A 144,179-nucleotide genomic window follows, 5' to 3' on the forward strand; every position below is an offset into this window, starting at 1 on the left:
AATATTGAAATGTGATTTTAATGAAATGAATTGTGTTTTCCCCTTTCAGCCCCAAATATACAAGTATCATAAAATTTCAGGTATCCTAACACAAATAGCTAACTACAGTTTCTCTCTAAATAAAGTTATTGCCCACTTTTAGATGACATTTTAGAAAGCTCCATATCACAGCTGCAACAAATCCACTACTACAAAATCCAACATTCAACATATGCAAAATTAAGGCTTTTTTAAGCAGAAATGTATATTTATTCAAAATTACATTATACCATTTATAATACTGTATTGGAATAAACAACTCCCAATAAAGGTAGGTCAAAGGTAGTTGAGCCAAATAGTAAATAGTGTGCTTAGTATTCCTGTCAAGGATTTGTATATTACCTCTTAGATATCTTGATTAATCTAGACAGTTTTGAAAATAAAAATGACTGGTTTGGGGAAAAACTGAAAAAAGTGAATTAGAAACAACACAAAGCTGTTAACCTCTGTTATATGTAAACCAATTATAATCCACTGCAATTTTTAATATGGTTTAAGATTTGTTCACTCTTAGTAGTTTTGTCAAACTTTATTTTGATTCTCATCCAGGTCCTTCTTATTCACCACAAAACTAATTTTGATAAAATAAATGCATTAAAATTAATTAAGGAGGAGTTCCCATCGTGGCGCAGTGGTTAACGAATCCAACTAGGAACCATGAGGTTGAGGGTTTGATCCCTGCCCTTGCTCAGTGGGTTGACGATCCGGCGTTGCTGTGAGCTGTGGTGTAGGTTGCAGATGCGGCTCAGATCCCGCGTTGCTGTGGCTCTGGCGTAGGCCAGTGGCTACAGCCCCGATTAGACCCCTAGCCTGGGAACCTCCATATGCCGTGGGAGCCGCCCAAGAAATGGCAAAAAGCCAAAAAAAAAAAAAATCATTAAGGACAAAAATATTTGCATGAAACTTGAAACTAGGTCCAATTCTGACCAAACACCCTGCAAAATGAAACAATGTTCACTATTTACTATAAAAGTTCATTTATTGTATTTAAGTCCTATATTTATTTGGTTTCTAAATTTTTTTTTTATTTCAGCAATATCATTTGTACTCCTTTAAAAAAAATGGTACAACTTGGGTGTTTCAATTCAGTGAATTTCTATTTTATACATTTTTTCCCTACAGTCCTAGGGAATAGATTCCCACACTTAGCACAAAATAGATTCCATAGCATTGTGTCCACATGTGGGGCCAACCTATAGACTTTGACAAAATAAAAATTTCAACTCATGAAAAAATTATATTCTTTAAGCCATTAAAAATGTGATATAATAATGTTTCAAAGTCAAGTTTCCTTTTGTTTATTATTTTCTCCCTTTCAAATATTAATAGTGCTAACTAGTTCTAATAGCACATTGGAAAGTAGTTTTTTCAGCTAAAACAAAAAACGAACAAACAAACAAAAATCCTTTTACTGCTAAAGATAATTACACTGGATATTTAGCCAACCCTCTACATTTGTTCCAATACATTTTATATACTCTGCTGATTCTTACATGATCTAATAGCCTCATAAATTTAAAATGCATCACTATTTCTTAGGCTATATATCTATACAGCACATATTAAACAGAATTTTTGCCTATTAGCTTATTTATGCAAAAAATGTAAATACCATATCTGAAAGTTCACATATTGTTCCAGAGCTTTGTTTCTTTATTTTGTGCATTGAAAGTCATTCTGAAATGTCCTCATGGCTAATGGAAATTTTCCAAATAATCATTAATACACAGCAAATAAGAAGCAAAAGAGATATTATTAACCAATCAGACCACTTAGATGCTTAGATAAAACAACAGAAGGAGAGGAAGTCTGTTCCTGAAGACACACTGCCATGGCTCTAAAAGTTTCTTTTTGTTAAGAGTAATGAACATGTTTCTTGATGTCCAAAACAACTCTGAATTTTTTTTGTTGCATTAGAGGGACCTCTGTTCCTTCAGGCATGTTACAGAAACATCAAATGTTTAATTCAACAATGTGACTTAGTTAATATTAAAGAGAATCTAACTGCCTGACTTTCTGGCTTATAATTGTATGAATTTTCAGTACTGTGAAGTAAACAAGCATTTTATGTGAAAACACTTATGCAAACTATTATTGAAATAAAAGTAATCATGCATGCCCACTTCAAAAACTTGCTTGCAAAACTCAATTTAATGCTTTGATATTGTTTTAGCATAGTGCCAGGTTTGTCAATAACATGTTCAAGGTACTGTTTTAAACTTACACAATAAAGACAATACTACATGAGAATGCTCAAAGCAAGACCTCAAATATTCTCCTTCAAATGGTATCTATAGTTCACCCTTATAATACAGATGCATGTATTTACTTTTTGTAAGAGAGCACAAATAAAATTCATATTCTAGTATCAACTGCTTTATTCCATTTTTAAAGAGGCACTTCTTCCTATTTCTCAGAGTATATTTTTATGATAATCTCTTCCTTTTAAAATATCAGTCAAAAATGTGTTCAAATATTACTGACAACACAAGGAAGTTACTTATTTTTAAACCAGCCTTGGAAGCAGCTGCCCTTGAAACACAGGAGAAAAGAAATGATACAAGAAATAGAAGGTAGGGTAGGCTGAGTAAAGGAAGTAAGTGAACTACTGGCCTATTCCAAATCAGACGTGGTAATTCATTGATGCCTACAGATTTTGAGTAACATGACAACTGAAAAAGAAAAGCATAGATCTCAAAATAGGCAAATCATAAGAGCAAACAATCTAGTGTTTGTGTGTATGCATGAGTGGGGATATACTATCATAATTAAGTTGAAAGAATATAATGGCACTTATTTGCTAAGTTGTGACAGATAACAGGCATAGCTGCATGATACAAAAAAAATCACATGAGGAAAAAGAAAGCTCTTAAATGTGTTAGTTAACTGATGCTGAGGGGAAATTTCATAAAGTTGATCAAATAGCCTCCAACTAAGCAGCTTCAAAAGCATGACTAGAATTTTTTTTTTCCCAAACTGAAAAGATATAGGCCAAGTGAACTAGATATAGCCATTTCAAAAGACATCATTGTTGTAATGTGTTCATTCATTTAAAAATATTTCACACAATCTAGCCAACTCTCAGTTGCTCATTTGAGGAAGAGCAGCCGAGCAGCAATGCCAATGCAGTTTCCAAATGTTGGGTAGGGAGAGATTGTAAGCGATATTTATAATTAGGTAGGTATACAGCTAAAATATGCCTTCTGACACTAGCCTATCATGGGAGGAAAAACCTGGGTAGGCTGGTTGACATCTGAAGGTGGTAGAATTCTGAAAATTGTCAATAGATGGTGTATATCAAAAGAAATTCATGAAAATGAAAAGTTGACTGGCCTTCTGCACTTAGTTTGTTTCTATTATTCCAATGCAATCCAATCTCTATAACATTTATGAGTGGAACACAGCACTTTATGGGCATCATTCTTCTGCACATGATTGGAAGCTGATATTTTTAAAGTATCTCTCATTCATATTATTTATGTACATTTATGTATTGTTATGAACACTAGACAATCCATTGGTGATACTGCAAAATGGTTTACTGATCTTGACTCAAGATTCTTGGTTATAGAATTATAACTGAATTTTTTTAAGTTTTGGGCTAAAATGTATGGAAAGGCCACTACATGCCTTTATTTCTGTTGGTTTCCAAAATTTCCTTGAGATACTTTTCTTTCAAAAGAATATTTTAATGATAAATCCTCAATCTCAAAAATTATCACTCTGAAAAGGTGGTAAAAATCTTGCTTTTTCACACTAGAAACTGAAATTCAAAGTTAAATTTTTTTAAATGTGCTATCTTTGCAGAATTTTTGTGAAATGAAAACTCTAACATAAGGTCTCCAAATCTAGACTTAAACTATAATATAGTATCTCTGATGCCCTTAGATGATTTCATTATGTCTCCTGGATGCAATATGTTCTTAAAATCCTTTATGAAAAGAAAATATGTACTTATTGGATCATTAGGACAATTAACTTGAATTTGAGAAAAACAATATTACTCTCTGCCACCTGATACTGCCTACCTGTTTGTTTGGTTTGGTTTGTTTTTTTTGTTTTGTTTTGTTTTTTTTTTTTTTTGAAGAATCAAGTATATTTCACTAAAATGGCACAGATTCAAGATTGAATTACTAATTAAACTGAATTCTCTTAAATAAGATCACTGAAAGTCTGTTTCATTATACCTCATTAACTTTAGTTGAAGTGGTTTTCCAGAGTTACCATCTCATATAATAATCTATAACATTTCTAAGACCACTGAATATGTATGATTTATTTTATAAGCCTGTCACATCAAGGACTTATTAGAGCTCAGTAAAAATATATATGTGTGTGAATATATATATATATTATTTCAACCAGTGCACAAGAATTAGAAATTATCCCCTTATTGGTACTTAGTGACTTTTATATTCAAAATTAACTGTCAAACACTATTCATTTATGAGTTCTCTTTCTCTTGGTCAAATAATTTTTTGGGGAAAGTGTCTTAAATTATTCATAACGAGGTCCTGAATAAAGGATACATTGTGAAAACAGCAGTTTAAAAAGAATTCACTCTCTTTCAGAATGTCACATCTTCATTTGGGGAAACATATTTTTTTCACAAGACTCCAGGAATTAAACATAGAAGAGTTCAAGTGTTGAGTTTACCAGCTCATCTGCCATTTCTTTTCTCTCAAATGCAAGGCCAGTGATAGTCCTAGGACACATTTTCCATGAACTGAAACTCACTAGACAGGAAATACATTTATCATAATAATTTCCTAGAATTATCTAGTTCCCTGTGACCATTAAACATACATTTGAATATGACAGTTTCAGAGAAAAAAAAAAAACGTGAAATAATCACTATGATAGCTGAAATATGGCTTCATAGGAAACAGGGCTACATTTAATTAGCTTTGATTGTTTATATGTCTCTTCTGTTTTTGTTATAGTTCATATCACTGGCATGGACTCATGAGCCAATCTTCCCATTTAAGTTACTACCAAAATTTACAAACTTGATGTGAAGATTACATTGTATTTACAAAGAGCTTGGCACTTACAGAATTGAATTATTGACTTGTGTTAAAGTCCAGACCAGGGCACCCATGGTTCAGGCAAATGGGAAAGCCTGATGCCTTATTATATAATATGCTACATTAACATGAATAAATAAGTTTCCAGCTGATAATTCCTCCATGGTGCTGGCCCTGGTGCTGAAAACAAGTACCTTCCATTTCTAATCCATGGGGAGGGTAGAGAAGCTATCAGTCCAGAGAAAGCAAAGGTTGCATGTTTTCTTCCTCATTTTTATCCATGCGTTTTAGCACTGTAGGATCCACAACTGATTGGGATCTGAAAATGATAAAACCAATGTCAGTGTGTTACTGCCAAACCATCCATTCTCTGCTCTGTCTTTTCTATTTTATTACTTCTCTCATGGATGCAGATTAACTTCTACATCAAGGGATTTATGAACTGAGAATGCTGTACATTTAGAGAGAGATACACTTACGGTGATGTTTTGCATCAGAAGAAACAATCCCCTCTGGCCTTTAAATAGAATAATGCACAGTAGAGGATTCTAAATACACAATAATAGGCTTAAGTTCTCTTTATAGCTGAGCAAGAACCTCTCTTTGAGACTGAGGATTTCTAGTACAGGACAGATGTGCATTCCAAGAGAACATCACCAAATGGGGGGTATAATAGTGAATTTATTGTTATAAGAAATGAAGAAGAAATAATAAGAGCCTTGATTACTCTCTTAAAGGGCTCTATGAAACAACTTGGATAGGAATGTGCATTTTCAACCATCATTTTTTAGATTTAATGAGCACAGTAGGAAAAAATCAGTATTTCAGTGTGTTTTGCTAAATTTTCCACTGGAGCATCCGAATAAAATCAACCTTACTCTTGAAAATCTGTGAAACGTTTTAAAACTTTAAAAAGTACAAACCCTTATTGTTTAGGCAGCAGTACTTTATGATAAGGAAAGTAAATAATGTGAAAACCCCTTAACATGCCTTTGATAGCAAATGGGAGTTATATCTTAATTCATCTCTAGGAAACAACATGAAACTGGGAAGGAGGAAAGTCAATGAAACGTGCTGTGGCATTAAAGTCAATGGCTGTGGCATTAAAGAAGCAGCTGCCCTTTTAAATTTCTCCTCAGTAATGAATTTTTCCCTGCTGCTTCATTCCAGCCATTTGGCTATTGCTGTGGCAATATGCCTCTTAGCAGACCTCATTACCATTCAAAAAGAAAGACTATAAGCTAAAATACAACCGCACGTGTTAATGAAAAAGAACAGCAACAGAACTAATTATCAAAGCAAAAATAATTACAGGATTAACAGATAAACTGACTTTTTCATTGAAATAAATTCATTTCTAAAGAGGGGATGAAAAGGAAGATAAGAATATTAAAACTGGGAAGTTTATTTCCTAAATCATTTCTACTATTTTACCTTTTACCTCAGTAATAGATCTGAGATGCCTATGTCAGAATGGAGACTGACTACAGTTGAATGTGGGTGTGGGTGTGTGTGTGGGTGTTTGAGATAGAGAGGGAAGTAGATGAAAGAGCAATGATAATTTATCTTAGAAAAAAGTACATGAATAAATTCATCTTAACACAATTGACAACTGCACAAAACATTTAATAATTAGACCTATAATATTGTTTTTCTGGCACTCAACTAAAAAATTGATTTCCCAAGATGAATCCATGCTAAAATATACAGCAATTCATTTAATGTCCTGCACTAGAACATTAACTCAACAACTAGTCCCCACTAGACCATAAGTTCCATGAGCAAGTACTTTATCAGTTTCTCTCCTTACCATGAACTCAATATGTATCACAGAATCTGTTATGCAGTAGGATTTCAATGTCTTAATTTTATCCAATAAATAGTTTCCTTACTGAAAGAATTTGGGTATTAAGCATTGAAACCAAAGAGCAATGAAGATAAAGCAATTTATCCTGCAGGGAAAGGAATTCCTAACAAAAATTTTATTTTAAAATTCTCGCAAAGTTAGATATTACACAAACGTTGAGGTATATCCTCATAATAGTCATTAAGAATACAACACAGCTCTTCATACAACACAGAGTACACAATTTAAGCACATGGCATAATGTTCTATTAAAACGCATATTGTAAACACACATATATAACCTTTTAAAAATTTTTAGAGAATATGGCAGTTTTAATAAAATATTTTAAATTACAGTGCACAATTCAACCTGGGATCAAGTTCCTAGTTTGCTTTTGTCATGCACTACAGATGTCAGAATTGTCAGATGATGAACGCTGACTCCACATGCAGAAAAACTCCTCGATAAGGCAAACCAGACAGAAACAATTTCTGATTAAGATCTAACTGCCCCCAGTGTACTGTTGTTTTAGTCTAGATTTTATTTTTGCCTTCTTATATAAAACAACAGGATTATTTGTATAGGATCATAACTGTTAATGAACTCATCTATTTCAATGGCAAGAAAGGAAGTTATCAATCATTTACTCATTATACATCTTGCCAATCTCCAGCTTCTACTGTCTTTGCAATGAATAAATTTCCCCCACCCTGAAAACTTAAAATTTACAATTTATTATCCAAGTATCATTTATTCATTTATTCATTTATTATGCATCTACAATATTATGCTATACTTTATTGTTTAAGAGATGAGATTTTGGACAGAAATGGATTCCAATTCTAGTTCTGCTATTTACTAGCTCTGTGACCAAGGAAGTGGAGGCTAACTTCCTAAGAGTTTGTTACCTTATGTATAAAAATGGGGAAAATAACACCTACATCATACAAATGTATTGAGAATCAATAATGCATGCATAACCCTTAGCACTAATTCTGGCAGATAGCAATGGTAGAGGTTAAGGAAATGACTTAGAGAATACTATTTCCTGTGTTCCAATATTAGCACTGCTGCTTTGTAGCTAAGTGATAGGTAGATGTGACCTTTTGTCTGTATATCTAGATTGCCTCATCAATAAGAAGGGTATTAGTGGTTTAGAGAAGCAAAGGAATTGATATATCTAAAACATCAGATAGGGTTTGGCATGTAGTAACAATAGTTATTAAATATTATTTAATAAGATGGAAGCTAGTCTTATCATAACAACATTAGCATTGATGCTCGCTGCAACTGTTGTGTGTCAGGCACCATCCTAGGTACTAGAGACATAAGGTAAAATACCCTTCCCCAGGTTAAGGAACTCAGAGTCTACTCAGCTTTGTATGCTTTAACACGATTAGTCTATCTCTCCACAGATTTACTCAGGAAACAAAATCTTCTTCCTATACATATAGCTAAATTCACCCAAAAGAAGAGTTATCTATGACTCCTTAGTGAAGGAATGATTTTTCCCCATCAATCTAAGAATGATAGAAAACTGGAAAATAAAATGGATCCTAGAAACAATTTTCTCCCATCCCTAATGGGGAGCCGCCTTCCCTGCCACAGAGAAGATGAGAATCAAGTGAAACAAATTTCTTGCTCTCATTCTTCAGGAATTTTCAAATAGAACCATATAAGCTTCAAATAATTAAAAAAAACCTACACCAAACAAAAATGTCTTAGATTCTAATTGGCCCATGTCAAAAGCAAGAAACTCAGGGCTGGGGAAGTCATTGTGCTATGAGCCAAATCTGCAGAGGACAAAATGGCCTAATTAATTGGAGAAGAAAATCAGGATCCAAAAAGACTTCAAAAGGTGGGTCATCTGTGCCAAGTGTAACAAGATGATGTCAATCAATTACAATAATGTGCTTGGAGGAAAAAACTAAATACAGAAATAGAGAATAATGAGGATAAGGATCTGTGAGTAATGAGACTAGTTTTAAGGAGCTCAATATGAGTCAGCAATTTGGTGATTTGGCAGCCTAAATGACAGCAACAATGACAACAGCAACCAAAGGAAGCCCACGGGGTCTATGCTGCAAAGCCAGAATTCCAGAACCTCAGTGTGAGTAGTGATAGCAACAGATGTCACCTCTACAGTTCTAGACACTGTACTTAAAAGGGGGAACTGATAGACAACAGAGGACTCCTTCATTCATGTAACTGGTACTTAGTAGGCACCCTTTGTGTGCCCACCTCCATTCCAAGCACTTAGAATTCAGAAGAGAACAGGAGTTCCCGTCGTGGCACAGTGGGGGAAATAAGCACTGTTAGTTGGCAAAGGAAAAGACTAGGAGACACACATGAGAGCTGCTTCCAAAACCTTCTGTAGCTCAGTCTAGAGTGAGGGCACTCTGCATCATGCTGTCACAGAAGATTAGACAAGATTCATATTAACAACGTGAAAGGCTCTGTACTTCATGGACTAGAACCCTGTTCTATGACATCTAGACTCTGTAACTTTGGGGATACAAATATCTGCTTAACAGAGTTGCTGTGAAGATTAAATAAATTAATGGTACAAAAAAAAAAGATTCCTAGTAAGAGTACCACAGGTATAATAAATGGTTGATTGTAACAGCTATCATTATTAGGATTATTATGTTTTTTTCAGAAGGAACTTAGGCAATGGCTCTTAACCATTTTGGGCCTAGATGAGAAAACTTTCAGAATTTGATGAAATATATGCCCTCTCTCCAGAAAAATATGTAATTCACACACAGACACATAGTTTTGAATACAACTTATAGCATTTAACAGACTGCTTTCACAGTCCATTAATGAACCCCTTTGGTTAGAAGAGCATAGAACTCAGATTAGGAAGTCCTGTTTTAAGAGTAGGGAGTTGAGAAGCCTAAACTTGATTTAAACATAATCTTATTGATTTGTAGAGGAATTAAAGCTGTAGATGTCACTGGCTTTTCCATACTCTCCTAGGAGGTGTGGAGCAGTCTGGTGAGAGAAAGGCATCGCATAGACACCAACAATAGCAACAACAACAGAAGCCAAAAGGAGGCCAGCCCCAAGGAACAAGGATGCCACTGCTGAGTCACAGTGGTGGCCAGAGGACCATAAGGCTTTTACCAGAGAAGGATGAAAGACAGTGTTTGGGATGACATGTGAGGTGCCCTTGGGTCCTCCCTGAACTACGTGAAGAGAGACTTGTAGGAACTGTGTCTCCTTTATTTACAAGATAGGAAATGAACCAAGAAAGAATATTTGTTACCATTATCCAAATGAATTCTAAATTGGTGTGCTCTGAGGTAGCATGAGAATTAGATATCTTCCGGTTTGCTACTGAGTGCAAACTCAGAGGCAGTTATGCATTTGTGTGCTTCTGGTAACCCCTGGTAACCCCTCTGCCCTCCATCACCAGGAGACTATGGCTGGACATATGTTTTATCCTCATTGGATTCAGAACACCAGGGAAAGAGTCTACACAGAATATGCATTGAATAAATATGCATTGATTGGAAGAAAACAGACATAATAACACTATGAGAGTCAAAGCAGGGCATCAGATTCTGACTCAATAATGAAGTCTATAAAGATAAAAGCTATAGGGAAATAGAATATTTTGCCTCAGGAATGGCTGGACAAAAACTTTTAAACAAACATGGCAGGGATACTGAAAAAAGAATGTAAGCTTTGAATGTTAGTGTTCGAAATGCGTGTGTGTGTGTGTGTGTGTGTGTGTGTGTGTGTGTGTTTGCTATGGATCTCTTTCTTCGAATGAAATCTTACCTAGAAGTCTAAGAGATTGCTGTGATAGAGAGTCATTCTCACCACGGTGGAGATGGGCACAATCCGCACCCCACCTGCTTGCCCTGAGGCACTTTACCAGAACCTTAAAGTACAGTTTGAAAGAAAAAACCATTAGATTTGGTGACTTCTAGATTGTCTGTGAATTTGGAGCAACAGTAGACTCAAGGATACCTTGAATGACTATCTTTGACTCAAAATTCCAAGACATCCAATCATGGGACCATGAAAGGCTTTAAAATCCCACCCAATATCTACTTCAGAAAAATATAAAATCTGGAGTTGTAGTTGGGGTCCCCACTCTGGTCCCAGCCCCCTTCCCAGCTATCTCCAGCATACCTCTTCATGGACTTGGGGGAGAGTTCCTTCTCCATGTCCTTCACAGGCATGCTGTAAGAGTCCACATTGTACTCACTGTCATCATCATACTCGTGGTCTAGCAGTGTTCTTGCCCAGGTTCCCATATCGTAGGGAGGAAGCATTCCTCCAAACTCAGAGGGCAGAATCTCAGGATGGATTAGTTGGTGTAGACTGTTCAGGTTGTTACCATGCAAAAATATCTACAAAGGCAAGAAGAAGGTGGGGGAAAACACACAGAGAAGAATAAATATCACCCAGATGCTGGGGGTGGGAGGGAAGGATTGAGACTAGGCAGAGCCAAAACAAGAGTTTTCCAAGTCTATTAAAATATTTAAGCCCTTCCTTGACTCTATGAAACAGGCAGGCTGGTACTGTAATTCTAATATTTCATATAAAAATCCCAAGGTTCAGGGAGTTTAAGTAGCTTCAAGAAGGTCAGATAGTTATTGGGTTAAGGAGCTGGAAACAAATTTGGTTTCCTGCTTCATAGCTGGGAACATGAGCCGAATCTAATGTGCACATTGATGTGTACATTATCCTGGTGTTAGTTGTGCAAAGCTGATAATATGCATAATGAATGCTGTTAAAACAGACTCTTCTCATAAGGGACTCATCAACTGCAGAGCCCATTCAAGTTATTAAACCCAAAATCTGTCACCAGTATGGCTTTCTCTTTATCATCAATAAAAAATAAGAATACTATAAGCACTGAATTACTGCTTTATAATGCAAAGTATGTGATGTAAATAAAAGTAGATTAGCATCATCATAATAAAAGGTTGAGTGAAGTTTCAAGTCCCAAAGGACTTATGGTCTGTCATGTTGCCAGCATCTTCTCTGCTAGAGATTTCCTGGCTTATTATTCAAATAGGAAATGGAATAATGACTTAAAACTGCAAAGCTGTGAGTATATGCTAATTACTGTTATTATTGACTACATAAAATTTTTGTTAAACAGGAGCATTATTTAAGCTACATACTCAAGATTTGTTTCTCTGTAAATTGCTACCTCTTTTCTCTTCTTTCATTTCCGTCTCAAAACTGCAGATCGGTCTTTTCTAATGCAGCACTGTTGTCATCTCATATAAATTTATATGTATATACGTATATTTAAAAGATTATAGTTTACGAGTGGCTTAGAAATGATCTCAGACTTCAGGTTCAAGATGAACAGGCTAAGACATTCATCTTGCTTTCCATACTTTTAGAATCCACCAAAATAAATATGGAGGAAAACAAAGGAAGACTATTCTATACCACATAAAATAAGAGGAATGGGAGTCACTAGACAACAAGTAAATTCAACAAATTGTGGAACATTATAAAAGCACATGAGAGTAGATCCCTGGCCAAAACAATTAAGTAAGAGGCTGCCTAGAATACATAATGTGGGGCTTAGAGAGGTGGAAGATACTGTCTGCCCCAAGTTAAGTCAGGTTAATTGCAAACTTTATATCTTCCCACTCCTATATGCAGAACACAACAGCCAAGGAAAACACACACACATACACACACACACACATACACACACACAGACTCCCCTAGAATTTTCCTGGGAAAATTAAATTCTAGCACCTGAAATCCCCACTTTATTAGCTATATAAGCTTTGTTTCATCAGATATGTTACCTCATGTAAGAAATCTCTTTCAAGTCACAAAAGAGTTATGGTAATAACTCCTTAGAAAAGTAAATGTAATTCACACTACTTCCTCTCTTTTCGCTAACACTCTGTTACCTCCTTCCTCAACACCACTTTCAGCTTTGGCTTTGTTTCCTCTTTCCCTGAAAAAATAGGGCAACCAGATGAGACCCACCCACCAGCATCTGTGTCCTTATGCTTTGCCTGAGCTCCTAGCAAAATAAAAGAATAAACCCTCCAAAGGCCAATCCCTCCACCTGTGCACTAGAATTCATCCTCTCTTCCACTCAGTTCTGTTTCCCAAGCAATTATCTTTGGTCTCTCTTGCATCATCAAATTTCCTCTCTTATGGATCTTTTCCATCAAAGAACAAACATGCCAACTCTACTCTCTTCCCTTCCTCCTATACAGATGCATAAAACCTCTCTTGACCCTACTTCTACCTCCAGTTATCCTATTTTTCTCCTGCCCTTTATTGCAAAACTCATCAAAGGAGTGATCTACATTCACTGTCCAAGTACTTTTGTCCCATTTTTCCTGAATCCAATCCAAATAGGCTTTGCCTCCCACCACTGCACAAAAATAGTTGTCAAGATCCTTTCACTGCTAAATTCAGTATCCAATTCTCCGTCCTTATGTTTCTTAAACTCTTAGCAGCACTGGATGGAGTAGATGACTCTACTCATTGAGACATTTTCTCCCAGGTGCTCTTGGTTTCCTCCTATTTGATAGATGCTTTTTTTCAATCTCTTTTGGTTATTCCTCATCACCCAAACATCTTATCAGAGAGCTCCAGGATTCACTTCTTGGATGTATTCTCTTCTCTAACTATATTCATTCCTTGGTGATATCATTCAGTCTAGAGGCTTTGAATATTGTCCACACACTAAAAATTTATATCTTGAATCTTGACCTTTCTCCTGAACTCCACATTGGTATTTCTACTCTCCATGTTGCACCTCCACTTAAAAGGTCCATGAACACCTTGAACTTAACATGTCCAAAACTGAACTCAGAATTTTCTACCCCAAATCAACCCCCCCTATTTTTGACATCAGTTGATGGTACAAATATGCTTCTAATTTCTCAGACCAAAACATTGTCTTATATTTTCCTTCTTTCATAATCTAAGTTGATAGTAGATTCTTTTGACACTACCTCCAAAATCTACCCTGAATTCAAAATCTGATCAGCTTCACCCCTACAACCCTAATTCAACTATCATCCTTACTATTATCATCCTTCAAACTGTATTACTGCACTAGCCTCCTAACTGCTCTCCCTATTTCTCCTCTCACCAATGACACTCTATTGTTTTTTTGAGATTTTTATTTTTTCCATTATGGTTGATTTACAGTGTTCTGTCAATTTCTACTGTATAACAAAGTGACTCAGTCATACATACATGCATATATATGTATATGTTCTTTTTCTCATATCTATTCTCAACACAGCAGCTGTAATGACCATGTCAGAACATCTGGCAGATCATGTTAGTCTGCTCACAAGTCCCCACTGACCTCTTCTTTCTCTGTAAGACCCTCTGTTAATCCCTGTAAATCCTGTAAGACCTGCTATAAACCCCTTCTTTGAATGAATCTCCTACCACTCACTCCCTGCTGAAACATACCACGCACACATTAGTCTCATCATTTATTGATGTTTTACTATATTCTACCCTTTACATATTTTTTCTTCTTCCACTTTACATAAGAAATTGAGTCCTGTTGGGCTCCTTTGCTTCAGATAACCTACAATTATAATTATCCTGAATAATACTTCAATTTTTAAATCTTATTTTCCTTTAATGTGCTATTAAAAAGATTGTGGTAGGTGGACATAATTATAGTAGGAGGAGGGTAGAATTTTTTTTTAATTAGCAAGGAGTAGAAGTGAAGGTCCATGATACTGAAGAAGTAGTAGAAATTGGTGCCAACTAACAGTGGAACCAGTTTCCTGTCATTGCCTGGGATGTGGCAGGACCACAACCGTGGACCAGCTGAAGAGTACACTGGGAGTGGATCGAAACCTAGCCATTGGCTTCAAGCTTCAGTAAAGATACTCGGGACCAGAAATAGAACTTCCTTTAAGAAATCAATACTAGCTTGATCATTGGGCATGTACAAAAGTGGCCATGATGGATGGGAAATTAGGCTTACATGGAAGATTCCAGATGTAGGTGAAATTGTGAGACGAAGGGACCCCTATAACACTTAAGGTTGGCATTCTCATCAGCCTAGCGTGTAGGGGAGTCAAGGTCTGATTAATTTAAGAAAATGAAGAACTAATTTATTGTGAAAAATGATTCACAACAACTCCTTAGGTTTGGTTTTGTTTTACCAGTTTTTTAGAACAGATTTATAGCATCTGTATTATAAGGTGTGTGAGTAATACTGTAATGCTGAATCACTTGGAATCCCAGTAAGGAAATATAATAACTTTGCAGTGTGCATTGATTTTACAAGTAGAAATTAAAGGTGTTTTAATCCATAATTATTTTCTCATGTGAAAATTTCCAAGTTATATAGTTTTAATTAAAATGGTAACATTCAAATACCTCACTTGCATCTGGAATTGTGCCAGCAAAGCATTCTTCTAGGCATTGTCAAAATCATCAAATTCAATCAAATAACCCCTAAACTTGGAGCTTTCCCTCTTTTCTAGACTTGACCCCTTCAGTCTCTTGAACAAAACAGAGTCCTGTTAAAATCATGTCACAACAAGTCACCCCTGCACGCAGTCTTTCAGGTGCTTCTCACTCCACCCTGACTGAAAGCCCTGATCTTTGCAGTGAGGTACCAGGCTGTCTACGAGCAGATACACCCTGTTCTTCCCTATCTAGTCCCCTCCTCCCCTCTCCAACGGTTCATTCCACTCCACCTTTTCTAGCCTCCTTGCTGTTTGTCAAATGTCCCAGGCCTGTTTCTACCTAAAGACTATTGCCTTTGCTATTCTCTCTAGAACAGTCTTCCAGGTAAATCCACATATTCAGTTCTACTACCTCCTAGCTGTGATTTAGAGCAAATGGCTTCAGCGCCTGTGCCTTGTTTTCCCATTTATAAAAGGAGAACAGTAACAATCCTTACCCTAAAGCCTTGTAAGGATTAAAAGTGTTAACATACTGAAAGTACTTAGAACAGCATGTGGCACAGAGTGAATACTACAAAAGCATTCGCCAGTATAATTTGTACTAAAAGCCCCTACAGGTGTTTTGGATCACCTGATCATCTCTTCATAAAACAATGTTTAAAAGCCTTATTTCTGAGGCACAGCAATACATTTTTCTGAACTATAAAACGCAAATCAATTTGATTCTTGGTGATAGAAACAATTCCTAATATAAATTATAATTGTTTATAGAATTCTTCCTCCTAACTATTGGAATATTTTCAACAAATCCATAAACTCTCTCTTCATGAATGTTTGACAAAAACACTTACTTAACAATGATTTCACTTCCACACTCACAATGAGGCTTTTATGGCACTGAAATACCTGAAGTGCCTTCTCATTCATCAAGAAACATGGCAAATTATCTTCCATATGGATTTAGAAGTAACTATATTTTACTGTGGAACTAATCATTTGAAAATTGGTCACAGCATCATGGTAAAAATATCACTAAATGCAGAGCTATTTGAATTCAAATGTTAACTCCTCACAACTTTACAGCTGTGTAAATGAGTAAGCAAGTTATTTATCCATCCTAAGACTTCCTTTCCTCAATTTTGAAATAGGAGATGATGCTTACTAAGCTTTACTTTTCAGAGATGTTTGGAGGATAAAATGATATAATGTATATTAAAGTACATTTTAAAATCTTATTTTAGAGTTACCTTGTGGCTCATTGGGTTAAGGATCCAGAGTTGTCACAGCTGTGGCTCAGGTCAGGTTGTAGTCCATGTGCCACACATGTATTAAATGATTCATATAAATTATCTTATTCTCAGAAAAATGATTATTTTGGTACATACTTTGAATATCCTCATTGTTAGGTGAAATTGAATCTCAGAATTCAAGTAACTTGTAGTTTAGAGAAATATTAAAATTTCTACACATTAGCATTCTTTCTGAAATGGGTGATTAATCATGATAATCACTACAAAATTATATTAGCACAAAATTCACTCTGTTCAACATAATACATATTGTGAAATAACCAACACCCATTTATCAACATATAAAATTATAACTTTTGTCTAAACGTTTCTTGAAAGAAGTGTACCACTAACAACATAGTAACATGGCATAATTTGTTTTTACCTTTAAACTGATGCTTTAATATATAATGAATGTGCTAAAATATTCTTCTCATTTGTAGGAAAGCAAGAGAGCTAGCTTTTAAATTTTTATTCCACAGATACACTGTTCAGAATTAATCAGAAGATCTTTAAATTTTGCAAAATATCTTTTATGCTGAATAGTTACATTCTATATAACACATTTTACCATAGCCAATATCATACATAAAGTAAGCATCAGAATTTATTGCATGGGAAGGAGAAAAGAGATTTAAAAAAAGAAATAAATACCCTTTTCCGAGTCTTCTCCTTTAGGAAAGGCCGGATCACGGTATACAAGGCGTGGATATACCAGGGTTGGTTGACAAAGTGAATTCCTCCAAATCGTGCTGGGAAACTATCCTAAAGTAACATGGAGGGGAAAAAAAAATCAAAACATGGTTTAAACACTGAGAAGGTTTAGGGAAGGCCACATGGCACACAAATGAGATTATCCCTATAGTTAAGAAGAAGAAAGAAGGATGAACCTTAATGCAATTAAAAGTTGTAACTTTCTTACAGAAACTGAAGCAAGATGTAATAAAGCACATCTTTCTCAAGAATATGTTGTTGATAAGAATTTCAGCATTTTTAGGAGGGTCACATTTTAAGCCTGCAGAGACATTAGAAATTTGTTAAATAATCAATCTAGGAAGTTCCCTTGAGGTGCAGTGGGTTAAGGAGCTTGTGTTGCTACAGCTGTGGCTCAGGTCGCAACTGTGGCATGAATTTGATCCCTGGCCCTGGAACTTCCACATGCTGTAGGTATGGCCAGAAAAAAAAAAAAAAAAGAATCTATGTTAGATAAGTTCACATTAAAGTATATTTAAGTTGAAATGTTTTATTAAATTTCATTGGAGTCATCTATGATATGAGCACTGACACATATGAAACCTCACTTTACTCTCTTATTATCAACTTTACTATAAACACTCTCCTTTCCTTATCCCAACTATTAAAAAATGAAAATGTGTGTAAGCAAAATAAAAACCTGGAACTGTAGTGTGAGAAAGTTGCAGATGCATTCTCCAGGTTAAATGAAGGTCACACACTCTGAGCTCCCCCCACAGGAAGAAAGTGGTGCTATCACACTCATTAAACTTTTCTGTTTTTAGGGGACACTTATGAGCACTAGAAATTAATAAGTGATTTTGTGTATTGAGTTTTAGAGTCAACAAACATTTTTTGAAAATTAATTTTTATCTCTGAGAATAACACACTTTAAAAAAAAGTACTTCAAATAATAAATTGGTAAAATGTGTCTTATTTTGTGTCTTACTTCTTTTATAAATTTTTAGCTTTCATTCATGAGATTATTACAAAACAGAAATGATTCAGATAAAAATGCAGACATAGAATGTTTTAATATAATGACATTCTTATACAAAAAAGAAGATAATATATATTTATGAAGTTCACTGTATTTAAATATTCTTTCACTTTCACTCATATTTTATAATCTTATTTTTAAATTTTGTTTTATTGAAGTATAGTTGATTTACAATATTATGTTAGTTTCTGGTATACAGCAGAGTGATTAAGATATACATATATACACACACATATTCTTTTTCATATTCTTTTCCATTACATTTTTGTTACAGGATGTTGAATATAGTTCTCTGTGCTATACAATAGGACCATGTTTATCCTGTTGTTTATCCATTCTATATATAAGAGCTTGCATCTGCTAATCCCAAACTCCCAATTCATCCTTCTTCTTGGCAACCACAAGCCTGTTCTCTACCTCTGTGAGTCTGTTTCTGTTTCATAGATAAGTTCATTTGTATCATATTTTAGACTCCACATATAAATGATATCATATGATATTTGTTTTTCCCCTTCTGACTTGACTTCACATACTATGATAATCTCTAGGTCCATCCATGTTGCTGCGAATGGCATTATTTCATTCTTTTTATACCTGAATACTATTCAAGTGTGTGTGTGTGCATGTGTGCCATATCTTCTTTACATTCACCTCTTGATGGACATTGAGATTATTTCCATGTCTTGGCTTTGTAAATAGAGCCACTATGAACATAGGGGTGCAGGTTCTTTAGTTTGTTCAGATATATGTCTAGGAGTGAAGCTGCTGGATCATATGGCAACTCTACTTTTAGCTTTTTGAAGAATCTCCATAATGTTTTCCATAGTGCTTTACATTTCCCCCTTTTCTGCACATCCTCTCCAGCATTCATTGTTGGTGGACATTTTAATGTCGGTTATTCTGACAAGTGTGAGACCTCATTGTGTTTTAATTTGGATTTCTCTAATAATTAGCAATGTTGAGTATCTTTTCATATGCCTATTGGCCATATGATGTCTTCTTCAGATAAATGTCTATTTAGGTCTTCTGCCCATTTTTTAATTGAGTTGTTTTTGTTGTTACTGAGTTTTATTAGCTCTTTGTTTATTGTGGAAATTAAAGCCTTGCTAGTTGCATCATTTACAAATATTTTCTCTCAGTCTGCAGGTTTTCTTTTCATTTTGATTATAGTTTCCTTTGCTGTGCAAAAGCTTACAGGTTTGATTAGGCCCCAATAGTTTATTTTTGCTTTTACTTTATTGCCTTGGGAGACTGACCTAAGAGATCATTGGTATGATTCATGTCAGAGAATGTTTTGCCTATGTTTTCTTCTAAGTCATTTTGAGTTCTAGGAGTCGTGTCTTATATTTAAGTCTTTAAGTCATTTTGAGTTTATTTTTGTGTATGGTGAAAAGAATGTTCTAACTTTATTGATTTACAAGCAGCAGTCCAGCTTTCCCAACACTGCTCACTGAAGAGACTGTCTTTTCTCCATTGTATATTATTACCTTTTTGTGTGGAAGATTAATTGACTCTAGGCATGTGGGTTTATTTCTGAGCTCTTTATTCTGTTCCATTCATGCAGATGTCTGTTTTTGTGTCAATAGCACACAGTTTTTTTTTGTTTTGTTTTGTCTTTTGTCTTTTTTTGTTGTTATTTCTTGGGCCGCTCCCGCGGCATATGGAGGTTCCCAGGCTAGGGGTCTAATCGGAGCTGTAGCTACGGCCTACGCCAGGGCCACAGCAACGCGGGATCCGAGCCGCGTCTGCAACCTACACCACAGCTCACAGCAACGCCGGATCGTTAACCCACTGAGCAAGGGCAGGGACCGAACCCGCAACCTCATGGTTCCTAGTCGGATTCGTTAACCACTGCACCACGATGGGAACTCCCAGCACACAGTTTTGATTACTGTAGCTTTGTGGTATTGTCTGAAGTTTGGGAGCATTATGCCTTCTGTTTTGTACTTTTCCTCAGGTTGTTCTGGCAATTCTGAGTCTTTAATGGTTCCAGATAAATTTTAGGGTTATTTGTTCTAGGTCTGTGGAAAATGTCATTGGTAATTTGAAAGGGACTGCATTAAAGCTGTAGATTGCTTTGCGTAGTACAGTCATTTAAAAAAATATTAATTTGTGAGTTCCCATTGTGGCACAGTAGATATGAATCTGACTAGTAACCATAAGGTTGCAGGATCAATTCCTGGCCTCGCTCAGTGGGTTAAGGATCCAGCATTGCCGTGAGCCATGGTGTAGTTCACACATGCAGCTCTGATCCCGCATTGCTGTGACTCTGGCATAGGCTGGTGGCTGTGGCTCCAATTCGATCCCTAGCCTAGGAACCACCATATGCTGTGGGTGCAGCCCTAAAAAGCAAAAGAAAAAAAACAAAAAAAAATTAATTCTTCCAACCTAAGAGCATGGGATATTTTTCCATTTCTTTGAATCATCTTCAGTTTCCTTTATTAATTTTTTTTAGCTATCAAAAGTCTTCTATTTCTTTGGTCAGGTTTATTCCTAACTATTTAATTAATTTATTTATTTGATCTTTTTTGATGTGATTTTATTTTTTATAATGATTTTTATTTTTTTCCATTATACCTGGTTTACAGTGTTCTGTCAATTTTCTGCTTCACAGCAAGGTGATCCAGTCACACATACATGAATACATTCTTTTTTATCACATTATCATGCTCCATCACAAGTGACCAGACATAGTTACCAGTGCTACACAGCAGGATCCCATTGCTTATCCATTCCAAAGGCAATAGTTCTTATTTTTTTATAATGATTTTTTTTCCATTATAGCTGGTTTTGATGTGATTTTAAAAGGGATTTTTTTTTTACTTTCCCTTTTTGATATTTCATTGTTAGTGTAAAGAAATGCAACTGATTTCTGTATGTTAATCTTGTATCCCATTACCTTGCTGAATTCATTTATCAGTTCTGGTAGTTTTTGTGTGGAGTCTTTAGGGTTTTCCTTATATAGTATCATGTCATCTGCATATAATGACAATTTTATCTCTTCCCTTCCACTTCAGATACCTTTTATTTCTTTTTCTTGTCTGATTGCAATGGCTATGGTTGCCAATACTATGTTGAATAGAAGTGATGAGAGTGGGCATCTTTGTCTTGTTCCAGTGGGAAGGCTTTCAGCTTTTTGCTATTATTATGTTGGCTGTGGATTTGTCATTAATAGCTTTTATTGTGTTGAGACATGTTCCCTCAATACCCACTATGCTCTGGCCAGCAAAGATTTTCCTAGCACAAGCTTTCCCTAAGGGTATAGCACCTGGAGGATTGTAGGTTCTCACATACAGTCCCCAATTTGCCCTCAGTGTGTGCAAGCCTTATCTTCACTCCTGCCCATCCCACAGCTGAGGCTATCACTAGTCTCTAGAACTCTTAAGTTTATGAAGTCAACACTTACTTCTAGAACCATCCAAGCTTCATATACTCTCCTGTTTTATTTATTTATTTTTTTTCAATAGACGCTGTGTGCTTGGCTTTGGGGTAAGGGTAGGGGTACTTGTTTTTGTTCCCCAGAGTTTGGTTAAGCATTTAGAAATATTTTCATTATGATTTATCCAACACCTCAGTGTTTCATGGCAGGGAGATATTTAATAATTTTTAACTTATAGCACTACCTACAGCAGAACTACTTAGTATGCTTTTAAAATATACTCCTGAGTGAGCATCTGATCTCTAGAGCAAAAGTGAATGAACAGCATCTTTTGGGTTATTAAGCCAAAACTCTTAGCTCAGTGATTTTTTTAACTTTGAAAATCATTTGAAGGGTATGCTTTTTTTACCCTGAAAAAAAGATTATGCATATGTACACACATAACTTACAATGCTGTGGGATTTCTTGAACACATCTTGCCATGAGGCATTGAAATTATCTTTTTGTCTGTCAACAGGACTAAACTGTGAGCTCTTTGAGTTCAGACTCAGAGGTTTTGTGTTCTGTATGTCCTGTTGATGCTAGGCCTGGCATCCATTTCCACCTTCATACCACACATGATAGAGTAGGGGATAGAAGGCTAAAACACAGAAATCTTACAGCTAGGGTTCAAAATAGGAGAGTTCTGTCAATAAGAAGCACTTGAGTAAATTTAAAGGACTAAAGGAAGGTGTCCATCACTTTTCCACTGCAATGAGCAGCTAAGCAAATTCTAGAGGGGCAATTGTTTACAGCAGTGTCTGGATACCACCTTCCACTTTCTAGTTATCATTTTGAAAGGTAAAAGGCTGATGGGATATCAGCAGTAAGATAGTGAAGACACCAGTTTTTCGACCTCTGGATCATATTTTCAGGGTTGTGATCTCAAAACCAAGAGAGAAGTCCTCCCCTAACTTTCATTCTCCTTCTCTTCTAACAAGGTTTTAAGCACTTGTTCCTTGCATTTAAATCAATTTTCTTCCTTGCACTATCCAGAGAAATTTCTGTTTTGTGCACTAAATGCTCATCCAGACTGTGCCTGATTCATTTTAATATTCCCAGCATTTTGAAAATGTGTGTGTATGTGTCTGTGTATACGTGCCTCAGAGCTAAGCTAGATGAATATTTATTAAATGAAATAGATTCTGATATTTACTATTTAAGTAAACTATTTATATTATCTGAGCTACAATTTATTTATCTGCAAAGTGATAGTAACATTTATTAGGACTACTAATGACTAACTATTGGTGTTACTCATTGAGCACATTTCCTTGGTACTGAGCTACCATATTAACTGTCAACTCCCAATTTTCACATGTGGAAATGACCACAGAGATAATTTTATAATATGGTTTACTGGGCAGTTGTTCAGCCCTAAATAGCACTACAGGGTAAAAAATAATAATCAAAATATCAAGAATATATAGTATACTGACCATTGGCTCTGCTATCCATACTGGTTTTCACCAGAGACAGTGAAAAGAAGTGCTTTAGAATATTGCCAAAATGGGCTGAAGAAAAGTTAAGAGAATTTCTACCTTCCAAAAGATTCTGTCAATTCACCTGCTTGCATTCATTTTTCCTTAAGCAGAACATTTTGTGCTTGATGCACAGATTGTCTTGCCTGAACTCTTCGGTTAATGGAAACTTGGCCCACCAAAGCTCTGGGGGAATTCAGTACCTCTCAAAGCCTCTGTTAATCATAAACTCAAATAAATATGCTTCTTTGGGAGAAGATGGATTTGGAAGTATTTCTGTCATGTAATAAGTGAGTTTCATTAAGTGTTGATTGCTAGGGCAAACAATTACAAAATGAGCTCAGTCCAAGCAGAGCCTTGACCTTCTCCTCACTGACATGTAAACACTACAGACACTGTCATAGACTTTGGCACTATGGAGCACTATATAGAGGGGTAAATATATTTATGCCTATCAAATATACATAAGTGAATTATTCATATATTTCTGGCAAAAAATATATGTGCCTCAAATATCTAGCTATTCAAGGAAAAATTGGAGAATCTGAACTATTAACACATTATTCAAAGTTTTAAACTGATCGTGAAGAAATAGAAAAGTTGTATATTAAGATCAGCACGAGTAAATTGAGAACATAAGTCAAAATAAGTTCTGCTGTAATTAAAGTCTGAGGTCATAAATGTGAACAAAATGAACTTTTCCCTTATTAAATCTACAACTTTGGTCTTTTTTCACAAATAAGGCTATCTAGGATACCTAAATTAGACCATCTAGGTTTCCCAAACTTATCAACTGTGTTAAGAAATATCCTCAGTGTGAATATAGGCAAAAATTGTACTTATAACTCAGCCATTCAGAATTAAATCTATTATGCTTTTTAATTTTTTAGTTTTTATTTTTTAATAAATTTCCATATTCTGCACCCATGGTATATGGAAGTTCCCAGGCTAGGAGTCGAATTGGAGCTGTAGCTCCCAGCCTAAGCCACAGCCATAGCAATGCCAGACCGAACTACATGTGGGACCTACACCACAGCTCACAGCAATATTGGATCCTTAACCCAGTGAGTGAGGCCAAGGATAGAACCCATATCCTCATCTATACTAGCCAGGTTCTCTACCCACTGAGCCACAGTGGGAACTCCCTATTAGGCTTTTTTAAATCTTTTCTTTTCTTTTCTTTTCTTTCTTGCACTTTTTTGTAGCACTTAGTTTCAACTACTATATGCACTGCGACAAAATTCATACAGTGGTAAATCGTAGCATCCAGTGTCTAGAAATTACATCTTGAATTCCACAACTCTATCCCTAAAGTTATACTAGGATCAAAAATAATTGCACTATTCTTTTATGATGCTTTTAGTATAAATATCAAACATGCTTGTTTTAGAAATTTTGAGCACAAAATATGGTATAATTTTTTAAAAGTCACTCATAACCTTACCAATTAGAGACAAAAGCAATTCTCTAAACATCTTGAGGTGTGCTTTCATTTCTGTTCAGCTAAGTTTTGTTTCATAACATGAAACTCAACAATCTGGAATTATGATAATAGTTTTTGTTAATAATAGCTAATAGATATACAATATACATAATATCTCTCTATAAGTATGAGTAGGTTTAGAAGGTAGAAGATGATTATGGTAGTAGTTGGTACTCCTGGTTTCTTAGGTAGGATCAATATTAGTTTCCTTCAGATATATTCAAACTTATTAATATTGGTCTGCTTTGATGTGCTACCCACACCATGTTCTCTTAAATATGTATATTGAGGGTATTCTTCCTAGACGGTAAGATAGTATTTTTATGTCTCATATCCATCTTTTAGAATATTGAATTAGCTATTTGTCTAGATGTCCTTCTAGAAGAAGATGTCCATCTTCTAGAAGGTTAAAATTCCTGAATAAAATCATGTTAAGAGTTAAGTTTAGTTTCTTAAGCTCCAAAGTCTTGCCCCCATTCCCTACCACTAGTCCCTATACAGCCTCTGGAACAGAAAAGAATGGAACTACAGTTTTGATTCCATATATCAAATGTTACCGATAGTGGACAGACAGATCCAGGCAAGTCATTCAATTGCTTTCACAAGGGAAAAAGGTCTTTGCCAAAATATTCTAACTAGTGACTTCTGCCAAATTGAGAGAAGACAGATAGGAAAGTATTAATTATCAAGCTAAGCAGAATGTCTTTTTCTGTGCCTGTCTCATAATTGGTAATAAGCCCTCTGTAAATAAACATAAAACATATATTGAAAATAAAGGATCTTGACCCTGCTATGGAGATGAGTTTATACTGGAATTTTACACATGCCAAAGGATGCTTAACCTCCATCCTCTTAACTTCTAATTGTCAATTAAAACTTCATGCTATCCAGGTAGGCATACACTAAAGGAACTTGGTTAGATGCAAAGAAGTGTGTAGAAACAAAACTTCATCCAAAAAGTAATTGCTCTGTTATGTAGGGAAAGAATAATGATTAAGACTTTCTACAATCAGTTCATTTAAACACAAAATTTGTCATCAGAGAAAAGAGGGAAAAAAATAATTGAACAGTTGAAAAAAATGAATAGTCAATTCCTTTTAGAGGAAACAAGTCAGCCTTCAACAATATATCACACTGTATTTCAAAATAGGCACTTAGCAAAGCTTTTTATTTGATGAGTAATCTCTGAAACAAAATGCATGTAAATTGCAGATTTAAATTTTTATGATTCCTCAGAAAACAGTGTCTTAATTTTAATAAGTGTTTTAAGAAACATGGATTAACCATGACGGCTCATTTAAAAGAATGATGAATAGGATACATTAATTTCCCATTAATATGTGGCAATGTAGGTAAAATTCTTTTTAGAATGAATATTTGTCAAGATATGAATATATTTTGAAGTAATTTTGCCCTTCTAAAGGTTGAAATCTTACATCCAAATATGCACTAAAATATGGATAACATTTTGTGTTACATTTTTAAGTTTGAAAAATTGATGTTCTTAGATTTGCATCTGCATACTTTAGAGTATCTGTTTGCTTAAGACCTCTGGAGACCTCTGGCAAAAATGTCAGCTATTATTTAAACTGTCTTTCTTGAATACAAGTATGTCAACCCTTAAGGGTGACCAACAGAATGTGCTCTACCCAAATGCAAATGCATAGCATTTCTGACATTTCTATTTAAAAAATAGCCACTTTCCTTCATCCCATATGCATCAATATTTGGCTAAAAAATACTTTATGACACTATGACTCCTGATTAAACTGTCTTTTGCCTTGTCACTCTCCTTTTATAAAATTCTCATTACAGAGATGTGCTAGCTTTGTTCTTTCTCAGTTTTGACTGAGCATGGTCTCTACTGGTTTTTTTTTTTAAGTTAATTAGAAATGATGCCCAAGTGCAATTATGTCACCTGATAGTCTCCTTTCTGGTGAACATAAAAGAAAGCTTAGATGGACTAACTGGAGGGCTCTATCTTCTCAATGCAAACAACTAGGAAAACTGCCATAAGATTCTAAGGTGTTAAATCATCCTGTCCTGTGAATTGTGAGTGAACATGTGCTGTAGGAGGAGCCAGTCTCACATCAACATTGTGAAGGCAGAGGGATGTGACTGCCCTGCTTTGGTGATTGTTTGGACTGAGATAGTCTTTGAAGTCCACTCGGAAGGACTAGGAAGAATCCTCTCTGTCCACTCAGGATGCAATGGTGGCCAAGGGCTGCTCCAGCTCATGGAGCTACAGGCCTAGAGGAAGGGAAGGAGGGACCCTTTCTTCATCCAAGACAACAGATCGTTGTCATTTGCTCACATGAAATGACTTTTGTGATGTTCTTGCCACAGTTGTAATCTTAATGGAGACCCACACGTCCCAATTTTTATTTTTGTTTTAAAAAACTTAAATAACAGTACAGTTGGCTTGTTTAAATTTACAAAGAATAACCTCATTTTCTCTCTCACCAGTACATTATCACTGGTAAATAATGGATATACACTGATTCCAGTTTTTTCCTATTCCTTCTTTGTTCTGAACAGACCTACTGCAGTAATCCACAACACGCTTGGCTTCTAGGTTCCAGGGATAAACCCACTTCCCTATTAGATAAATGTGTCTCCATCAGCAAAAGTAGCCTTGTCCTGCCCTCCCAGCCACATAAACAGAATTGCTAAATAGACCAGAAGATTATTTTCAAAAGAAATTCTACAAGAGTACATTATGCCTATATGATCATGATATCTGAAATGTGTGGGCTTGAACTGACAAATCTTTCTAAAAATCTCAGGAATAGAGATCTCAAAATCTCTCTAACTCCATACAAATCATTATTTTATTATTACTTTCCCATGCCAGTAGATCACTTGGTGCTGGTTAACTTTGCTTGAAATACAACCCTTCCCAACCTGGTTAACTTTGCTTGAAATGCAACCCTTCCCAACCTGTGAGAAACCCTAGAATATCAGTTAGGTGTATCAGTATGGATAAATCCCTGTATTTAGGCTAAAGTCTCAAAATACACTGGTGACACAGTGACATCAACTTTGCATGTAGAAGGGAATGTCGGAGTCTTGAGCACAGTAAAATACAGACAACTTAAAGTGCGATATTACATAAAATATTCCTCCTCGAAAGAGCTCTACCTAGCTAAGAATATTTCATAACATAAAAACAACACCAAAAATTAATTTGCAACATGTTTAGTCATCACATAACTGAATGAGCAAGATCTCTCTTTCATGAGCTAAATAAGTTGGTAGTCTCCCTGCTACTTCTTTCTGTCAGAGAAGGTTGAAAACAGATTGAAACAAACCACAGCCACAGAGCTCTAACATGAAGACACAAGGCTTATTTAAGTTAGTCGCTGCTGATATGTGCCTGGCACATGCAGGGGGTGAGAGAGCCTGGGGAGTGGGACACAGAGCCATTCGTATACCTCGTCGCAACCCGTGATGTACCAATTTCAATCAAATATAACAGCAGGAGAGAAGCCAAAGTAAAAATGACTGACTGCCTTATAAAAATGCTAGGTTCTTTTATTAAAACTGAACGCAAAGCAAAAGTAACAAATAACGGCGCCATTTCTAATTAAAAAAGAATATATAATAAGTTTCTATGACCTGTATCTTGAGTCAAGTGGCTCCAATTTATCTGTTAGCTCTAGCAAGACAGCCTTACTTTTACCCCCAGCCAGTGTATCAATAATGAATTAGATCTCCCACTTGACTTTTAAACCACTTTAGTAATACACATTCAGAAGTGCTGACATTCTTATATTCAAAATTGCCAAAGGGGCATGAAGCAGCAGAGAACTTCAGCTAGAGGAACTGAGAAGAGCAAATTATAAAAAGAATTAGGCAGAATCTGTAAGTGAATATTTCAGGGCACGCCTGCCTCCATCAGGCACGTGAAACTAGCCAAGGTTGTTTGTAATGGTGAAACTCAATACTGCAAGGGTTTGGCAAGACAGGACCTGTCATATTCTGTTGAGGGAATATAAATTGGTTAAATGTCCCTGAAAGAAACTTCAATGTATACACTTTATTTCCCCTGATATTACTTCTAGAAATAAATTATAAAGAAATTATAATTAATTGGGGCAAAATTTTATGTACAAGAATGTTTTGTACATATTTGTACTGAGGAAAACACTGGAATCAATTTAAATGTATTCAACAAAAAAGTGAATATGTGAATAAGGTATTTATAATATATAATACTGAAGAGCCACTGAAATGGCACTTTCAGAGAATTCTTAATGATAGAAAATAATCAAAACATAATATTAGGCAGTAAATCAGGAAAAAATTTACATTTATTTTAACAAAGACTATAAAAGAAAAGACTTGGAAATATATATCAAATATTGGCCTGGTTAATTCTGTGTAACAAAATAATAAATGACTTGTTTTATTTATGTAGTTTATATTTTTCAAATGCTTGGAAATGGCCATATACCCCCCCCACACACACACACAGAAATCTATTTTTAAAAAATCAACATAAAGAAATAATATACAACTCTATGCATTGATTAACTCTAGCAAATATTTACTGAAAACTATTCAGTAAATAGTCCTTATGTTAAAGGAATTCATATTCTGGTAAAGATAAATAATGTAAAACAAGGAAATATCATGTCCACAGGGTATTATAAAGTTTAAAGAAGTGAAAGAATATGGATTAAATAGAAGTTGGGATGCTGAGGAAAGAACTCCCAAAAGTAGTATTTGGGAAAAAAATGAGGGTTTTAATGAGAATCTGGTAGTTGTGAATGAAGCAATGAAGCGAGCAGAAGAAAGCATCTCAGAGAGAAGGAGCAGCAGGGCTAGAGATGGGACGACTGGGTCACCTTTTGGATATGGTTGCCAGGACTGTTTGGAGTTAAAGGTGCATATGAAGAAGCATTGGCAGCATGGTTGAGAAGATGGTTTTGAAGTCTACCTAAACTGTCCAAGTTGTCTTGCAGAAGAGTTTGTGTGGATCTTAGCCCTGGGCCTTCTTACGAAGAGTAACATATTGCAGTTGTGCTGTGGGAACATTCATCTAGCAGGGGCATGTGGTTTGTTATGGAAATTTGACATTTAATATTTATGTTTTAGTACAACCACTTTAATATGGAGCCAGTCTGTCTCAGGTTAAAAATAAAAAAAAAAAAACTAGAGTTTAGGGTTTTTTGTTGTTTTTTGTTTTGTTTTGTTTTGTTTTTTAATGACCAAGTAATGTGTGACACTGATATCCATCCACCAAGTCCTCTTATCATGGTCACCCACCACTTGGCAACAGAGATGAGGCAGTGAGGGTAAGAATGGGGTGGGGCTGGGGGGAACTAATGGAGATAAGGGTAGAAGAAGGGTCTTGGGTGTCTCTGGTGCACATTTCTTGGAATACAAAACAGTGATTTTGTGTTTTGACCTGCCCGTTCATTCGATGAAACCTTGGAAAATGTCCTACTTTACTTGATTTCAAGTAGGGAGATGGGGAAGATGGAGACATGAAGTCAAGGCTATTAGCACTACGCGGGTAACTAGAGTAAATCTGAGTCATTGTAAGGTGTTAACTATAAAAGGAAAACAAGGTACGTTGGTCAGAAATGTAAGGAAGATGGAAGTTATAACTTAAATGACGGGATGCAGAGGGAGTATGTGAGAGAATGGCTGAAAGTAGGCTGATACATTTTAATCTTGGTTAGTTGAGAGACCATTACTTGTACTAGAAATTGAAGTAGGAAAAGGAAAGATTTTATTTGAAGAGAAATGTGATATGTCGAATTTCAAGTGGCAGTAGGCCATGTGGAGATAGATGTCCTCAAGTTTGGATAGCTCAGACTGGAGTAGAGACAGAGAAAAGGAGAAACAGAGCAAAAAAAATTGAGCTTCATGAATATGCTGAAAAACATTTTAAAACGTTACAGACATCTGTATATTTAAAAATAATAATAGTACACATTTGTCTCCTTAATTTAAGTTTTTGACCAGTATCATGTTGGTGGCTTGAGTAAAGAGTTGGGAGCGAAGAGGTCACCGAAGCCAGAGTGATGTTTTCCAGTTATGTGCCAGAACACATTTAGCTCTACCAGCTCCTTCCAAGACTGTGTGATGTCCATATGGATTGTGAGGCAGTGGATTATAAAGATAGCTTGAGAGGGTCTAAAGATGTTCAGGCACGTGTCCTTCAAAGAAGCACACGTGAACAACAATAGCACGGCGGAGGCTTAGGGTGTAGGCAGCCCCTCCGCCTGACACTGCTAATGAGGAACTCCCATTCAGTCTCTGAATGACTTCAGCAACACCAGGCAGGCGTAAAGAGAATGATGGCTCAGTTTAGCTACTCTGGGAATATATACTTTCTCTTATCCGATAGTCTTACAACAGGAAGGAAGCAAGGGTTTAGTTTGAAATGGTCATTCCCTTTCCAAAAATCTGCACTTAATGAATGTACTTCTGAATAAAAGAACTTCTAATTCAATGCTTCAAAGACGGCACTGTGCTTTTCTTGTGTTTATCACAAAATCAAAGCTAGTTATCGATTTTGGTTAATTTGAGAGGATTCTAATTAAACCAACAGGAAAATCATGTGGCCTGTGCAGGATTCTTCTTCCTTTTGCTCTACCCTCCGTGATTTTATTGGCAATCATAATCATCCAAAGCTAATCCCTGGAAGTTTGCCTTCGTGCTGAGGCAGAGTCCTCCTACAAATAAAGCTCCATAAGGAGTAATTCTCAGCAAGTTGTTGAACCATGGTGAACTTGTTTGGAGTGGCGAGGTCAATGATTAGCACTTATTAACCACCCGCCCCCCCGCACCATGGCATTCCTAAGGACTCAAAATCTTCATTCGTTCTTTTTTTTTTTTAATTGTTATTTCCCCAAAACAATTTTTTTTTATATATTGTACATCATGGTGACCCAGTTACACATACATGTATACATTCTTTTTTCTTTCCTTCATTCGTTCTTGAATCTTACAATGAAACTGAACTGTTCACATTAGGCTTGAGTCTGCCAATTTGCATGAACAAGGTATGAAAGCATCTCTTATTTGTCTAGGCATTCATATCAGGGCAACCACAGACGCCTGCGGTCTTTCTATAACCTCAGTCACGGCATATACATTTAAACGACGAGTTCCCGTCGTGGCGCAGTTGTTAACGAATCCGACTAGGAGCCATGAGGTTGCGGGTTCGGCCCCTGCCCTTGCTCAGTGGGTTAACGATCTGGCGTTGCCGTGAGCTGTGGTGTAGGTTGCAGACGTGGCTCGGATCCCGCGTTGCTGTGGCTCTGGCGTAGGCCGGTGGCTTCAGCTCCGATTGGACCCCTAGCCTGGGAATCTCCATATGCCGTGGGAGTGGCCCAAAGAAATGACAAAAAAAAAAAAAATGTCCAGCCCAGCCACATACCGTTGCACAAAATCCTCAAGGAAGCACAGATTTTCTGAATAAAGAAATGTTATTCCCAGTGATTGCTGTATGTATGGATATATGCTTATGTGGTTAAGAGAGCACCCTAGCTACAACCTCTTCCTTATAATTCATGAGTATGATATGAGATTACATTCCTTGCCCTTCATCTGCCCTTGAAACCTAAGTGAACACACCAATTCTGAACTAGTGAGAAAGCTGGTAGATTTCCTTTTTACAGAGCATGTAAATCTGACTGGGGCAATGCATATCATTTTAAAAACTGAAGCATGTGACATATTTAGGCCGATATTTTGATCTATGAAATTTTAAAACATTCATTCTCTACTCTTTAGAATAGTCATGGCCCAGTCCTGAGTTATAATTTACGTGGATTCCAGAGACTTTGGAGACAAACACAGACAACTCTATCTTTTCTCCAACTTCAACATTCTCCCCATCCCATCCATGTGGTTTGTCACTGGATCAGGTCTTAACAACATTCGTTTTACCTACCAACCATTTACCATTCCTTCAACATGGATCTTATCTGTGTTCATGTATGTACATATGTGTGTATTTGATGGAAAGTTTCATGTAAAGCTTTATGTATTAATTCTAAAAAATAATCCACATATTTAGATAAAGCCATCAAAAAAATCCATTACGAGTAAATATTACCAAAGGGGTGGATTTTACTTTAAAGAATTTTGCTTTTGTCTCTCTATTAGTCTCTGTCATATAGATCTGATCAAAAAAAATAAAACAAAACAGCAAAAAAAAAATTCTACTTCTTTTAAAGATGCAAAATAAAAACACTTTCTGAATGTTATCTTACGGTGTTCTTCAAAAGAGACAATAAGAGTGTCTTGATGAAGTTTAATTTGTTATTTTTTTCTTTTATAGATTGTGCTTTCAGCATCAAGTCCAAGAAACCTTTGCCTAGCCTTAGATCCTAAAGATATCCATCATATTTTTATAGTTCTGTGTTTTACATTTAATTCCATAATCCATTTTGAGCTAATTTTTGCATAAACTTTGAGGTTTAAGTCAGAATTCATTTTTTTTTCCTGTGGATATCCAATTACTTCTTGCATCATTTGTTGAAAAGCTATACTCCTTCCACTGAATAGCTTTTGCATTTCCATAAAAAATCAGGGCATATTTGTGTAAGTCTATTTCTAGGTTCTCTATTCTACTCTTTTTTTCTATGTCTTTATCCCTCTAACAGTTCAGCACTCTAGTATTTCTAATATTACTGTGGCTATGTAGATTTGACACACACAAAAATTTACTTCTTTTAAAGACATAAATTAAAAATAATTTACAAATAACCCTATGTTGTTCTCTGAAAGATAAATATAAGTTGATTTTTAAGGAAACTATTCCTTCCCTAGAAAAAGCTGAAAATTAACTTGCCATTTTAAATCTTTCAATTTAAATTAATTTCAATCAATAAATAATATTAGTTGAAAATGTTTGTGTTAAAAGATTAATATTATAACATGGGAAAGAGAAACCACAAACCTGAGTCAAAAATATGTATCTGAAAACTGAGAAAAACTATTAGGAAAAAATATAGCTAAGAAGTAATTAACTTAAAAAAAAAAATCTCTGATGTAGATAAAGAAACAAAAGATATCAAATAGCCCTTTGGTGTTTAGGATTTTCTGAAATGCCCATAGCGTCTTGGACAAATCTCTCATTGCATGATCTTTTTTTTTTTGTTTTGTTTGGTTTGGTTTGGTTTGGTTGTTTTTTTTTTTTTGTCTTTTTGCTATTTCTTGGGCCACTCCCGTGGCATATGGAGGTTCCCAGGCTAGGGGTCTAATCGGAGCTGTAGCCACAGGCCTACGCCAGAGCCACAGCAACGCGGGATCCGAGCCATGTCTGCAACCTACACCACAGCTCATGGCAACACCGGATCATTAACCCACTGAGCAAGGGCAGGGACTGAACCCACAACCTCATGGTTCCTAGTCGGATTCGTTAACCACTGCACCACGACGGGAACTCCCTCATTGCATGATCTTAATTTTACATACTGAGAAAACTGAGGCACAGAAAATTGGCAGATTTAAAGGATTAAAGTTCTAACCAAGCTGTTGTTAGTCAAGGACTCTGCCACAGTTTCAAATCTACTTCTTGTCTACTCTTCTATAATTTTTTTATTCATTAGTGATAATGAGGTCAAAATTTGAATATTAGAGTTGATTATCATACTAAGTAAATACTGCACATACTCCTGTAGCAGTGACACTGCCTCAGTTACTCTACATCCAACAGCCACCTTTATCATTTTCTTGTTTAGGCAAAAAGAACACCACATTTCATTGATAATATATTAATTCAAGAAACATTCATTAAAGCCTCATTTTTTGCCTTTCCCTTAGTGATGATGAGTAAGATACCTTCCCTGCCACCCATGGATTTTGCCATTTAATTGAAATAAAAATTTTATACCCTATGTTTTACCAGAGAACATTTTGGCAGCTTACAATGATACATAAAATTGGTTAAAAGTGGATGAGTATTTTCTGATTTAAAATGACAGTAGTTGTCTCCCTTACTCCTGAGACTTCATTAAAATGATGGGAAAGAAAATTTTAAGGAAATTAAACCATAAATAGTGAGAGGAGAGAAGAAAAAAACATGATCACATAAATTATTTCAAAGCATTTTTAGAATAGGAGAAAGATATAAGAATCTAATGAATAAAGCAGAGGCAATATTGATGTGAAGACAAGAAGAAATAGAGATTTTAAATAAGAAACAGTAGTTTTAAACCAGGAATTCTCTGAAAAATAATCCAGGATGATAGCATGCAGCAAGAAGAGAAGGCAATTAGACAACTTAGAAGAGAAAATTACTGGGGTAAAAAAAATGATTTTCTTTAAAAAATAAAAATTTCATTTAGTAAATGTTATGAAAAGAAGACTATAAGATACTGGCAGTAAATAGTAAGAAAAGGTCTTTTAATTATAAGCCTTTATATTTCACTTTTATGAAGAAGTAAATATCTTGATATAATATTTTAAATGGAGTTAGGTATAAAAGAAGGAAAAATAAGGTCAAGATGCTCAATAATGAGATTAATACAGTAAAAATTATATGTAGTATTAGTTGACTGCAGATGTATCCCTGCATGTTTCAGTAGCAGAATTTGGAGCTGTAATCCCTGACAATCTTCTGGAAATAGTCATTTAAAAGTTCATCAGATTCTTAGCAGGTGTGTGAGCTGGAATTAGAATTGGCATTTGCTTGTGAAAACAAGCAACTATTAGAGGTAGCCTAATGGAGACACTTCACAACAGAAATGCATCCTTCCTCTACTCTGTGATAAGCTGAATGATAACCTTTTAGGCAGGATTAAGATCCTCCTTACAAAATTATTTTGACCCTATCCTAATGCATAGCAAATAAAGGAAGGCCCACGATACCTTTTAAAATTGCATCTCACAAAATCAAATACCTCAGAATACATACCTGACCAAGGAGGTAAAGGACCTATATGCCGAGAACTATAAAACTTTAATCAAAGAAATCAAAGAAGATGTAAAGAAATGGAAAGATATTCCATGTTCCTGGATTGGGAAAATCAATACTGTAAAAATGGCCATACTACCCAAAGCAATCTACAGATTCAATGCAATCCCTATCAAATTACCCATGACATTTTTCACAGAACTAGAACAAACAATCCAAACATTTATATGGAACAACAAAAGACCCAGAATCGCCAAAGCAATCCTGAGAAACAAAAACCAAGCAGGAGGCATAACTCTCCCAGACTTCAAGAAATACTACAAAGCCACAGTCATCAAAACTGTGTGGTACTGGTATCAAAACAGACAGACAGACCAATGGAACAGAATAGAGAATCCGGAAATAAACCCTGACACCTATGGTCAATTAATCTTTGACAAGGGAGGCAAGAACATCAAATGGGAAAAAGAAAGTCTATTCAGCAAGCATTGCTGGGAAACCTGGACAGCTGCATGCAAAGCAATGAAACGAGAACACACCCTCACACCATGCACAAAAAGAAACTCCAAATGGCTGAAAGACTTAAATATACGACAGGACACCATCAAACTCCTAGAAGAAAACACAGGCAAAACACTCTCTGACATCAACATCATGAATATTTTCTCAGGTCAGTCTCCCAAAGCAATAGAAATTAGAGCAAAAATAAACCCATGGGACCTCATCAAACTGAAAAGCTTTTGCACAGCAAACGAAACCCAAAAGAAAACAAAAAGACAACTTACAGAATGGGAGAAAATAGTTTCAAATGATGCAACCGACAAGGGTTTAATCTCTAGAATATATAAACAACTTATACAACCCAACAGCAAAAAAACCAATCAATCAATGGAAAAATGGGCAAAAGACCTGAACAGACTGTTCTCCAAAGAAGATATACAGATGGCCAACAAACACATGAAAAAATGCTCAACATCGCTGACTATAAGAGAAATGCAAATCAAAACTACCATGAGATACCACCTCACACCAGTCAGAATGGCCATCATTAATAAATCCACAAATAACAAGTGCTGGAGGGGCTGTGGAGAAAAGGGAACCCTCCTGCACTGTTGGTGGGAATGTCAACTGGTACAGCCACTATGGAGAACAGTTTGGAGATACCTTAGAAATCTATACATAGAACTTCCATATGACCCCACAATCCCACTCTTGGGCATCTATCCGGACAAAACTCTCCTTAAAAGAGACACGTGCACCCGCATGTTCATTGCAGCACTATTCACAATAGCCAGGACATGGAAACAACCTAAATGTACATCGACAGATGATTGGATTCGGAAGAAGTGGTATATATACACAATGGAATACTACTCAGCCATAAAAAAGGATGACATCATGCCATTTGCAGCAACATGGATGGAACTAGAGAATCTCATCCTGAGTGAAATGAGCCAGAAAGACAAAGTCAAATACCATATGATATCACTTATAACTGGAATCTAATATCCAGCACAAATGAACATCTCCTCAGAAAAGAAAATCTATGGACTTGGAGAAGAGACTTGTGGCTGCCTGATGGGAGGGGGAGGGAGTGGGAGGGATCGGGAGCTTGGGCTTATCAGACACAACTTAGAATAGATTTACAAGGAGATCCTGCTGAATAGCATTGAGAACTTTGTCTAGATACTCATGTTGCAACAGAAGAAAGGGTGGGGGAAAAAATGTAATTGTGATGTATACATGTAACGATAACCTGACCCCCTTGCTGTACAGTGGGAAAATAAAAAAAAATTATTAAAAAAAAAAAGGAAGGCCCTAGGATTTATTCCACGTAGTTTGACAGAGGAACTTTTAGTCTCAGATATTAATGTGAAGAAGTGTGTGTGGTCATTCGGATTTGCACATCTTAGTTCCACCCTAAAATTACTGAGACAGCAAAGTCCAACTTGGAGCTCTGAAAAAAGACAAAGGGAAGCATATCTGAAGAAAATGTTACTGAAGATAGGGCTGACCTTTATGCTTAGCCAGCAGAGATTGAGCAATTCCGCAAGCAGTCATGTATGAATCTGAACAACACAGAGTTTTAGGTGGCATAAAGCTTGACTTCAACATGACTCATTCCTGCTTCTCACTCCCTTAGCACTGAGAACATTAAAACAGAACATGAGATAAGGTTCTTGGATAACTGGGACTCCACTGAAGATTAAACATTACACAAAGAATTCAAGACTCCAGTCTCTTATCTGTCTCTTATAAAAGCTCCATAGGACCAGAGATGAGATCAAAGATCAGACACAGATAGAATTGAACAAGAAAAGAACTAAATTTACACGCCTTTTATTAACAGCCTATTTAAAAGCCTATTTCAAAGAAATAAGAAAAAAGTGATATAAAAGGAGACATTACAATATTAGAAGGCAACACTGTGATGGTGATAACTGTAACTTCCTGCCTTTTTGACAGCTGGCATTGCAGAGCTGTGACAAAGCTTTGGCTCCACTCTCTCTGTGTGGCTTGCTAAAGGTCCTGTGTGCAGAGGTTATGAGCCTTTCACTAAATGAGGGTGATGCATTTTTGCATTCTCCATGTAAGATGATTCATGAGAACTATTCCCGAAGTGCTTTTAACAAAAAGTGCTCATCAGTCTGTATTTTAATACACAGGTTTCTTGCTACCCATGAATACCATCTTCAGACAATATTTGCAACAAATATGGTTGATGATATACTTAAGTAAATTCACAGCATATTGCAAGTGTTACAATATTGCTCTCTGTTTAATCCATTCTTTAGGACAAGCCTGCTGGATTTTTGTATTGAAATACCCTTATCCTGTCAAGTTAAAAATTTGATTGACCATCCACAGAAAATATTCAAACTAAAGCGGCATTCATGACCTACTGTTAAGTATGAATTAACTTTCACAACCTTATTTCCTACTTTACCTTTTTCCGCCTTTTTTTTTTTTTTTTTTTTGGCCACACCTGCAGCAAGCAGAAGTTGCTGGCCCAGGGATAGAACCCAAGCCACAGCAATGACAATGCCAGATCCTTAATCTGCTGAGCCATCAGGGAACTCCCCTACTTTACTTTTTCATGGATGCTAAAACACAACTAAATTAATTGACTTGCTATTACCTATCATGTACATCATGTACAAAGGATGAGATTTTTTCCCCCTCAACTGTTCCTCGGCCTCTAATGCTTTTAACAATTTCCCTTCTCTCAAAAATCCTACCAGGGCTTTCTACAGATATTTTGTTTCCTTCCCTTAGGTAAACTATTATTGCCCTTTCCTTTCTCCCTCATTAATATATTGTTTTCACTTTTACAGAGCATTTGCAATTTTAAGTTAACATCACCTTTAGCTATTTAATAATATAATGATATTTAATGAGATATTTGCCACAGTTATTTAAACACATATGCAATATTTTTTTAACTTTGAGATAAAATGAAAAAAATAATTTTAATTTAAAAGAAGGCAACTAGCTGCATCTCTGGCAAAGGCCAGTGGCTACAGCTCTAATTAGACCCCTAGCCTGAGAACCTCCATATGCTGCGGGAGTGGCCCTAGAAAAGGCAAAAAGACAAAATAAAATAAAATAAAAAATAAAAGAAGGTAACTAGAATGATACACTATTTAGAAAATTTGCCATAAGAGAAAGGGATGGAGGAATAGACCAAATGTATTTGGAGAATAAAATCAGAAAATGAAAAATATCAGATAATTCTAAATATTCAAAGGAACAGACTATATTTTTGAAATATTTTTAGGTAAAAGGTCAAGAATTAGGTGCAGGGGAGTTCCCGTCGTGGCGCAGTGGTTAGCGAATCCGACTAGGAACCATGAGGTTGCGGGTTCGGTCCCTGCCCTTGCTCAGTGGGTTAACGATCCGGCGTTGCCGTGAGCTGTGGTGTAGGTTGCAGACGCAGCTCGGATCCCGCGTTGCTGTGGCTCTGGCGTAGGCCGGTGGCTACAGCTCCGATTCAACCCCTAGCCTGGGAACCTCCATATGCCACGGGAGCGGCCCAAGAAATAGCAACAACAACAACAACAAAACAACAACAACAACAAAAAAAAAAAAAAAAAGAATTAGGTGCAGGACCACTTATCCTGTCTACATGAGATGGTATAAGGACCAACAGGTGCAAGATTCCAAAGCAGATTTTAGCAGAATTTAAGAAAGAGCTTTGTTGCCAAACCCTTAGGAATGAAAGGGACTGCCTTTTGAGGTGCTGCACTAGCAGGCTCTGAATGTATATAAACAGAAGCTGCAGAATCATCCCTTAATTCTACCATAGAAGTCAAACTTACATAAGATGGCCTGTGTGACTTCTATGTCTCCTTTAAATGTTAAAATTCTAAGATTCTAGACATGTCCACGCTAAGCTCTTCACGACAGCATCTGATATAGAATGTGCTCCTATGTCATGAACCTGCTAAAACTAATTTAGATCTGTACATAATGGTCAGGAGCCCTATACAGAGTCACATAGAATGCCAAAAAAATAGCATCTCTATTAGACAAGAAAGATCACATTAGAAGGCGCTCTGATATTTTTATACTCGGTTTTCCATTCACCTGTACTTAGTCATTAGTCTAGAAAGTCTACAGGAAAAAGAAGAATCCAATCATGAATTTATAACCTTTAAATATGTAAAATATGTAAATAGTTGCTTACAATTTACCAACATTTGATCAGATTTTAGGAGAAAATTAATTTCATTTAAAAAGCCCTATAGGAGTTCCCGTCGTGGCGCAGTGGTTAACGAATCCGACTAGGAACCATGAGGTTGAGGGTTCGGTCCCTGCCCTTGCTCAGTGGGTTAAGGATCCAGCGTTGCCGTGAGCTGTGGTGTAGGTCGCAGACGCGGCTCAGATCCCGCGTTGCTGTGGCTCTGGCGAAGGCTGGTGGCTACAGCTCTGATTCAACCCCTAGCCTGGGAACCTCCATATGCCACGGGAGCGGCCCAAGAAATAGCAACAACAACAACAACAAAAAAAAAAAAAAAAAAAAAAAAAGCCCTATAAAACAGAATGGACCTCTCTATAAATGCATTAGTATCATAAATACAACTTATCATCAGATCTCGAGCAAATGCAAGTATAAACCTTATCAAGAAAATCTTTTCTAAAAAGGATTTATCATGAATAATAAATTATTTAATTTTTTCAAGAGTATCTTTAAGTGGAATTTTAATTTAAGTCTCAAACTGTTGCCTTGCCAAAACCTCTGATTTGTTTAATTCAAGGTAAGTCTGACAAGCTCCAGGTCTACACAGCATGCCAGAGCCCTTACTTCTTGTCTATGCAAAGAGAACAATGTGAGCAAGGCATGGAGTAGGAAGATGTCTGGTGACTAGATCATATTTTAGAAAGACAGCTGTGATTACCATGTTCATGTTGAGGTGGGACTGGAGAGGGGCCAGTTGGAGGCAGGACCACTGATTTGTTTTGGACATAACAAAGGTAAAAGGTAACAGAGATTTAAAAGGGGGGACAGGAAAAGATGTGAATCAGAAAGGACACAGACAAAAAGTACCCTCCTCTTTTTTTTTCATCATCACTTGGCTGGCACTAACGTGGACTTTCCAGTATCCCTGGGCTGCCTTACTATAAAAGTCTCCTAACTTACCAACTTACCCATTTCTTTCTTTAAAATCATTCCACTCCATAGATATTTGTGGGCTGAAATCATGAACAAATGAACTATGTCAATTGACCATTTTCCATGATTTGTTCTCTGACTCAAAATACTCATTGATTCCCCAGTCTTTATAAAATGCAATTCAGGAGTTCCCGTCATGGCGCAGTGGTTAATGAATCCGACTAGGAACCATGAGGTTACGGGTTCGATCCACTCGGATCCTGCGTTGCTGTGGCTCTGGCGTAGGCTGGCAGCTACAGCTCCTATTCGACTCCTAGCCTGGGAACCTCCATATGCTGTGGGAGCGGCCCAAGAAATGGCAAAAAGACAAAAAAATAAATAAATAAAATGCAATTCAAATTCAAATTCCATCCCATTTTGACCCCAACCTATCAGCTGTGTATCTTTCATCAACCCTTCGCATCAGACTGCCTAGATTTGCTGCATATCCAAAATGCAATTTGTGAATTTTAACCCCTATACTTAGCTCTGCTCTTTCCCTCCCTTGATCTGCATACATACCAAATCATGCCGTCCTTGAAGATACAGCTCAGTTTCTAAAACTTCCAGAAAACATTTCTAGTATTTTAATCCTCACACCACAACTCCTTCCTCTGAACTCTAAAATAATTTCTGTCTGTGAAATTTATTTTTCCATTTTTTAGAATTAATTTTAATAATTTAAGGGTATGACTGACAGGCATGAAATAAGAGGTACTGTTTAAAAGTATGTTTTTATAAGGTGTCATTTATGTCCACTTTTTTGTCTTTTACTTAATTCACCTGTGGCTTTCTTATTCACATTTGCAAAAAATGTTTTTAAATGAGGCTTATTGGTGACTGTGTAACAACTTCCTTCTTTTCTCTTACCAGAAACGGATTGTTACACACCAGGTATATTAGCATGATATTTTGGATTATATATTGGACTGGTAGCTTTATGAAATATGCTTTCATAAGCATGTCTGATTTTTAACTCCAAAGCATATTTACATTTCCACTGACTCTTGCTTTCCTAGGTCTTGCTGTAAATTTCCTTTGTGACCCATCACAGCTATGTGTGTTAGCATAGTTTTCTTAAGATGAGCAGCTGCAGCTGCCTGATTCCATTAATTTTCTCATCAGACTATGTTATTATCACTTTAAAATAGAAGATAACCTTTTAAACATGGCACATGTATATTTATTTGTTAAATAATGTGCTTTATTTTCTACTGTATATCCACTACTGTTTGAAATAAAATTTTTATGATAAAAATACTGTTCCAACAGTAAAATGCAGAAAGTAGAAAAAATAAAATTTCACCATGGTCCTACCACTCTCACATAATCATTGCATACATTCTAATACATTTTCTTCTTTGTTTAACATATTACTAACATAAATGTGACCATATTTTCCATTTGTTTCTGTCACACACACTTAAAGATTATACATAATCATTGCCCATATTACCACAAACTCTTTGCAAACATTAGTCCTAGCAGTGGAACATCATCCATCACAGAATCCATTTGGTGTTGCAGGATCCTTCTTCATGGGGATTTGTAATCTCCTTCAGTTCATGGATTCTGAGTCTGAGAACGGTCTCAAGTCAGGGAACTAGGCATGGCATTCTAGCTTTATATTTGAATAGCTGCCTTCAATCCTTTTCTTTCCTTTTCATTGAATATTTTAAGCAATGCTTATTGTCTTCCCATCATTTTTCCTATAGGAACACCATGTTTCATAACCATATCCATAGCTCTCTAAGGACCAGGCCCTTATGGTTGCAATTCCAATCTTGCCACTTAATAATAATTGTACCCAACATACTACTAGCATATTTAAATGCTATCCCCTGGCCAGTAGGATTTCTGAATCCTGTCATCCTCATTGCTCAGGAAATGCTTTCACTGACTTTCTCTAATGTATCATCCCTCTTTACTATAGTTCTTTTGATGACTAATTCCTCTAAATCTCTCCAATGTCGTAGATATTGCACTCTCCAGTGCAGGAAACTCTCCCAAGAGTTTCCCATCCTATTTCACCATGGGTGAAAGTGTTAAGAATTGCAGTTCTATAACAAGCTTTTAGCCCACCCAGGACCAGTGATATGATCCTCCTTGATAGCCAGCTAGTGAATTATTTAGCTGAATTAAATATTGTTCTTGATACAAAGGAACTCATCATCTAGTTGAGATCAGTAAGGAGAGATATGTATATTAATCATGTATATACAGGTCTCTTCACATATTTCAACAGAAAATATTTGTGATATTCCTAAGAGTGAAAAATCCCAAAAGTCGTACATCCTAGGAACAAACCAATGAGTTCTACATGTTATAAAGCACAATACTTATTATAATCATATTTAACCATTATCTTACAACTTAGTATAACAAAGGCAGGAACTATAAACTTCTAAGAGAAAATTACCTACTTAATTTTCTTAAAACTTCATAATTTGCAGGAAATGGGGGTGGCCCACCTAACTTTCTTCCCACCTAGTTTAAGTTGTTGAGATCTATATGATCTGCCAAGTTAGGCTGATTAATTATAATATATAACAATTGCATTTTGTTCTAAAGAAGGAATTCTCCTGTTACATAGTTTTCTCGGATTATCTTCTTGAGCCCAGGGCAGGGAAGAAGTCCATGAGCAGGACTGACTATAACCAAGAGACTTTTCTGATTAGGTATTATTCCAATCTCTTTCATCTATGTTATCTTTTTTAATCCTCATAATAACACCAGGTGGAAAGTATTAATCCCAATTTTATAGGTGATAACAAAAGACTAGGATCAGGTAAGTGGTCTATCTAAAATTGAAATCTGGATGTGGCTAAGGCAAGATTTAAGCCCAGGAATGCTTGATTCTCAAGTTTAACCTATTCTAGCACTTGTCAAGCAGAGAGACAATTTTGCATTCAACTATATCCTGTATAATTTTTTGTACAAATAACTTTCATGAAGAAAGCATATAATCAAAACATGACTTTACCAGCAATTTTCTCAGGTGAAAAAAAGACAATCTCTTTCTTTCTTTACATGACCTTATGATGAAACACATATCACAGTGTTATTTACCCTATATCCAACTTAGGAACATTTTATATTGTAAAAATTAGGATATATACAACTTATGAGAAGATTTCAACAAGAAAGGAAAGAGAGAAGATAGTTCTAATTACAATAACAATACATGAGTTTCCAGCAAGTAATTTCAAAAAACAGGAGCTAAATTGTAAAGGAAATCTTATAAGGAAAACCTTGGACCACATGAAAAATGTAGCCTTGACTCAAACACAGAAACTATAAGACTCAGGGTTACTAATCGAAACCTCTACTTCTGTGAGAACTGTGACCTATTCCAGGAGGTAGAGGGGCTTACTTTAGAGATAGTGAAGACCAGAGAAAACCAGAACTGCAAAGCAGAAAAGACAAACAGCAGCAAGACTTTCCAGGAGCTCTCCGTGGTGCTGCGCAATTCAGCCTAAGCCTCCTTTGATGGTTTCTGTGCTTCCCTGAAGCCACATTAACTCTTTCTGAATTAAGGCACTTTCCAGATCCAAATATTTATGAGGCTAGAAAATAGCCTGTTATAATTTACAGCAGAGTGTTTTTACTCTATTTTCACTGACTAAATTATGTCTCCAAGTTTAGTACATAGTAATAACCCACTATGATGATCTACCTCCTGTTGAGACAACAGATATCACTAAATACAGTTTGTTTACCAGCTCTGTAGCAACACATCATTGTCTAATAAGTGGTGGAATGTACTCGCCTCTTTTTTTATTTTATAGGATGTAGTTGAGTTACAAAGTTGTGTTAGTTTCAGATGTACAGCAAAGTAAATCAGATAGATAGATAGATAGATAGATAGATAGATAGATAGATATCCATTCCTTTTCAGATTATTTTCCCATATAGGTTATTACACAGTATTGAGTAGATTTCCCTGTTATATCCAGTATATCCTTGTTACCTACCTATTTTATATATAGTGGTGTGTATATGTCAATTCAACCTCCTAATTTATCCCTCCCTCCTTTCACATATCCCCTTTGGTACCCATAAGTTTGTTTTTGAAATCTTAGAGTCTGTTTCTGTTTTGTAAGTTCTTGTATCATTTTTATTAGATTGCACATATTAGTAAGCTCGTATGACATTTGTTTTTCTCCATCTGACTTACTTCACTTAGTACGTTGATTTCTAGGTCCATTCATGTTGATGCAAATGGCATTATATCATTCATTTTTATGGCTGACAATTATTCCATTGTATATATTTACTGCATCCTCTTTATCTAATCCTCTGGTGGTGGACATTTAAGTTGCTTCCGTGTCTTGGCTATTGTAAAGAGTGCTGCAATGACCATTGGGGTGTGTGTATCTTTTTGAATTATGGTTTTATCCAGATATATGTCCAGGACTGAGATTGCTGTGTCATATGGTAGTTCTATATTTAGATTTTTAAGGACCCTCCATACTGTTCTCCATAGTGGTTCCCACCAACAGTGTAGGAGGGTTCCCTTTTCTACATAGCCTCTTTAGCATTTATTGTTTTGATGATGGCCAAGAATGTGCTTCTCTTAGCCATCTTAGGCAGATAATGAGCTGACTGAAAGCAGGTCTTTGAGGTCGTCTTTGAAAACCAAGAGATAAAATTCCCTATCTGCCTGAATTACTTCTTACCTGCAAATAAACCTGGTTTTCTGAGCTTTAGTCTTAGCTCCATATTGATTTGCAAAGAATTACGAATTTATCTCTCAGATTTTTATTTTTTGGAAATAAATTTATTTTATATTCACCCTAGAAAAGATTTCTCTGGGGAGTTAAAGAACATAATAATAATAAAAAGCTGTTATTACACAGAAGAATTTCTCCCTTAAATTTTATCTAAAGATAAAAATCATGCCTCTTGACCTTCATTTCTATCATCATGTGATCATAAGCTAGATAATAGTTGGCTTTAAGGAGTTAAGGAGCTTCCAAGTCAATAAGGTAGACTGAATAAACACAATTTCCTCACCTGCCTCCACAAATTTAAATGACAGTAAACAGTAAACTATAATAAATTTACAACTACATTGAAAACTAAATGAGGCAGAGTAACTTTATTAAATCAAATATTTGATTTTTTGGAAGATAAAAAAATATATGTGGTTCTAACTTCCACTTTTGGGAAGATGGAATAATTACTTTTTCTTATTCTTCCCATTAAGTATAACTTAAAAGCTTAGGCATTATACATAAAACAAGAGACTATGAAAGGTGAGGAGAAGAAGGCAGACAAGTCAGGGACTTTGGGACCTAAAGAATGAAATACTAGCAAATGCCCTGGGTTTGATTTTGCCTCATATATCTCAGACTTATTGCTCAGGAAACTGGAAACTACAATGGGCAGATCATAAAGCCCTAACTAAAGCTTGATCTCACTGGAAAAAAGGACAAGGAAAGGTGCATATTAGCAACACACATAATTCTTGTGCATAACTATTCTATTCCAGCCAAACACCAAAAGAAAAGGAAAAAAGTGATCTCACTCCCGCCCACACTAGCAAAGGATGACAGCTGCAAATTCACCAAGCTGTGATGAGGCACTCCATCCCCAATCAGTGTCATGTAAGAGACTGAGTGGGTAACCAGGACTTTCATCCTTATTACATCAATGTTATAGCCTGGTTGTGAGAATGTACAATATTTCTGCAAGATGTTACCATTGAGGAAAACATACGAGATCTCTCTGTACTAATTCTTACAGTTGCATGTGATCCACAGTAATTTCAAAAATAAAAATAAAAATGTAATTTAAAAATGTGATCAAGAAACATCATAGGAGTTCCCATCATGGCTCAGCAGAAATGAATCTGACTAGTATCCATGAGGACACAGGTTTGATCCCTGACCTCACTCAGTGGGTTAAGGATCCAGCATTGCTGTGAGCTGTGGTGTAGGTTACAGATGCAGCTCAGATCCCATGTTGCTATGGCTGTGGTGTAGGCCAGCGGCTACAGCTCCAAATGGACCCCTAGTCTGGGAACCTCCAAATGCCACAGGTGTAGCCCTAAAAAGACAAAAAAAAAAAGAAAAGAAAAAGAAAGAAAGAAAGAAAGAAAGAAAGAAAGAAAGAAAGAAAGAAAGAAAGAAAGAAAGGAAGAAAGAAAGAAATCGTAATACATAGGTGATTAAGCCCACAGATACAATACCCATACAATAGAAGTATTTAAAAAAAAAGATCATAGAAAAATTAGAAGGGAAGAAAAATAGAAATGTTTCTTTTCTAACTGAAGGATTCATTAAGGTCTGGTAGACACATAAAAAAAAAAAATCTGCTCCCAGATGCATGCATGTAAATGCCAAAGAAGAAAAAAAGATCTTAAATCTTTTACAAAGTACAGCTACCTACGAAGTAACAAAAAATTGTCTGGATCCAGGCTACCTATCTGAAATAATGGATGCCTAACAGCTATAAAATAGTGATTTCAAAAGTACTGAGGGAAATTATTTTGAATCTATATTTCTAGATGCTAGATAGACAAAACTATCAACTAATGTGACAACAAAATAAACACATGTTATAGAATGCAAGTATTCTTCAATTTTACCTCTCACCACTCTTTCAGGTGAAAACTTACGTATTTTCAAAACAAAATGAAAAAAGAGAGAAAAAAGAATTCAAACACTTAAGAAATGTAAATCTAAGAAAGAGCAAATATCAGAGTGAAGTTTTTAAAATTTCTGAATGACAGCTCTAATACAGATCTAATAAACAAGAAGCAAAAATCATAACAGGAAATGATCTCCTAGAATACTTTCAAGAGGAAAGTGGATTCTTTATAGTACACAATATAAAAGCTAGGTACTGATAATGTAACTTTACTTTATTAATTTCTGTACTAAAACTATATTGACATGCTTGCATGTTTCCACTAAATGACTAAACAGTAAGTAAAATTTCAACTGTTTTATAAAGCACTTGAGAGGTATTGACAAAATGGTAAAAACTGATGTACTCTCTATCCTAAAGTGTGGCAAGGATTTTCATCTCTAAGTCTATGCAACAAGAACTTTATAGTGAAATCCCTTCAGTGTTTTAGCAGTTAATATTCTTTGGGGGGAGTTTCTGAAAATAGCTCATCTCAAATTTTTAAAAAGTCATATTCTCATTTAATGAAAATTGAATCTCCAATTCAGAGGATTTCTAACTTCAATGTAAAGGTATCACGTCACCATAATTGTCTTATATGCAATCTTAAGATGTTAAAGGAATGATTTACTTTTTTCTCCTTTTAAATTAAAAGGATTTTAGGAGAGTTGAATGGATTGAATCACAGGTGTGTTATCTTTGCTATAGGGATATAGGTAGAGTGACCTGGATGCCTAGAAATTGCCAGTACCCTTACCTAGGCAAAATTGGTTGGGTACAGAGATTGCAATCCAAACACAGAATGAATTGTAGGGAAGAGTTGTTTATTCCTTTGTGCTTAAATGTTGGAATTAAACTTCCTTTAAACACTGTCTAATTATCACCTCTTCCTTTCAGAGAACATAAGCAAATAAGCAAATACACTGTAAAGAGCTGATAGAAGAGTCATCAAAGCTATTTTAGGGCATGAGCATTGTGAAAGAGAGGATGAAACATCCTCCATTGCTCTTCTTCCTAGGATCACAGACTACATTCCATTGCCCACTTTGTAGTTATGATTATTGAATGAGTTTTCTAGACAATAGAGTTCAAATAAAGCAATGTACACTGTTTTCAGGCAGAAATGTGGTCCTCCACACTTTTTCACTTTATAGGAAAATGGAATGAAACTGAACAAAGTGACCTAGAAAACCACATAGAAAGTGGCAAGGCAACAAGGTGGAAGGCAGGTAGATTACTGACTCACTAGGAGAAACACTCTACATTGATCAAAGCACCCTATTTGACCTTACAGTGAGATGGTTGAGCCAATGCACACATTTTGGTTTATTTGTTACAGCAGCTATGTATAACTTATACAACTACCTCACACTCACCCACATATTAAAATTCCAACTGATTGAGATGTTTCAAAATGCAGTTGACTTAAGCCATAGAAACACATTATTATTAATGGTGCATCAAAGAGTAGCCCAGGATAAATCCAAGGAGGCATTCTTCTTATAAGTTTATTATGACTTCTCCAACTGAAGATATGAAAAAAATTAAGCCCATTAAAACAAATTCTCAGAAGAGCTATAATGAAAAGTAAAGAGTATTTTAATTTCCAGATCAATCTTAAGAGAATACATGAACACTCACTACCTATGGAGGGGACAAAAGAATTGCTAACCTCCAAGATTCTGGCAAAAAGGTATCAGAATTTAAAAACATAGGAAAATAAAAATGACACCTTAATTTGAGACTTCAAAAGATTTTGATTTAGGAGTTCCCGTTGTTGCTCAGCAGGTTATGACCCCAACTAGTATCTGTGAGGATGCAGGCTCGATCCCTGGCCTTGCTCAATGGATTAAGGATCCGGTAGTTGCTATGGCTGTGGTGTAGGCTGGCAGCTGCAGCTCCAGTTTGACCCCTAGCCTGGGAACTTCCATATGTTGCAAGTGCAGCCCTAAAAAATAAAAAAAAACAATAAAAAGATTTTGATTTAGATGTCCACAAGGTTACCTTTATGAAGGTGAAATGACTAAGCATTAGAAAGATAAGCAGGTCCAACATCTGTAGGAAAATCTGATGGAACTAGGGTCTTGAACTAAATTTTTTCCAGTTTTGTTAAGGTATGATTGACAAAAACTGTTTATATTTAGGTACATAGATGATGTTTTGGTATATACATACATTGTAAAGTAACTGTCACAATCAGTCTAACATATCTATCACCTCACATTATTACTTTTTTATATGCATGTGTATAAAAACATTTGAGATCTACTCTCTTAGAAAATTCCAATATATGATACACTATTATTGACTAAGTCACCATGCTGTCCATTAGGTGTCCAGAATTTAGTCATCTTATAATGGAAATGTTGTACCCTCTAACCAGCATCTCCCCATTTCCCCCACCTCCCAGGCCTTGGCACTCCCCGTTACTATGAATTTGACTTTTTAGTTACTGCACGTTAAGTGAGATTGTGCAGTACTTGTTTTTCTGTGCCTGGCTTACTTCACTTAGCATAATGTCTTCCAGGTTGTTGCAAATGGCAGGTTTCTTTTTTTTAAGGTAGTATCTAAACTAATTTTTTAAAGATAAGTGAATGTTCACATTTTGCAATGTTGATTTGAAGAGAGTGACAAAATGAAGTTCTGCTGGGAGATAAAAATGTATCAAGATGCATTTACATTGCCACTAAAAAGAATAAGAAAGGCAGTTACTCATGGTTTTTTTCCTCCAGTTGAGGACCCGTCTAAACATAGCCAATAAAATGAAATGTAGAATAGCTCACAGTTTGTTCAGTTCTTTGTTATAGATAAGTACTTTCTATCCATTTACCATTATCTCAATGACTCAAACTGAAAGATTATGCGCTTCTTTCCTTTTTGTTGCTTAAATTCTTTGGCTGTTTGAATAAAAATGATAACTAGTCTCTTTTCCAGGGGTTGAAAATATAGAGATATTTAATTTTATTAATAATTACTGATACTCTAATTCAGTAAGCATATATTAAATAAATCTAGTGCACTTATCTCTTAATTTTTTGTCAAGGTTGACAGCTACTTCCTGAAACCAGACATTTTAAAATGGATTTAGCTGCCAATCAAAAAGATCCAGCAATTTTAATGCAAGAAAAAATAGTGAGATATATATATATATATGTGTGTGTATAAGTACATATATGTGTCGTGTGTATGCATATACATATCTATCCATATGCAGAATTAACCTAGCCTGTTAGCAAAGGTTATATAATCCCTAGCATGCTTACTGAACTAAATATCATATATAGCTTTTACATGCCTATTGTCAGCTTTTAAAAAGATTTCCAATGCCCTAATTTTGGGGACTAAACCTCTCAGCCAAGCCACATTCTCACACCATGAAATAAAGCAACTTTAGGGTTTTCATTTATTTTGTTTTAGGTTAAGAAATAACTGAAAGAAAAAAAAAGAAAAGAAAAAAAATAACTGAAAGGAAGCACACTTAGCTAAAACAGCTATGCATGTGATGAACAAAATGTCACTTTTTTCACACACTGCCCTTGTCACTGTTTCTCAATATGATTCTGCCTGTGCATACAAAAAGTGAAAATAAATGCTCCCACCTCTAGGCTGTCTGAATGAATATAGTTCATCAGTTTGTGTATTCATTTTCAAAAAGATAGGCATTAAGAACTCTCCCATCACTGCACCATCATGTTGCCTTAAATTTACAAGGTAGCTTGCATGCAAGAGGTTTCTGCTATTATCAAAGCATTATGAGCCTGAAAATTATTGGCAGTTAACAACCATCGCAAAAAAACACTGTTGCAAAGCAGAGTCCTTTGTTTTATTATGAACACCTAATTTATTCAATAGCTCAATGAATTCCCGTTTCATATTCTCCCATAACCATTCTACACACAACACACACACACACACACACACACACACACAAACACACAAAATTTCAAAGTAGCAGGAACTGTGGGTAAGCTCTGGAGGACTGAATAGGATAGTGCTAGACTGAAATAAATGGTGCTTCTCCCCTGCTAGCCCCAGAAAAGAGTATTCCAAGTCATTAGCATGGCGTCTGCTTTTGGCAAGATCCCCTAGGTAAGACTGGGCTTCCAAACAGCCAGAGCCAGAATTTGTAGTGGCAGCACTTTCTGCCTTCCACATGAATGACCAGAGCTCTCAGAGCTAGCAGATTGGTGGCTGCTTATAACACTGGACCCTTGTGTCAAAAGAAAAGGCCAGCATTAAGTACTGTGAATTGATTACATATTCTTTCTTCTTTCACAGGTTCTATTTATTAAGGGCTCTTAGAATATCTGGCACTGATTTAGGCACTTGGTGATGGCCCTACATCTGAGTCTTATGTAGCAATTCAAAGAGCTATTCAATTCCTTGTTATAGCCATACCCTTGCCAGCAAGCTACATCTTGACTGATTTATGTACTTTTCAGCAGATGGAGTTTGGGGATTCCTGTGAAACTGTGAAAGCAAAAGCACAGCAGGACAGAGCTAAGGGGGAATAACAGGTAAATATATTCAAAGGGCAACAAACAACATAGGTAGAGTCAGGTTGAGTTAAGAAAATCAAATAAGACATTCTGGATGAATAGGAGAGTTTGAGCTTTTCATTACTAAAGAGTTTTTAAGAAGGTACTGTTTCACAAGAAAAAAATAATAGAACAAGAGGCAACCAAAAAAAATATTAATAGCATATCACTTCATTGTAAATTCAAACAGTCTAAGCTGTTCCAGGTATTTCCAAACATTTCACGCTTTAATTGGCTTCCCAGGTAGATATCTTAGAGTCAACATGTAACATCCACTTAATCTTGTATTGATTTTCTAAGATGCTTCCAGTTACCATGACTACCCTAATCAATTAACTTCTTGTAAGGAGCAAGACAGTTTTCCCTTCCTCTTTTCTTTCCAACAAAGCCTGAATACTTTATCTCCATACACACAAAATCTGATGTTGCGTCATATATCAAAGAGCTGCATTGTGTTGGTAAAAAATGTGTGATGCCTTTCATTAAAAAAAAAAATATTTGAAGAAGATTCTTCAGAGAGAAAGCATACAGAATAGCCATGGATCGATAAAATAAATGGCTTACCAATTTGTGGTTGTGTGAATAAAAGATCTCTTTCGCTATCGGAAAAGTGTCTTGCCCTTGGCCTTCATCACATGGAACTAGGATGTTGTGACTACTTTAGTACTCTACTATATTAATAAAGAAATTTCACCTGATTTAAAATGTGAGGATTTTTGACATGGGAGAGCGAAATTACTCTAACCTGAGCCTACCCACTTTTTCTTAGGCACAGCCCTGGAAACAACAGAAACAACAAGTGGGGGAGGGGAGGAGCCACGAACTATTGAGTGTAAGTTCAGCTCAAGGATGTATATGTACAACCTGGGTAATATAGTCAATATTTTGTAATAATTGCAATAATAAATGGAAAGTAAACTTTAAAATATTTTTAAATGTTTTGTTTAATTTAAAAAAATTGGAAACAAGATTCAGGAAAGACATTGCTCTTTGGACTCAAACAACCTGGGCTCAAATCTTGATGTCAATTGAGAAAATGAACGTAAGTGTCTTAAACTCCCTGAAGTTTCATTATCTGTCCTACAAAATGAGATCAATATAACTACCTCCAGGGTAGTCCCAGGTTCTCTATATCTAACCCTGCCTCCTTTGATCCTAGTCAATTCTTCTACCCAGGATATCTTTCCAAAGCAGAGGAGTGACTAGGTCATCTTCCTGTCCCAAACCTCCCCACGTCCGGAAAACATAGGCCAACCAGCATCGTATGCTTTCCTCTATCCTCTAGAAACAGATCTCAGCCTGCCTTTCCCAGATCATCTCTGGTCTTTCATTTCAATCCATTTTTCACTCTAGCCAGATCAAAACAGATTTATCATATACTTTCAACCCCTTATAGCTGTCCATTTGTTCGGATCACCTCCCCAAAGTTTCCCTACTCAAATTCCTCTTCTTGTCCTTGGCCACTTAGCAAACTCTTGTCATCCCTCAAAGCCAAGGTTATCTCCACAATTACCACCTTCCCAACTGTGCCTGGAGCTTATCCCAGAGGAAACAAAGACTAATTTTCACCAGGTGAAACAATCTCATTTTTTGGCTTCTAACATGAAATTTTATTTGGCATCTAACATGAAAAAATCTAGAATCTATTTAACCACTAAATGAAGTGATTTAAAAAAAAATGCAAACTGTGTACCTATCATCTGAGCACTAAAAGAAAAGTGTGGTATTTTTCAAACTCCCAAAGTCAATCATCTTTAAGTCTTCATAGTCTAGGTAGTTACTGAATTGTCAGAAAACCAGCACACATCCCGAAATATATGCCACCTGAAAAATGAGCTTATCCACATCAATTTCTTTGATCATTAATATCACCTGCTAGGTGCAAGATGTATCATTTCTAATACAATGCTTTAAAACTGGTATAAATGAATAGACCGGCATCCAAATAAGTTAAGTAATTTGCCCAAGTATTTGATATGCAGCAGGACTGCCATCTAAACCCATGTCTGCCTGCCTCTGTAGCCCATTCTATTTCCACCCCTCAATAGTGTCTCTCTATTGGCCTTGTACTATGATCATAGGTGGACCTTAAAGCAATGGTATATGTTTTTATCCAAAGTGTAAGGTGCTATCTCTAGCTGGGTCACTCAGAGTACTCTTTTGCTTGAAGAAAAAGAGGATTGGTGTGTGTGTGTGGATAGGCAGGTTATATAGTCACCTCAAAAGGAAGAGAGATGGGTCCTCTTTGAAACACAATTACATCCCATTAATAATACACATCAGTAAAGTAAGTTTTTTCCCCGGCACTAAACCCATTGGTAGCTTTTCTTATTTTTGGGTCAATTCCCTAAGATTTTTTGGGGTTTTTTTTTTTGCCTAAATAAAAGTAACATTATCGCAGAATGATGACATGACATAAATTTCACTGAGTTATTTAAAATGTTATCACCTCTTGATTTCCCTGAATAATTGAAGGGGGTTGATATGGTGTTAGTGACGGTCTTAGTGATAGTAGTAGTTGTTTTTAACAACCTAAAATTATGTATCTTTAGACATTTTATGGTCTTTTGTAAATCAAAAACATGTTTATTTATGCTCTGTATGAAACATATATTATACGAATAATACTTATCATATAGTAAGTGCAAAATAAAACAGTCTTAATTAGGAAAGTCAGAAAATGTCACTTCAGGAGTTCCCGTCATAGCGCAGTGGTTAACGAATCCGACTAGGAACCATGAGGTTGCGGGTTCGGTCCCTGCCCTTGCTCAGTGGGTTAACGATCCGGCGTTGCCGTGAGCTGTGGTGTAGGTTGCAGACGCGGCTCGGATCCTGCGTTGCTGTGGCTCTGGCGTAGGCCGGTGGCTACAGCTCTGATTAGACCCCTAGCCTGGGAACCTCCACATGCTGCAGGAGCAGCCCAAGAAATAGCAAAAAGACAAAAAAAAAAAAAAAAAAAAAAAAAAGAAAATGTCACTTCAGTATAAAACTAATATGAAATCATACATGTCACAATGGAGCATCTTTCGGACATCTTATATTGCTATTCAGAATCTCTATTGTTCCTAAATATCGATATAGACATAGACACAGATACACATAGAGAGCATTTAAAAATCAATTTGAACCGAGAAAATCTGAGTTGAAAAGTTAGCAACATGTCAAATTTATCCCCAGGAGGAGCTCCCTTCTTTTAAGTGGCTTCCTAATTGGTAATCAGGAGGAATCAACCCTGGCCACTCAGTGTGGATCCTGGGGGAAAGGAAAGGGGGTTGTAACTCTGATGAGGAGCAGAGATAAGGTGGTTCAGCACAGGTCCCTGAGGGAGCGGCACCATTTTCCTCTCTAACACAAGCACAGAGGTTTAATCCGACTGAGTTCCCATTGTGTTGACCCTCAGCAATTAACAGAGCTTGATCAGGGCTGTGGGTAATGAGTAAGCTCCCAAACATGTCCAAATGGTTGTTTTTTTCTCCAGCAATGACTTATTAGATTACTATTAAGTGATTCCATAAAGTATGTAAATTTGGCAAACAGCAAGATACTAGGTCTATCTCTGAGGTGCTTTTTTTTCCTTCAATTTTTTCGGAAATAATATACGTTCTCCAGTTCTTCATGTGCTGAAAGCCTAGCCTACGCCTCATGTTGGTTAAGTAGGGGTCACAATTATAAAAGGATAGGTTACCATTCTGTGTTAAGTACTGTGGTTGGTGGTAAACAATTTTCTCTATAAAGTGAAGATCACTTTATACACTGCTGGCAATAGGGCAGAATTAGGACTGATTCTACATGACACAGATATTTCCAAACACATGCCCTCTCCAAACCCTATTAACTGTCTCTACAGAGTTGAACAAGTGTTGTTCAAGATAAGGTAAGAGCAAGGCTGACTCACCAAGAGCAAGTCAGGAAAACTGCATCAGGAAAAACCTATTCAGAGAAAAGGATCTGTGTGTCTTATTCACTACAGAGCCAAAACCCAAACTGTGAATTCAATTTGGTTACAATGTCCTGTTGCTTGGAGAAGTGACCTTTTTAGGAGACCATCATCCATCAATTTAAGCGCCAAGAGACACAGTCAGAAATTATTATGAAGTAGGGTTCTAGATGATTTTGGTTACTCAACTTAAAAAAAAAATCTAACATGTGGCCTAATGGATAAATGACAAAGATAAAATTAGCTCTTTTTGTGATATTTTCAATGCCAAAAGTTACAAAAATTAACTGTTGCAAATTTCTAAAATGCATGTGGAACATACTGATAATAAATACTGAATAACATCACTCAAGAATTAACTTGCAAATCTTTTTAAGTATTTAAATTTTATTCCATAAATATTGTCTATAAAGTAGCATAAAGCAAAGTAGAGAAAGAGCAGGACATCCTAAAAGTTAAAAAAAGCTGTCAACATTAGGTTTATGACATGCCACTAAATAATAACTGATTTTCCATTGTATAATTCCTAACCAGTTCAGTGTCATTCATTGGAAGATGTAACATCCCTGTGTCACTTCCACATGATGGTGCTTACAAACACAGACACACACACACAGAGCAACCAAAACCCGAATTCAGTCTAAAAAAGTAATTCAAAACAGTGATTTCATATCTTAGATACCAAAAAAAAAAAAAGAAAATGTCGATTGACTGGCTTTCTAGCAGTGATTGGGCAACATGAAGATATTGCTAATCATATCCCAAATTCACCAGGTTAAATAGAATAATGAACCAAATATTTAGCTAATTAAGAACTATACACAGACAAGGAAAGAGAAACAAACAAGCAAACACAAGCCTAGATCGTTAATAACTCAAAGCCAGAATATTCGCTTGATTTGATTATCAAGATAAAAATCCCAGATCATCTCCAGCATTTATGTTTAGACATAATGAGGGCTTAGGCCAAGTATCACAAACTTCCATTCGTTAAAAGGCCCACATCTTTTAGCTTTTCTTCCATAACCTTTTGTCCAATTAGTGTTTTATCGTTTGTGCTTGAAAATTAGTTTTTAAATGTGTTTTTATTATTCTTTAAATAAGACATTTTATTATTCTACCACAGATAATTCAAACATGGCAGACTGAGAAAAGGGATAATTTGAAAATCGTTACCTGAAGGCCTTCAATAGCCAATCGAAGCATGCTTGGTGTAAGTTTAGAGGCTTGCTTGAAGGTGAAGTTACTCCAGTCTATGATCAAAACAAATCCATTGACTTGAAGCTCAGGGTCTTCAATCATGGCTTCTAAAGAGAGTAGGATGGCACGCAAAATATCCACCAGTGTGTACCTATCAGCAACGGAAAAGTACTGCATCGAATCTGACAACCACTTTTGCAGAAAATTTACAAAGTTTTTAGCACACTTAAATTTACCTTTGAAATACCTCAGGAATCTTAAGGAGATGATTTTGGTTAAAACTATGGCATTCACTTTATTCACAGTACTCAGGGGACATAGAAGAATTTAACATGCATTCTACCAAAACCAAACTCCAATCTTTTGAAAAATACTATAGTTCGTTTCATATTTTACCACCACTTCCTTTACTTCCAGGTCTTCCTATGATTTTATAAAATCTCACTTCAACAACCCTAAAAACTAGGCACGATATTTTTTTTCAGCTCAAGAATGATCTCAATAGTATTGACATTTCCTATCTTCACATTTGGAAAATTTGAGAATAAGATTTGATTGAAGGTGTTTCATCAATAAACCACCACACTATAGATAAACAACTATGGTTAAAAGTGTCAACAGATTTTAATTACCTGTGTTGAGCTATATCATAAAGATAAAAGAAAAGAAAAAAAACAAATGTGAGATGGACAGAAAAAAAGGGAGGTCAATGAAAATAAAAGGGAAAATGTACCTATTATTACTTAGGCCATCCAAATTTAGGGGTTGAGTGTTTATCTCTTTATGCCTTGCAACCTAGCATAGTGCCTGGCACACTGTAGAAACCTAAGAAATGCTCTTTACTTTCCTATAAAATGGAACTAGACTATAGTGCAAAGATATTTATGGTAGATTAAGACACTTCCTGAGCAAAGTCAGCAAAAGTAAGGACAAAGAGAAAAAGAAGCCAAATTTGAGAAGTATTTTAGAGGGAAACGTTAAAATTTAATACTTAATTGGGGACTAAGACTGAGGGACGAGTAAAAGACGACACACAGATTCTAGCTTCAGAGCCCGAGTAAATTGTAAAAATCTTTCATCAAAATCAATAATGCAAAAAGAAAATACAGTTGAGGATGGCTGGAAATGTGGGATTTGGCATAGAATCTATCATATTTGAGAAATATGTATCCCAGAAAGATATCAAATAAACATCCCAAAAAGAAAATCCCAAACTCAGGAGAGAGCTCAGGGTTGAAAATTCCATAATCAAAAGCATACAGATCCTAAGTTCAAGGAAGTGACGGTGGCAATGCAATCAGAGCTGAGAGGAAAGTGAGATAATGATTCTAAGAGGGAATCCCAGCATTTCAAGAGGAATTAATAAATTTATGAAAGATGTTAACAATTTTCCATTTTTAGCAGCCTGTATTTCAAGTTTATTTTTCTCCTCAGACATCCAAGCAGAGGTGTCCAGGAAAGGCTAGGGAAAGAAATCCTAAATAGGTTTAGATAACCTAAAAAAAAGAAAGAAAAACGTGAAGAGGCAGTCGTTTGTCCTTGAGGACAAAGGAAGGTCCTGAACCCACCAGCTCCTATGGACACACCTAACCCACAACTATGAGAAATTCCTAAAACTGAGTTCCCCTGTCAAGTTTATAATTCATCTCCTGATCCAAAATTTTATTCCCTTTCTTGCCCCCTCTGACCTAAATCCTGTGCTAAGGGAACTAATCAGCAAGAGTCAGATGACTAAAATTGCTATTGTAGATATCATCATTAACATACAAACGCAAGTCTTTCCTCCAGGGTAAGAGGAGCCATCCAGTCCCCAAGCCATGGACCACCTGCCCAGAAAATTGTAAACCAGAGACATCTTGATTCCTGAAACTACTATTAAGGGAGGTCAAAGAAATGTCACCAAGACAATGATTAATCCCAACTTCATCATTTTTCCCCTTTAAAAAAAACCCCAACTCAAAGACCAGGTTGGAGTGGATCTGAGACTTATTTCCCACCCCCTCCCTTGGTGCCCTTAAATAAACACTTCCTTTGCTGAAGGAAAAAAAGAAAGGAAGGAAGAAAGGAAGGAAAGGAAGGAAGGGAGGGAGGGAGGGAAGGAGGGACGAGGAAGGAAGGAAGGGAAAGAAAGAAATCCTGTCCTCAGGGAAGAGGTGGGATGGGGGTGGGGTGGGGAGGGGGGATGGATCAGGAGTAGAAATCATTGGTATTTAGTGGGAGCGACAGGCTCACCAGGAAGACAGTATGAGACTGTGAGGACATGTGAGGGAGTAGTTCTATTTTTACTACTAAAAACATTTGGAGGCGAATGGAGAAAGCATAGTTCAGAAAAGAAGGAATAATTAACAGGCAATTTCTCATTTTCTTTGGGCCTCGATTCCTCATCTATAAAATCAGTAGTTTGGAACAGACCTTCTTTAGGGTCCCAACATGAATCAAGCGAAGGGCATGGTGTCAGAAGTCTTTAAGATGGAAACTCTTCCTTGTTCCTCATTAGCTGGGTGGCCCCAGATGTGTCAACAATTTGTAATTCTGATACTTAGATCCCTTATGTGAAAAAAAATGAAAAGTACCTATGATTATCTTACTGGCAGTGGTGAGGTGGGAGGAAGGGGAATGAGAAAGGAAGTCAAAGATATGCTTGAGTGGAAAGCATGTGCACAATGCTAGGTATAAAGCCTGTGTTCAGGACAGTGGGTTGGAAGATACACACAAAGCATACTCTGGATTGTAATAGTAACCATAGATATAGTGTACGAGGCATGGTATAATCAAAACTAAAGAATATTTGTTTGGGGAGTTCCTGTTGTGGCTCAGAGGTAACGAACCTGACGAGAACACAGATCTCATTGCTGGCCTTGCTCAGTGGGTTGGGGATCCAGTGTTGCCATGAGCTGTGGTGTAGGTTGCAGATGCAGCTCAGATCTGGTGTTGCTGTGGCTGTGGTGTAGGCCCAGGAGTTGCAGCTCTGATTCGACTCCTGGCCTGGGAACTTCCATATCCTGTGGGTGTGGCCCTACAAAAAAAAAAAAAAAGAAAGAAAAGAAAAAAGAAAAAGAAAAAAAAAATATGTGCTTGTAAATTTTACTTAAAAATTAATGATGATCTTTAGACAGCTTATTACTACTGTGAAAGGCAAAGATCATGAGATTATTTTGAAACCACTGGAAAGTGTACATGCTATTTACAGGCCTAAGGATATAAGGATATGGCATCCCCAAATATATATATAAAAGCTTAAAATAAAACTTCTTGTAGAGCTCTGTAATGTATTTGTCCTTAAGTCTGTGAAATATGGGTGGCTAAATACCTTTATCTGTCACTTTATAACTGGGTTATCTTCTTTTTAAATATGATAGCCTAACACAGTATTATGACCAAAAGCCTATAAACCTACACAGAGTGGAAAGGTGGAACAGCAAGTCTGTACCTCTAGTTAAAATTTAGACACCCCCCAAAAAATATTCAATTTATTTTCTGAAATTTATAATAATATCAAAGTTAAGAAAATTTAAAATTATAACAATACAACTTAGACCTTCCCATTAGGATCATTCTTATGTTACCTATAAGACTACCAAATAGCATTAGGTAAAACTCGAATCTGATATTGGCTTTAGAAGAATAATGATTTGTATGCAGTAAGAATAAACCACGGCACTAGTAAGGGCTGAAAATAACAAACAATTTGTTTTAAGTAACATTTTAAGTATGGTTTTCCAAAACTATGCCAAATCAAGAGATAAGCTTACATACATATAATTAATCCAAAGGAAATAAATAAGGCAAATCCCAGAATCATTGAAGAAGAAAAGTAGGTTTGCAAAGGTTTCAAGAGTAAATCTAACCAATGAGTTTCCTATTTAGAACCTTCTTCCAAAAACGAGAATTAAATAAACTTTATATACATAACATTAATATATAAGCTTAATAAAAGAAGCATAAAACATCCTAGCTAACTGCATTCTAAGGGCAGGTCAAGACCACTCTTGAAACTCCAATCCTCTGTTGTCAAACATGTCACATTACTACCATTAGCAACTCAGCAGGTTCATCCTAAACCAGACATTATTACATGAGATCTCGCCAAAGTCTAGAAAATATCTTCCCCCAAAATGGAGCATCTTATGATTTTCCTGTCTTCAGGAATCCTACTTTCATTAATCTCTTTGAAACTAGTTTTTACCTGCAATATTTTAGAAATTAGAGGTCATTACAATAAGTATTTCACAAGTTCAAGTTCAGGCTTTACACCCCAATTACAGTAGCTGTTCTTCTCTTCTCTGTTGAAAGAAAGCCATAGACAACAAACCAGCACATTAATGGAGCTCTTGACTCCTGGTTATACTCCCCCAAGTAGCATTAGGTAAAGCCTGAGTCTGAAATCAATTTGGAGAGGATGAAATAATGACAACAGTGAGAAATTTTGCAACTGACACACAGGGTTATGTAGACCATTGCTCTTGAAAGAAATCAAAGCTGTTAACACACACTAAAAAATATTTTTTTCCTATTACTCCCACTGCAATCAAGAGCAGGAAAGCTTCTCCTGTCTCTGCCCTTGCAAGGTTTTGGGGAGCTACCTGGCTGGTGTATGTCTCCTAGGGTTCACAGTATCTCATCCTGTACTAGAGTTTACAATCAGTGCAAAGAACAACCTAAATCACAAACAGGTCATTTCCTTCCTTACTCTCCAATGCTTTCTTTCAGCCTGACAAGGAAAAACTGGCATGTTGACATCACAGTGAGCAGCACGACAGCAAGCAGTTTCCCTTTGTCACCAAATCAATCAGACATTATTAAATTCTTCATTAAGGATGCCCCCAACCCTCAGTTTTCATTAAGACACATTTTCTAAAGTCTGAACCACTTTGTGTTAGAAAGGTGCCAGAGGGAGAGTCAAAGGAGAAGAATTACCTTTAATAATGCCTCAGGATATCGTTAGTACAAAAGTTGATGAATTCAACAGGGTATTTTATATCACTGAGTGATAATAATAATATCCCTATCTGTATAATCATTTAAGATTTCCAAAGCAATTTCAAATGCATTATCTTAATCTCAAAATAAGCTAAAGTCTCTGTGCTTGGCTTAGTTCCTATTATTAAGAGACGAGGACACAGACGAAGTCTCAGAGAATTTTAGAGGTGAAGACAACAGGGTCTCAGAGAATTCAGACAGTTTGTACAAAATCACTATGGGAGTAAAACTGGAAGTGTAGATGAGAAGCCAGGGCTTTCTCACACCACAGTGCCCTCCATTTCTTAGGGTGCCTAGACCTAGAACAAAGCTTGACGAATAGGTATTCTGTTTTTTCATGTCTCAGTGATGTAATGTGTGTCAGAAGATGGATCAGAAAGTCAAAACCAACATGGCGCCAGGCCAGGTACCAGGGCAACTCCAGCCTGGTCCCAGCAAGGGGCTGTGGCAAAGAAAAAGCAACAAGACATTCATGAGACTCAAGATGGGAAGGGGCTAAGTCTATAAACCTTGGAATAAATACTAACTGCAAAATAATCTTTCATCTGCTTTGTATCACTAGGCAGAGGAAATTAGCTGTCTCAGCCTTGCTTTAATTTAACTGCTATTGAAATGTAGGTGAGTGAGAACGAGAGCATCATTGGAAATGAAACAGCTAGAGGAAAAATATCTTTCTTTGGGGAAAAAAAGTTTTAAAAAATGTGCACCTACTGCCACCAAAGTAAAATATACTGAAAAGAAATAAAACAAAGTTGTGCTGGAAAAATAGGAACATCAGAAAGGCAACTCTATCTCAGGGCAGAATACTCTAAGCAAGTGTTTGCTTAGCTGCTTAGTACAATCTTTGCCTCCAGAATATTAATTCTACCAAAGTAACTTTCATTGCCTAACTGTCTATATTCTGATATTTAATTAAGATTTTCAAAACCATATGTGAATTTTTTTTAATTATCAGAACTTGCTTTTTGAACATAATTATATTGAATTATTCTTTCCCAGCTTTATGTTGGTTAACTATCTATACACATAAGAAAGTTTGACCTGTTCTCTTACTAGTTGTGTGGTTATGGATGAAAAACTTAACTGCTCTGTGCCTCAAGTTGCTTCAGTGCAAAATATGGATATTAACAGGACCTATCAGGTATGACTGTGATAAAGATTTCATAAATTAATGCTTGCAAAGTGCTTAGAATAGTGCCTCACACATAGTGTATGCTATGAAAAGTGCTTTAAAATGAATGAACTATTCACAATAGCCAAGATATAGAAACAAGCCAAATGTCCATCAACAGATGATTGGATTAGGAAGATGTGGTGTATATATATACAATGGAATACTACTCAGCCATAAAAAAGAACAAAATAATGCCATTTGCAGCAACATGGATGGAACTAGAGACTCTCATACTGAGTGAAGTAAGTCAGAAAGAGAAAGACAAATACCATATGATATCACATATTTGGAAACTAATATACACCACAAATGAACCTTTCCACAGAAAAGAAAATCATGGACTTGGAGAATAGACTTCTGGTTGCCAAGGGGGAGGGAGAGGGAGTGGGGTGTATTGAGAGCTTAATGGATGCAAATTATTGCTTTTGGAATGGATTAGCAATGAGGTCCTGCAGCACTGAGAACTATGTCTAGTTACTTATGATGGAGCATGATAATGTGAGAAAAAAGAATCTACACATATATGTGTAACTGGGTCATCATGCTGTACAGTAGGAAAAAAAATTGTAAATGAAGTGATTAATTAAAATGAAAAAATAAAAGGTTGAATCACATTACCTAAGCAGGCGATGTTCCTTCTACACAATGCTCTGAGCAGCCTGCTGTTGCCCTCTAGCCTGATCTTCCAGCACTGGCAGACAGTACCCTCATTAAGCACTTACTACTGCTCTGGTAGTTATTCAGCTTTTCATGTTTTTTTCTTCCCAGAGAGGTTGTATGTCCCTTGGTGGTATAAAGAATATGTTATGTCTTTTTTTGCCCCTAGCACATATTAAATTTCTATGTATGTAGCAAATGCTGGATGAAAGTGTACTTTTGAAAACATTGATTTGAATCAAGTACTGTTCACTCAGTTTATTTGATGTCATAAGGACTCAACCAACATACAAGGACATCTTTTCCCTCATGTCAGTAGTTCCACTTACTACGCTGATGAAATTTATGTACCTGCCTTCAATGATGTAGAAGAGTTCAATATTTTTTCCAGAATGGAGGACATGTATTAATTTACTAAAGATAATTTATTAATTTAAAAACAGTTGGCCCCCATTTTAAAATATCTTTAAATATTTCTTTTAAGGCATCCTTTCAGAGCACTGCAGTAACATCAAATCCTTTGCTTCTTTTCAATTTTATTTAAAGTTGCATATTTGGAACATGAAAATAGCCTGGTTTGGGCCAGACCCAATCAACGTCCTACTGAAGGTTGGCACTCTTGGTCATTGCTGTTGTTTCAGGATTATTTCACTAATTACTGCATAATTGCCCTAGTTTTTAGAGACTGTCCTATTTTTTTTTAGAGATTTGTTCCAATATTATGCTAACATTTCTCAGGGTAATTTTTTTTTCTCCCATTTTCCATGTATAAACTATGGCCATATTTTGGAATAAGCTCCAGTTCCCAGAGTATTTATTTAAAGAGCATCCCTATCAGGAAGCAATACAGAAGCCCTATGGAATCCACACCTGCCATTTCTAGCACTGAACCAATCGCAAAATTATCCATCATATAGCCCAGCAGTACCTCTAGGATTTTGAAGGTAAGGATTCCTGACCCTGCCAAGATATATGACACTATGAAACAAAAAGTTGAGAGATATTTAAAATATTTAAATGTATGTTAAATATGTTAAAAATATTGAAATATTTTAACAAACGGAGCCAATACTTGAAAAAAAAAATCACACGCCTCCCAAATTAAGCCTCCTTTTATGCTTGTTTTTTTTTTAATTTAGCAAGTAAGTGTGTTTCTCCCTAATTATCTAGATTGCCCCTGTCTGTTTTAGTCTATTTCTAGTCATGTTATTTTATTTTAGATTTCATTTTATTTTAGCAAATATGTATAGTCTATGGCTATTTTTAAAATTTTGAGCAACCATCGTCATAACCTTTTTTTGTTTTGAAGACTGGCCACATTATTTTAATAAATGAGAGCACAATCATAATTCAAACTGAAGTTCCAAATATCTGGCCATTTGTATAGTATTTTATTGCCCTTGTATAAAAAAAGCCACACTATAGGATAAAACAAACTGACAACAATACATTTTTTAGGTAAATTCCAGGATATGTTAGAGGATCATAGCACTGTCTCACCCATCAGTCTTCTAGTCCTTTCTAGAATTCAGTAATCTAAGTGATAATCAATGTCCATTATGACCAGCCAAACATAGTACAAGGCAGTCAGGGCTTTCTGAATTTCCACAGTGTTAGAATCATTTTTAACATCTTTGTATGTAATTGTTTTCTTGTGGTTATTAACCAGATTCCAGATAAATAGTTGTCTGCTGTACTAAGTATAGAGAACTACTTTGTAAGTCTAAGGAGATAAAATACTACTTTCAGGCTAACAGACAAATCCCTTAGACCAACTATCAGAATATATATCATCATATGTTTCAGGTGACACAATTTACTCATGAACATTCCCAATGATTACGTGCCAGTAAATTTCAACTTCTCAGATGTCTGAGTGTATGCCCTAGGGTCTAGACCACAATCTACATTCATTTTAAACTTCCTTTTCTTAAGGTAATATACTCTATTCTAGCATCTTGGTGCATTATCACACTCTGTTGATGAAATTGGGTGGACAGCTGGAAGGTATCTGCTGAGTCCTAAGCAGGGCACTGTCACTCAGAAAAGAAATACAGCATGTAACACATGGAGAGTTACTGCATCGCTGCGTAGCAGTGGAAAAATCCAATTGTTTTTAATTTTGTGAAATTTGCTTTTATTTTCAGAAATTATGTTAGACAACTTGAAAGAAGATAAAAATTTATGAATCTTTCCCAGGACTAGCCTGCTCAATAAATGTCATCTGAACCTGTTCTATGGTTTCTAAAAGGAACCACAGACCGCCCTGAAAGTCATTTTGACATTTCATTATTTCAATTATTTTTTTAAGATTTATTAGAAGGTGGGTATGCTGTAAACATTATTTTACTTGGTCTTCCTGAAGATTCCATATTTTTTGTAAAGGCTTTGGAAGTGGTCCATTTATTTGCAATAACCTGAAACTGACCTGCACTATACTGCAGCAGAAAGGGACACTATTTTATTTATAGTTACCAACTCACACACATTTACAGTTTCCAGTCTCCTGAGACGCAGAGAAAACTGTCCTAAAAATTTAATAGAGGGGAAAGTATATATCATATAACTTCCTACTTAGAATCCTTCTTTTAAAAACTTCATGACTCAATTCAACTCCACGAACATTTACTGAACCTTAACTCTAGTTCAGGTGCTATTATAATGATATGCGGCTTAGTCTTTGTTGTTGTTGTTATCTAGATCAGTTATTTCAGAGGTCTTTACAAATTTTTTTTCAAAATTCACAAAAAATCTTGACTTTTCCCCCTTTGGGAAATTGAAAATGACCTACATTCTAAATAAAGGGACACATTTCTATCTCATTTCTGGAATTTCCCTGTGAAACCCTGGACAATTTCCACCTATTCTCTCTTTAAAACAATGTTATTTGGTTTCTTTTAAAATGTTACTTTTTTTAAAAAAAAGTTGTTGAAAGCCAAATAACTCACTGAACAGCTCCAGGAAAGTGGTCAGAATTCTGTTCAAGGGTACAGCCTTCCTGAGGGACCCAGGTTGTTTGGACTGGCAGATCAGAGCAGGAAGGTGGGAACACCTGACTCACAGAACATGGGAGGGATGAGAAGCAGGAAATTTTGGCACATGGCACAGCCACCTAAGAGAGAAATAGTCAGGTAAACATCTAGAAATTGTGGCCAAGACTTCTGTAGGAAATCAGATAAGCCTTGAAGCTGTAGAGTGGAGGAAGGAAGGGGATTCAGGCCAAAGGTAGGAAAAGGGCCAGTTGACACCCTGCTTCTGTAGAAAGGTAGTTGTCCTGCAGGTTTCAGAGCAGAGCAGAGACAGCCCTTATGCACATCTCCCAAGGATAAAGGTTTACACAGGATGCCAAGAGGATGGACCTGTTTTTCCACTTGTCCTTGGCTATTTGTATGTAGACCTGGGATGGGGGCCAGGCAGGGAGAAGGAGAGACTTTTTTTTCAAGGGTCACACCTGTGGCATATGGACGTTCCCAGGCTAGCGGTCAAATTGGAGCTGCAGCTGCCAACCTATGCCACAGACACAGCAACACCAGATTTGAGCCATGTCTGCGACCTACACCCCAGCTCACAGCAACGCAGGATCCTTAACCCACTAAGCAGGGCCAGGGATCAAACCAGCCTCCTCATGGAGAGATACTAATTGGGTTCATTACTACCGTTGAGCCACAACAGGAACTCCAGGAGGGACTTTTTTTAAAGAATATAAAAGGAGGAAACAACTGAATCTTAGACAAGCTCTAAATAACTTGTACACCTTTTGACCTTAATGTACTATAATTTCTTGATCATACCTGTTCATTCCCACCAGGGAAAAAGAATCCTAAATTATTAGTCTACAGGTCCTGATAAGGTATTTTTACAGGACATAGCTTTTCATTTTTAACGTCACATGTATGAAATTTTAATATTTAATATTTTGTGTAGATTTAAATAAATAGTTCCATATATCAATTAATAAGTCTCCTCTCATTTTGGATTTCCAGGGAGATATATTTTAATTACTAGTAACGTATCCTTTATATGAAAGCATGAGATAGACAACTAAAACATAGTTTCTTTAGAATATCCAAAATAATCACCTTCCCATATTCATGAGAAATAGAAGTCACTTTCATCTTAAGTAGGTTTATGAATCAATGTGAATATTAGCTCATTTACAGAAATAAATGAAAATAAGTCTGATGTACATTCATATGTCTCTAAGTGCAATCTGCCTCCCTAAAGATATATTTAACAGCCTCTAAGACATATTTAAATATACAATTTCCACAGCCCCCATTTCATGGTAGTTCAACAAAGTTCCATTCTAACTAACATGTGAAATATTAGGTTCTTTCTTGAATAAACTGTTTCAAATTTGATACACGCAATCATTGGTTTGTATGACACTACAATGTACCTTTTAGATGAGATGAAAACTTTTTAAAGAGAAATTGTGGTCAAAGAATGGCATTTCATGATCCTTTAAACTTTGCCAATTGATAAAAAGAAAAGTAAAATTTCTACACCTAACCAAAGTAAGTAACAAAAACAGAATTCTATTCCCCCACAATAGCTAACTCTTTCCATGAGTTTCTTAGCTTTATGATTTCAGGTAGTAGTTTATATTTACCTAAAAAAATAATTACAGTAGTTATCAACTTAGAATTACAGGGAAAAAGTGACCAACTGAAGGGTTAAATATTTCTTAAAAATGATTAATTTGCAATCCCAAATCCCAAGAGTCTGAGAAGCCTATCTAGAGATCTGTAGGATCTACTTCTCTGTGACTGTAAGAGTTCTTCTAAAATTGTTCCAGAGATGGTTGAAACTAACCAGATGCATCGAAAATCGCTGTTCACAGAACTAAAAATACACCAATGTTTTAACAACGAGCTTCTTATGATTCATAATTCTGGTAACATTTTTAAGTTCCATGAAATTTATTTAACTATGAATGTAATGGAAACTACCTTACACAAGAGCCTTTAATCATTTCTTATATCTTTCAATCTAAGAAAATAATTCCTCTGACTGAGGAAGTAGAAGAGCCATTGTCTGTATTTCTCTATTGTAATGTAGATGAAATAAGAATATCTATTAAAAAGGGAGAGAGCCCAAAAAGTCTACCAACTGACATATCTGAACATTTTTCACTTCCTTCCAAAAGATGAAAAATCTCTTCAGACAGGAAACACATTCTTTAGATTAGTGACAGGTGTAGAACAAGAACACCAGTCAGCCTTTATTTTCAGTGTCGGCAGGCAAGCTCAGCAACAGAGGGGACAACTCTTCCTTTTCATTGAAGTGACAGGCATCATATTATTCCTTCATCTACACATCACCAAGCAGAAAAGTTCCTAAGCAATAAAACTGTTTGGTCTTGGTTGAGTGTCAGGCTATTCTTTAAAAAAATAAAACTACAGTACTAAACAGAGATAATGATGATGATGATGGTGATGATGGAGAAGAAGACGATTCTAGTTTAAGAATTCCTTTAGGGAAAAAAAAAGAGAGAGAATTTCTCTAGAAGGAAGGAGGAATGGCTGTCTCCATTCTCATTCTCATTTCTCCACAGAAGAGTAAACTTAGGAGTTGAAAAATTCAGCAGCTTTATTTAGAAGATGAATGATTTAGATTATACAGCACAGTAACATGGTTCAGAAAGTACTTAAAGCTGCAGTAGAAAAATGGGTGCTGTGAAGTAAGAGTTTCAGAGGTAATAATCAAAGTCACCCTCCCAACCATTCCCCCCCACCAGGGTGCCCAACAAAATCTCATTTCCTAGTTTCAGTTTCTCTTTTTTCCTAGCCAAATAAACAAAAACATCAGAGCTGTAAACCTAGGACACTAGTCAAGATAAATTCTGGAAAATGGAAGAGTAAAGAAAGCCTAGCACAAGCTTCAATTTAGGATTTACCTGCTCTGATCCCAGTTGGCAGCGAAAAGGACTAGAATCTTCCTGCCATAGTGGTCCAGATTGGCCAGGCCCCCAGGGAAGCCATCCTTCAGTGCCTGCTTGATGCCAGGGTCAGTGGCCTTGAAGCTTTTGAACATGTCCAGGTTCTGCTGCCGGTATTCAAAGTATTGCGCCAGGAGGCGGAAGGCCTCAAAGTGATGAAACTTCCTGGCCCGCAAGAAGCGTAAGATGAAGGCATCATCTGTGCGGAGGAAGCCAATGTCCGGCCTGGTGATGACCATATCCCTTACCTCCTGGATGTCCTGGTGCAGTGTGTCTGGGTTCTCGTTGAGCTCCAGGCGGGCTTTCTCCAGGGTCTCAGGAGAGAGACCAGCTTGTAAATGAGTCATTGTTCTGCTTGTTCCTGAGCCTTGCCTTTCTCTTGCTGACTGTCCCACCACAGAACTGGCCCTGGCCACCACTGCACCCTGGCTTCCAGACCTCGTTGCTGCCCGCTTCCTCTTCTTTACAGGAAATGATTCGTCTCGTGTCCAGTCAAGTACCCTGTTGCTCCTGCTTTCCCACACCTCGTCTCTGAAGGTTATAAACTTCTTTCCCCACCCTCTAAAAACAACGTCCCACTTCGAGTCCCTCTTCCCTTTCTTTCAAAGAGATGTGGACCTCTGGCGACCCAGCACTCCTCTTCCTGTCCTTTCTCTCTCCTAGCAAAACACCCCTAATTGCACTCAGCACGGGTGGTACTGTCCTCTTCTCTTCCAAGATGTAACAAAAACAACCCCTACGCACATCTCAGCCCCAGCACTGTGATGCCTCTGCGGTCCCCAATGAAGGATGCTCCTGCCAGGGATAACGATGGAAATTCTGATTAATAATAAGGTGGCTCTTTAGCGCTGAGCTCAGGGCGGCGGGGAGAGAGCGTCTTTGCCAGAAGGAAAAAGAGAGAAAGAGAAGGGGGGGGGGATGGAGCTTATTTCTCCTTCTGTTTATTCAAAGATGCTATTTCTAAGACATTTGTTAGATTTTATTTTAAAAGATTATGATCCAATTAGGGAGAGACTGCAGATAGCGCACCTTCCCTCCTCCCCTCCTGGATACACCGTGATCTCATAAGGCACCAGAAGGGATTTTGGTGGCGTTGGCACCAGCGTGGGTTCCCCCCACCCCACCCCCAACTTCTGCCTTCCTCTAGCCCTTTATTTCAACGGACTTGCTGGGGGGGGGGCAGGGAAGGTACATTTCAAATGCGGGTTGGGGGAGGAGAGGGTAGAAAAGAGGAGTGGAGAATAAAATTAAAATATCGCTACCTTTTCTATAAAATCCCAAAGCAAGAAAGAAGAAAGAGCAGCCGGCTCCTACCAGCAAACCCGGAGGCGGGGACGCTAAGCAATGCGGCACTCCCTGGCATCCATCAGCCCCGGCTTCAGTGGCGGCGGCGGCGGCGGCGGCGGCGGCAACAGCAGCATCAACTCCTCTCAGTGGGATGGAGCGAACAGAGAAGAGGGGCAGCAGCGCGAACCCGGGCGGAAGACGCACAGGGGAGCAGCCGCGACCACATCGTCCTCGAGTAGCCTACTACTTCTCTCCGCAGGAGGGGTGGGGAGAGCAGAGCTAGAGCCACCGCTGTCCCAGGTCCTCACCCGGCCCTGCCATTCTCGCCTTCGGAAGAGAAGGAAGGGAGCGGGAATCGAACGCCTGGATGGAGAAGGCCACGCGGGCAGCCGCTGCCTTTGTGCACCCGGAGCCGCCGGGGCCGTGGGTGCGGCGGGGCGGCTGCTGCGGGGCGCGGGCCTCACCCTGTGCGCGCCCCGGCGGCCGGAGTCAGGCGCGCCCCTCCGGGCTGCTGCTGTGCTGCTGCTGCCGCTGCTGCTGCGGCTCCGGCTGCCGCTGCTAAAAGAGGACTCGGCTCAACCCAACTCCTCTCTAATTATCCCAGCACAGATCTCGCTGCGACGTAAGCACTCGCTCAGTTCGCTCACGCACTCCGCTCCTCTCTCCCAGACTTGTCGGGGTAGGACCGCAATTTCCGTGGCATTCAAATATCCCGAGCCCCAAGTTTAGCGTGCCCCAGGTCCCCGCTCCCGGTCTGGCTAGTTCAGTGGGCAGGGACTGGCCAGGCAGGGCGGCCGCGCCTTGCAGCCTCCCCACGCCCCTCTCTCACCCTTTGTGTGCAAGACCCAGGAGCGGCCCGGCCAGTCGCTCTTATAGATGGTAATTCCCATGGACACATATTTTCTAGTTCCTGTAGGAGGTAATTTTGATGGGGAAGGAGTACAGAAACACTTTGTACTCTGCTCATTTCTTGTTGACTGAAATGTTGAATTTAGAAAAGAAGACCAGAGTGATTCCCAAAGCATCGTGCTGATGATTAAGCCTCCGAAGGAACTTATATGAATAGTATATCAATCATAAACTGGCTGCTGAATTCCTATTGAAGAGAATGGAAATGAGCACGGGTGAGACTGTGGGGACGAGTTCTCAGAGGAAGGAAAAATAGGCGCTCCTTGACTTACTTCTCATGTCATAATAAAGCACATATTTCTGGAGACGCATATGATGATTCCCTGAGTTTTATACATCTGTATTCTAGAATCATCATAAATTAACAGGAGTCTTTGAGCATAAGATAACTACGGGTTTGAGGAATAGGAACTTTTTTTTTTCTATTTTCAAAGCACAGCAAGTATTACTGTGATCAAGAGTAACTTTTGACTTACAAAACATTGAATGAGGTCCTGAGTTCAAGTCAACTCAATGTAACAAATATTTACTGTGCTCCACTTTGTGTGTGTTGTCCTAGAATCTATGGATTGGTGGTCTTGAAGATACAAAAACGTTGTCAAATTTAATGACTATTAGATCTCTCAGATTATAGACACGCTTTGTTGTTGCTCTCAAGGAAATGGTGCTGACAAAGAGAAAGAGGGATGGCAGACCTCTACCTCTGTATTAATTAGGTTAATGCAAAGTAATGTAGGAAGCAGTATAAAAAATAAATTACGCACAGGAGAAATCATACCCACACATAGCCATTATCCTCAAGGAATTAACTCTTATTTTAGCCGCACCCACAGCATGCGGAAGTTTCAGGTCAGGAATTGAACCCAGGCCATGACAGTGACAACGTGGATCATCCCTAACTTGCTGAGCCAGGACAGAACTCTAAGGAATTTATATTTTAAATGAAGGAGGCTGAAAATAAACCATATAGAGATATGCATGTATTATATATAATATCTATCTATCTATCGATCTATCTGTGATCTATCTATATGTATTCAAGGTCTTCTAGGGTTTTATGTGATTATGACTAAAGCATTCTGAATTCAATATAAACTTAAAAAAATTGGTTCCCATTTCAAAAATTTTTGAAAAATTCAATTTAGGCTAGTATCCTAGAAATGGAAGAAAATGTCTCATATCAACTGTATAAAGACGTTTTAGCCATCACTAATTTAGAGAGACAGTTCTCCATGGATCTCTTTCTGCATGTCTCATGAGAAGGCCCTAGCTGTCCTTTTTCTGAGAGTACCCTTTCAAGGATGTACACATAGTGAACAGCCTTGGAAGAGCCTTGGAAGCTGGAGATAGTACCTCCATCTGAATGAAGGATAGGGTTTTTTAGAGCTTTAGAAGACAGGAGAAAGGGCAAGGGGGCCTATTTGGTTTCCTTCAACTCAGAGCTGCTTCCTGTAAGGCCACCCATTGTGTATGCAAATATAACCTGAGCCTCTTCTCTTAGGCTTCCAGGATTGGCGGCTCAGGGAAACCAGCCTAAAATATGCTGATGCTCACTGTTTGCTGCACCCAAGTCTTTCTTCTCTAACCCAGGAGTTTTGCATCCATGAAACTGTGGCCAGCTAACTTTTTAGCTTGCAAGTAGGGTTAAATCTAAAATCCTTCAAAGTATGTAACACGCAATTGCTTAATTTTGTTCCCGGAGATGCAAATATTAGACTATATTTTTAGAAAGGAGTTTATAAAATAAAATTAAACTTGTTGATCATTGGTATGATGTGACATATATTTAGTGAAGGTATTTTCATTATATATCAATAATAGAATTGCTTTAAGTAAGGTTCATTTTAATAAATCAGTATATGATCTAAACAGCCTTTGTCACGCAGTATTATTGTCAGAGTTATTTAGTTGGTTATATTTACAACTTATTAAGTCCTCCAATGATTATATGATTGTGCTTTTATTCTGTCTCTTTTGTATATTTGAAACCAATTCTGAAACCAAAATAAATACACAAAGCCATCTAAGAATTAAACAACGTGTTTATCTGGATAACACCAGGGCACTTGATTCTCATTCAATATTAACTCACTTTGCCAAATTAATACAAAGTAATGTAGGAACTAGAATATGAAAATAAATTAACTAAACAAAAGGATTAATTAAAACTTTTTTGGAAAATAATTAACTCAAGGATTTCAAGTGTTTTACACAACCTGAAAGGACAGTTTGTTTTACTGCTGTATTTAAAAATGGATAGAGTGAATGTTATTATGTTTTAAAGCATTTTATACCATTTATTGTTCAATAAAATATACATACCAAAGAGGCATGAAACAAGATGTACAGTTCAATGATGTGTTATGAATCAAACACCTGTGTAAATGCCAACCCAGATTAAGGAATAGAACATTGTGGGTATGTCTACAGCCCCCATCTCCCCATTCATAGCTATGAGCCTCTCTTTCCAACAAAGAAAACCGTCCCACAGCAGCACAGGATCAGAGCTGTGTCTGTGACCTATACCACAGCTCAGAGCAACACCACAGCTCACAGCAATGCTCTATCCTTAACCCACTGAGAGAGGCCTGGACTCAAACTCACAACTTCATTGTTCCTAGTCAGATTTGTTTCTGCTGCGCCATGATGGGAACTCCTCTTTAAAGGAGTTTTTAAAGGCCTGCTTGGGGTTCTTGGTTCTATCTTAATGGCTTTCATTTAGTTTGAAATGATCTAAGTCACAACATCTTCATATACTGTCCCTGCTTCATTTTCTTTCTCCTTCGCTTCTGGAATTCCTGTTATAAATATGCAGTACATCCTCACTGTTCCCATTATAACTCTTACTGTAATCTCTGCATTTTTCATCATTTTTTCTCTTCATCTTTTATTTTGGATACTTTTTGGGACTATGTGTGCATTATGAATTCACTACTAGGATCTAACATGTTCACCAAAAAAAATTTACTTAAGCGTTAGAACATATATTTAAATTTCCTTTTAATATTTATTTCATAAGTGCATATTTATTTGTACCTGTAAGTTTTACTTACAGACTAGCAACAGCTGATCCCAAAAGTATAAATTTAAGATTTAATTAAAATAAAATTTAAAATTGGGAATTTTTATTTAATTTTTTATTTTGAGATAATTTTAGATTTGTATTCTGAACTAATGCAGAGAGACCCTATGTACTCTTAGCATCAGTTTCCCCCAATGGTAACATCACAATCAGGATATTAACATGGATACAGTCAAGAGACAGAATATTTCAGTTACCCCAAGGGTCCCACAAGTTTGCCCTTTTATCTAGCCACACACACTTCTATGAGTACTACGTAACCCTCGGACTCCAAAGACCAGTGTCTCTAATATATCTAAATGCACCAAAGACTTTAAAGTTTTCTTCTCATAACGAATAGTCTCATCCTTACAGGAAAGCATTAAAAGAACTTAGACATAATACCTTGATGACATCCATTGTCATGATGATAATTTAGAGTCTCTATTGTGGTAGTTAAAAGGCAAAATTCTTTCCTCCAGAGATTTGTTGTTTTTTTCCTCTATTTTTTCCATATCTAGGTAATACTATAGATAAGTTAAAAATTAAAATAATGATATGGCTTTTAAAAGCATTGCGTAGACTAGGTGTTGCTGACGTAGATGACAAATTCTCATTTCATCTTAGTGTTGTATTATCAATAATGTCACACCTTCACAGAAACCAGTAATGGGAAATTGATCCAGCTATTCCCTGATGATATAAATGCTTCTCAGAGACCCTATTTGATGCAGTGAGGGTCATTGTACTGCTCTCCCTTCTTTCAGAGAAGAAAATGTAATCAAGGAGGTGATCACATTAAATCTTATTTGCCTGGCCAGTTTTATTAAATTTATAATATGTATTGTATATAACTATTTCAATATTATTTAATACCAGAAATCTATATTAAATTAATTTTTTAGTTATTTTATTTTGCAAAGTTGCTCTCTACTTTTAATAAAGGCTTTCCTATAGAGATTTGTCTGAGTTACTTAATTTCATGTGTCAATAGTTCCAATATAGCTATGCAGGTGAAACTAGATTAAAATTATCATTAAGGAGCACCTCAAGGAAAAACACTCCATAAAAGGTTTAAGAGGTGTGTGTGTGTGTGTGTGTGTGTGTGTGTGTGTGTTTGTGTGTGTGTGTGAAGGTCAGGATGGAGGTATATGAACTATGAACCTCAGCTGTTTTTAACACAATCTGCAGCTGGATGCACCCCCTGAGCAGCAGTTTGTTTTAAGCAACACTAAACCCTCAAAATGAGTCCACTCTCCCCCCAATTTACAATCCTAAAGAGTCTGTCAGAGCAAAGATACTTCAATAGAAGTACATGTGGAAAACTACTATTTAGCTGAATTTCCAAGGCTTGTCATTTCTTAAATAAAGGCAGTTATATCCAGGCTTGTCAATGGCAGTGAACATGCCTGTGACTAAATGTCATCCTGTTTGTAGTGTCTCACCAGCAGATAAGAACAAATTCAGTTCTGCTTCACTGCTCTTATTTTGAGGCATATAATTTCAGTTATAACATATTTTCATACCAACTGCTCAAATTTGAATCTCTTTCATTTTTGTTCTCCAAAATAGTGAGACTCCTGTTATTGCATCATATCAGTTAAGAATCATCCAATAGGACCTGGGTTTGCTCTAATAGAACATAATTAGTTAAGTTTCACCAATGTTTGAAATAAATTTTGGACAACAAGCACATGAAAACCATAAGTATATTTGCCCTGCCTACAGCCCGAGTGTTCAGCACACATTTCATGTTCAAAAAGACCACCAGTGAAAACAAGCAGAAGAAAAGTAAAACATGTGGAGTTAAAAAAAAAAAAAAATCCCTATGTGTTGCAACAGTAGGCAAAATTTTTTTAAGTGGAAATAGTCCATGTAATATACAAGTGAAAATTTTTAGTCTTGAAAGCAATTGTCTTTGACATTTGACTGGGTGTTTTAAATCAGTTTCTCAGATTTCCTTTGTAGTTTAGTGAAATCATCCTTTGAAAGAGCTTTCCTTAGATTTCCATTGGTTCAATTCCTCTTAGGCAATATTTACAAACATCCACGTGCCTTTCCCAAACTGTTTATTTTCTGGCTTACTAAAGAGGATTATATAAGTGCAAGAAATTCTTGAAAATGACCAGATGGATATGTGTTGATGGATTATTAAAATGACATTCTTACCGATACAAAGAGTGTAGTATATCACGGCCTGATCCTCAGATGAAGTTTGTAAAAAAAATATTGTTTAGAGATGGGAGTGGAGCTTCAGTTCTTTGCAAATTCATTTATTCTTTCACCAAATATTTATTGAGAACCAATGTAGAGCCTGTGCTAGGCAACTTTCTGCTTCATTTTTAGCTTACCACTGTAGAATACACTGCAACTAAATTATCTGAACTATTAGAAGATTAGTTTGCAAAAGCCTCATTTTTAGGGTTATACTGCTAAGTCAAGTCATGTTTTCTAGTTTCAGATGGCCACAGGCCCATAAATTCAGGCAGAATCTTTCAGGATAATGGCTGCTACTTTGTGGGTTTTCTAATTGATGCCCTATCCTACCATAAGTTAAAGGGCATCCTTTTAGCATCTCTTTAGGAGCAGCTAAATTTTTCTTAACCACCCAAAACAGATTTTCTCAACCTATTTTAGATAGTACCCCCAAGAACCCATAGAAAGGACTTTGGGTATTGTGCAATCTCTGGAAAGCTTATTTGTCTAGCATTCTTTCCCTCAAATAATTATATCATAAAAGTATGTTATAAGAATACAACCTAGAATCCTTACAAAGTATATGTGTTGGCTCTATATAATTAACAGTGACTGGCCTTGGCTTCGTCAATCAAAGTGAAGCTTAGTTAGTTTATGCGTCCAAATAATCAGACATCTTTGATTCTACTTCTGATGGTAGTTTTCTCTTTAGCAATGTCAGCAGCTACCTTACTCTCTCTGTCTCTGGTTGACCCAGGTTCTCAAAGCTGAATCCAATGTTAGCTGCTCCTGAAGATTCTGGCCCTTCTCAGCTTCTCAGATCACTCAAAACAAAAGTAAGGTGTCAATCAAAAGTAAGGTGTCAATCAGAGTTTCCAAATTCAACTGTCATTAGAGACCCAGCAGCTGGATATCTTAAAATGTGAAGCAGCCAGGACATGTTTGTAACTGTGGCAAATTTGAGAGCAACTTCTGTATATTCTGATTTCTTTCCACACTGTGCAAGCCACCAAAACATCTGCTTAACTGCCACTTTCATCCCTTGATATAAGTTGATGTTTTCTGTCTAAGCTCTTCCTCTATCATGCTTCAAACCTGAGATTTTTGTGGACTACTCACTGCAGCTTCTGGATGCTCAATCTGTGTTGCCCGCTGACCTACTCTCACCTCAGCTCTAGAAGCCAAACTCCCTGGGACATGATGTGTCAGAAGCTCATTCAAGTAGGTTCCCTAAATTGGAACTTCCTCATATTTGACCCACAGGCAGACCCAGTCCACGGGATATGAATCATGCCCCAGGCCCTTTCACACTGACTAGCCATCTGTTATTCTGCTTTGCTTGTTCTTATTGCCCTCCTTATGGCTAGAACATTCCCTTGCATTTGAAACCAGATGTCAGTACTCAATAGATAATTTCTCCAGAAATTGACCATGAACTCTCTGATTTCTGAATGTTCTCTCACCAGTCTAAACACTGGAGGCTGTACTTGGACTACCTTAGCCAGGCCCTAGGACCTACTGCTTCCAGAATCATGGCCAAGAGCCCATCTCTTCTCCAACATTGTCTAGGAAAGCCATAGGCCCTTCCACAGAAGCACCCAGAGCCCAGCAGCATCTCACAGACTGGATCATCTTGCCCTATCTTTCTTCTTTATCCAGCCAACATTGTTCCTGAGACCACCAAAATTGCAATTCAAGGCAGAATATACTTTGAATGGGTCAGAATAGGCCTTCAGTTTTTCACTCACTGGATTATGCGAGTTTCTCCTCACATTTCAAGAAACTGATAGGGAGTTTGGTGTTAGCCAATAGATGGAAAGCCATTTGTTATACCCACGCCAGGATAAGCTGCCCTGTAAGACTGGCATATGACTCAATCAAATTGCTGTTGTCCGTTTTCACACTACTTGGTTGCAAAGACTAAAAGATATATTTACTATAAATACTTTCCCATACCTCAGCAACTTTGTAGCATGTGCCTATCAAGTTACTGCGGAAAAAAGATTTAAATGGCTTTTACTGAAGCAAAACATAATAAGAAAATAATATTATGATGAGAAAAAAAAGCTGTTAGTAGCAATTTTCTCCAATTAGAGTTTTCAATTTTTCTATTGCTAGAACACTAATTACTGAAAGTAATATCCTACTTCTCTCTACTGATCCTGCAACTATACAGAAGCTACAAAATAGGACTCTAAAGATAGTTGAAAGTTTTCTAGGGTCTAAGTTATAAGAGCATATTGAAAGAGTTGAATGTATATTCATTACAGAACAGAAGAAATAAAACACTGATGTAATGATTTCAAAATTAAAGAATGAGTGACTTCATAAGGCTGTAAGAATTCCTAAAATATAAAGCAATCAAGGAAAAAAATTACTTATGGCTCAAATCTTAAAACTTACCCTTTGTTTCATGCATGTAGATTTACTCACTATTCCCCGTAATCATTGTATACTTTTCTTCCGACTCCACCCATTTCTGCCTTGCCCACAGCCTCAGTGGAGCTCAAGCCAAACATATGGTTGGCCTTCCCAGCAGAGGGAGCTACAAACAATACAGCTTGACTAACATCCAGAGGCACAGAGGGTCCCTTGGGGTCCAAGGCAGTTCAAAGTAGGGTTGCCTGACTTAGAAAAAAATCAAAACAAAACATGCTTAGATAAAATTCTCAGATAAACAAAAATAAAAATGTTTAGCATAAATATGTCTGATAAAATACTTGAGATGTATTTATACAAAAAAAAATTATATCCCATCTTTCCCCCATCTCATCTCACATCACCAACCCAGTGCCTTGACTTGTACTGGCAACAGACTTGTGTAAATAACACAGCCTTCCTACCAAATGAACTGCATAACTCATGAGGAAAACTGATGTTTCATCCTAAGAGGCTTAACCCTGGAAAAAAATCATTTTGAGCATAAAATGTTATGTTAGACACCATTAGAATAAGGAGATGGCATGAAATTAGGAGCATCAGTCAAAGCAAAAGCTTTAGTTTAGCTCATAAGCTTTATCTTTTTCTATAATGCCTAGACTGTCTGGTTTACATGAAAACGTACTTAGCTAATGTGGCTTAAACCACCTCCTAAAGTTCATTTTACTGTTAGTATAAAAATTTATCTTAAACTTTTTCAAAATTGAGAATTTCTTGTGGTGTAAAGTAACAGATCAACATTACACTAATCCCTACTAGCTGTCGTCTTACTTCCATGAAAATAACACAATGAGAATGTATTTTTAGTTTACACCGTACAAAAGAGTCACCAAATCCATAATATTGGTAACCATTTAGGCGAAGGCAGAAAGATAAAAATCAAAGTGAGATGACCCTGGAGCTTTAAATAATTTGCACTATTTCATTCTTTAGTCTATAATTGGCATAACAGTTACCTATAATTACTTTATATTTCTATGTCTTTAATGTTTCACAATAAGCTTTGAAGAAAGAAGAAATCAGAGTTGCTTCAAAATCATACAAACACTGTAGTGACTTATATATACAGATCAAGGTATGTGATGCACATTTATTGATTATCATTTTTGTCCAAAGACGTAATCACTCATCCTCTTTGGTGTTTCTTTTTTTGTTTTTTGGGTTGGGGGGTGATTTTAGGGCTGCACCTATGGCATATGGAAGTTCCCAGGCTAGGGGTCAAAAAGGAGCTGTAGCTGCAGGCTTATGCCACAGCCATGGGAACTTGGGATCTGAGCCACATCTGCGACCTACACCATAGCTCACAGCAACGCCGGATCCTTAACCCATTGAGCAAGTCCAGGGATTGAACCCACAACCTCATGGATACTAGTCGGTTCTTAACCCACTGAGCCACAACAGGAACCACCCTTTTTAGTGTTTCTATATTCATCCAATTGTGAATCAAAGAAAATGTTTTGATGAGTTATAAAAATGGCCTTGTATTTCCAAAAATCATTATCTTTTATGGAGTTCTTCAACCTCATGAACTCTCTAACTACCACCTTCCTCTGTCCTCTCCTCTCTAAACTTGTTTAAAGGCTGTCTAAAGTTACTATCTCCTCTTAGTTATCCTCTATTCACCCTGGACCATATCCTCTGACTTGCTCCATTAGAACAATTCAACAGTACTCCAATAAAATTTCAAAAATAAAAAATAAAAATAAATTGTACTTATGCATTAGTGGTTGTCACAAATTCATGCTAAACATTCCTTAATTGCTGTAACCTTTGCACTGTTACTATTCCCATATTTCTTATCACATTATCCAGTCATCTCTAGGCTTCCATGGTCTGTTACTTACTTGGCTTCTCATTTTTGAGTCCTGTTTCCAAAACTTATTAGCCATTCCCCTTGACAAATTTTCCTCTAAGTCTATTTTAACCTACAAGCCTAATTTTCTTCATGGTGAAGATTACTCATTGCAGCATTACTTAGACTGCTTACAGTGTCCATGCAATGAAATGCCTGACAACTATTCTACAATGTAAAGTAGGGTTCCCGTCATGGTGCAGCAAAAACGAATCTGACTAGGAACCATGAGGTTGCAGGTTAGATCCTTGGCCTCGCTCAGTGGGTTAAGAATACAGCGTTGCTGTGGCTGTGGCTCTGGCTGTGGCCGGCAGCTGTATCTCTGATTGGACCCCTAGCCTGGGAATCTCCATATGCTGTGGGTGTGGCTCTAAAAAAAAAGGCAATAAAATAAAATAAAGTAAAATAAAATGTAAAGTAAATCAGTTGTGATCATCTGGAAAAAACCTAGTTGCACAAAATGTCACAGTATTTTTAAAAATATATATCTACAGCAGTATAAATATGCAGTAGGAAGAATTAGAGAAATATGCACTAAACTTTACAAAGAGTTATTTTGTAGAGTGGATTTTGTAATATAGTTACTTACTAAATAACATATTTATATTGTGAATTTTGTAAAAGCGTATATTACTTTATAGCTATAAAATATGAAAGAAAAAGTGAGAAACAGGAATATAATATACTTTGTTGTATTGTCAGACTAAATGCCATAGCACTTGGCACTGTCTGTATATGATAAGTCCACAACAAATGTTAACTATTATTGTTATCTCTCTGTACCTTCACAGTTTCATCATTCTTCTTCCAATCCTAAAATATCTGTGTTCCACAGAGTTCCATTTTCAGCTTTTTCTATTAGTCTACACACTTTCTCTGCCACTCTCATGTCAGTGACTCAGACTTCTCTACCCCAATTTCCCTGAGGAACTCCAGGCCCACTTACCACAGTCTTGAGCTTATTTATACTTGTAGATCCTTCAGGCCTATGAATACAACATGCATAAAATTGAAGCTTTCCTTCAGGCCTATGAATACAACATGCATAAAATCAAAGTACACTGCCTCTGGGCTCCCTATTCCTATTTCAGTGACAGGTACCCCCATCAAGCCATTGTATAAGCCAAACCTTAAGGTTAACCTTGTTCTGTCATCATCCTTCACAGCTGATCCATTGGTCTGGTCCGTTCTTCCCCTTTATAATATTCATAGCTCTAGAGACCAACCACTTCCTTCCAATGTCATTGCCATTGTCTTGGTTACTTCACATCTGTAACCACTTCATATTAGTCTCATTGCCCCAGTTTTATACCAGCTTATTTATTTATTCAACAGGCATTCACTGAGTAGGGGTTACAGCCAGTGAGGAGAAAGATAAATAACTTTGCAATCACAGCTTCTCTTTCCAACAGTTTCGGCTTTACTGTTTTCACTTCATATAATATGGCACACGTATCATTTACATTCAATAGTTTTTTAAGAACACAGCATTTTCATTCAATCATATTATGGATGACAACAGTGATAGTAACAGAGATAGTACGGTTGGCCCTGAAGACACAGAGTAGATGAAAACCAGTTTAGACTGGGGACTGGAGGATTTCAAGAAAGGCTTCCTGGAGGAGGTAACATTTGAGCTGAAACCTACATTATAAGTAGGTGGGGCCTGGATAAAAAGGAAGGGAAAAAGTGTCCCAGGTATGAAGCACCGTTTTCAATGGCCCAGAAGCCAGCTTTCTTAGCATGAATCATTCTGTTCTAGTGTGGCTAATATTTGGTTCCATGGTAGAAGAAACAGAAGCAGATGCCTATAAACTGTGTAAGGAGATTAGACTCTGTCTTAAGGAGAAGAAAAGCCATTGCAGATTGAAAGCAGGAAAGCCGCATAGTAAAATGACTGCCCTCACCATAGTGGTGTCAGTCTCTGCCCTTCAATCAATGTGAACTTTCTATCTCTTCCTTAAGGCCCTTCAACAGATCTTTATTTCCCTCAGCTTAAAGTCCAAGCATTATCCAACCCTTTCATGATTTTCTACTCATTTCTCTTGCCATTCACTCAGCTTCAGTAAAATCAATCTCTTAGTACATCCTTGAAATTGCAAGTACTACCCAGTCTTACTCCTGAGCCTTTTCACACTCTTTTCCTCACTGCTCCACACTCTGCTCCCTAGTCCTGGAACATACTTCCTCCATCCTTCCACAATGTGGTAATAACGACTGTTAATTATTCAAGGCTTATTTGAAATTGACTTTATACAACCCACCCCTCTCTGTCCAAGACTGTCTGTGCTCCTATGCTGCACTCAAAACACTGTATAATAACCTGTGTCTCATATCATGTTCCAGTATAATTACCTGCCTTCTCCTTGTCTATCCTGTTCCCTAGTATGTATAAGTATAGATAACTACAAAGTTAGGACTTTGTTTTATAGGGATGAAATAAATACACATTGAATTAATGAATAATACCCTTTGATTTTCTGGTTTCAAGAATATACCTGGTTTCTCAGTGGATTCAAAAACTCAAATAAATATAAAATAAAATACTATAATAGAAGTATTTTAAAACATATAAGAAAAAGCTTTATGAATTATGTGGTAAAAATTACATAAGTAGGAGTCAGGAGACCAAATATTAATTATGTCTTTCTTACTTGCTGTGCTGTTAGATTAGGTTATTTAAGATCTCTTAACCACTTTTTTCCTCACTTGTAAGGGTGTTCAGTTAGATAATTTCTAACATTTCTTTCAAATTTAAAATATCTGGTCACTTATGAAGGATCATGATAATGTGAGAAAAAACAATGTATACATGCATGCATAACTGGGTCACCATGCTGTACAGTAGAAAATTGACAGAACACTGTAAACCATCTACAATGGGGAAAAAAATCATTATATAAAAAATAAAAAAAATAAAATCCTCTACACAGATAATAATATTAAATGTAAGTAGAATCTATATAGAGTACAAATGTTTCCCAGATTATTTAACTAGCAAAATGGTTTGTTTACTTCTATTCAGTTGTGTAAAATGGAAGTAAGTGAAATAATGTATATCTTTATTAGCTCTTATGACTTGATTAAACATCTTTCACATTCTCTTTATAAACTGGTTTGTTTTTGTGATATTGCTACTGAATGAAAAATTTAATTCTTTTTTTTTTTTTTTTTTTTTTTGTCTTTTTTGCTATTTCTTTGGGCCGCTCCTGTGGCATATGGAGGTTCCCAGGCTAGGGGTCTAATCGGAGCTGTAGCCACTGGCCTACTCCAGAACCACAGCAACGCGGGATCCGAGCCACATCTGCAGCCTACACCATAGCTCACGGCAATGCTGAATCGTTAACCCACTGAGCAAGGGCAGGGATCGAACCCGCGATCTCATGGTTCCTAGTCGGATTCGTTAACCACTGCGCCACGACCGGGAACTCCGAAAAATTTAATTCTTAAATAAAATTGAAGTGGAAAACAGGTTTGTCTCAACTTTAAACAGTGGTTTCGAAACCCACTCTTAAATCTACTCTTAGTAACTCAATTCTGGGATTCAATCTTAGAGAGAAATTCACTTTTCAATTTCTTTGACTTTTTCTCTGACTCTGTGCCTTTTATTAGTAACTTTTGGTGCATTATCTTCTTTGATTAAAGCAATACAGAAGCTGGCATGGAGTATTCAAAATGTTAGCATTATACTCTTTCAAATGAGTATGCTTTAATGTCAGTATGTTTCTGTGTGGCTATAGATCTAGAATTTCCTCTTTTAAATGAATAAGGTAATATTACCTTTGAGAATCTACCACAAACTGTCAGAGCAAAATTAAAAGCAATTCATCAAAGAGCATACTGACTGCCTTAGCAGAATGGACATTGATTATGTACCAATTAAAGCAAACATGACTCACATTGAATGGGAATCAATTGACTCTATCTGTATAAGCATGATCCTCCCTTCACTGTTTAGGACAAGGGAACTATGAAGATAGCTGCAGAGAGAGATGTGCTTCATCTGCACGTCACACAGCACTGTAGTCAAGTTCAGGAAAGCTGAGGATGGTCCCAAAGAATGTGTGACCAAGGAGAAAGGAGACCACAGCCCACCATTCATGCCCTACTCCACTTAGGTACCAGCCAGCTTGAGGAGGGTAGCATAGAGGGAACTCTGTGCAGTGTGGCCCCAGGGAGATCCAGGGATTCTCCATGGAAGAAGCCTGTGCCTCCTGGAGCATCCGGGTGAGGGCAGAAGAGTCCCCTTCCCCAACTACAGCCGGGGGTTGTGCATTCCTCTGGAAAGAAGCATAAAAAGCACGCATGCCTTTAGTGTTGGGTGCCCATGTGTCACTCACCATCCCTCACAGCAATGGAATGCCACACGTCCTCTCCATGCTGCTATAATACACTCACAGATTCCCCCAAAGCATTTTTAAAACAGAAAAAATAAATTCTCAGGTTCTACGCAGTTTGTTACACAGCACTAGAATGGAGGGAGCGAGGGCCTTATATCTCATCAGATCCATTTATTAGGTGCTGTAACCCTTTTATGGTTTATACAGACGATTGAGTGTGATGAGACAAGAGCAACCACCGTGGCACCCGAGAATGCTCTTAGGGTTGTGTGAATTCCGTAAACCTCACACAAATCACAAGAGCAGCTGCTTTGACTAAAAGGCTTATTGTAATTCTATGCCATTTTTTCCCTCTGAAACTGTTTAATTCTGCAACGTTGTATAGTACCTTTAGGAAAAAACTGATGATTATAACTCTCTTTTCTCCTATTTTTATTTGTAATTTTTTTCTATTATATCAATCGTAAATATGCAACATGTTATCAACCATCCTGCCAGGTTGTAGATGAAGAGGAGAAAAGAAAAACCTATGTTGATTTCTGTAGACTTCCTACTTATGTCATGCTTTTTTTTTTTGGTGGTCTCTCAGGTCAAGAAAATGTGTTACCTTGTATTCAATACTAGTCCAACATTTTGTTTCTTTCCCGCTCTTCCTTTGCTTTTAATGGCTTATTCCTCTATCATCTGCTTATTTGTATCTCTATTAAGTATATGTTTTGCTCTGTGTAGCAGCAAACTTTTTTTTTTGCATATTTTTCATTATGACAGAATTCCAAGCTCTTAAAGGGCACTGACCATGGCTTTTTCATCTTTGCATCCCTCACAGCCACAAAATATGATAGTCTCTGAAGAGACAAAATTCAGTTTTTTTGTGTCTAATTGAACTAAGTGTAACTAGTCCAAAATATTCTTACTTTTAAAAAAGGCTTTCAGGGAAAAAGATATTTTCTTACAAATAATAAATCACTGCAGTAGAGGGGAAGGGAGAGGAATGGACTGGGAGTTTGGAATCAATAGATGCAAAAACTATTACATGTAGAATGGATAAGCATTGAAGTGCTGCTGTATAGTGCAGGGAACTAGATCCAATCCATTGTGATAGAACATGGTGAAAGATAATGTTCGAAGAGAAGAAGAGTATGTATATATGTATGACTGGGTTATTTAGCTGTATAGCAGAAATTGACAGAACATTGTAAATCAACTGCAATAATTGTTTAAATTTAAAATAAATAAATAAATCATGGCAGTCACCATGAACAACTGATGATCAACAATACTTCATGTGAGCAGATCCATTTGATCACCATGTCACGCAGCAAAATGCCCTAAGCACACAGGTTACAAACTAGATGCAAAGATCTGACATTTACCATAAGCAATAGTGAGCAAAATATAACATTTTTCTTGCCATGTGTATATAATAATAAAGCATCAAGTGAAAAATGAAAATATCTGTCAATTATATGGTACTTTATAGACAAAAGACTAAAATGTCAAATGGTCTAAAGATATACTTTATATCCATTATATTCAATTGCTATTACTAAATAGCTATCTGCTCATCGGCTGAGCAAAACATTTGATGAAGTCATTCAACTTCATGTATTTCATGCAACAATCTAACATTGTACAGATAACGCCTTTAATTCATTTTTTACATACTTGTTCTTCCATTTAATACATATTTGTTTGGTGCTTTTATGCTCAAAGTTTAGTAAAAGGTGCCTTTGTATTTGAGGTTTACAAAGTCAATTTTCCTTCTTTGTATGTTGCATCCTTATAACAACCGTGTATTTGTCTCTGAGGTAAAAGACATTTAAATTTTCCACTTTAAAAATGAGAACTGAGGACACAGAGGTGAAGGTGCATGACTGAAATCTCATTGTTAATATGAGCCTGAGTCAGGATTATAACTCAGGGGAACTAGAAGCATGCTAGGGCTCCTTTTCACTCTCTGCTACTTGAGCATATCTAAAGGGATAACTTTGGTTTTCATATTCATTTGAATATTTTTCCTGCATAACTCTTACCCTTTAACAAAAGCTCTATGCAAATGAAATCATTTACAGGTGAAATGATACAATGTCTGGTATTTACTTTAAAACATGCTAGAGAAAAAATGGAGAGTCATGGAAATTTAAGAACAACTGGGATAATGTTGACAATTGTTGAAACTGAATTATGGATATAAGAAATTTTTATGCTATTACCTCTAATGTGTATGTTTGAAAAATCCCCATAATTAAAAATTAAAGAAAATAAAGAGGATTTTGAAAAACACACTGGAGAGCATAGATAGTAAATTATTCAAGTGACTCCTTGGTACTAACAAGAGGATAATTTTGAAGAATGTTCAAGATTAAAATTCTTAGAGTTTTAGATCTAGATAGTCTAATTAAATTTATCCCCTTTCAATAAACAAAACTTTCACTAAGTGTTCCAATTACTCCATGGACTAACCAAACAGTCCAAAGGAAAATTCTGCAAAAAAAACAAAAACTAAAATCCCCTTTCAGGACAATAGGTAAGAAGAACTATGTCAAAAGGGGAAATGATAAGAAAATACAATTTGAATATATTATTTTCAAATTCTATTACGCTGACTTGGCACAATGGAAATTTAATGCTTTTTAATGGAACTTAAAGAATATTGTTTTAAACAACTTGAATAAGACCAGGAACACATACAAATTTAACATAGTGTTGAGAAGAAAAATGAAAAGTTGGGATCTTGAAAATCATGAAGTTAGATGACTACTTTACTCTGAGATGGTTATATGGCAACACAGTGGAAGGGTGATTCTTTATGGTTCTTTATGATTGCACCATGGTGTGGGTGTGACAGCCCTCAGCATGCCACCTGTGAAGGAAAAAGAATATAAAGTAAAAACATAAAAATAAAAACGGAGATGAAAAATATCATGCTGGAGATTAAAAGTCCTCTGGAGAATCTGCTAGTACTGGTCTATCAAGACAATTTTTCCAGTTTCTTTTAAAGAGATACAGAGCTGAACTTTCTGTGGAGAGTAGCTTATTACCTTAAATGATTTATAGTCAATTCTTTGAGTATTTAATTGTATTTTGTGTGTATCATAGTAGGCAGAAGTTAAAAGAGGGGAAACATTGAGTCTCTAATGGTTTCTTCTTTAACTAAGGTCAATATAATTCACATATTTTGGTCAGGAAGTCAAGAGCATACCACACTTAAACAGCAAAGGGGAAGAGTGTATGTTAGAGAGAGAGACAAAATAGGAACATTATTAATGATCCTAGGTCCTCCCTTTATCTTCAATCAATCACATGAGATGCTGTGAATCAATGCTAATATTATTGTTGCTTATGAGCTGCTTTAGTGATTTTGTCAATCATATAAGGCAGGCTAACTCTAACAATATTTTCTCACACTAGAGCTCTCTTTGTAATTTCTCTCACATGTTTCAAGGGAGTGAATCCTGTAATTGTGCTGCTTCTGTTTGAATTTTTCTACACATTACTTAGCAGGAACAAGTTACTTAAATTCTCTGCTTTTAATTTTCCTATCAGTAAATGAAAGTAATTGTACCTACTTTAATAAGATTGTTATGAGGGTTAATTTAGGTTTCTAAATTTCTCCACAAAGAGATTAGTCCATGTACTGTTGTTCAGTGTCTCTGGGGGTGGGAGTGGGGTAGCAGAGAAGAAGATTTGGGACTTCCTATTCTGCCATCTGGCTCTAACAGAACTAAATTTTAATCGTTTATTCACTCCATCCCATTGAGCCCTTGACTTTCAAGGCAATTGCCTCTACCACCAGTGCTTGGAAGTGGACCTGACTCCATTAAAAATCATCTGTCTCTTTTGCTAGTGATAGGTTAGTTGAGTTTCAAAATGATGAAATTAGATGAGATTTCACCATCCCAAGCCACTGAAACTCAAGGAGAATATTGCTGTTGTCAGGAGATTCTGGGAAAGCCTCTAAAAATTAAATTCTCTCTCACCTCTCTTGCAGGTGGGCAAGGAAGTATGAAGCTCTATTGATATTCCCAGGTATCTTAGGGCCATGAAAGAACCATCCTTAAGTTGTAACCCCCACTGTGGATGGCTGTACAGAGAGACCAAAGGAAACAAGTCCTTGATAACATTTGGTTCATTGAATCAGTCAACACAGAAGCCCACCCTTTGCTTTGGATTTCATGCAATGTGAATTCTTATCACATTTTGGATGATAAATTATAATTGCAAACCAAAGTATATTGGGATTGGAGAGTCAATATCGCTAAAGCTCAGTTCTTTGATCTGTAAATTTCTTGCCATGTTTAAATACGATGATGTTTGTAAAGTTTCTATCACAGTATCATGCACATTCAGTTTTCAGTAAGTATTAGTTCCTTCTTCTCTCTTGTATACTGAGATTCAGCATTTCTTTCTTCATATATCCTTAGACTTATTAAGTAAAGTGCTGTTTTGTTTCTTAGGGTAAAAACAAATAAATCTCACACAGTTACCAGAAGAAGAAAGTACAATTCCTTCACCAGAAAAATGTTTTTCGTCTTTTGTTCCCAGTAACAAGATTAGTACAAATCCCTTATCAACTCCCATTCTCATGAATCAGCCCCAATTTTTCTACAAAATTTTAAATTTACATGCCTGAGAGAACCATTGTCCCTCATATAAGAAAAATTGGAGTATAGGAACATAGAATTCAGAGCTGACAGTTCATGTTCAAAGTCCAATACCAGAAAGTGTTCTCACCAAACTCTACAGACTTTTTAAGGCTGCCCTTTGTTTTTACATAAAAGCAAAGGAGAACATGTACTAGCATTGTAGGCATTGGAGGAGACCACTGGGTTTCAGTCAGCCAAAAATAAAAATGCATGTGCAAAAAGAGTAGGAGACTTAAGGTCCTGAACGTTACCATTTGCAGTTCAAGGAATTAATTTGTTCAGTAACTTCTAATGTGCAAGTTGTGATTTAAACTTCCATCTTTTTTCATGGAGTTCCCGTCGTGGTGCAGTGGTTAACGAATCCGACTAGGAACCATGAGGTTGCGGGTTCGGTCCCTGCCCTTGCTCAGAGGGTTAACGATCCGGCGTTGCCGTGAGCTGTGGTGTAGGTTGCAGACGCGGCTCGGATCCCGCGTTGCTGTGGCTCTGGCGTAGGCGGGTGGCTGCAGCTCCGATTAGACCCCTAGCCTGGGAACCTCCATATGCCGCGGGAGCGGCCCAAGAAATAGCAAAAAGACAAAAATAAATAAATAAATAAAAATAAACTTCCATCTTTTTTCATAGAGACTTTGGAGCATCAATCAGATGGACACTATGCCAAGTAATAAGTTAGAACAGATTTAAGCTGATACAATAAAGGTTTAGTATTTCATGTCTCCTTGTGAAATATCTGTGCATTTATGAACTATATCATTTATACAGTTTGTGGACTCATTAGGATAAGTGACACCAATACAAATAGTGTCCATAGTGTAAAATAGAGATTTTTAATGTGTGTTGTCAGGCAGTGTTTATGATACTTAAAAGTTTCCAACAGCTAGTGGCAAATTATAATTGAAGAGATAGCTAGCCCTAAAATAACTCTACAATAGATTTTTGCTCTCAGAACACATTATCAAAGACATTTTTTTCAAACTTAACACACATCACTGCCCTTCACTTGTGGAGTTAGCTTCTTCCAAGTTGTTTTCACTTCCCCTACTTACATTTTCTTTTCAAACAAGAGTTACACTATTTTTCAGTAGCTTCAGTGAAGCATGCAGTTTGGGACTATATGGTTTCAAGCAATATTGGACATTTTTCTTTTTAAACCATCAATGTCCATAGCTTTCTAAATGGACCAAATTCCCCGTGGAAAAGAAGCATAAAAATCTACCACAGAAAGTTCTGATTCCATAGTACATCAAGCTCACTATTCCTTATTTATAACTATTTATTGCTGACAAGGCACTTTCAGAAGTTCATTAATTATGTGAGACTGCTTAACTGCAACTCACCAGGAAGAGTGTACTTACCCTGTCCACATATGGTTGTTCCAGCAATAAATTACTGATTTTTTAAATTTGAATCACTTATTTTAATCCATGTCATATCTCTCTTCTAGATCTTTGACATAAGCCTCCAATTTAGGAGCAAACAGTTATAATATGGCAATAGGTTAAGAATTAACTAAATAGGAGTTCCCATCGTGGCGCAGTGGTGAACGAATCCAACTAGGAACCATGAGGGTGCAAGTTCGATCCCTGGCCTTGCTCAGTGGGTTAAGGATCCAGCATTGCCGTGAACTGTGATGTAGGTCACAGATGTGGCTCAGATCCTGCGTTGCTGTGGCTCTGGCATAGGCCAGCAGCTACAGCTCCAATTCAACCCCTAGCTTGGGAAACTCCATGTGCTGCACGTGCGGCCCTGAAAAGACCAAAAAAAAAAAAAAAAAAAAAAAATTTAACTAAATAATTTTATGACAATTCAAGTATTTATTAAATATTTTAGCATCATATACTGGTAACAGAGTCATAAAGAAAATATAAGGCACAAGGCACATTCCTGTTTTAGTTTTAGTTGAGAAGGGAGAATAAAAACTATAGAGATATATTTTTAATATACACACATGTGTATTAAATAAAAGTTATACAGAGCTATAATTCTATATTATTATATAGTTATATATAATTATATAGCTAGATGTAATTATATAGTGTATATTGTTTTATTATATATTATTTATAAATTATATAACATACTTTTAGTATGCATCTAATACACATGAAATTAATATTCTATTTACACATATACATTTATGTTTATACATATATATTACATATATATATTTAATATACATGCAGTATAAACTATATAATATATATTGTGTGGTCTATAATAATATAATTATATGATAAAATATTAAAATTGAGTTGTGTTTTTTCACTCATTTAACAAGTATTTTTGAAGTAGAAGAGAGGCTGGCCAACCTGTTTGTAAAGAGTCAGAGAGTACATGTTTTAAGCTTTGCAGCCCATACAGCCTCTATAGGAACCAGTCTACTCTGCTGTTCTACAATGTGCTGATGAATGGGTGTGTCTGTGTCCCAATAAAACAAGTTTTTCCTGTACAAACCTCTATAGGACTTATCCTCTTGTTTGCTCACTGTTGTCAGAAACCCTTACTTTCTCACAGACACAAGGACTCCTTATTTGTAGCCACCACAAGGTTTAGTATTTGTTTCTGCTGGAATTCTCCTTCCTCAGATACCTGTATAACTTGTTTCTTCAAGTCTTTTAAAAATCACCTTCTGAATGAAGCCTTTATTACTACATTATTTACTACCATGGTATGTAATATGATAAAAAGATATCCACAGTTATCCAAAACTCTATATTTTGCTCCATGGCACTGATTTAGTTCAGTGTTTAGGGAGAGCACAGACTCTGAGGCAAAAGCATTTGGGTATTACTTACTGACTATGTAACTAAGGCTATTTTATCTCTCTATATTCTGATTTTCCTCTCCATAAAACTAACACACTAACAGTATATAATTCATGGAGCTGTTTGAAAGAATTAGTTAATATATAGGTTTTTAATATGTATAAAATATCAAATTAATATTGAACTGAATGAAATTTCTAAAATAATAAAGGAATAAAAAATCCAGCAGAAGGCAGGGAAGCAGAAAAATAAGAAAAAAAAGAAAAGCAGAAAATACAAGTTGCAAAAATAAACCCATATTGCTAATCATTAGTTGTACTTATTAGCACCAATATATGTAAATGGATTAATCCAGCTATTAAAGAAAAAAAGCAAATTGATGGTTTGGATTTTTGAAAGAAATCCAGCCCTATACTGCCGACAAGAGAAACACCCAAAACACTCACATGCATTGGCAAACATATGTACACATTCACATGCTGAACATAAAATGATGAGAGAAGATATATTTTGCAAAACTGATCAGAAGAGAGCTGGGATAGCATGTTAATTTTAGACAAAATAAGTTATGGCAAAATTCATTAAAAGATAAAGAGGCTGTATATATACATATCATATCCTACCCAGGCCGAATATCATAACCTGGGTAGCTATTGAAAAACAAACATTTATTTCTTACTTTCCTGGAGGCTGAAACTCTGAGATCATGGTGCCAGTGTGATTAGATGAGAGTTCTCTTCCAGGCTGCAGACTTTTTATTGTATCTTCACATGGCAGATAGAGCTAGGGAGATTGGTAGAACCTCTTTTGTAAGGGCACTAATTCTGTTTGTGAGGGCTCCACACTCATGATTGAAGCACCTCCCAAAGGTGCCACCACTGAATACCATCACATTGTGTGTTTATTTCAACATATTTATCTGCTGAGGAAGGGGTTGACACAAGTATTCAGACCTTGCAGTACTAAGATATATGTGCAAGGATTTTTATTGTAGCACTATTTATAACAGCAAAAAAATTATGACATATTATTAAAAATCACATGACTAAAAAATTTAAAATTAAAAAATATATTTATATGCCATGCTTATAAAATATTATATAAACTTATATTTGCATAGAAAAAGACACTAAAAAGACATCTAACATTTAGCATTAGTTTTTACTTCTAGATGCTGGAATTTCAGAGGTTAATTTTTGAATTTTTGTCTTAATTTTTTTTCTAATTTAATATAATGTACATCATTATGCATAATTTTTAAAAGAAGAAAAATAGATAATTTTAATTCAAAGTTTTACCAATAAACCACAAAAGCTTAAATATATATGCATCCTGACATCAACATTACTTTTTTTCGAAGGAACTGCTCATTAGCGTGCCTGTAGAACAGCTACTTGCAATAGAATGTTGAACACATTCAGATGCTTCAATTCCTTGTTGCCTCTAACCTGAGTTCAGTACTGCAATTTTAGCTATTTATCCATAGCAGAAATCTTTCATATATTTATTGAGAACATAAATATTCATTAGCACATTTTATTTCCCTCTAGGGTAACCTCAATCTATATCAACACTCCAAGTTCTCATTTTCCATACTTTGGTTTTGCAGGGATGAGGGTATATTATTTATGTTTTCACACATACATTCTAAACATTCGGGTGATAGGAGAAACCCTGGCTCTCATTATCACTCATTTAAATCGTTTTGCACAATGCACAGGAGAAATGATTTGGAAAGAAATAAGATGGGTTTCTGCTGTTTACAATTTAAGCAGAAAAGTCTGGACAATTTTTTTAACTAGGTTGTAAATGACACTCTATTGTCATTCTAAAGGGAGCTTTTCTGCATTCTTGAGTGGTTCTTTCCTAAGCTGTCACCTCACCTCAGGTGCTTGCATAGGTGTTTGAGCTCTTTTTTTTTCCTCTCTCTGATTTCCTTTCCATCCCTGTTTTGAAGGCTTGGGTTAAGATTGTGCTAAGGCTTGGGTTAAGATTGTTTTAATGTGCATTCGCTCTGCCCATTTCTTAGCATCTCCTTTTATCTTTGATAAAATGCCTTAATAGAGAAAATACACATAGTCTATCTTTGCGTGATATGAAATAATCACACATTATAGCTGCATTTGTTTTTATTTGGGGGAAAGTTCTTGTCATTAACGAGAGGGTACATTGTAAATGCTTGGAGGGACATGCCCCGTGGAGGACTTGGTGGGATAACAGCTGACCCTGAAGCCCGCGTTGAGTCATTGGACCCAGTACCTTGAACAAGAACAGAGCCACAGGCAGTCCCAGCTGTGTACCGTCTCCATAAGGAGAGATGCCTTAAGATACAGGTAAAATTAGAATTTTGATTTACATTAAATTTCATTTTTCAATATCTAAAAATGACTGAAAACTATGAAATCTTTCCAAAATTCTGAAAAGGGGCAGGAATGATTGATCCTGGCGGCTATATTTGAGTGGTGGTGTTAGGAGAAAATCTCCTTTTGCTGGTTGTTCCCTACTGAGTACAATACGTAGAGAACCAATTAAAATTCATTCCTAAGGTGTGGATTATCTGTAATCAGTACAGTCCATGTTGTGCTCACTGTGAACCAAACAGGTTTTCATTTCACCTATGCGTCCAAGTTGACATGAACTCTGAAGGTCTTGCCTGCAGTCTTAAAGTGTCTAACCTCCACTTTGCCTCCCCAAAGGAACTGCACTACACTCTTCAAAATGCCAACATTCCATAGTAATCTGATGTTACACAGAGGAGAATTATCCCTTACTTTCCATTTTCCTACATTAAGTCAATTTTTTAGCAGGTACAATATGATTCCTTATTTTATTTTATTTTTAATTTTTTTAAACTGAATTTTATCAGTGTGTTGACTTGATGCTGTATTCAAGTACACAGCAAAGTAAATCAGTCATACATATAAATATATCCATACTTTTCCCACATAGGTTATTACAAATTACTGAGTAGATTTTTTTGTGTGCATTTTTACTTTTTCTTTTTTCTTTCTTTCTTTTTTTTTTTTTTTTTTTTTTTTGCTTTTAGGGCCATCCCTGTGGCAAATGGAGGTTCCCAGGCTAGGGGTAGAATCTGAGCTGTAGCTGCTGGCCTATGCCGCAGCCACAGCAACATCAGATCTGAGCCGTGTCTTCAATCTACACCACAGCTCATGGCAACGCTGGATCCTTAACCCACTGAGTGAGACCAGGGATTGAACCTGTGTCCTCATGTGTCCTCATGGATGCTCCCATTTTTGCTTCTTCTTAGGATGAATTATCATCCGTAAAGGTGGATTTCCATATGACTATCCTATCAGTTCTCTGGAAGGGTCCATATATGTCTGACTCTCAGATATGAATAATAAGCTGGAATACTATTGTTTGAGCTTAAGCTGGAATTCCTACTATAGCAATCAAAATCAGTATCTCATTAAGTAACTTAATCTAGGTTTGCCTATATGTTTTTTAACAAGAGAGTTACCAGAAAATAGCTTAACACACACAATATGGATAAAATTGTAATTGGAAATAATTAGGTATTTAAATAAGTATGGGGAAAAAAATGGAGTCCCCATTGTGGTGCAGCAGAAATGAATCCAACTAGGAACCATGAGGTTGCAGGTTCGATCCCTGGCCTCGCTCAGTGGGTTAAGGATCCAGTGTTGCCATGAGCTGTGGTATAGGTTGCAGATGTGGCTTGGATCCTGTGTTGCTGCGGCTGGGTGTAGGCTGGCAGTTGTAGCTCAGATTTGACCCCTAGCCTAGGAACCTCCATATGCCACCGGTGCGGCCCTAAAAAGCAAAAGTAAATAAATAAGCATGTATATGAAAATTATAAATAAGCACAAGACTAATATCATATTTAATTATAGTTTTTAGATTTATATCTTTCTGGAAGAGATATCAAAACACCCTTTCAAAAACCATCAATAACACCAACATTATTTTGATAAACTAACACCAAATACTCTTTCCACATTTTGCTGATATTTCATGATTCTTGTAACTAGCAACCAACAAATTTCTTCATCAAAACCTCCCATGTTATGATGTACAATAGGATCTTAAAACGCATAATAGGCAATGGGCTGTCCCAGATTATACAGAAAGGGACTGAAGCATGAGATTAGCATATAAACTATAAAAGTGTTATTTTAGGAAATGGATAGAGTGGAAGGTTAAAAATTATTCCAAAAAAAAAAAAAAAAACCTAGATGTTTCTGCAAAGCACATGCTTGTGACATCTGTATTGTAATAGAAAATTTTGGTTCTTTATGTAATATTCAGCCTTTGATGCTTGATTTTAGTGCATGTCACTGATTCTCACATTTTAAAGAAAAATTTATTTTTCTGTCTTACCTATTCAGGTATCATTATTTATAATCACTAACCTCCCCCCCCTCAGTGAATCTAAATGCGAAATTGGGTATGTGCATCACTGGGTTATGTATACATGCATGGGCAGCAGTGTAATAGTGTGCCAGGAAAGACTGATTTAAAAGAGTGATCTGTGAGAAATAAAGAAAAGGAGAAAATTAGGGGGGTTTAGAATCTACTATCTGACAAGACTAAAGTGCAGTCAATAAATTACATCATTTAATTGCCATGGTCTATTAAGATTACTCATGTGTCCTCTTCTTGCTAATGAGGAAACTGAAATCCAAAGAGGTAAGGAAATGTACACACTAATTAATTACAAAAGTGAGATTCAAGCCTAAATCCAACTCCAACATCCTTATTCTTTAATTATACAATAGTTCCTCTTTTGTGCTTGTACTCAAATGCAGTAAGGGATGTGTGTGTTTACCTGAACATATCTTTCTTTCAAAGATACCATGAATAGTAGATGTTTGTACCTATACAGACTGCATGATCACAAAAGCTGAGAACATCAAATAGACTGTCCCAACACATAAGTCGTATGTGGCACCAGACGTTACTGATAATCAGCAAAAGATATGACAAGTGAAGCAGCATGTCCAGCATAAACACAGTAGAGGCCTTGAACCATTTCCTCACTAGGATATGTTGTGATTCCATAATGAGGAATTAACCAAGGATGAGTTCAACTATAGGAAAGCCTTTAGTTTTGGGGTTGGCATACTTACATATCTTGCTAGTCATCTAGCTCTGTTCTGGCTATATAGCTAACTTTTATTCTTCAGTGCACCTGTGGTTCATATATTACAAATTTGTTTACAATAAACAGACTGAACCAGGTATACGCTTCAAAGTGCATTTCTAACTTGGTAATCAGTATATAACAAGTACAGCTCTCTTGTTTATCTTTAGCTAATTCCTTTAGTCCATATTAGAAAGACTTTGAGTTGCAGTCAAAATAACATTAGAAGGGAGTACTCCTTGCGGCTCAGCCGAAACAAATCTGACTAGTATCCATGAGGATACAGGTTCGAGCCCTGGCTGTGCTCAGTGGGTTAAGGATCTGGCATTGCCATGAGGTGCCATGTAGGTCATAGACATGGCTCAGATCTGGTATTGCTGTGACTGTGGCGTAGGCCAGAAGCTGTAGCTCTGATTCAACCCCTAGCCTAGGAACTTCCATATGCCATAGGTGTGGCCCTAAAAAGCAAAAGCAAAAAAAAAAAAAAAAAAAAAAAAAGACATTAGATGTTTTGGAAAAGAAAGGGAGATGTAAGTTATAACAATTACCGCTAACTCTTTCTGCAGGCTTTATTATGTTGGGATTGGCTGTAATTTGTATCTGGACCTTGAGAAACATGGAAAGACAGATATAACCTTCTGCCTAAACACAGAGAATGATTATGATTATCTACATAATATATCTGTAGATTTATATCAAGTGAATTCATTTACAAATCAATTTTTGGCACAATAAAGCTCTTTCAGAATTAAGACATTAAATTACTGATTGCTGTTTTAATGTGTTGGGAGGAAGAGCTTCTGAGACTTCCTAGAGGAAACAAGAGGCCCTAGATAGGCTCTTAAAAATAGTTTTCCTTCTCAGTTATGTTGTTAAAGATTATTGAGTTTTCTAGATCTCTCTTTGGACCATTAATCATTCACATATAAATGTGAATTAATCACCTAATTTTTGAAATGTTGCAGATTAGCAGATTTAAATGATGAAGAGTATAAGTAAACTAGATGTACTTTGAGGAACAAAGGTCTGAGTAAAGCCTCAGAGTGGTAGTAAAGCAATGTGAAAGCAGGGACCCATTTGGGTTTGGAGAAAATTGGGAAAATGCCAACACAGAATGGGAAGGAGAAACAGAATTAGGTGAACACTGAGCACAAATCGAGTATCTTTGCAATTTTGACAATGGCAAAACTTGGTGGTGTCCCAAGATCACACCACTGAAATCAACCTCCCAACTGTCATATGTTGTTGGTCTTTGCATATATCATTCTCCACTCTGCCTGAATTAGTCTTGTCAGCTGAGGCATAATGGTCTTATGAAGTCAATACCTCTGTATAGAAATAGAGCCATTAAAGTTTCCTTTCAATCCTTTTGTCAACTCAGAAATACAGGAAAAAACATTATCTGTCTGTTAGTAGTAAATGATGAGAGAAGTTGGCTTTAGCATAAATGCGTTTAGGCTGGAGGAGACATTACATCTATAACTGAAACAGAATACTCTGCAATAAGAAAGTAATAATAGGAGTAAGTAAAAAAGATCATTGAAAATTAGAAGTAAGATTACTGAAATCAAAATTTAGCTGAGAATTAGACGATAAAATGAAGATCACCTCCCAGAAATCATAACAATTAAAGAGGTAAAAATGTAAGAGAAAGAGATAAAAAATAAAACACCTTAGAAGAACAATTCATGCCTTCAAATATGTAATTAATATAAATTCCAGAAACAGAGAATGAAGAAAAGAAAGGGATGAAATCGTCTTTTAAGCAATAAAACTAAATATCCCAGAGCAGAAGTAGGTCAAAAAACCCTAGATTCAAAGATGAACTGCACTGAATGAAAAAAACAAAACACAACACTACACTATGAAACTGTAGCACACCAAGAATAAAGAGCATATCCTAAAAACTTCTGGAGGATTAAGTGGATCCTTTACAAAGTTCTGTATAAAAATTATCATCACTGAACTTGGTTGACTGAGCAATTCCTTCAGAGTCCTGGGTAAACACTTCCGTTCTAGGAGTCCAAAACCAGGCAATAGCCAATCTTTTTGAAGACAAAACTGAGACAATTCTACACATCCAGAGACCCAAAAAATTTGCCTCCACACACTTTTCCTTAGAACACTGTTTAAGTCAATTTGGTCCTGATCAACAAGGGTGTCAGTTGAAAAAAAGGTACAGTGGATATTATTTCAATAGCAAATCTTTCCATTCTTCCTATTTGGGGGGAAGGGAGATAAGGGGAGCAGGTAGGTGTCTACCTTTCTTCCGGATGATCTTGAAATGGTGATCCTAGTTCTTACTTTATAAGTAAATTTTGATTATTTAAGCCAATCATACTAATTCTATTGTCCTTGTCAATAATTTATTTAGAAGTTAGACAAAAGCAGAAGTATGCACAATGGCTTCTAGGGAAGATTTTCTTAACCCTGAAATAGAGAAATAAAAAAGAGATTGGATATTTCCAAGCCTACATGTGATACTTAGAATTGTGTCTTCCATGTTGCCCTATTGAGAGCAGCAAGACAGTTGGACAAAAACGGTGCACTGAGGGTAGCAAAGGAATAAGATGGAAAGTAATTACAGACTTGTTTCATTTAGTTACCAAATTAACAACCCTAGAATCACTACATCTCAGGACTCCTTTTGTGTGAGGTGATTCTTTTGGTAATTATGTAGGTCATCTGGGTGTGAATTTGTTACTGTCCAAATTATTCTAGTGATACAATAAAAAGGCATGGGATACAGGAAATTGTGGGATAAAATATGAAAAACAGAGAAAATCTCAAGACAATAGTTTCCTAAATAGGCCTAGATAGCAAACAAGTTCAGAAAATTTTCAGAGAAAGTCCTCCAGAGAAAAGGGAAAGTTAGAATGCTTGATTGGTAGATTAAAAAAATGAAAATATGATAAACCAAATAGTATAAGAAAAAGAAAAAAAGCAAAAGAAACCGGAGGCAAAGTTAAACAAAACAAAAAAAACTGTACACAAAAGAAAAAACTTCATGGCAAACCACTGGTTCTGTAAAGAGCAAGATTTTTACCACTCAAAAAAATGTAAACACTGTTTTCATCTTTAATTTTTAGAATTAATGTATGGAAAAATCAAACAACTTAGTTTGGGTCACACAGCATGATATAGATATTATTAACTTTATCAATTCAAAAGTTTAGATGGCAAACCCTAAAATGGAAACTATGAAAAGGAGATTTGAAAACAACAAAAAACTTAAATATTGAAAAACGAAGATAAGCTTTCTAATATAAATGGAGCAAAAAAATTACTAAAGTATAAAAATGTGTTAAAATTTATGTGATGGTAAATGTAATCTCGATAGAAAATTCCTACCTTAGGGCCTTCGCTTTTGCTTTTCTTTCTGTCTGGAATGTACTTACTGCCCAGATTTCTATGAGGGAAATCCCTTACTCAAGCTCTCTCTCCCCAGAGAGCCTTTCCTGACATGTCCATGTAAAGCTCTACCATAGTTCCAACCACATTTTCCTTAACATCATGGTGCTTTTTTGTCTTCATTTCACTCCATTAACATTTGAAATTTCTCATTAATTCATTTACATGCTTATCTCTCTCTTCTCACAAGACCACATGCTCTTTGAGAACAGGGATCTTATCTGCCTCATTAAATATTGTATCCCCACAACCTGGCTCACAGTGCACACACAGTGAGTATTTCTTTAATGAATAAATGGAGAAGGGGGATGAGATAGTGCAAAGAAGCCAGCATAGCATGAAATCAGAATATGAGGCATAAAATTAACAACATAAAACATATCAATGTGAGGATATTATTTAGAGATATAAAGACAACCAGAGAAGAAATAGTTTAAAAGATTTAAAAGTAGTTAAAGTGCCTCTTAGAAGGCCTTATTAATAGTCCAATATGAACTTTCTATATATAGTGTTTCAGATATTTATGCAATATCCTATGTTTTCATCGTGTTGACATTTAATATCCTCAATCCATTTTTTTAAACCACTTGCACTTGTCTTCCTAGTGCTCCCATGCTGAGACTGGAGATCATAAATTGACGAAGATGGTACAGCAACTTCATTTCTTAGACAAATGAATATAATATTTGGATAAATCACCATCCTGCAGGCAACACCTTCACTAGTATTTTATGTCTTTGAAAACATTTTCCAAGGCTTAAGAAAAGAAGTCTGAAACAGACCCATATACTGGAATGTTGACCTACTCTTTCATAGCCAACTGAGAGCTTGCTCTTGGCTTTAAACTTATTATAGAAAACAGGAAATTTAAAGAAAAAGAACTTTGTTTATAAGTATACCAGTGTCCCTTGCCTATCCACAGAAAAAGAATTCATTTTGTAGATTTCATGATAAAAATAATGATTTCATTTGTATTTCATATTTCTAGGAGGAGTAAAAAGGATTTGTTTAGTGCTTAAAGATAAGAACTGAAGGAAATATATAGACTTGTGGTTGCCAAGAGGGGGATGGGGGAATGGATGGGGTGCTTGGGGTTAATAGATGCCTTTGGAATGGATTAGCAATGAGATCCTGCTGTGTAGCACTGGGAACTATGTCTGGTCATTTAGGATGGAGCCTGATAATGTGAGAAAAAAGAATGTATACATGTTTGTGTAACTGGGTCACCATGCTGTACAGTAGGGAAAAAAATTGTATTGGGGAAATAACTATTTAAAAAATAATTATAACAATAAAATAGATGCAAAAAAAGAAAATTGACAGAACACTGTGAACCAGCATAATGGAAAAAAAATAAAAATAATTACATAAAAAATAATTATTGAAGGATGCTAAAATCAAACTGAAATTCCCTTGGATTTTAATTTCATCCTAAGCCTAAAAGAAACATTACAGAAAGAATTTCCCTTTAATTCTGTATTATAGGCAGACTTAAGACTCTTGTCAATATACTATTACTATCTGTTTACTCCCAATGTCTTTCACATTGCAACACCTGCTGTTGTGAGGTCAATAGAGTTTTCTATCAAATTGGATAATCAGTGCCCTAACTTTGAAGTGTTTAGTATGAATTCCTTGATTTGACTCTTCATAGAGTAAATGGCTTGTGGAACAAAAATCCTTGATGAACTGTGTATACTGTGATTTGCTATTCTTAATTATACTTTACTTTTGCCAAGAGTGAGAAATAAGTTTTCCTGTATAAGATTAAAGCAGATTTGATGGAGAGAGGTGCAGAATATGACAGCAAATAAAGGAGAAATATAAATGAAGTCATTGCAAGCTTTAAAAAATTCTAGTAAAATTTATATAGCATAGTTAATTCCAAGTTGTCCAAGTCCTCCATTTCCTTATTCGTTTTCTGTCTGGATGGATAGTCTATCCATTATTGAACATTTGGTTTGAAATCTTCTATTACTGTGTTGCTATCTATCTCTGCCTTTAGTTCTGACAATGTATGCTTCATATATTTGGGTGCTTTGATGTTGGGGTCACATGCATTTATAATTGTGATATCTTCCTGGTAAATTGACCCCTTTATCATTGTATAATGGCCTTTTTTGTCCCTTTTGATAATTTGGGGTCATTTTACTTATTTTTATTTCCTCCTCATTTCTTTATTTGAAGTATAATTAACATAAATATTGTATTCATTTCAGAGTAAACCAAGTGATTTGACATTTAAATTTATTATGAATTGATCACTATAATAAGTCTAGTAAACACCTGTTACCATACAAAATTATTAAAATATTGGTGATATACTCCCTATAATGTATGTTATATCCTCATGAATTATTTATTGCAAACTTGAAATTTATACCTCTTAATCCTTTTTATCTATTTTTCCCAACCCTATACCACCTCCCCTCTGGTGACCACCAGTCTGTTCTCTGTATCTATGAATCTATTTCTGCTTCATTTGCTTCTTTGTTTTGATCTTTACAGGGTATATATAAGTGAAATCATATGCTATTTGTCTTTCTCTCTCTAGCTTATTGCACTTAGAAAAAATACTCTCTAGGTCCAATTGTGCTGTCAAAAATAGTAAGAGTTCATTCTTTTTATGGATGATTTTCTAAGTAATATTCTTTGTTCCTTGTGAAGAAGCCTCGAGTTCTGTTTCTTCTCCCAATCTCACACAGCTGTGCTGGATACTGCAAGCTGCCTGCCCCTTTCCATTTGTTCTTAGCCGCCTCCATCAAACCATGCAAGATCTGTCAGTGCTCTTGGTGAGACAAGACAGAAGTCAGTCCCTCAGACAATGATCTGGAAGATTACAGTGGTGGAGACGTGCTCCATGACGTGTCCTTTCTTCTGGGGCAGAGAAGCTTCAGGTTCTGTGCCTCATCTCCATCACAGAGCCATGTGGCACAGTGACTCACCTGCTATTTTTCCTTTGTTCTTAACTAAACGGAGGTATCTGAATTATGTCAATTCAACCATGTCACATGAGACAGAAACTGGCCCTTAGGGCAGTGCACCAAAAGACCACTCCACTCTCTTTTCTCCCAAGTGCAAAGCTATGCTGTGTTAAGGAGGGGCTGATTCAGGTAAAGTGAGATTGCTGCTCTTACTCATTTCAGTGTGGCTGTTCTTGGCTTTACACTCATTTAAGTATAGCAATTTTGTAATTAGATTCTGGACCTCTCATAGTTATTTTCATCCATATATCACTAACTTGTTGCTTCTGTGGGTAATGAAGGCCAGCATTTCTTATTCTGCCATTTTTGTAGGACTCTACTATGAATGTGTATTTTGTAACTTTCATTTACATTCCTAGCAAACTTCTTCAACAATAAAGACAAATATAATTACTTTAATATATAACTAAAAGCTTAGTAATTGTGGTCAAATGCCTTATGATTTGGGGGTTCTTTCCTTTACCATCATTTAACTTACATTTTGAGGCAAAGCTTTTTAATATAAATGTTGCTAAAGTTACAATTTTCATTGCAATAAAATCTACTTAAAATTGCCAGGAGGAAGCAGGCAATGCTAATATTTTATTATTTAAGTGCCTAACTTTATTTAAGTTTGTTTACTATAGCTGCCATTATAGCATTTACTTGTGTGAGTTATGACAATAAAACGGAAAGATGTGATTTTTTAAAAGTTTAACTTACTGAACGGTAATCATCCACGTGAGTGCTATCATCCCAATAATTCATTTAAAAGGCCAAACATACATGCAAATGCTGCCACAACAATTCTTGGAAATTCTCCATTGAAATGTCCTTCCAAGTCAACTTAGAAAACAGTATTCACTGATTTATGGTTTCATATTTTATCTGCAAATCAAAATTCCATATTTTACCAAACATAAAATGAGATGTAGAGAACTATTGCCACTGTTCTTAAAGTGAAGAATCTACTGGCAGCACAGCTGATGTGGATAAATGTACATCTGACAGATGGAAAGCGATAGGTGGTCACTGTACCTGGAACAGTTTAAGGGACAGATGGCATTTGTCTGTGTTTTTCAGTAAGAATGAAGAGATGTGTGTTTCTTTTATTTGAAGTGATATCCAGAAAGATATGAAAGGACAGAAAACTGCCTTAAGAATAACATGGTGAGCAAACAATGAGGATAAGTAAATTGTATATGCTACAAAAGGAAAGAACACATTTTCTTCCAATTAAAAACTATAATCTAAAGAAGGTTGACTCAAAGCCTAAATCTAAACATAGGAAATACATATTTTGAGATGCTACAGATCTTAATCTTTTTATTAGCCCAATTACACAAACGCATTACATCAACTTTATGGTAGAACTTTTATGTTTCAGAATGCCTTTTGCCTAGTATTTATTTGAATGGTCTTTGTTCTCTCATCCCCCTCGGTTGCCTAAGTAACAGAAACTGATATGACGAATAACTGGCCTATGGTGATAAATGGTGGAGGTTAAAGTAAGGTGTTTCTCCTTTAAAAGTCTTCCAGGACTAGTGGTAAATTAATTTCGTTTTTGAAAAAAAAGAACATGTGCATATACTCAAAAGTTATTCTTCACCTCGGAAAACTATAATATATACTCATTCTAGAGAGGCAGTCAGTAGTCAAGATATTTGTAGAACTTTTTAATTTTTTTAAATTTTTTTGAAGTTTTATTGAATATTGCTGATTTACAATGTTGTGATAATTTCTGCTGTACAGCAAAGTGATTCAGTTATACATGTATGCACATCCATTCTCTTTCAGATTCTTTTCCCACATATATTATCACACAATATTGGGTAGAATTTTCTGTGCTATACAGCAGGTTCCCATTGGCCAGTCATTTCATATACCTCAGTGTGCATGTGCCAACCCTAAACCTTCAGTCCATCCCTCCCTGCCCCCAATTGTCCCCTTTGGTAATCATTAGTTTTTCAAAGTCTGTGATTCTGTTTCTGTTCTGCAAATAAGTTCATCTGTATCCTTTTTTTAAGATTCGACATATAAGTAACATCATATTATTACATTTATAATGTTCTGAGGCCAAAAAAATATATAAATTTACATTCACATTGTGATTGTCATACATATTCATCTAGTGAAATATCTTTTACATTATTTTTGGGTCCAAGTAACTTTTGGAAGCCTCCATTGAACCTAATTCTCCACCAAACAAAAGGATGGCAATCTGCCACCATGGAAGATTTCCACGAGAATTTAACACAGATTTGGAGGATGAGTTTGAATCCTGCCTCTACATTTATAACCATGGGATCTTGGGTAAATATTACTTAAACTCTCCAAGTATAAATGTTTCATTTATGAAATAATTTTCTAATGTTTGAGCCAAAAATCATGATGTCAGAAGATGGAGGACAAGAAGGAAATTTTATGCATTCTGTTTATTCAGAGCCTAACACATCACATAATACAAGTATGCATTTAAAAGATATTTACAGACTATATAAATAATGGTTTCGTTTTTAAAAGCTATGGTTCCTGAGATGAGTTTATATATGTTATTAATAAAATCATAGGAAGATTTAAAAAAAAACAATTTCAGAGTTATTTAAAAAATAAAAGTGAAAAATATGTGACAGGTAAAGAAGAGGATGTTTTAGAGAAATGGAGAGCAGAAGGCCTGAAGAAACTGGAAAGAGGTAAGATAGCTCGTTCAAGTTCACAAAAACCTTAAATGCATTCATCAGCCAGTATTCTGTGTGATACAGATAGAGCCAGAAGAAAAAGAGGGGCCAAGTGAGAAAGATTTCTAAATCGAGAGTAAAATACAGGTAAAACATGATTTCAGACCTCAAGTGATTGGAAAAGAATTTTTTTGGCCATGCCCACAGCATGTGAAGTTCCCAGATCAGGGATGGAACCCAAGCCACAGCAATGGCCTGAGCCACTGCTGTGATAACACTAGACCCTTAACCTGTTGTACCACCAGGGAACTCCTGGAAAACAGTTCTTAGGTGGGATGAATGGAAGAAACTGGGATTTAGGCACTAAAATACTTACTTCCTTGGAAACCAATAAATCTCTGAGAAATAGTTCTAGTGTTATATTGAGAACACTATGTATGTGGAATGTAAACCCAAAGTCAGCTGTCTATGTGCCCTGAGAAGATGCACATAGAAAAAGGCAATCTATAGGGATCAAGAATCAAGATGATCTGCTTGGAAAAAACCTCAGGGCCCTGAGAGACAGAGCCAGGAGCACAGGCTCTGAGTGCCACCTGCCCATCCAGCTGGTCAGTCCCACGAAGCAACTCTGAATACTTCCATTGTCTTCCTAATTTTACTTAAACTAATGTTATAGGTTCTTCTTTGCAACCAGACTCTCCAGACTACAGAAAGACTCATGGAATGCAACCTAATCAAAATTTGTGTGTTACTTTTGGATTCAGACATGCTTGAGTTTTAATCAAGGAGCTACCAGAAATCATTTTCCTAAGAAAAATCCAGGATAACAGTACTATTTCCCATGGTCTCAGCTAATGAGGTAGAAGAAAAAAGCCTTTAATATCCTTAAAGACCTAGAGGAGTTAAATAAGGTTAGAAAATTCTGCATTACAAGAGAAAGAAGGAAGGAAGGAAGGAGAAAGGAAGGGAGGGAGGGAGGAAAAAAGAAAGAAAAAGAGGGAGAATTAGGTAATAAAAACCTTTTAAAGAGCTGTTTTGGGGGAAAGTTAAGACAGAAAATAAGGTTTCCCTCGAGGGAAAGAGCAATAGCACAGTTACTGGGAGAGAGGGGTATGGTCATTCATACAACAGTTTTCTTGTCTTTTTTATGTTTTAAATTAATTTAATAAGGAGTCATATGGGGGTGCCTAAACTCTGAAAGAAGGAGATAAACTCCAAAGAGTTGTCTCATTTTATTAGGCAGAAACAAAAAGGAAAATTCTGGTGTGTATGTATTAGGTTTATAGGCTCATGGGCAACATTTTGAAAATGTTCTATTTGATGGATCTGTTTTCTTTGAGAAGTGACAGACAAGATTAATTTCCCAAAATATGAAGGGGCTTAACAGAAAGGTAAGGTAGAGGTTTAAGAATAGAACATTTGAGATGGCACCTGTGGAGAAAGAGAACTGACAAGGGAAACAGAGCACAATTCTTGGAAAACCTTAAGGGTGTGTGTTCATATGGTCCCCAGATCCTTTCGAATATGGTGAAAATTATAGGCTTGATTGTGTAATTACTTCCGGCAATATTGCCCAGCCCCATGCAGAGATTTTTTTAAAAATGTAAACAGTTGGATTTGTTCAACACTGAGTTAGTCTGGGTGACAAATAATGGGTCAAAGGAACTCAGTATGTAGGTAAGAAATTGATTGAAACTGCACCATGAACTCTAACCTAGTTGGAGATGACATGAAAATGGAAAATGTATAAATAAGGTAGACATAAAGTGATCTGCACTAGAATTCCTGATAAGGTAGAAACAGTGGAAAAAGAAATAATATACTGGCTATTTGAATAGTTCCTAGCTTTAAGGAAGGTTTTGAATACCTATGTTATACTTGAGTACTTTCTATCTTCTGGGTTGTATTTAGCCAAGGTGGAAACCAAGAAACTTCCCTGAACAAACTTTTCTACTGCAGAATGGCATGTGAACAACAACCAGGTTCGTAGTCCTAGAACATCAATTTTAGGAGTGAGCAATGTGAGGATGTGGCCAAGTGGAATCACTTCCTACCAACTATATCAAAAAGATGCCTGGCTTCTCAGGAGAACTGGGGACTTGAGCATCCAGTGACACCAGGGTCATCCCTAGAATCAGAAACACTGGTGGCAATGAATATTGGCAGCAGCGTTATTTTCACTAGAGCAGCGCATAACAAGGTCAAACCCTATTCCTAGTTTCTGGCACGTGTACATGACTCTCTGGCATCCTTGCTCAAACTAGTATATTTTAACATTTTTTTGGTCATGCTTAAACAATCCAGATCATATTATTTTGTTTATAAGAAATACTGACTGAAACACTGAGTGAGGTAGGTAGAGGGATTAAAAGTTGGGGCGAGGTGTTCCCATGGTGGCACAGGGGAAACAAATCCAACTAGGAACCACAAGGTTGCGGGTTTGATCCCTGGCCTCGCTCAGTGGGTTAAGGAATGCGGCTCACCACAGGTGCAGCCCTAAATCAAAAAAAAAAAAAAAAAGAAAAAAAGTTGAGGTGATAGATTGGACCAATTCTCTCTCTAAGTGATGATCTGATCTGGTCCAAATATGGCAATGGAAATGTTACTGAGAGGTGAAGATAGTATAGGTTAGAAATTGGAAGCAGCCCAGATGTCCGGCTCTTCCTGTAGAGATGTTGATGTCACCCTGGATCCTGAAAGGGTATGAAAGCAGAGGATGAAGGAGAAAGAATGTTGACAACACCTACAAATAGCACAAAAATTCAGCTTGTTACAAAATCCTCAAAGAAGTAGGAGACAAATGAAGGAGGAGGATTAATGGTTCCAACATGGTAGTGTGGACTGAGATCTCACCAACCCCATTCTTTTACCCTAAGATTTGGGGGTAAGATTTTAGTCTTATTCCAAGAGTCCTCGATTATAGTCCTCAATTACAATTTAATTCATTAAGCTAGAGTCATGAAATTCACTAAACCCCCTTGAAGCCCCCTGCCACTACAAACAAAACCTGTGTGAGTATAATTTAATTTCACTGTATCATTATCATCAGCTCATTACCTGAGCTCCAATTTTATACAAAGACTGCCCAAAACCCAAAGCATAAGATGGAGCTTAGGAAGAAAATGGACCAAATTAAAGCCCAAAAGGACCTTTCCACATCAAAATCACCAAAGATTCTCTCCCCTTTTATCCTCAGTCAGTCTCCTGAGGTTAACAAGACTGAGTTCTATAGAAAATGATATAATACAGCGGCAGCCTAACACTCAACTTGAAGACCATGAGAGCTTGCACTGCACAAATGAATGTCCCTCGAGTGGCATGAGATTTATGGGAAAGAGGGGGAAGAGAACTATTACTTTCCACTCCAAATAAACTTCTGTACTGTTTGCTGTTTCAACAATAAGTGTGCCTGACTTTTTAAATTAAAAAGCCAGTAAAGGTGTGTTTATTTGTTTCTTTTAAAGAAACAGGTCTTTTTCTCAGGAGTCAATACACTCCAATGATTACAACTCTGGAGCAGACTGCTGGGTTTGTAGTCTGGGTCTACTACTTCCAGATTGTGACCTTGGGTATGTTATTTAAACATCTCATGCTTTCATTTATTTACCTATAAATGAGGTAAATGCTTTCCTACAAGGATTAATAAAGTTTACATATGTTAAGTACTTAGAAGAGTGTTTGGCATATAACAAGCCACTTAATAAATATTCATTATGACTCCCATTTCTTTCAATAGTGATACTTCCTCATTTGTGTTTTTCTCTTTAGTTTTTGTTTGTTTGTTTGTTTGTTTGTTTTTATTTATTTTCCCACTGTACAGCAAGGGGGTCAGGTTATCCTTACATGTATACATTACAATTACATTTTTCCCCCAGCCTTTCTTCTGTTGCAACATGAGCATCTAGACAAAGTTCTCAATGTCTCTTTAGTTTTAAAGTCTTCTCCCCAAAATTCAAAATATCATGTTTCATTGTATGTGTTTTACTACATTCCTTGGTTTGTTTTCCTGTGCATGTATCAGTGCATTTTATATCAGTCTCCCTGACCACTTAGGTTGTGGGCATTTATACTTTTTTTTAAGCCACCCATCATTTGAAACCTTTCCCTACATTTTGGGAATTCCTATCTTACCAGTCACATGAAATAGAGCAACTTCTCTCTGATGAAGGTGAAACTGCCAGATGCTTGTTTCCCAGCTTCCTCTGCAAAAGTTTTTTGATCCAGAATTGACCAATCAGATTTACCCAACTTAGACTATGAGCAGGAGTTAATGATTCAAAGATGCAGGGGTTATGCAAACTCTACTCCATTGGCAGAGATTGGCGGCAGCAGCAAAACCACTAGGGAACAGCCAAGCAGGGTGGGGCTTGGGGTCCGGGAACTGTGATGGTCAGTGTCAGCAGCCTCAGTGTCTCCCCAGGATTCATTCAGGGCATACTCCCAACCTGGTCCTAGGTAATGCCTGGTCCTCCTTGTTCTTATTTATCTTTTGAATCCTATAATCAGTAATGTTCCCAATATCCTCTCAGGAAATTCATTTTCTGCTTAAATCTGTCAGAGTTGTTTTCTGAACCTTGCAACTAACAGACCTTGACTGATACAATCTTGTTTCTTGTATTTTTGCATGGTTGAATGTATACTCCCCAGTCAGCCTTCCCTTCACAGAACCTTGGGAATATCTGATATAAAAACAAAGGCTCTTATACTATATTTGTAGAAAGAAATCAAATTAATAGAAAATATACAAAATACTGTTAGTTTCCTATTGCTGCTGTAACAAATTACCATAAATGTAGTGACTTTAAACAAAACAAATGTATTCTCTTGCACTTCTGGTGGACTCTAAAAATCCGAAAATGCATCTTAACAGGGCTAACATCAAGGTGTTGGCAGGGCATATTTCTTCCAGAGACTCCAGGGGAGAATCTGTTCCTTGCCTCTTCCAACTTCTAGAGGATGCCTTCCTTGTCTCCTTTCTGCACCACTGGGATCTATTGCTTCCTTCCTCACCTGTCCTCCCTCTGACTGATCTTTTGCATTACTCTTATAAGTACCTTTGTGATTAAATTTAGAGTGGGGGGCACTGGGAGCTTGAGGTCAATAGATGCAGAATGTTGCCTTCGGGATGGATGGATTAGCAATGGGATCCTGCTGTGTAGCACTGGGAACTCTGTCTACTCATGTATGACGGAAGACATAATGTGAGAAAAAAAGAATGTATACACGTAAAAAAAAAATTAAAAAAGAAAAGAAAAAATAATGATCATCAAATGGTATACAACCAACAAAAAAAATTAGAGCCCACTAGGATAATCCAGAATAACATCTCTATCTCAAGTTTCTTAACTTAATCACATTTGTAAAGTCCCTTTTTCCAAGTAAGGTGACATTTCCAGGTTCCAGGAATTAGAATATGGGCATCTCTGTGGGGCTATTATTCACTACAAACATGCAGTCCACTTATTATTAAATGTGGCTAAATTAAGTAATCACAGGTCTTCCAGGGACCCTGACCTCCTGTATATTAGAAAAAGTTCTCAGTCTCCTCCAGCCCTCAGCCTACTTCTGGATGTAAGTAGTATAAAGATGCTGGCTGCCAAATTCAAGGAAATAGAGAAAGCTTTCTTGAGGAGAACCCATAGGGAGAAAAACGTCACAAATATAGAAATACAGAGTGGTGTGGCCTGTCTTATTCCCTGCCTAGCTTGGTTATAACTCAGAGTGTACATCACCAAGATATGTTTGCCCAGATGTTCCAGGCAAAGAGGAAAAGTCTATTCAATTTTCTGTCCATCAGATACATATTTTTATTTTATATCATTATATATATTATATATTTGGCAACTGTGAATATCAATATAGGATAATGCAGTCCTAATCAAAGTATACTAACTGTATTTTACATAACAACATTTTTTTTTTCCCACTGTACAGCAAGGGGGTCAGGTTATCCTTACATGTATACATTGCAATTACAGTTTTTCCCCCACTCTCTCTTCTGTTGCAACATGAGTATCTAGACATAGTTCTCAATGCTATTCAGCAGGATCTCATAAGGACATTTTTTCATCCCCATATACATGAGTTAAGGAGAAGTCCTTCCTGATGTTCTCATTAGGGGATCATAGAGTTGCCTATACTTGTTTCCCAGCAGCCATAACCATCACAGAACACCTCTGCCTGTTAGACAAATCTACCTTTTGTTGACAAAGCAAAGCAGCAGCTCATTCTGCCCATGGTCCCTCTACCCTAGGCATTCTCTGGCTGTTTGATGTTGCTTTCCCTTAGACACCCCAATCAGCTCTGCAGACTTTCACACTCTTCTCCTCCTGAAGGTCAAGTGTCATTCTGTGAATTTTAGGACTCCCACATATTCCTTGGTTCCAGTGCCTCAGAGTAACTTCTGCCTTTATTCTTGCTCTGGGTCTCATTTCCTTCCTTTCTTTTGGTTTAGTCAATTCATGCCTTAATTTCCATTCACCTGTTAATCTGAAGAACCTCCTTGTTTCACTTCATGGTATTTCCATTGTTTTACCTATAATTGTGAGTTATGTTTAAATATTTGAAGAGCAATTATGGGATCAAGAAATTCAAATTTGGGGAAGAATTGGGGAAGAATTTTCAGCAACTAGTCACTAGAAATTATGATGAAATAGATCTAGGTTTAGACTAAGAAAAAATTTCAAACAGTGCTCTATAAAGATGGAAAGAGCATCCTTACACTAAAATAACTCATTCGAAGTATTCATGCAGTGGGCATAAGTTTATCCAACAGAAATCTTGTCCTAAGTAAAGGAAATACTATAATGAAATAAACAGTTTGGGGTTAGTAGATGCAACCTATTACATTTAGAATGGATAAGTTAAAAGGTCCTGCTGTATAGCACAGGGAACTATATCCAATAACTTGTGATAAAATATGATAGAAGATAATATGAGAAAAACAATGTATATGTATAAATAGATAGATGATAGATAGATATAGATATATGACTGGGTCACTTTGCTCTACAGTAGAAATTGACAGAATTTTATAAATCAAATATATACTTTAATGAAATTTTTAAAGAAATAAATGGTAGTGTCAAAAGGTCCCTCCAGGTTTTTTCATCTTTAAATTCCATTTTACCAAGTCATATGTATTTTATAAAATGTTTTCTTTTTACCTATGATTGATACTTATTTTATATTTATAATATGACTTTTAGGTTGGTAGTGGTTCTTATTTTGTGTAATGGTAAATAAAGTATAAAAATAAAAGTATACATTCAGTAGAGAAGCAAAAAGACAGGAAAAAAAGTACTGTCATTTCCATTCAATGTGAGATTTCCTAAGAGGATGCCTATGAAATTAGAGCTGCGTTAGTGAAAAAAAATCAAGAATATATATCTCATTATGCTATCTAAAATTTTTGTATTGCCAATTATATTGAGACAGAACATGTACTATCAGGGGCTAGAATAATATATGTGTGATAATAGGATATTAGCAAGTTTACCCCTAAGAAAATGTGAGGCACAGCAAGTGGAAAACTTAACACAAAGAGCCAAATGCAACTTGGGAATTAAAAGGTGAAGGAACCAAAAGAACTTTTGTGCAGAAGAGGCAATGAGATTAGCCATAATTTCTATGATGGTAAGACACCTGTCGGTATGGCCACCATTAATGCTCGACACCCAGAAAGTCACATCATTAACTTTTATTAAGGTTAATTCTTGAGGTTATACTGCATCAACATTATCGGTCTAGTAGAATGCTATTCTAGCAAACATGTCTGAATTTAAAGTTAAGGTTAGGGAATTTCTAAGCCATGTACCATATCAGAAAAGTGCTTTACTGAATGAATGACTCAGTCACTCAGAGTATACACATGCTTCCATCTGGGCCTGGTATGAGGTGTAGGAGCAGATCCTTGCAGGAGGCATTAAAGAGAGCTCAGAGTGTCTGGAAGTCTAAACTCCATGGGAAAAACCCACTTTAAGAACAGAACAAAGTTGTTCTTAGGCCACGGGGGTGGTCTCCTGTGATCCTCCTTGAGGAAGGCAGGAGCTCTTTCTGAGCTGTTAACACTGAGTTCTCTGAAAAATCTCCCTGGTAAAACTAAAGGGCATCTAAGGGTATCTACCATTTTCAGGAATGATTCTATTCTTAAAGTTTTGTATGTGTTTTTCCCCCCTCAGTTTTGTTGACATACAACCCTGTATAAGTTTAAGATATACAGCATAATGATTTGACTTACATAAATCATGGAATGATTTTCACAATAAATTTAATGAACTTCCATAATCTCTTACAGATACAAAATTAAAGAAATAGAAAAACTTTTTTTTGCTTTTTTTTGCTTTTTAGGGCCACACCCATGGCACATAGAAGTTCCCAGGCTAGGGGTCGAATCAGAGCTACAGCTGCTGGCCTATGCCACAACCACAGCAATGCCAGATCCCAGCTGCATCTGCAACCTATACCACAGCTCACAGCAGCACTGAATTCCTGACTCACTGAGCAAAGCCATGAATACTAGTTGGGTTCCTTTCTGCTGTGCCACAATGGGAACTCCAGAAAAAAAAAATTTTTTTTCTAGTGATGAGAATTCTCAGGATTTACTCTCTTAACAATTTTCCTTTATAACATACAGCAGTTTAGTTAAATTGATAATATTCTACACTACATCCCTAGTACTTATTTATCTCATAACTAGAAGTTTGTATTTTTGACTGTCTTCATCTCTATATTTTTAATTTTTTAATATTTGTCTTATTTCCTTGATTATTTTTAAAGTTATGATAGTCAAAGATCTACCTTATTACTTAGTTTTGACTTTCAATAACTTATAATCAAATGCAACTCAGTTGTGCAAATTCGTATCCATAATCAATTTAGTCCAAAAAAAAAAAAAAGAGAGAGAGAGCGTGAGAAAAATATGTTCTGACTATGAGGCAAGGCACCTCCAGGCTCTTGATATAGTGTAGAATTCAAAGAAATGCCACTAACATCTCAAGTAATGGAAAGTAATTTAAAGGAGATCCACGTCTAACTCATGGCAATACTTCTTAAAATGATCTTTGCCTCTCTCTCTAACATTCCAGAATGTCTGTCTCCTAGCATCCTCACCATTACTACCTACCAGTGACATTCAGAATTTCTGCAGCATTCAGTTGGCAAGTGGTTTTGTCTGTTATCCTTGCATCATTTGATTCTTCAGTCCTCTTTCTACCCATTTGCCTAATTCTGACTCACAAGGTGTCAAAGTAAGACTGGAAAAAAAAAATCTCAGATTTAGGGGAAGGTAAGTAGCCAAGTAAACAAAAATTATCTTTAGCAATAGGGGAACCCTAGATGTGTAAATAAATTTGCTATATTACCTTTACTAATTTGTTTGACAAATAGTCATTGAACAGCTACTTGTTCTAGGTACTATTCCTTTGTAATATAACAGTGAACAAAAAGGACAAAGATCCATGATTTGAAGCAGCTTATGCTATAACAAAAGACTAACAATAAAATTCCTTGGAGTGAAAAGTGAAGATAGAGGCAGTTAAGGGGAACTGTGATTTGGGGTCAGAGAAGAAACACTAGGAAGAGGGTGAGCGAATCCTAAATGGCCTCTAGACTCTTATAAGTATCTGACAGTTCCACATGAAATAGGGAATCCTATTAGATATTTGAACAGAATTTTTCTATTGGTCAAGTAGAAAAAAATCGATGAGAAAATTGAGTCGTTACATGGAACATATTGCTATAGAATTGCCAAACTTGAAAAATCTTTCTTCATAGTAATCCTTTCCCCATTCCCAGTAAAAGTAGACATTCCTTATTACTCAGCCATTAAAAAGAATGAAATACCAGCATTTTTTGCAACATGGATGGACCTAGAAACTATCATGCTAAGTGAAGTCAGCCATACAATGAGACACCAACATCAAATGCTTTCACTGACATGTGGAATCTGAAACAAGGACAGACCGAACTTCTTTGCAAAACAGATGCTGACTCACAGACATTGAAAAACTTACGGTCTCCAGAGGAGACAGTTTGGGAGGTGGGGGGATGTGCTTGGGCTGTGGGATGGAAATCCTGTGAAATCAGATTGTTATGCTCATTATACAAATACAGATGTGATAAATTCATTTGAGTAATAAAAAAAAAGAGTAGATATTCTTTGCAGATTGTATTGTTACAGGTACTAACTTGTAACAGCTCATTAGCAGAATATATATATATATACTATTTTTGTACACCAACTATATATAATATGTAATAATATATTATATATACTATTTGTACACCAATAAAAAATAGTATATATATATATAAAATATATATAATATATACTATTTGTACACCAACTATATATAATATATAATATATATTATATATATACTATTTGTACACCAACTAATAACAGCTTGTTACTACTAAGACATACAAAATACTTTTCAGATTTTTATTTTGAAATACACTATTAAACACTTTAGAATAAGCATTGGCTCTTTGGGATAAAGATTGATGGTAAAAATTAATTTTTTAAAAAAGAACAATAAAAGATATTAATATAAGTAATTCAGTTAAGGGTCTCATTCTCAAAAATCTAAAAAGTCAAGCTAACAAATAAAATGTAAAATATATCAACATCTTTCTACTATTAAACCCAACAACAATCATTTAGCTTCAAAGATCATTCATTATATAGTATTACTGTTATTTGAATTTTCTGACTCTGACTTATAAATGTTTTATGGTTTTAATTTATAGTTGTATTCAAAATAAGTATAAGCAATGTATGTCTGAAATATATTTATAGAATTTTGAAAGGAATTAATATGGTAATTATAAAGTTAGCATGGGAAGACTCTTTTAAAAAGAAATCTGTGTATTCCGGAGTTCCCGTCGTGGCACAGTGGTTAACGAATCCGACTAGGAACCATGAGGTTGCGGGTTCGGTCCCTGCCCTTGCTCAGTAGGTTAACGATCAGGCATTGCTGTGAGCTGTGGTGTAGGTTGCAGACGCGGCTCGGATCCCGCGTTGCTGTGGCCCTGGCGTAGGCCAGTGGCTACAGCTCCGATTCGACCCCTAGCCTGGGAACCTCCATATGCCGCGGGAGCGGCCCAAAGAAATGGCAAAAAAAAAAAAAAGAAATCTGTGTATTCCTTATGTGTGAGAAATCTGGATTTGTGCATGTTATTGTTTTGCTTTTGATTGAAAAATGAAGAGAATCAAGAGAATAATACATAGGTAACTTAGGGAGTAGACTGCTTCTGAGAGCTTAGGGCTCCGGAATGTGGTGCCCTGACAAGAGATTCAGGACATCTCATAACACTGAGCAGAGGCACCCGGGGGCCCAGGTGATGGAGGAGGAGGTGAAGGAAGTATGAGGACACTTGGAATTTCCCACAGACCCATTCTTGGCATTTCTGGCAGCTTCTGCTTCTTCTCATAACAGCAACAGACTCCTGACTCTAGAAACCAGAAAAATCAAGACATATTTTAAGTATGTGTAACACTAAATGTGCTTTCATCGAGTGAAAATGAGAAATGAAATTAATCAGACTGTTATATTTGCTAGAAAAATGCACTAGGGGTTCCTAAACCACTAATGTATACATAAACTTTGGGAAATGCACTAGGGGTTCCTAAACCACTAATGTACACATAAACTTTGGGAAAGTAACATCTTTGTTCTCATATGCTTTGGCTGTCTTAGTATCTAAGAGACATGCATATAATATGTAACATGATATTATATTATATATTAATATTCAATAAGTAATATGTACAATCCCACAGGTGATATTCAAAGACAAAATTATCAAGCATTTCTGCAAGAGTTTGTTTTCAAATTAAAACACAGCACTGTCCAACTCCTGCTAATTTACACATTCTGTGAGGGGCAAGCTGCACATTATCCAGACACTGAGAAATGATGAAAAATTATCATCCAGATAAATTATTCCTAGGGAAGTGGAGAAGCCATTTTTGCTTCTCGTTGTGAAAATTATCCCGATTATTGCTCTAATTCAGTTTTCTGCCTTGGAAGTAAGGGCTTGAACTCAGAGGCCTCTAAAGCTCCAGCGCTTCTACCTTTAGACCTAGAAACCATGGCAACCGACAGCCACAGCAAAGGCAACTTCCTAGGCCACTGTGTATTTTCTAGATCTTTATAGCTGAGACTTGAAACACGTCTATAAGCAGCCAGTCCCACAGATTTTGCAGTGAGCCCCTTGTCCTTTATTGATAAGACTGGCATCATTAGTTTCTGGATGAATGTGCACATCAGGCAACGTTGTAGAAAGAAAGGATTAATTTTGTGCTGTTCCTTTTTGCTATCATCATTATGTGACAAACTATGATAGCTCTCTCTACTTTATTATTTTAATTAAATTCCCAGAGCACAGGGAGAAGTGAGGAGATGTAATGTCCTGAACATAAACACAGATGCTCTTATTTTTTCTAAATATGACATTTAAATTTTTCTCATAAAGGAATATCCCAGAGATTATCTGACTCATGGGCTATAAATAAAATGAAGGATATGTGTGTATATGGTGGGGAGAGTGGTAGAGAGATCGAATTTTATTAAATCAAATGTCTTTGAAGTGTAGAAGCTTTACTATTGCAGGGCTTTACAGTTCTTTAATGTGTCATTAAATAAACTGGACTAATTAGTATGTAAATCCTCCTTCCACAGCACCTAAAAACTATAGAAAAATAGACTGTAATAGTTTAAAGAACAAATTCAGGAGTCAGACTACCTTAGTCTTCTGTCACATACTAGCTGTGTGACCTTAGGTAAGCTACCTACCATCTCTTTCATGCCTTATTTGATCACCTCTAGAATGAGACTAAAAACAGTTTCTATTTCTTTGAACACTTATGAGGATTAAATGATTTAATATATATAATTCATAAATATACCTAGAATTTCGTTTTTCATAAATGTTAGCTATTATCATTATAATTATCATTACCATTTTTACTGCTATTGAATTATTGCATGAATTTCAAACATTTTTTAAATTACGAATTAAAACTTTTGGAGTTCCTGCTGTGGCTCAGCCGAAACGAACTGACTAGTATCCATGAGGATGCGGGTTTTATCCCTGGCCTCAGTCAGTGGGTTAAGGATCCAGTGTTGCCACGAGGTGTGGTGTAGGTCACAGACTTGACTCAGATCTGGCATTGCTGTGGCTGCGGTGAAAAGGCTGGAAGCTGCAGCTCCAATTCAACCCCTAGCCTGAGAACTTCCATTTGCTGCACCTAAAAAGAAAAAACGCCCTAGAGATCATTCAGTGCAAATGCTGTATTGCATAATTGTTGATACCAGGTACAATAGGAGCAATGGCCATCTCAGCATCCTGGAGCTGGTCTGTGCTACTTGCTACTCGAGTTTCCTAATTCCTGGTCTTTTTCTACCCCATTACACTAAATCCCTTCAGAATATCCCATTACACTAAATCCCTTCAGAATTTACCAAGTTAACTGTAGTAAATTCAGCTTTCAGGAAATATAACTTGCAGTATTAATACATCTAGTAATAAGGCCATCCTATTATGGGGTCTGTTTAGGTGTGTGTGCACATGCCTAAGTGTAAGTGTGCATGAGTGTGTATAGACGTTCTTGAATAACTGTTAATGACAAGATAAACTTCTTAGCTTGCTACTGGTGTATTATATGTTTCAAAATCATCAATAGGTGCAATTCAGTGGCTAAGAGCCTCGTCATTGCAGTTAAACATATCAAAATTCCAGACTCAAATCCTGACTCTCCATTTTAATAGTTGTGCCTCAGTTTTCTTATTTGTAAAATGAGGGTAATGATAATAACTCCCATGTGGCTTTACAGTGAGGATGAAATGAGATAAAATAGATATCAACCTTAAAGTACCTGACAATTAAGAGTAAATATCAGCTACAATTGTTATTGATGCAGACAACCTCAAACTGCAGAGCTGGGACCAAATGATTCCTTAGAATCATCCAGGGAAATTTTAACTTCCAAATCTTCATGATAATTAAATTGGAATCTGTGAGGTGGGAGCCAGGTGTCAGTTGTTTTTAAAGCCCTCTGGGCTTCCAGGGTGCAGCTAAGGATGAGGGCTGTTCTATGATATTAGGTATGGTTACAGGTTCTTTGGATGGCTGGACACTTATATAGAGAAAAAGCAAAATTCTCTTCACTTACTGTTCCCAGTGAAAGAAGGATGTTTTGTGGTGCTACACAGGGTATTGTACCAGAGTTATGGCATAAACCAGAATTGAAGAAGAAGGCTTATGTCTGGCAAGTGGGGTGCAGTTATCAGGGGCTCCTTGGAGATGGGGTGTTTTGAATAGTTCTTTGGGTTCAAAGAAGAAGGGACTGTCCCTGGAAGTCAGGTATCTAGGTTTTTTATATTGAGTATGTAGGTATGGCAACCCAAAGGTGTCAGAGCTGAGTCAGAGGACAGTAGTTGGGATGGGGGCTTAGCAAACTGTGTGCAAAGGGGAATTGAGAGTTCTTAGTCATGACTTCAAAATTGGGTCAAGACAGTACTTGTGAAACAGTACAAGAACAACTGCTCTAGATTTTTACGTAAAATGCAATCCTCTTTAAATATACTCAGCCAGCAGCAATTGAAAGATGGTATAGTGAAAAGGGCACCACATTATTGATCAGAAGACTTGGGTGCTGGACAGAACTCTGCCACTTACCAAATATGGGGCCAAATCATTTAATCTCAGATTTGGTTTCTTTATCAAATGGGCAGAACATCGGCCCTGCACATCCACAAAGCCATGATGAGGATCAAATAAATCAATGCCTATGTATCAGTGCCTGGTAATCATTAATATTCTAAGTGAGGGTCATCATTTTGTATTAGGTGTTATTCCTCTTGGCACAAGATAAGAGGTGGCTGAGATACATAGATGATGGAAGGCAGGGGAAAAGGGAGAAAGGTGGTGAATGAAAATAAACATAGCTTTCCAGACAAGCCTGAACTAAAAAGCAAACATTCCTTTTTTTATTGCTACATACCCGGCACAGGTAAGGGCCCTCTCCTGTACTATGGAAAACCAAGTGTTCTTCCTCAAAGCGGTTCTCTAATATGTCCTTCTTCTGATTCCCCCCGCATTTCCTTGACCCCAAAATATAGTAACCAAGGCTTTAGATTGCCTTGTGCAGCCCTTCTGGGTTCAGCCAAGACCTGACACCAATGGGAGTTCTCCTCATCTTCCCTCTTTCTCTCTCACTTCTGCTTGGTCTGTAAATCCTGTCCAATCCTCTTCTTTAACCTTCTCTCCCTCCCATCTGCTACATTCCTCCTCATCTCCCATTTGGACAGCTCCTAACAGATCTTCCAGCCTTCCAAACTTTCCCCAAAACAGCCCATTCTCTGACTTCATGCTGAGATTTCTAAAAATATAAGCCTGCTCAAGTCGCTCCGTAGCTTAAAATCTTTACTTCACGTTTCTGGAAAGCACCACTCAGTTTCACCTTTTATGGTTTTTTGTGTAGTTTTCTTTGTCCAGAATATTCTTTCTATCCTTATCTATGAGAAAAGTTTTGGCGAAGAGAAAACAATTTCTCCCTTTAACATTTGTAGGGGACAAAGATCAATTACTTCTTATATTTGAGAAATTAAGTTGATGGGTTCTTTTGTTATTTTATTTTATCAAGGATATTTGTTCTTTATTCAGTCTACCATAAAGCCTTTCAAAAATACTGCCATGTTGTTCTCAGAATTGAGGATGGACTATGGAATAAAAATCTTCCAAACTGAATATGAATCTTGAGTAGGATGTGGTAGACAAGATCTTAAGGTGACCCCAAGATTCCCAGCCTTTGGTGTACACATACCTTCTCCTCATAGTTCGATTAAACATTAATCTAGGTACTGCTGTGAAGAGATATTGTCGATGTAATTAAGATCCCAAGTCAATCAATCTTAAATAAAGGAGATTATCGGAAGGGCCTGATGTAATCACACAGGCCCTTTAGAAACAGGGCATTTTCTTTGGCAGATGGCCCAGAAAGGAGTCAAAGATTCAAAGCACAAGGAGATTTGACTAGAATACCACCACTAGCTTCAGGATAGAGGGGACTGTGTGGCAAGGAACGCGGGTGACATTTAAGAGCTCAGAGCAGCCCCTGGCGGGTAGCCAACATGGAAATAGAGACCTCAGTCCACGAACTAAAAGGAACTGAATTTTGCCAATGGTTAAGAATGAAATTGGAAGATTTTCCCCTAGAGCCTTCTGATGAGAACTCTATCCATGTGACATTTGTGGCTCAGGCTTGAGATGCCCCGAGCAGGGAATCCAGCCATGATATGCTAGACTTCTGACCTAGAGAACTCTGAGCTAATAAAAGGGTGCTTTCTTAAGCCACTGAGTTTGATAATTAATTATACAACCATAGAAAATGAACACAAAGGGCTTTTCAACATGTTGAAGGCAATGGCTCTCTGTCATCCTTTCCTTAAGGTTCTTCTCTTCCCTTTGTGCACCTGTCTTAGAGAGCCCTTGTTTTCATAATATTGATTGAAAGTAAATAATCTTATTTATTGGTAAATTTATTTTAAAGATGCAAGGAGTTACCCCTTAAAAAGCTATAGGACTCCCATAGGCATGCACGTATCTCCTTGGTCTCCACCATGCCAGCTCCCATCACTTCCCAACTTCAAACCTGGACAGAGTACAAGTGTTGGGCACAGTGACACAGGGAAGCATTAAGAAACTTACGCAAGGTACCACAGCAAACAGTAGAACTTGGTCTTAAATATCAAGTTGAAATCCAACTCTGAGAAAAAAAGGGGAGGTTCCCAACATGGCTCAGCGGAAATAAATCTGACTAGCATCCATGAGGACTCAGGCACAATCCCTGGCTTTACTCAGTGGGTTGAGGATCCGGCATTGCTGTGGCTGTGGTGTAGGCCAGCAGCTACAGCTCCAATTCGACCCCCAGCCTTGGAAGCTCCATATGCTGTGGGTGCGGCCCTAAAAAGACCCCTCCCCAAAAAATCCAATTCTGTCCCTAACTAATCATTTGACCTTTTGCCGATTTCTTTTTTCTTGATCTATAACAGTGATTCTTAACTTGACTGTACATTAGAATCCTATGAGAACTTAAGGAAAAGTCTGATAGCCAAACGATATTCAGACTAATTTTAATCTGGATATCTGGGAGTACATTCAGATGTAGGTCATTTTTAAGGTTGCCGAGTGATTCCAGTATGCAGCCAAGTTGGGAACTGCTGGTCTATAAAAGCCAACTCAGGCTATATGCCATCAAAAGCCTCTTCCAGTTGTAAGAGTCTATGAGTTTATGTTCAATAAACATAAATTAAAAAGCAATATTTTTTTTTGGTCTTTTTGCTATTTCTTGGGCCACTCCCGCGGCATATGGAGGTTCCCAGGCCAGGGGTCCAATCGGAGCTGTAGCCACCAGCCTGCGCCAGAGCCACAGCAACGCGGGATCTGAGCCGCGTCTGCAACCTACACCACAGCTCAGGGCAACGCCAGATCGTTAACCCACTGAGCAAGGGCAGGGACCGAATCCGCAACCTCATGGTTCCTAGTCGGATTCGTTAACCACTGCGCCACGACGGGAACTCCAAAAAAAAAAAGCAATATTTTAATGATGATAAAGATAAAAGTGGTCAATTATCATTTAAAGCTACAACTCACTATAGCTGTTTCTGTCCCTAAGTGAGTGGGGATACTTTCAATCCAGAGAAGGTGCCCATTTTATTATTTTAGCAACCACTCTAATAGGACCCTTTGGATGTAAAAGCTAATCTTCTATGTATATGACTTTGAGGAGGGTAGAATACAGACCAAAAGTGAGAAGAGATAAATGTGTGTTGGTATTAAGGGGACAAAGTTAGGGGAAGAGGAAAAAGAAAAGCAAATATATATATATATCTCTTTCAAATATATGTGTGAAAGTATGAGAGAGAGAGACTGAAAACTAGAGAAAGAGACAATGACATACCCTTGATAATGAGCTGAAGGACATGTCAATGCTGGGATATCATATTAGCTGTCCATTTTGCAAAACAGTCTGTAAAATTGACTATTACATAAAAAGCCCTATGGGAATATGAGTGTTTTAGGGACATCAAGACAAAAAAACAAAAGTGGTTGTTTTTCTTAGCTTACTAGGCACAAGGCAGAGAGCAGAAAGCAGCTCTGTGAAAGGAAATACCATTGAAATTCAGTTTTCAAAAAACATAACATTGAACCAAAACATTACTGTGAGAAATTAAGTCCTTTGGAATTCCTAGAAATCTTGTGTGGGGAGTGGGGTGGGGGTGGGTGGCTAGCATTTCTACTGAATATGGATTGAGGGAGCCAGCATTTATGTCACTCCTCGTGGTGCTTCAGTTTTCTAATCTGTAAAATTGTTCAGTAACAGGGCCCGCTTCATAGGAATACTTGAAGATGAAATGTTGTAATAGCTATAAATCACTAAAAGTAACACTTGGCACTTGGTGTTATATAAATGTTTATTAAATAAAAAGTAAGAGGAACTAAATACCAGAGGATAGTCTAAAAGAGTGTGGTGTTGGCAGACGACTAGGCGGATAAATTAATCGAACAAATTCTAATGTACAGAGGGACTTGGATATGAACTCGGTCAGTCTGTGATGAAGATTCCATTTCTCTTCAGTGAGAAAGGAATGGAGTTTCAGAAAGTGGGGTTGGAATCACAGCTCCTTCTGATTTTAATTCCCATTTCTTAGAGAACCAAAACTCTGAGAAAAAGGCCTGAGCTCACTTTGAGCTTGCTGACCTCACTTTGTCCTCTCTAGCACTGACCTAGCCAAATAATTTATAGGTATGATGCCATGTATGGACCACGATCTCTAAGCCCCTAGACTGCATATTTCAATATTGTTAAAGCCCTCAGCTCTTTCCATTGTCTGGCATCGTATTGCATCAAATTGCATTGTATTTGTTGCCTTTAACACTATCTTTAGAGTGGAAACTGCTTTAGACATAAAGAACATACATCCGGACATAGAGCTCTATTTGATATATCCCTGGTCTAGAGGTTTGTAGCATGTTTACTGTTTAGATTTTTAGCGTAAGCAGTAAACACTCTTCTTTACACAGCCTTGCTTTCCCGGTGTGGAGCAGATTAAGCTTTTAAGGGAGCAAACTGGCCACATCTTCCGGAGCTTCAGGCAAAGCAGAGTTAATGGTCCCCTGAGAGTCATCCCCAAGCTAAGAAGAGCCTACATATTTCTCTGCCATGAGATCAGCAGGCGGTGGGGAGTGGGGTTGCAGTTAATGCATTGGTCTGTCTATTAGTAACGCTTGAGGCTGCTACATTGCATTTAGAAAATGACTGCATACATTCAGTGCCAAAGACAACACTGTATAGCCCCTTTTGGTCATAACCAACCCCAGGAAGAAAGATTGATGGTGCTACTTTTGACTTGCAATCCTACTTTTGACATGTACATGATGAAATAAAGCAAAAAAAAAAAAGCATAAGCATTTGTAAGACTCTGGAAAAATATCTACCCTAGCATGTGCCAGACTCATGTGGTAGAGAATAAAATTACTGTAGCTTGTTTTAGGGACAAAGCCTGTGAATCCTTGCAGGGCATTTTTTTCAATCTAGGCATAAACATTAAATGTTAAAATGGTATCATTTAATAATATTCCAAAAATCCTTGAGTCTATAATGTTTGACCTGTTTACTATCTTACACCTTTCTCCATCCCAATATTCTCCTGCCCTCATCCAGATAATTCTGCAATGAGTGTCCCAAAAAGCTTGGTATTAAACATAACTTTCACTGGGGCAAGTGAGGTTTCAGTTTCCTGCTGTGTTTCCTTCTCCTGGCCTCTTAGTGCGCCCTGCTGGACTCTCTTGGGAATGCCACCTTCTCTTGGACAGGCATCCTCCATATATTCACAAATGAGACATAGTCTCTAGTGCTATGCAAAACCTTTTTCTCCTCTTCCTTGGTTCACAGACTAACCCATCTATTAAAAATTTTTATTTCAATGTTTCTGGAAAAATTTGTGCTTTTCCCAGAGCAATGGACTAAATATTTGAATGCCCCCAGAAACCTAATCACCAATATGAGGGTATTTTGAAGTGGTGGTTTTGGGAATTAAATAGGTCATGAGGGGGAAGCCCTCCTGAATGGGATTAGTGCCCTTATAAGGAGAGATAGGAGAAAGACATCTCTGTCTCTGCCATGTGAGCACACAGCAAGAAGGCAGCTGCCTGCAAGCCAGGAAGTGGGCTCTCACCAGATATCAGAGCTGCTGGTACTTTGGTCTTGGACTTCCAGGCTCCAGAATTGTGAGAAATAAATGTTTGTTGTTTAAGCCAGTCGGTCTTTAGTATTTGTGTGTGTGTGTGTGCGTGCGCACGGGTGTGTGTGTGTGTGACAGCAGCCAGAATGAAGCCACTAGTTAACTTGAATGAGTATCAAGAAACTGAAAGCAAGTTTCTGTATGTTAGAGTTATTTTCATTTATCTTGTAGTGCACAAAGAGACATGCTTAGATTCTGCCTGTGAGGTAGCCTAATGGCACTGTGATAGCAATAACAAGAATGGTAGCTCCACCAAGGAACTCTGTAGAATTCTATTCTTTATCTCCTACTAATCCAATACTTGTGATGTGCCCCAACTTCCCTCTTCCACCAGAAATCCCAAAGAAATCTCTCAAGCTGATAGACTGTTTTATACTCCATCTATTCTTCAGTTACTATTAAATTCGTTCTTTTGATTTTGCTCCTTTTCTTTTTTTTTTTTTTTTTTTTTTTTTTGGCTTTTTGGGGCCACACTGGTGGCATATGGAAGTTCCCAGGTTAAAGGTCAAAGTGGAGCTGCAGCTGCTGGCAAATGACACAGCCACAGCAAAGCCAGATCCGAGCCTCATCAGCAACCTACACCACAGCTCCTGGCAATGCGGGGTCCTTCACCCATTGAGCAGGGCCAAGGAATCAAATCCATATCTTCATGGATACTAGTTGGGTTTGTTCCTGATGAGCCACGTTGGGAACTCCCTATTTGGCTCCTTTCTGTTTTTCCTATTTCCTCTACTCTTAACCTTCTGATCAGCCCATGGTGACCTCCTATTAACTTATTAAATAGCAGCTTAGAGAACCTGAGGTAACTTATTTCTCCACATGCCTTCCTTATGTTAATGCTGCAGGTTGGCTAATTTCCTAAAGATCTTCACTATTATTAATGTTAAGATTTGTCATAGAAAGAATGAAAATTTGTAAGACAAGAGTTTACTAAGAACAGCTGGTATGCCTTGCTCTGTGCTGAGTTCTGTCAATACTATTTAATATACATCCACAGAAATCCTACTCCATCCTAGACAGTCCAGAGAATTCAACAAGTATGTTACAGGAGGTTCTCAAGAAGGTACAGTTCACTGTTGAGCAACAGCAGGATTAGGGGCCCTGACCATCTGTGCGGCTGAAAAATCTTCAAACTTCTATTCTCTGCCTAAAAACCAAAGGAATTGATAAATGAGTCAGCCAAGGGCAGGAGACTGAAACAGTTTGATTAGAATCAGGACTCAAATCCCAGTTCTTTTGATTCCACATATTATGATCTCTTAGGGAACACAAACTTTCCCCCACAGTTAATTCAAAAATCTATAAAATGGGAGTTCCCTGGTGGCCTGGTGGTTAAGGATCTGCGGTTCAATCCCTGGCAGGGAAACTTCCACAAGCCACGGGCAAGGCCAATCATCATCATCATCATCATCATCTGTAAAATGAAAATAAAGGTACTGTATTTTTGGGGAAAAAAAATCTATGTATACGTGGACCTGTGCTGTTCAAGGTTCAACTGTATAACTCCAGGGAAAAGGTGAAAAAATCCTGCTATTTTTTGAGCTCCTAATATATATAAACCTCACAGTAAACGTAGCATGTTGTTATTATTTACTCCTGTTTTGCAAATTTAAAAAATCAGAAGATCAGAAAGATTAGGAAACATCCAATATCCCAGAGGGAGAAGAAACAGAATTATTATTGAAAACATTTAACACCATAATGGTCTCCATATTATAATGGAGGAATAAAAATAATACTCAATTCATCATAACATAGGGGAAAATAGACAAGTAACATGTAACAAAATTGAAATGTGTATTTAAGAGAGAAGTTGCTTTTGGTAAGAGAAACTTCCAGGTTTCAGAAAGGAATTATATTTAAGAAAGGCCTTGGAGAGGGGGAAGGGGGGAGATGGGGCAGGAGATGAAGAGATACAAACTACTATGTATAAAATAAATAAGCTACAAGAATACATTGTGCAGCACAGGGATTATAGCTAATATTTTATGACAATTTTAAATAGAGTATAATCTACAAAATATTGAATCAGTATGTTGCACATTTGAAACTAGTATAATATTGTATATATCAACCATGCTTTTTTTCTATAAAAATAATATTTTGTACAGGAAAAAAAAACCCAGATCTTGGAAAAAGGTTAAGGTTTCCAACAGGCTTATCTGGGGGAAAATTGAGCAGGTCTGCAAGAACATTCTTAAAACTAACAAGTGGCTTTATCTTGGACTTAAAATACAAAGTAAATACGCAAATATCAATGACATTTCTATGTACTAGCAAAGTATGTATGAAAACTGATTTTAAAAACAGTATTGTTTATAGCTCCTCACAAATGAAACTGGTATAACTCTAACAAATCTTACAAATCTATATGCTGAAAAGTACAAAAATGCTAATGAAATAAGTCAAAGAAGATCTAAATAAGTGAGAGATATGCCATGTTCAAGGATATGAAGATTCAACACGGTAAAAGATGGCAATTCTCCCCAAATTTATCTGTAGATTTAATGCATTCCAGTAAGAATCGAAGTAGGATTTTTGTGTATATAAACAAGATAATTTAAAATTTACATGGAAAGACAAAGGAACTAGAATTGCTAAAATTATTTTTGAAAAAGAGTAGTGCGTTTGGAAGACTCATTCTACCAGATTTCAAAATTACAGTAATCAAGATAGTGTTGTATTAGCAGGTAGACCGTAGACCAGAACAAAGAACCCAGAAATTGATCCATATGGCCGATAGATTTTTGGCAAAGGCGCAAAAGCAATTCCATGAGAGAAGGATATTCTTTTCAACAAATGATAATTGTTGTTATTAGTATCCATATGCGAAAAAAACTCTACCTAAACTTCACATCTTATACAAAAATTAATTCAAAATGTATCATTATATCTAAATGCAGACACATAAAAAAGTATAAAATGCTTAGAAGAAAACAGAAAATTTCCATAACCTAGGCCTAGGCAAAGAGTTCTTATATATAACACAAAAAAACAAGATCCATAAAAGAAAAAATCAGATAAATTGGAGTTCATTTTGAAAGAAATCTTTATTGGAGTTCTTGTTGTGGCTCAGCAGGTTACAAACATGACTAGTATCCATGAGGATGCAGGTTTGATCCCTGGCCTCACTCAGTGGGTTAATGATCCATTGTTGCCATGAACTGTGATGTAGGTTGAAGACTCAGCTTGGATCTGCATTGCTGGTGGCTGTGGTGTAGACCTGCAGCTGCAGTCCTGATGTGATCCCTTGCCTGGAAACCTCCATATGCTACAGATGTGCCACCCACCACCACCAAAAGAAAGCAAAAAAAAAATTTTTATTCAGTTAAAGACACTGTCAGGAAAATGAAAAAGACAAGATTTAGACTAGGATAAAATATTTGCAAATCAAATATTTAGCAAGAGACTCATATCCAGAATATATAAAAACCCTCTAAACTCAACAATAGACTAGAAATGACCCAATTAGAATATGGACAAAAGAATTGAACCCAATAGAATATACAAATGGAAAATGAGCATGTAAAAAGATGCTCAACATTATTGGCCACTAGACATCTCTCAGAATGGCTAAAATTAAAAATACTGACAATACCAAGTGCTGGTGAGGATGCAGAGAAGAGGAACTCTGATACATGGCTGGTGGAAATGCATAATGACATAGCCACTCTGGAAAACAGTTTGCCTTTTTCTTATAAAGCAAGACACTTAACCAGTTTATGGGTTGTCATGGATTAGATGTCTTGCCCCTAAGTTAATATGTTGAAATTCTATCTCCCGATGTGATGGGATTAGAAGGTGGTGTCTTAGAGAGATCATTAGGTAATGAAGGTGGAGCCCTCCTACATGGAATCATTGCCCTTATAAAAAAAAGGAGAGATCCCCAAGCGCTCCCTTGCTCTCTTTTCTGCCACGGGAGAATACAGTGAGACACCAGCAGTGTTCAGAGGGCCCTCTCTAGAGCCCAGCGATACTGGCACCCTGATCTCAATCTTGCAGGCTTCAGAACGGTGAGAAATAAATTTCTATTGTTTATAAGCCACCTGGTCTACAGTATTTCCTTACAGCAGCCTAAACTGACTAAAGGCATAAGTATTTACCTTAGATAAATGAAAAGTTATGTTCTCACAAAAAACCTGTTCAAGAATGTTTTCATCAGTTCTATTTACAATCACCAAAAACTAGAAACAAGCTAAATGTCCTTTGGTGGGTGAATAGATAAACAAACCATGATACAGCATACGGCAGAATACTACTCAATAACAGAAAGGAGCAAACTTTTGATTAATAACTTCAATGAGTCTCAAAGGCCTTAGGCTGAGTTTAAAAAAAGCCAGAGGAGTTCCCGTCGTGGCGCAGTGGTTAATGAATCCGACTAGGAACCATGAGGTTGCGGGTTCGGTCCCTGCCCTTGCTCAGTGGGTTAACAATCTGGCGTTGCCGTGAGCTGTGGTGTATGTTGCAGACGCGGCTCGGATCCCGCGTTGCTGTAGCTCTGGCGTAGGCCAGTGGCTACAGCTCCGATTCGACCCCTAGCCTGGGAACCTCCATATGCCGCGGGAGCGGCCCAAAGAAATAGCAAAAAGACAAAAAAAAAAAAAAAAAAGCCAGATACAAAGGGAACATGCATATGATTCCATTTACATAATATGCTCGAAATGATAAAATTATAATGGTGAGGAGTACATCAGAGTTTGTTTGGAGTTACGGGCGAGGTAAGGGTATGATTTATAGGAGTAGCATGAGAGCATTTGGGGTGATAGAGATTTTTGTGTTCTGGTTACAGTGTGATTACATGCATCTACATGTGTGCTGAAATTCATAGAACTGTCTATCCAAAAAGTCCATTTGTATATGATAATTTCACAATAAAAGTAAATAATAAGGGGAAAGAAGAGAAGGAACTATGAGTTATCCTGTTTTAGGAAGTTGGTAGGATAGGTACGTGGTACTAGTGGACTATGGAGTAGGATGGAGCCCTGGTGTCAGGTTCAAACTTTCAAAATTGGACACCAATGGGAATTCCCATTGTGGCTCGGTGGCTAGTGAACCCGACTAGCATCCATGAGGATGAGGTTCCATCCCTGGCCTCGCTCAGTGGGTTAAGGATCCGGGGTTGCTGTGAACTGGGGTGTAGGTCGCAGATGTGGCTTGGATCCCGCGTTGCTGTGGCTGTGGTGTAGGCCGGCGGCTTCAGCTCCTATTGGACCCTAGCCTGGGAACCTCCATATGCCATAGGTGTGGCCCTGAAAAGACAAAAAGACAAAAAAAAAAAAAAATTGGACACCAATGTGGTTTTCGTTGTGCCAGGGATGGCTGATTTTCTTCTCTGTGGTAAGATTTCTTCTTCCCTCTGTCACTTCATCCCAGAAGCAGATATTCAGACATTCTTGAGTCTTTTCCTTTCTCTAAAATCCCTGTGTTGTCAGGACTTTACACCTGACCTGCGTCTGGTCAAGGGAAGATGAGAACACATGTCCAGCAAAGAGATATTATCCGATGGATCAGGGACATATTTGGCAACAAAAAGTACTCCAACAGGTTTGACGCAAGCATGAGAACAGTGGAGAATTAAAACTAGGTAGGTTAAGATTAGCATGAGAGGGCTGTTAATGAAGGATTCAGGACTTGGTACCTAATTCCTTGGTATTGGGGAGCTATAAAACATTTCTAAGAAATTATTTAGGAAGATTAGGATCTAATGTATAGGATGTAATAGAATGTAGAGAGAGCAAGTGAAAAGAAAGAGGAAACAAAAATCAACCTCTGCAAGAGTCAAGGTTCATGGCCATGGTCATGAGGAAATGGAGGTAAGTAGCAATTCACGCAGGAAAGTATAGAAGTTAGCAACTTATTGGAGAATAGGTTAAAGAAGAAGGAGATAAGATTGAGCATCAAAATGTCACTTGTTATTGAGACAGAGATAAGGACAGAGATACGTAGATGTATGGATATATACATATGTAAACATAGAAATTATAATTTCAGGGGAATTTTTGACAAGGGTCAGAAAAGAAAACTTTCTCTCTGCCAAGTCCCAAAGCAATGCATTTATACATCACGGAAAAAAAACGCTCAGAACAAACTCTTAGTCTGAAGAGTTTTCTAACAGTATTTCTATATTTTCTACTCAAGGTAATACTAGGTGATAGTCAGAATCACACAAATACTACTCTCAGCCCTCCGCTGGTGAAGCCTCACTCTTTGGCCTCTTTTAAAGCTTGAGCACCAATGAAAACACCCTCCTCTCCCCGACTACCCCCACAATCAAGTTCTTTCTGTTTCTCCTCCCTGATAGGGGATTTGATCTCCTCATTTGTATCCCTGAATGATCAACACAAATGACATCTAGTCATACTTTTCCCTTCTCCTCTGGCGCCCTGAGTGGAAGATTCCCTACACTTTCTAATGGAGACAGATGAGCAAAGAAGTTACACAGTCAGAAATTGGGGTGGGGGGGGAGAACGTCTCATTCTTTCCTTCCCTATTCTTGTTGAAACTTATGGAATAATCCCAGCCTCGCTGTACATGTCTCCCTAAAAACAGTTTATCAAGGCCATCCATTCTCAAATGAAGGAAACTGAGCCACATAGCAAATTGCTCAAACACCCTCCTCCCAACAGGCTTCATAAGCTTGTCCAAGAGCACAAAGTATGGTAGGTGCTTGGTATTTCTGTATCAATCACAGTGATAGCTTCTGAAATTTCTCAAACTGCACTTATATGGCTTATGTCAGTGGAGCAGCTTCAGGCTATTCTGAGGATAGAATCACTAGTGTTCAGACTGGTCATGAGCTTAGTCACAAACTAGAAAATGGTAGAGTCTGGATTCAAACAGTCCTAATCTTTTTTTTTTTTTTTCTTGTTTCCTGATATAAACAAGCCATTTTTGTTCTTTTAATCTACAGAAACTCCCAGCCGTTTCTTTTATTGAAATGAGGTTAAGGATCAAAGCTTTTAACTGGTTCCAAGGAATTAGTCCAGCTTCATCATCACATCACTCTCCCCTTAGCCCAGCAGCTGGGCCATTCTTGGCTTCACAGATTAAATTAGGATACTATGGGCTTTACTTTCATTGGCAAAGTATGCCAGTGGATTATAAACAAGAAGCACTCTTCACAAAGAGATATCCAGTGCAACCTCTGCTCAGTTCAGCTGCATCCTGCAAGGTTTATTGACACCCCCTGGGTTATTTTTTAATTCTTTTTATTTTCTAGAAATTAATAACAATGTTATCTATAGGTTTATATCAGAGAAACTACTCTCTGTTATATTATTAAGAAATAAATTATTTTCTCAGGAAAGCTAATAATAATTTTCTACAAGGTTTCATTTCATCCAAGAATTTTTAGAACAGAGATAGTGGAGGAGGTAAAAGAAGGACCTGATATGAACTCTAGTTGAGAAATTTAGAAATTCCAGTCTTGCCGAATAAGGAAACATTATGCTAACATATGTATACTTTGGCTACTTGATTTTTATATTGAAAATTGTGGAAATGTTTATATTAGCATTATAAACATAATGATATGAAGGCATGCATAAATGCCTTCAAAGCAAACAGATACACTCATTTGTAGAAATCCAATCTAGAGCATTGGATATAATTTACTCTCGGATGGTTTTATTAACTGTGTGTGCTGAATCATTCATTAGTTTTCTATTCAGCAGCCAGGGCATCTGGACATGCAAGTGTGCCTGTTGGAAAGGAGCTGTTGATGCCACTCACACATCAGTGCTGACAAGGCACCTGCAAGAGCCAAGACCAGAGCCCAGCCTTACCCCTCTGCTCATCTCCCTTCCCCACATCTGCAGGCACTTCCTCATGAAGAGATTGCCAAGGTATGGTCACGGACAACCAGTATCAGGTTTTGCCATTCTCAGTTAAAATGTGAAGTATGCCCCTTACCCAAATACTCAGTGAACCACAACCATCCTGGACTTTCCTATCTCCAGCCCAAAGAACCTGTTACATAACTTCTGCAGTGAGTTGTCATCAGCTGGCTGTGCGATCATAGGACAGGATCTGATAAACTGACACAGAAATGTTAATGGATAGTACTCTTATCCTTCCCAGGCCTATATGCCTTATTATAGAATATATTATGGAATGAAAATACATAATATATACATATATGTGTAACATTTTGTTCCTAAAGTATTATTTCAAATCATAGAAGCTGGAGTACTAGATACTATCAGCATCATTCTTTCCAGAGTTATTCCCGAGAACCTTCAAATTATAACAAACTTAATAAAGAGGAAAAAATCCCTTCCTGTGTTTTCACAGACAGCTGCCCTAAATGGGCATGCCACAATAAAAGTAATGTCAGCAGCAGCAAAGAGGAATATTCTAATCACAGAAGTGATGCAGAGAAGAAGGGGATGCCCAGGCACAAAGAATCATGTTGGTTGGGCAACCCACACACACAAAATTAAGCATATTTTCTTTCTTGCTTTTTTTTTTTTTGTCTTTTTTTTCTTTTTAGGGCCACACCCATGCAGCATATGGAAGTTCCCAGGCTAGGGGTCTAATCGGAGCTACAGCTGCCGGTCTACACCACAGCCACATCTGCAACCTACATCACAGCTCAGGGCAACGCCAGATCCTTACCCCACTGAGCAAGGCCAGGGATGGAACCCGCAACCTCATGGTTCCTAGTTGAATTCATTTCCACTGCATCATGACGGGAACTCTGCATATTTTCTAAATTAAAAAAATAACTATGTTGTGCATAGGATTTTTAGACTTTAGACATATAAATTTCAACTATAATAAAAAACAGAATTTTTTTTTTTTTGGCTTTTTAGGGCCACACACAGGGCATATGGAAGTTCCCAGGCTAGGGGTCAAATCGGAGCTATAGTTGCCAATCTACACCACAGCAACACAGGATCCAAGCTGTGTCTGTGACCTATACCACAGCTCATGGCAATGCCAGCTCTATAACCCACTGAGCAAGGCCAGGGATCAAACCCACATCCTCATGGATACTAGTCAGGTTTGTTTCTGCTGCGCCACAACAGGAACTCCCCAGAATTGATTTCCTAAATCACCCTAATCTATTGCATTTTTTCTATTTAATAAACATTCTTGTAAAGTTTACCACCCATCAAGGACCCAAATTGTAAGTCTACAGCTCAATGAATTTTCACAAAATAAACACATTCATGAAACAAGCACTTGGATTGAGAAAGAGAACATTCCCAGCACCTCAAGAGGCTCTTCATGCCCCTTTCAAGGGACTACCTCCCTCCCATGTGTCATTGGTGTATCATCGGTGTAACCATTCTAACCTCTTAATGCCATTGGATAGCTGTGCTAATGCTCTTTTAAATGGAAACAGCTCTGTCATTTTATATTAGTGATATTATTATCCATTTGGCAGCAAACAAAGAGAGCAATTAGAGACATTTGGGTTTTGTAAGGTATTCTTAAGGGTATTTGTTTTTCTAAACATATATTATCTTGAGTTGTCAAGAACTGAAAGAGCCAAGTTTGAAAAGATGACCTTTTAGCACCAGGTCCCAAGACAAATGAATAATGATGCTGAAAGAAGGCACTAAGTCAGGTAAGCAAGAGCATTATTTCTGCAACATGAAATACAGGGCAACTTCAGCCATAAATTCCTTATTTGTAACACTTTATTATTTTATTATCATCAAGGAAAAATATAACTTTGCCTTTAGCGATGTTCAGATCTTCTGAGGGAACAATATTAAATATATAAACATGTGAGGAATGAACATCAGCATTGTAATCCATTATGAATACATTTGAGGCATAAAATCTATGATAAATGGATATAACCAGTACTAGCACATTTCATATTTAATGTGAGGCTGGTAAGACTTCCTTCTGGCTGAGCAGTTTATAGATTGGGTAGTTGTTTTCCTTACTCTTTAGTTAAATAGTCCATTAATTTCCATGTTTTTTAAAAGTTGAATGATGAGTTAATCAGAGCCAGAGTTTCATATTTTTTAAAAACTGGTTGATGCGTTATTCATATTTCCCCACTACCAATTTCACTGTTTTCAAAGCAGATGGAGGAAGAAATAAATTGACTTATAAACCCTCCTTATCCCTTGGTAGTTTCTCCCATCAGCCACCAACCCTGAGAAGCAAAATATCAGACTGGGGGGAAGGAATATAATTGCATATATTATTAAACAATTGGATGGATATAGTACTCTACTAGTACTAACAAAATAAATATAGCTCTGCTTTTTATGAACTTAAAGTTCAAAATTAAATGATATCAACTTTCTTTCATGCTAAACCCAGAGGCAGTCACATTTACATTACTATAAGCACAGAAGGGAGCAGCCACATGGATAGTTCTGAATGATGGATATTACAAAAGCTTTTATCACTGAACCTGCTTTCACCTATATTTATATATGGTCCTGTCTCTTACTCTAGTAATTAAGTCATAGCACTTCTAACAAAATAATGAAACAATCTTATAAAGGCCTAACACATCAAGATGGCAAAAGTAACCACCCCTTCTATTACATCCAATTTCAACTTCTCCCTAAATCCTACTTCAAGCCGATATATGTAGTCACTTATGTACCTGATAAAAATCATAGTTTCCCTCTCCTTTGTAGCTTTCACTCAAATAAGGAACACAAATGTAGCTTCAAATTATTTATTTGATATGGTATGGGAATGGGGTCAATAGATATGACTAAAGGGAAAAGGATTATTGATGACAGTAGTTACTAATTCTTAAAAAGAGCTGGATGCAAAAATGTCAACATATTTCACCTCAGGACAGTAAGAAGAATGCCAGGTTTATTTCTTAATGAATTTTTTTTACCTTAAAGATCTGTACAGAGGGAAAGAACCAAGGAGAAAGGCCATTGGATGAAATGAAGTTTCACAAGAGTGATGATAGTTCAAGCTGAGGTAGAGACAGAACCTGAAATCATCCCTGGAATTTGTAGCTAAGGCAGTTTTTGCTTTGATCCAGGTGTGGGTATCCTGAGGTCTTAAATGAAAGAAGTGGTTCTCAAAGTCTGGTCCCCAGACCAGCAGCATTAGCATCACCTGGAAACTTGGAAATTTGAATTTCCAGTCTGCAACCTTAACCTACAGAATTAGAAACTTTGTGGATACCACCCAGAATCTTCTGTTTTCAAAGCCCCTGGAAGTTATGCTGCAAGCCAAACTTTGAGAACCACTAGTCTAAAGAAGAGATCAGCAAACTTTTTCTTTAAAAGGCAAGAGAGTAAATGTTTTATATTTGGCAGTTTGTATTATACCTACCACAACTACTCAACTGCAATGTAATGAAAAAGCAGCCACAGACAATTTGTAAACTAATGGGTATGATGGTCCAATAAGATTTCATACACAAAAATGGGCCACAAGCTAGAGTTGGCCCAAGAGCCACTCCTCACCCCTGTATAGAAAGCTGGTAGATCCCTAGCCTGGGAATCTCCAAATGCCTGGGAGTGGCCTAGAAAAGGAAAAAAAAAAAAGCTGGTGGGAGGAAGAAGAGGCAGCAGGTTTGCTCACTACTTCTCTCTTTGCACTTTTACCCTTGTGTTGGTCCTGCCACCTAGTGATGAGTCCAAAGGGCACCAAAGTTCCTACCACTGTGTATTCACTTCCTTGCTTCCCTTTGAGAACTGAGTACAGGACATACTCAAGACATTTAGTAACTACCAGTGAGGCCCAGAAAGCAGAACTATGGAAAATGTTGAACATAAATCAACCAATGAGTCAGTCAGGAGAATTCCAGGGCCAAGAAAGAAAGAGTAGCCTTAAGACTGAAATATAAACTTCATAAAGATCATTATCCAAGTTTTTACATCTTTTTGCTGAAGGGATTATTCTCTGTGATCCTATCTTCAGTCCTCAGAAAATGTGGGGGGTGGGGGGGAAGCATTCTGACATCTTCATTCACTCAAAAAAGTGCATCCAAATCACTAACCACAATGAAATGGTACAGGTGCCACTAGAATATCCCTACCCGATCATCCTCCTGGAATGCTCCACAAGTCTCATGTTGAAAATACTGCCACCTCTCCTCCAAAACAGAGGCTCTCAAATTCTGTCAAATGTCAGAGTCACCCAGAGGGATTGTTAGAGCAGATCGCTGCCCCCACCTCCAGGGCTCCTGATTCAGCAGGCTGGGTATTCACATCTCTAACAAGTTCCCAGGTGATGCGATGAGGCTAGTCCCAGAACCACATGCTGAGAACTACTGCTCCAAAAATATGCCCTTTCTTCTGTGGTCCCAATGTCAGTTGGCAAAATCACCTCTTTCTATATCCAGGCACCTGAGCAAACGCAGGTGTCATCCTTGACTCATCACTATCTCTTGCCCCCATATTAGTAAATAAACTGCCAAGTCTAATCAGTTTTGCCCCTTCAGTGTTTTGGAAATCCAGGCTCTCTTTTCTATCCTCCTTGTCAGTGAATTCACTTAGGCCAGTGAATTCTCATACTTTCAACATAATTTAAGCCTGTAGAGATAAAGAGATCTAATTGTAGGTTGCTGAACACAACAGGCCCTGGGACCCCTTCAGCCATCCCCAGAGATGAGGGAATCCACTTCCTTACACAGCTCTTTCCCATTCATTCAGTGGGGGAAACCTTATTTTAGGCCCTCATAATCACATGTCTTGAATATTTTTGTAGCTGTCTAGGAATTCTACCTGATTCAAGATGTAGCCCTTAAGACACATTTCCTGCTAGCCAAGGTGATTTTTCTTATTTTTAAACTAAGCAAATATTCTAAGACCAAATATTTATTCTCTCCTTGTGCCCTACAAAACAAACACTGGATTCATTTAGCTTTGCACACACTGTGTATTAGTCATAATTCCAACAGGATACAGATGCCATAATCAAAATAGGATAATTCAGGGAGTTCCTGTTGTGGCATGTTAAGGACCCCTTGTTTTTTCTGTCAGGATATGGGTTCAATCCCTGGCCTCACTCAGTGGGTTAAGGATATGGCATTGCCATGGCCCCAGCTGCAGCTCCAATTTAATTCTGGGACTTCCATGTGCTGCAGGTGCAGCCATAAAGAGGAAACAAAAAGGAAAATTCAAGGAGGGTTTATCTATAAAGGAGGGTATAGAGCAACGATTCTCAAACAGCAGGAGTTTTACTCCTGAGGACATTGGGCAATGCTTGTAAATATCATCAAGCCTGAATGGAAGATGAGGGGAGGTTAGGAAATAGTACAGGTACCTGGTGGGTAGAGGCCAGGGATGCTGCAAACATCCTACAATACACAAGACAGTGTTGTACAAAGAATTAGACAACCCAAACTGTCAGTAATGCTAAGGTTGAGAAACCCTGCTACAGAGTACGTTCTCATTAAACATTTGTCAAACTGAACTAAACCTGAACTGCAAACACAATTCCCTAATGCAACCAATGCTGCTTGAGTCAACCGCAAAGGAATCATGATAAGCAGTCCCTGTAGAATGATGGAACCTCAGTCTCAGAGCTCATTTTGGGCTCTAATACCTACTTTACATTTTTGAAGAGGGCTTATCTGCCCCAGTTAGTAGCTTTTATGTGGCTAAGGGTTCCCAGCTTCCCTGAGATGCTTTGTGAGCCCAGTATGTCAACGTTTTACTGCAAGGAAAATCCTTGAAACTAGGCTGAGATATCCATTCAAGGTGGAAAATGGAAACATCACATTAATGCACTTAGGAAAATTCATGGAGTGCATACTTTTGTCTAAACACAATGCAAAACAAGCTTGAAGATACAATGCAATGTAATCTAAAGAAGGTTGAGCTCTGATGTTACGGGTGAATCTTTCCTTAACCTTTAGGTCAGAGGATGAGATGTGTTCTTCTAGATTGCCCCTTATACAGAAAAGACAGTGACAGCCCAGTAATGAGTCCTGCAAGATAAAAAGAAAAAGGGAGAGATGTCCTTAGCCTGTTGGCACCCCTCTCCATTAGGTCAAATGAAAGCATGTATGGTTTACACAACTAAATAGTCTATTTGCCAACCACAACATACTAGAGAAAAAGGAACAAGTGTTTGTGTTCTTAACTAATTTGACATTGGACGTATGTGCTTATGAGTTTTTCTTTGGAAATAATTAATATCTTTCTCAATGAAAGCAGAATAGCTTATATTCTATATGGATAGTTCATAGTCTATATTGTGTCATTTGTCACTTGCCCCCAAATATATCCATTTATTATTTTACGTTAAGACAGATGGATTAAACACATGGTACAGTTGCCTCTATTCTCTCCCTTGCTCTCGCAACAGAAAGGAGCAATCAATCATGGCACTCTTTCCCCCTGAGCCTGGGCATGGCCTCAGATCCCTTCTGTATCTAACACTTCAGGAAGCTGCTATTAATGGACAAGATTGGCACTTCAGAAAAAATCTACTCATGCTTGCTTGGCTAAGATATTGACACTGAGTAAGTCTTATTAACACATAAATATGTACCTGGAAAGAGGAATTCAATGACACTATATGATCTTATTTTATTTAGTCTGTCTCTTCTTTAGGAGGGATCTGATAGGTTACAGGATGCAGAACAATTTAGTTCTGATAAGATGGCTGGAGCCAAAGGTGGGGAGAAATGACCCAAGGCAACAGGTGATACATTTATATTACAATTGTGTATTTCCATTCTGAATCTCCTTCCTAAACTCCAAACTCATATATCTAATTAACTACTTGACATCTTCACTTGCATGTTCAACAGAGTCCTGTCAAAATTAAAACTGCCTTAAGGACTTCTGCTTCCTGCCCCAATGGAATAAATAGGGATTGGATTGAGCCAGCAGCAGTGGCAGCAGCCCAATATTATACAATTAGCAAAACAGACAAAATCAATAAAACTACAGATTTCAGACATTGGACAACAGGGAGTATGGACAGTGACCCCAGAGGGAAGGGAAATGAATGAGGGGCCCCCACTTACTGCCTGGAGAGAGTTTCTTGGCTGCAGAGCCAGGAGAAGGAACCTAAACAGAACCCAGGTGTCTGACTGAGTTGGAAGACAGAGATCCGAGTTCAGAGAGTCCAGGGCAGCTAGAATCTGTGAGGCAGATTCCAGGGAAGGAGGGAGTCACATAGAGAGAATCCGAGTGTTTGCCTGAGCATTGATATGAGCACAGGTGAAAGGAAACTCCCTGAGACTGGAGAAAGAACCTTCCAAAAGCAATGGGAGAACAATTTTAATAGAAAAGAACATGCAGAGGTGGGAAGACAATATTTCCACCAGCCAAAGAATAAAGACCTTGTACAACCTTAGAGCCTTGGGTAGAATCCTCACAAGAGATCATGCTAGTATTGGGGATAAATTAGACCTTGATTAGGGGTGCTCTGGACTCACCCTAACAAAGGTTAAGGTAGACGCCAAAAGGGCCAAACCGAACCTAGGTAGGTTAACCACACACCAGAACAATGCCCTGCACTATTTAAGTGATTACAACAAAATCTAGCGTGCAACAACCTAAAATTCATAATATCTGTCTTCAGATAAAAAACCAGGCATCAAAGAAGCAGGATATATGACCCGTCACTGGAAGGAAAATCAATCAGTAGCAACAGAACCAGAATTGACAAAGATGGTAAAATTAGTAAACAATGAATTTTGAATACTGTTATGTTTATACTCCATATATTTAGGGAAAGCATGAACATTAAGAGAGAAGAAGTGAAATATATAAAAAGAACCAGATGTAATGTGTAGAGATATAATATGGGAAATGAAAAACATGGAAGGGATTAACCATAGATTAGAAATTTCATTTAAAAAATCAGTGAATTTAAAGATGTTGAGGTGAACTTAAAGCAATAGAAAATACCCAAAATGAGGCACAGAGTTAAAACATTAAAAAAAAAAAAAAAAAGAACAATGTATCAGTGACCTGTGAGGCAATA

General features: G+C 36.9%; 1 protein-coding gene across 5 annotated transcripts; it reads right to left on the reverse strand.

The window, feature by feature from the left end:
- On the reverse strand, nt 227–74,884 carry CLVS2 (clavesin 2). Of its 5 annotated transcripts, none has more exons than XM_013992600.2 (6): nt 71,622–74,856; nt 70,266–71,184; nt 57,532–57,706; nt 17,253–17,363; nt 11,060–11,280; nt 227–5,385 (listed from the first exon to the last, which is right to left on the reverse strand). In XM_013992600.2, exons 2-6 carry the CDS (start codon nt 70,652–70,654, stop codon nt 5,298–5,300), a joined length of 984 nt encoding a protein of 327 aa, XP_013848054.1. In that variant the 5' UTR covers nt 70,655–71,184; nt 71,622–74,856; the 3' UTR covers nt 227–5,297. The 5 variants fall into 5 exon arrangements, with proteins under 5 accessions (XP_013848054.1, XP_013848058.1, XP_013848056.1 ...); XM_013992604.2 differs by having other exon boundaries at nt 70,266–71,102; nt 71,622–72,039; XM_013992602.2 differs by having other exon boundaries at nt 70,266–71,102; nt 71,570–72,039.

This window comes from Sus scrofa, chromosome 1 (assembly GCF_000003025.6).
Source record: "Sus scrofa isolate TJ Tabasco breed Duroc chromosome 1, Sscrofa11.1, whole genome shotgun sequence".
NCBI classification, from domain to species: Eukaryota; Metazoa; Chordata; class Mammalia; order Artiodactyla; family Suidae; genus Sus; species Sus scrofa.

Coding starts and splice junctions, on each gene's coding strand:
- CLVS2 (XM_013992600.2), bottom strand. CDS start 70,654: ATGACTCATTTACAAGCTGGTCTCTCTCCTGAGACCCTGGAGAAAGCC. Junction 57,707..70,265: donor GCCAACTGGGATCAGAGCAG/GTAAATCCTAAA, acceptor CGTTGCTGATAG/GTACACACTGGTGGATATTT. Junction 11,281..17,252: donor AGGAGAAGACTCGGAAAAGG/GTATTTATTTCT, acceptor TTGCCTTTGTAG/ATATTTTTGCATGGTAACAA.